Source organism: Euleptes europaea, chromosome 12 (genome assembly GCF_029931775.1).
Source record: "Euleptes europaea isolate rEulEur1 chromosome 12, rEulEur1.hap1, whole genome shotgun sequence".
Classification (NCBI taxonomy): Eukaryota; Metazoa; Chordata; class Lepidosauria; order Squamata; family Sphaerodactylidae; genus Euleptes; species Euleptes europaea.
The window spans coordinates 24,902,104-25,046,282 of record NC_079323.1 but is presented as its reverse complement, the minus strand read 5'-3'; the positions used below and the strand labels follow the sequence as shown (position 1 = coordinate 25,046,282).

Sequence of the window (144,179 nt, the reverse complement as noted above, 5' to 3'; positions counted from 1 at the left end):
GCCCATTAATACTTTAGATAGAAGTTCCTGAAGTCTGCAGACATATTCGATATAGCATGAGAGTGTTCTGCGTGGCTGACCCAGAGAACTTTCCTTATGCCTAAATATTGACTTCTTATTTTTTTAGTTCTTTTGTCATATATTTTTTTTCATGTAGGAAAATTCACAGTTATATGTACCTTTAATCTTGGGATCTATTCTTAGCCTAGAATTTATTTCTGAGTGCTATTAAGTGTCGAAGATCTATAAATACATCTTAAGGACTTTTTTTTCCCCTTCTTGATTTTGAAAATAAACTTGATCGGTAGGATTTGTAGCACACGGATAAATCCTTCCTCAGTGACTGGTAAGTTGAAATCCTCTGCATTTTTCTTTTTTTCTTAAAAAAAGAGAGTGTCTGTTGCCATCCCCTGCCATATATTATGCTACTGCACAAACAATAACTGTGACAAAATTTGTGTTCAAGATATTGTACAAGCAGCTGCATGAGATGGGAAATAATCCTAATGGAAACAAGCTGGTCTGTACCATTATCTACAGATATCTGCAGCAGTTAGTCTGCTGTTCTGGGTGTAGCCTAGAGCTGCTTGGGACAATTCCATCTTGGGAAATTCCTGGAAATTTGGAGTGGTTACTGGAGATGGTGGAGTTTGGGGAGCGGAAAAAGAGAAGTTGGAATATATGGAGCTCTGTCCTAGCAGGGTATTTGGACAAAATTCAACTCAGAGCTGGATAATTCCTCAAAGCTGGTTGGCACAACCCCTGAGCAGGAAATTCTAGCTATACTTTGTATTCTAGCTAAACCTAAGTATTCTGTGCCTACGACATGTAAGAATTAAGATCAGTTTATAGGCATGCAATAAAATAAATGGCCATTAAGTGCATCACCTTCGACAATCCCACCTCTTCTCTCCTGAGTGATATTACATTTTTGAATTGTCACTATGTAATGTGAATACAAATTAGTAGCATGTCCATATAGATAGGATATGAGGCAAGAGCTGAAAGCACTTCAGCGCTAGCAACTTCTATAATTCTGGTAAGTTCCAGCCACTGTGTGAAGAACAACAGCATCAGGATGTTTAATGGGTTAAGTAAACAGGGAAGCTTAGTTTAGCAAAGGGTGGGAAAATATAACTGGGTTCTTTCAGTTAAGCTTTTTGTGGCTTATAGTAGTGGAGCCCCGTGGCGCAGAGTGGTAAGCTGCAGTACTGCAGTCCAAAGCTTTGCTCACGACCTGAGTTCGATCCCGACGGAAGTTGGTTTGGTAGCCTGCTCAAGGTTGACTCAACGTTTCATCCTTCCAAGGTCGGTAAAATGAGTACCCAGCTTGCTGGGGGTAAAGGGAAGATGACTGGGGAAGGCACTGGCAAACCACCCCGTAAACAAAGTCTGCCTAGAAAAAGTCGGGATGTGACATCACCCCATGGGTCAAGAATGACCCGGTGCTTGCACAGGGGACCTTTACCTCTAGTAGAGGATTGGGAGGGAAAGCAGCATGGTATAGCCCAACCTCGTCAAATCTCGGAAATTAAGCAGGGTCAACCCTGGTTAGGATTTGGATGGGAAATCACCAAGGAAGTCCAGGGTTGCTATGCAGAGGAAGGCACTGGCAAACCACCTCTGTTAGTCTCTTGCCTTGAAAACCCCATAAGGGATCACCATAAATCAGACTGCAACTTGACGCACTTTACACACACAACAATAGAGGACTGCATGGATAATTCCTCAAAGCTGACCTGTCAGTTCTAATCAAAGTCTCTACTTTTGTCTTCAGTTATACCAGGATTGGACATGATAGTTCTCGATAGCTTCAAAAAGAAATTCCAGGACCAGTTTGCTGCAGAGAAACCTCCCATGAATGTGAATGGACCAATATGCTGAAAGGAGAACACAGGATGCAGAACATACCCACCCATGCACGTTGTGTTTGTGTTTTCACTGGAAGGTTAAAGCGTAGCACAATTTCACAGATGGCTCACTTCTTTAACAAGCCAAAACAGCACCCCAGGCCCCTGACTTTTCCAAAGTTCTGATCTAAATTTGTACATTTACATTCCAGTCAATCTCCAGCGAAAACAATGAATTAGCTAGACACCAGATGACATCTGCCTGAGATTAACTCATTTTTATAGAGCTGTAAAACTCATTATTTGCATGGATATCCGCAGTTTTGTTTTATGGCTTTATACAAGAGACATCTAACGAGACAGTAGACCTTTCTAAAATTCTTGCTACATCTGAATGCGGCGTTAACCATTACGTGTTTCTACAGTATCTTACTTCTTAGGACCCAATAAAGACAATTCATTGTTTACACATACTTACAGAAGTGTCACATTACTTGAAACATGGGACAGATTTTAAATTAATTCTAAAGCATTCCAGCTCACTGTTGATACACTCAGTTTTTTGGGGTATCAAGAGAGCTGGGGTGGGGGTGGGGAGGAAAGTTTTGCAGGTTATTGTCAAACTACACTTTGTGTTATTTTATAATTGATTTTGCAAAGTTTTGCTTTTTCCCATTTTATTACCAGGTCTATCTTTAAAGAATAATACAATGCAATCCCAATTAGAGCTGAAGTCAATGGACCTGGAAGAGTGTAACTCTGCGTAGGACTGCAATTCAAGCCATTTTCTTACTACTTCCAGACAACCCCTGCTGTATATATTCTGGAAAGCACATGTAGATTTTTGTACCCGCCCCCCCCCCAAAAAAAAAACCAAGCCAATGTAACTGGATCTGAGAAGGCCAGTGTAGTGTAGTGGCTGATACATCATAGGATCTGAGAGACTGGTTTCAAATTCCCTCTCAGCTATAATGCTTGCTGGATGACTTTGGGACAGTCATTCTCTCTGAGCCTGAACTACCTCACAGGGTTATTGTGAGGACAAAACGGGGAAGAAAGGACAATGTTTTCCACCCTAGTCTCCTTGCAAAAAGGGTGGGAAATAGCTAGCTGATGTAAGAATGGTTAATATGAATTGTTATAATGGAAACATGATTAAGTTTAGCACTCCAGGACTCTTATGGGATATAACGTTTAGAGGTCTGTATTGTTTAGCTGCCTGTGGAATTTGCCAAAGATCGTTGCCCATCTGTTGTTATCTTGCAAAAAACAATGTTTGAAACTTGAGCTACTTATCAGATTGTCGAAGAAAGGGGAAGACAAGCATAAGCTATTCTTAGGAACATCTTGAGGTCCTAAATTTTGCCTTACTTTGACATTATGCATAAGTAGCAAGCTGTGAATGGATAGGTCAATACATCAGTGCATATTAATGCCAAACTATTCATAGACAGAGGTCTTGGGGCTCTTTTCCAAGGATGTTTGAATTTATGGCATCTACGTCAAATGTTTAAATGATAACATTTCACCACTTCTCTCTTCTAGGATGGTATGTAGACCCTTTCAGTTTTCTATTGAAGGAGACTATCAAAGCCTGCTGCTATATTCATCTGTGCCATTTGGCAACTTTTACTGTGCACCTTTAAGACTTAGGGTTGCCAGGTCCCTCTTTGCTATCGGTGGGAGGTTTTTGGGATGGAGACTGGGGAGGGCAGGGTTTGGGGAAGGGGGAGGGACTTAATTGCCATAGAGTCCAATTGCCAAAGTGGCCATTTTCTCCAGGTGAACTGATCTCTGTCGGCTGGAGATCAGTTGTGATAGCAGGAGATCTCCGGCTAGTACCTGGAGGTTTGCAGCCCTATTAAGACTACATCTGCTCATAGAAACAGGACACAAGATCTCCAGTAGATCACTCAGAGAGCAATCCTGAGTAGGTCTACTCAGAATCCTACCCAGGTCTATGCAACAGGGCTTACTCTCAGGAAAGCATTCTTAGGGTTTCGCTGTAAAATTCTTAGGGTTTCGCTGTGTAAAATAGCACTCTTCCCAAATTACCGGTTACATTGTGCACCCATGCAAATAGATCTCGTCAAGAGGCAAAGTATACTTAAAGGTAAAGGTAGTCCTCTGTGCAAGCACCAGGTCATTCCTGACCGATGGGATGACATCACATCCCGACATTTACTAGGCAGACTATGTTTTTACGGGGTGGTTTGCCATTGCCTTCCTCAGTTGTCTACACTTTAGTTTACCCCCAGTAAGCTGGGTACTCCTTTTACTGACCTCAGAAGGATGGAAAGCTGAGTTAACCTTAAGTTGGCCACCTGAAACCGACTTCCGTCAGGATCGAACTCAGGTTGTGAGCAGAGCTTGGGCTGCAGTACTGCAGCTTACCACTCTGTGCCATGGGGCTCTCTATGTATACTTATATACTTAACTCCATTCAAAATCATCCTTTATATATTTGTATAAATCAATACAAGTCTCAGTAGAAAAGTCACCCTACAGATACTGGCCCAGGCATGGGCTGAAATTTCCTTGGGAAAGAAGAATTATGCATGCAACTTGTCACCAACCCACCCCCTCCACAGTGTTGCCAGGAGGGCTGGCTCCAGGTGAGGGGTTTGGGCAAAGGACAAACAGACAAAAGCCTGAAGTGTGAATTCTCACTTGCTGCTACCGGTGCCCTTGACTTTCCAGACAGCCAGAGATCATTCTCTCAGTGTGATAAATGTGAATTGGGTGCTTGAGCTAATCACTACATTGCAGGAGGTCAGATTATGAAGATAGCCAGGGTTCTAGTGGAATTGCTTTCCCCTCCCTATAGGGATGGACATAAGGAACAGACTGTGTTCCTGACTCTTAAAGAGGGCAGCAGCAGGGGTGGAGGAGTCTGTTGCCAGGCAAGAAGAGTCTTCTGAAGGCAAGTGTGGTTTTGGTTTTGAGCCAGGCGACACTGTAAGTAGGGTGGGTGCATTGCTTTGGTGGAGATAACAAAGGCATAAGCCAGGATACCATGTTTGTATGTAATGCAAAATATGTGTTTCATAAGCCACAGATGAGACGACAAGAGTCACTGGAAAAGGCAGTCATGCTAGGAAAAGTTGAGGGCAGCAGGAAAAGAGGAAGACCCAACAAGAGATGGACTGACTCAATAAAGGAAGCCACAGCCTTCAGTTTGCAAGATCCGAGCAAGGCTGTCAAAGATAGGACATTTTTGGAGGACTTTCATTCATAGGGTCGCCATGAGTCGGAAGCGACTTGACTGCACTTAACACACACACAAGCCATAGATATAACGAAAAATATATATCTTGCCCGAATTCTTTAAGGTTATGTGTGTCAATGGTTAAAAGCCAGGATTCTCTGGGAGATGCTCTGTACATTTGTGAGTCATGATGGAGACTCTGTCTACATGCTGAACTGAAGTGTGTCCTGGCAGGGTCCGGTCTAAAACAGAATGGGAAACTAGGGTAGAGTCACAGAAGAACCATTCCAGATGAAGACTAAATTGTGAGCCGTTGTCCGAGTTGAGAAGTCCACATGAGTGGTACTAGAAGAAGGAAGTGGGCAGGCAAGCAGATATGGATGCTCGTTGGCTGGAATGAGATCAGGAAGGGAGGAGTCAGAGGAGGACAGGCAGAGGCATTCTTGAGTTAAACCAGACAGCCACAAATGAGAGGCTAAGTTCTGGCTACTACTTCTCTGATAATCCAGGCCTAGAGTTGCCAGCCTCCAGGTGGTGGCTGGAGATCTCCAGGAGTTACAACTAGTCCCCAGACGACAAAGATCAGTTCCCCTGGAAAAAATGGCTGCTTTGGAAAGTGGACTGTATGACATTATACTCCACTGAAGTCCCTCCCCTCCCCAAACTCCATGGTCCCTAGGCTCTACCCCCACAATCTCCAAGTATTTCCCAGCACAGAGCTGGCAACCCCAGGTCTGACCTGGAAGTTTTTGTAGCTGAGCTATAACAAGAACCAATGGGCTGTGTGAGTTGAGAAATGGACAAGGCATCTTTTTCTTCCCTTTCTCTGTCTAAAATGGTTCACCGTAAGAGGCAACAGGGTCCAGAAAGAACCGACAACAACACCAGCTGCTGAGACCAAAAGTTTATTGAATTCCCATCAGTGTTTCTCAGACCTGTCACAGGAAATAGCAGCTCGTATGTGTCTGTCTGTCTGTGTGTCCTAACATTAAAGAAAATGTCCACTGACCTAATGTTTCATTTGTCTCTCAGCCAGAGACTATTACTGTATTTCTTTAACAGCCTCAACCTGACAAAATTCTGAAAAATCTATATAGATGTATAGACAGACAAAAGATTATCAAGTGGGTGAACAGATCCAAGTGGCTTACTTCTTTGTGAAGAAAGGATTCCCCTGAGAAAGACTGGTCTTGGGAATTAAACTTGTGAACATCTAAATGTCAGGCTCTGGCACAGTCATCCCCCCCCTCCCCCCCAGACATTTTTTGGCCTCTGCTGTGGATTCCTTTTGCTTTTTCCAGTTTTGGTTTTGGATTAGTATCTACTGCCAGGAGGCTCAAGCTTTTTCTGATCCTAATAGACTCATTGGGACATGGCAAACCACAGGGCTGAGAAGATGTCCTTAGACCTAGGACTTCCATAATCTGCTTTCTAAAGAAGTGTGTGTATGTATGTATGTTATATACATCCATCAAAGTCTTCCCATCATCCTACTATACTTTACTCCTTCCTTTAAATGGAATTCTTTCCCTATTTTCTTCATAGCCCAAGATCATAGGTTTGAAGCTAAAGCATCACAAGCTCATATCCGTTTTTAATAATCTTATTAATATCTGAAAACCTATGACATTTCTCCCCAAAAATTATTCAAGGATGAAAAGATGTATTATACTGTAGTTAAGACTCCAAAAAATTGTTATGAGGCTTAAGTTGCTGCCTTTTAAGACAAGAATCCTCCATAATCAGATTTTGCCCCCCCAAAAAATTGCAAAAATTCCTATAGTTGACCAGAAAGTCCTTGTACTGTGCTGTAGAGTCAAGTAGGATGGAGTGTATTAAATCAACATGATTTCAATCACCATGACTTGCTCCAACTTGGTATCATATTTAAGTAACAATTTATAAATTCTTCCCAGGAGATCTTTTTGATTCATAATCATATTTTCAAATTTTGTCAAGTCACACATTTTACCCATAGCCCGGCAATCTTTTCTTAATCTTGAAGTCAATTGACAATAAGTTAACCATTTTATATTTTTTCTCCTCTTTCATTGTCTGCCACATTTTGATTTCACCACGTGAACTGATCATGTCTTGATATCTTATAAAACCATTGAGCTTTCTCTCAGGATGGACATAATATGTCTGACTTATGCTGATGGCTGTCGTTCTAGGGATTTGAAACTCCAAAGCAACGTGTATTTATTTTCACTCATTATTATTTTGAGTAACTTTTATTTTCCCCTCCACATGGCCCAGCTTTCTATAATTAATGTCAGTGTTCTCTGAGTGAAGAAGATAATTCTGTGGGCTTTTGTTTTTGGAGAAACATTCATCCCCTGAGAGAAAGACCAGTCAGGATAATTTTTATGATACTTGGAACATATAAGACCACTAGAGGGCAGTAAGGCACTGTATCTTTTTTTAATGAGCTCATCATTATTCTCAGCTTTAGTTTTAATGTCCAGAAAGTTAAGGAACCATGCAGATGTTGACAGCTGTTACATTCAAGTCCTATTAGTAACATTGTTCTGTACTGTTATTATGTGCCTAGCAGTTCTGTGACACATCAGCATATTATACCCACTGAAACAGCACACATAAAAGCCATAAATATTTTCTAATATACCCTAACCTCGCCAATGACAGGGGAAAAAAAAACTAATGGGGTTTTACTAATGAGGAATCTTGATGAATGAAGGATTTCATGAACGAGACATTCCAAAAGCAGTCTGGGCATGTTCTGTATTAAGATATGATAATGTATCTTAATTAAGAACTGGCGTCGTATACTCCCTATGATAGTGAATGGTGACTTCCGGCTTCAGTCCTCACTACATCCACTGGAGCATGAAATGGTTTTAGGCAAGTCAGCATCATCTCCAGTGTAGTCACTCATCTGCCATACAGGGAGATAATGATACTGGCCCTAAACTGTCAAGCGCAGGTGTCCACCTCTCGATCTATGTAAAGGACTCAGACAGGTGTGGTCTGAAGTAAAACGCTTTATTCAAAGACAAGCAGGCTAAGGCTAAGACTTGACCGCTCACAGGTGTAGCAAAGCAGGCAATGCTGTCCTAGGAAAGTTTACTAGACTATAAGCACTTCTTCTGGGGTCCTGGGCTGGCGTTGCCCGGCAACGATGGAGATAAGGATTCCCACGGTTGAAGACTCAACACAGCCCAGGTGCTTGGCCAGGCTAAACCGAAAGCACAAACACCAGAGAGGCCCCGGGAAGCGAGACCAGGCCAAAGCCCTGACAGTCTTCAGATAAAATGTGTGAAGCCTTTCGAAACTCTGTTGAGTTGGAATCCAAGAAGTCCCCCCACCGCCTTTCTGCTAAGTGACAACTTCTTTAATTTATTCCACCAAAAGCTTTTACTTAATGGAAGAGAGGCATTGCTTCTCCATTTCCCAACCTTCTCCTCTCCTTTCCTGCAACATAGGAAGGAATTTTGCTCCAGGCCAGATTGACCAGGGATCTTGGAGGGGTTTCCCACCATCAGTCAGGGTCACTGGGGGTGTGGGGGGGAAGTAGTTGTGAATTTCCTGCATTGTGCAGGGGGCTGGACTAGATGACCCTGGTGCTCCCTTCCAACTCTATGATTCTGTAGCAATTTCAATTTCTAATTGTTGGTGAAAGTCTTCTCCGCATTAGAAACTACGGATGTTTTAAATGCAACTTATACACATTGAAGCACCATTAATATCTCTGAAGGTATGATAATCAGAGGGAAAGGGGAAAAAAAGAGGAAAGAGAAGAGATTGTGGGAACGGAAGGAACCGAAGCACTCCCAACCATATTTGGTATTGGTTTGGTGTACAACCTCCCCCCACCCCGCCCCTTTCCCAAATGGGATCTGGGCTACATCCTGGCTTCAAACCCCATTGGTGGCAGAATAATCCAGAAGGTGCTTGGTCACCAGAGATTACTTGTCTGCTTGCAGAAAAATCTGAAGCAGCCATTAATTCAGTATCGAATGATAAGCATCTGATGGCTCCATTATTTTAACTTCTGCTTACCCTGTTTTATCTGTTTAGTTGTGTGTGTTTTTTTGCCATCAGGACACAGCTGACTGATGGTGACCCCGTAGAGTTTTCAAGTCAAGAGACATTTGGAGGTGGTTTGCCATTGCCTGCCTCCGTGTCATGACCCTGGTATTCCTTGGAGGTCTCCCATCCAAATACTAGCCAGAGTCAGGGCTGAGAGTGTGTGACTGGCCCAAGGTCACCCAGCAAGCTTCCATGGCGCAAATGGGGATTCAAACCTGATTTTCCCAGGGGTTTTTTTAAGTGTAAGATGAAGTAGATATGTATTAAATAAATAACGAAAACCCGAGAACTGCCATTTTCACCTTATTCTTGCTTTTCAAGGTATGAGATAATTTGCCACCTTTCTGTGTCAGACCAGCAGCAGATTTGCCAGACTTGCAAATCAAAAAATAGATGAGCTAAATACTCATTTTCTCCAGGTAGAATCACAGAACGGGAAAGAGATTTGAGAATATCTAGCCCGACTCCCTTCTCTAAGGCTGTGTAACTGCAGCACTTTAATCTGTATGCAAAGAACAAGATCCTCCCCACAGAACACCTCACATCAACTGGCTTATAGCAATGGGCATGCATATTAGAAGGAGAGAATAGCACACCAGTTATGCATGCAGGCAACACAGAGATGCCAGAACCAGATGGGACCTGATGATCCCCTGGAATTACAGCTCCTCTTCAGGCTACAGAGGTCAGTTCCCCTGGGGAAAAATGGATGCTTTGGAGGGTGAACTCTATGGCATTGTACCCAAGTGAGGTTCCTCCCCTCCCTAGGCTCCATCTCCAAATCTCCAGGTGTTTCCTGACCTAGATCTGGCAACCCTACCCCTCTATTCTTTGCTGGTGGTCAGGGGGACCTGACAACCCTACTTCATTGTCTGGAGATCCGTGGTAATTCTGGGGGAACTCCAAGGCCCCTATCAAGGCGGTACCAGCATACAATTTAGCACAGTTCCTGTATAGCTTCTAGCTATCACATGAACTGAATGGGTGACGCACACAAAAAATATCATCATATGGAAGCACCTTCATTTGCATTGGATTTAACGTAATGCTGATTTTGCTGTGCAAATGTATGCTATGTTTGTACCTTCTCCATTTTTAATATGTTACAAGTGTACGACAAACATCTTTCTGTACCTTTTAAGAGATCCGTAAGCAAAAAAATCCATTTCAGTTTCATTGAGAATCTAACGTTTGAGTCCTTGGGGAAGTTTATTTTAAAGCTAGCTACCAGATGGAGATGAAGGATTTATGTTGTATTTTGGATAGCAGCCTGAAAACATCAGCACACACCCCACAAAAAGATATGCGTAGAACCCTTGGCTGCTGGCCATCCATCATAAAGCTGTAAACTTATTATTATGGGGAGAACTCTTTCTAGAGCTTCACATATTCTCAGCTGCTTCTTGTTTCATCAACAATGCCAACTTTGTCATCTTTATAATGGCCTGTATTTGCTCTAAAAATGGGATTTATGAGCTTTGTGACTTCATCAGAATCACAGGCCACAATCCATTACACCCTTAAACCCAATATAATTTTTTTTAAAAAAAACCTATCCCTGATAGATTTCTGCATTTTCTTGTTGCCAACATTATTCTTCATTATTAGAATTGTTTTTTTGTAACACAAAGAACTAACAGTTCTTAAAAGAAGAGGGGAAATCTCCCAAAGAAGAGCTCCTCACAGGCCTCCCACAATCTCAACTTATTTTTTACATACATAATTCCTTAATATAGGTCCCTGACCCCAAGAAGCTTCCCGTTTGTATAGCAGCAAAGGAGAAGACAATATAGGGAGGGGAGAAATCAACAACACCAAGGATGTTTTAGTTCAGCAAATTTGCAAACAGTGAAATAAATTATTTGGGAAAGGGTGGTTGTCCAACATATGTATTTTCTTACCTCTTTAATGCCTCAGTCCACAGTTCCAAGCACTGAAATTTTCTGCTTAAAGACTACAAATGTTTTTTATTCTGTTATATGGTTTTTGTTCTTCACAAAACACCTAGAAGAAAAGAAACTAGAGCCACTTTTCTCTGCTTTCTGTCAAAAAAAGCAAATGTGGAAATGCCCCCTGTGAAGACAGAGAAACCAATTTGTTTTTTGCCACTTTAATGTAATTCATTTTGTGTGTTTTTAGACTCAGCATTCTATGTATTTCCAAAGGCCTAGCTCTAGCTCATACTGGTCTCACAAGTAACACCTGCAGCTTGTTACAATAACAGCCTAGTCCTCAAGGTCAGTTGTTCATTCCATCTTAATTGGGTGAACCAGCACATCTGTAGAAAGATGGGGGGGGGGTGAGATCATTGTTTTCTCCTGAGAACGTCATTCCAGCTTAGACTGGTTAGAACCATCCAGAGACTTCTCCCAGGAGTCCACCTTGATTGGGAGTTGTTGGTCATCTGGGGTCACTTTCCCATAAGTTCAGCTAAGCAGTACGGGAGACACACTGTCTCTATAATTCAATTTCAGTATGTCAGGTTGCAGCTTTGGAATAGCATTACAGCTGTTAAGAACAGCAACTGTGTTAACAGCTTAGTAAGTAAACAGCAGCTTGTTAGATTTATTATTTTATCCTGCCATCTTGCCTATTGACTACGTACCGTATATACTCACGTATAAGCCGAGTTTTTCAGCCCAAAAAAAGGGCTGAAAAAGCCGGCCTCGGCTTATACGCGGGTCAATACGGTAGGGGAGGGAGGGAGGAGGAGGGAGGGGGGAACTTGCCGCCATTGTCGCCGAGCCCGCGCGGTTCCCCCCGGCCAGGAGCGCCCTGGGGGGGCCTCCTGCGGCAGCTGCAGGGCCGTGCCGCCATTGCCGCCAGGTGCGCCCTGCTCCTCCCGGCCAGCACCGGCCTGGGAGGGCCTCCTGCGGCTGCTGGAGGGCTGCGCCGCCGCCCCCGCTGGGCGCGCATGGCTCCCCCCGGCCAGGAGCGCCCTGGGGCGCCTCCTGGGCCGTGGGGGGGGCCCCCGCCGCCGTCTTCGCCGGGCCTGGAGCGGCCTAGGAGCGGCCTGCGGGGCCTCCTGGGCCGTGGGGGGCCCCCACCGCCACTGCTTGCCTGCGCACCAGGTAAGCCTGCTGGGGGGGGAAGTGTTATAAGTCGACCCTCGGCTTATATGCGGGTGCCTAATTTTCCCCCATTTTGGGGAGAAATTAGACACCTCGGTTTATACACGGGTCGGCTTATACTCGGGTATATACGGTAACTTATAAAGGTAAAGGTCCCCTGTGCAAGCACCAGGTCATTCCTGACCCATGGGGTGACGTCACATCCTGACGTTTCCTAGGCAGACTTTGTTTACGGGGTGGTTTGCCAGTGCCTTCCCTGTCATCTTCCCTTTACCCCGAGCAAGCTGGGTACTCATTTTACCAACCTCAGAAGGATGGAAGGCTGAGTCAACCTTGAGACGGCTACCTGAAACCAACTTCCGTTGCGATCGAACTCAGGTCGTGAGCAGAGCTTTGGACTGCAGTACTGAAGCTTACCACTCTGTGCCTCAGGGCTCTTACGTAACTTATACTTTAACCTTTTCTGAACCTTCTTATTAATAAAGCTTTTTAAGCTTTATGGTTTGTTTTATTGAGTTTATTGCCCTAACCCCGTGATTTTTGGTTACTGTTCTGGTGTAAGATTGGGGCACAGGCCTAAAACGCACAGCCACTTACTGCGGTTTCTGCCCAGGCTCCTCCCTGTTGATTCCCAATTTCACTCAGGATCAAATCCTCGCAAACGAACGGCACTTGATTTGCTGCTGGCCGAGCGATGTGTCGACCCAAAACGAACCCGGATTTGCTCTCGAGGAGCCAAAACGTTATCCCTGGCTCGTTCAACTTACCCGGAAGCGGGGCGTGGACACCAGAGGCTGTGGTTGGTCAGTGAGAGTGAATCGACCAATCACCAGGGGGAGGGGGCGTTGCTGTATGACCAGGAAGTTCGTTGCTCCCGCGTTTTCTGTTTGCACGGACGGAGAAGCGCACAGTTTCGCCATGGGTCATGCGTACAGTTACTCCCCAGGCCCGGGTTCATTTAATCCTGGCTGGAACGGGGAGGAGCCTGGGCAGAAACCGCGGTAAGTGGCCGTGCGTTTTAGGCCATAGTCTTCATATCCCCACAAGAGGTTTTTTTAAAGGTAAAAATTAATTAGGAAGGACTTACGAGCCAGAAATCCACAAATATGAGCTACATACCTAGCATCTTTGAAGAAATTGATTATTTAAAGGTTTCATTCAGAGCAATAGTCTGGCAGGGATTGATTTTAAAAGACCTCAGCTTTCTCATCAAAAGCCACTCAAACACCATTAAAAATTTCAGTTACACATGAGGCATATTAAGCACTTACTGCATGTCAGTATCTGGCAGTTTCTTGGGTTTGTGCCTTTATTGAGAGGTCCCTTTACCAGCAGGCAGTTTAGGTAATTACCTCGGTCAGTCCTGTACTTGGCAGCCATCTAAGCGCAGCAGGATCGGGGCGGGACTTTCCTTCCCTGTGCTCCCTCTAAACAGCTGCAATTCAGCAAAGAGATGAAGGGAGGATGGGGCCTAACAAAGTAAAGGCAGGCAAATCAACAGGCAAGCTGTTATTCCCTCTCTTAAACAACAGTTTTATATAGGCAGCAGGGTTTTGTAACCCTGTAAGAAATGTGGTTAGAAATTGGTCAGGGAAGACACCTATCGACCTAAGGTTGCCAGGTCCCTCTTTGCCACGGCGGGAGGTTTTTTGGGCAGAACCTGAGGAGGGCGGGGTTTGGGGAGGGGAGGGACTTCAATGCCATAGAGTCCAATGGCCAAAGCAGCCATTTTCTCCATATGAACTGATCTCTATCGGCTAGAGATCAGTTGCAATAGCAGAAGATCTCCAGCTTAGTACCTAGAGGCTGGCAATCCTATATCAGCCTTTGGGCCTAATCTGAAACTCTACAGGAATCCAACATGTAAAAAGCTTGCTGTTTCCATTCGTGGAAGGGGGAATGGCACATGTGCATGTCCCAATTGTGTATGTTAGGCAGAGTGTGTAAAAGGTGATAGATCTTGAGCATCAGTTGTCAAGCATGAAGGCAACATTCATGGCCACGGTTGCAGCAAGGAACACCTATGCCAGACCTGGACGTGGGGACGCCAGCCTCCAGATGGGACCTGGGGAGCCCCTGGAATTACAGCTCATCTCCATACTACAGAGAGTTATCCCGGAGAAAAGGGATGCTTTGGAGGATGGACTCTGTGGCATTGTACCCCACTGAGGTCCCTGCCTTCCCCAGGCTTCATCTCCACATTTCCAGGCGTTTCCCAACCTGGATATGGTACCCCTACCCCCCACCCCCCACTAGTGGCTGGGGGGACCTGGCAACCCTACCTGGGCAAGAGCAGAGTGATCAAAGCACCAGAAAATATGGACAGCAGGGTTCTGGGCAGAACAGTTCAAGGTGTGTCCAAGAAAGATCAGAAAGTGAAACATTCATGTAAAGTGATAGGAACAGAAAGAATGGCCTGGATTCAACAATTAGTTATTTCACAAACTCTCAGTGCCTGTGAGTTCCTGGGATACCTGGTCCCTAATGACCCTTTGTAAGGGGGTTGGATCAAGTGATGTTTTTGCACGTGCTTTATCATCTTGCATGATCGAGGCTTTTGCCAAGAGAGTCATCTCAGGGACAGAGAATGGTACTCTACAAAAGCAGCCCGGTGCCTTGAAAGTAAGCTTGGTGGAGAAAGAGGATGTGTTGTCAAGTCACAACGATGGCAACCCCCAACCATGGGGTGCTCAAGGAAAGAGATGAGCAGAGGTGGTTTGGTATTGCCTTCCTCCATGTAGCAACCCCAGTCTTCCTTGGCAGACTCCCATCCAAGTTCTGACTGTGGTCGAACCAGTCCCTGAAGAACTTAGGCCAAACAGGGCTATTCTGGCTGCTAGTAGAAAGCTCAGTAGGATAAGCCCCAAATCCGCTACCAGAAGTACCTGCCTCACTCTGTCCACTATTAGGGCTGGCCTGGAGCACCATCATTCAAACCATGTAGCTGCTGTTTCTTGCTGCATGCAAAGCAGTCAACTAAAAGCAATTTACTCATATCAGAGTTTGTTTTGTAAGTAACAGAACATTAATTCTGTGCAAGAAGAAACCTTCTCATAATTTGATGTGCAATTGTGCGGAAATGATGTGGCAGTTAAATAGACCATGAAATGTTACAGAGATGTCAACATTATTTTGTTTAGAAAGTTGTGATCCTCCTTGTCATTTTCATAGCAAAACATATTACAGCTTTACTCGTTTGCAAATATGGATTGTCCCCACCCCCTTCCCTGCTTGCTGTTTTAGATCTTAATGTCATCAATTCATCTTGGTATTACAGCAAAGGGGTGTCTGGCTTTTTATTTTTTGGTTCCATCTCTTTTACCCTGAAGTTTTATTTCAAAAGACTATGTTTCATCTCAATTTACATTTAAAAAATCCTGGAAGAAGTAAATATGATTTATTTGAATCTCATTCTCCCAAGCACATCAGTAGAAAGCCTGTCATAAGGAGCAGATTTCTTCAGCCCGATAAACAATTGCTCTATGCAGAAAACTGGTTCGGGATGAAGATAAAGGCATACGATGTAAGGTGAGATACTCTCTTTGTTATGTATGTACATAAATCTCAAAAGAAAAGTAAACCAGCGGTGCGCTGTGCTCATTAGAGAGCCGAAGCTGTGTAGCAGTTAACAAACTATGCCATGAGCTTGAAGTCTCTGATGCAAAACTAATTTTAGCCTGCAACTCAATAGATGACCTTAGATAATAATTCCCACAGTGTCTCAGCCTTAAACCTATAAACTGGGAATAATAATGGTATAGTGATTTGAGTGTTGAACTGGGAGACTGATTCAAATCCCTACTCTTCTATGAAGATTGCTGGGTGACCTTGGGCCAGTCATTCTTTTACCAAGCTTAACCCACCTCACACGGTTGTTTTTGTGAGAACAAAATCCAGTAGGGGAGACAGCTACACACTGCTCGGAGCTTAAGGGAAGGGCAGTATAAAAACATACTAAATAAAGTCTGGCCTCTTGTACAGACTGTCAAGAATGATTGAAACTCTGTATGGAAATTGCCTTGGCCACACCTATGAAAGCAGTCAATGGGAATTTTACTGTTTTCAGAAAAGTTTGACTGCAGTTCCACATGCCCCACCGAATGATTCAGGAGCGGCTTTTGGAAGCCCAGGAGGGGCTATGGTGTGGTGGGGGCTCCTCTAAATTTCCTGTGGGTGCAGGGTCTCCCTGGGGATCTGATGGGCAGCTCTACTGCCCTGTAGATGTGCCTCTTTGGCCCCACCTATTCCGTACCTGTATATATGTCTAGATGCAGCCTCTGTCGATGGTGAATTACTACATTCTGTAAAGACTTTTTAATATTACCATTCCATCACTAGAATATTCAATTGCTAGAATATTTCAGATCTTTATTTTTCTTTATGAGCAGCTTTCTATTGATGTCCTTGGGAAACTGGGATTCACAAACTCACATTTATTTCTTCTAGAATAATGCCCCAGAGAGACAGAGAATGCAAGCTGACTTTATTGAGTTATAACTTCATCTGATTTGTAAAAATGAGATTCTATCTAATTTATGGCAGGGACAACTCATTCTCACTGTTCTTAGTCATGCTGTCAAGCATTGTGCTTGTATGCCGCTTGCATACTAAGCAGGCATCATTTTTCTCTTATCCATTTACAGTTCTTTGCTTTTACAGGAATGACCACCCTCCAGCTGTTGCAGGCTGGAGGGAGGGGACAGATAGGTGTGTGAGAAAGAAATGTAGAGAGTTCGAAGTAGACAGAGTTTGCTGAATGTTGGCTGAAGCACCTGGAGGGCACAAGGTCTCCCTGGGAATCTGATGGGCCAAAGCAGCTCTACTGCCCTGAACAAGAGCCAGAGTGGTGTAGTGGTTAAGAGCAGTGGTTTGGAGTGGTGGACTCTAATCTGGAGAACCAGGTTTGACCCCCACTCCTCCACATGAGCGGCGGATGCTAATCTGGTGAACCGGGTTTGATTCCCCACTCCTCCACATGAGTGGCGGAGGCTAATCTGGTGAACCAGGTTGGTTTTTCCACTCCTACACATGAATCCAGCTGGGTGACTTTGGGCTAGTCACAGCTCTCTTAGAGCTCTCTCAGCCCCACCTACCTCACAAGATGTCTGTTGTGGGGAGGGGAAGGGAAGGTGATTGTAAGCCGGTCTGATTCTCCCTTAAGTGGTAGAGAAAGTCAGCATATAAAAACCAACCCTTCTTCTTCTCTTTGGCCCCACCTGTTCTGTACCTGTTTATTTGTAACTAAAGTAAATACACTGTAAGGCTGCTTCTACATGGAGAAGATGCTCCGTATAGCTTTCATTGCTGCTGTGAATCCAGAGGCAACCAAGAAGGCCAACTTCTTAATTTTATCTTATGTCCCTAATAGATGGGGGAGTTCAACATGCCTTTGAATAAATCAGAATGATTATTTCATCCTGATTTTTCTGCAGTTTCCTAATAAGCATATGTTAATGAACCATGCTATGAGAAAACAATGAAATATATTTAATATAAAGTGCTCATGCATATATTAAAAACAAGCCCACATGGCAACATATACAGGATTGATAATCTCAAACCACATGCCAAACATGTTTCAGCCCCCGGGCCTTTTTCAGTGGTCTAATACAACATATTATGCACTTATAAACTTTCATTAACAAACGATTTCGTATCAGCCCAGGTATGTATTATAAGATGTCTGGGGAGAAAAGTGAAGAATAAAGAAAGCAGTTGAAAGCAGTCTGAATTCAAAAAGAATTTTTTGGCCACTTACATTCCAAGTGGACTATGATAGCAGAGTGCTACTAAAAGATGTTTTGAATTGTAAAAGCACACATTCAAGGAATGCAGTTTGAATATTTCTTTCTGTAAAAAAATACCAAATATAGCTATTGAATAACCAAAACAAATGTATATTATCGGAGTGAGTCCAGCCTTCACAAATCACAAAATCACACAAGGTTGGAAGAGACCACAAGGGGCATCCAGTCCAACCCCCTGCCATGCAGGATCCCACAATCAAAGCGCTCCCAACAGATGGCCATCAGTTTTGCGTCGCCACCTCCTCTGAACTCCACATGGAGTTCCACATGGAAGTCTACATGGAGTTCAGAGGCGGCAGCTGACCCAGCCAGTGGGTAAGTGAGGGAGGGGGAGGGGTTAAAAATGGCAACGGGGCCAAAGCAGCCCTGAATAATGCTGAATAAATTCAGCATTATTTGGTATCTGCTTTTTCAGCTCCCTTTTATTGCTACAATTTTTTTGAATACCCCCCCCCCCAAATACCGAAAACACATTTTTTGGGATTTTTTCGGTTTGGCTTTAGCCAATGCACATCCCTATGCAAGACACAGATTACTTTCAAGTAAAGCCAGTTTTCAATTTTCATATAAAGCTACCAGGAAGAGCTGGCACTGAAAAGTACCTACTGTGAATAATTTTTCATTGTAATTTGTCTGGCTAGCCTTAAGTTTTGTCCAGAGTTTTCCAAATCATTTTGTGAATAAATAGTTCCTAGTTATAAGGGTTTTTGTTTTTGCTGTGCTGCCTCATCACACAATCATTGGTTCTTATTGGTTAATGCAGAATCATGACAGGTGGCCTTTGGTAAGCTATTTTCATTTTTATCCACCCCTTGTTATAAGAATAGTAATAAGTAGTGTTGTTGGAAGGATCACTGACATTAAATATGCAAAATTCTTTAAGAAGTTAAACAAGTGATATCTCAGTACAATCAGAAAAGGACAATTAGTGTCCATTTTTATACTGTTTTAGATTTCCCCTCTTCTTGAATTCCTTGTCTCTTGGAAACTAATAAAGCCATAATTGGGAAACTATTCAGGAATGTGTCTTAAGATATTTATGGATAGCTTTTGTTTTTTTTCAAGCCATTGTTGAAAATAATAAAAGGCCATTCTTGTTAGAGTCAAAATTGCCCAAGGGTGCATGAGAACGCTATGCTCCAATGTTATTACGAAGAGTCACATATGTGCCCTTCTGTCAGCTGAGTTAACTTTGATGTTAAAATTAGCTAACACTTTTATATTTTTAGTTGAAGCGATACTGGCCATTTCACTGAATGTCAGCTAACTTTTTTTGGTGCATGTAACACTGCTTGAGGTAATGACAATGAAGTAAGAATGCTTGTGCTCAATTAATCTGTGTCACTTTACTGTTCTCATTGTTATTTTAATTGGATCACAGCCACTGCAGGACTCATGAAATCAGGGTCTTGATCTAGCCGTTGCTAGCAATGTCTTTTTTTCAGTGTGAGAAAATCTCTTGGGGATATTTCTGTTAATTTTGCCAAGAAAGCTAAAATTCTAACAAAGAGCGCACTCTTGTTTATGGTTTGCTGAGCAAAAACCCGCAAAAACTCAATAGTAATACAGCTAATAGTAAAAAACCTTTTCCATTAGGTTGGGGGTAGGCTGGGAGGCAACTTCCACCCTCCCTGAACATCCAATTGCCCCTGCACTCAAGAAGGAACACAAAACGTATGGCTTGGATTTATCAAGGTTACAATTTTACTGGCAGAGCTGAAGCACAGCTCAAACTTCTGATAACATTACATCACTGGGGGCAAAGACAGGCTAGAAACCACCTCCTTTAAGCTGTTGGAACAAGCAGTCATACATTTGTTAGAACGCAGCTGCCTGTCCAACTGACCCAAAAACCAGTTTTCCACATTGTGCTTCCCAGTGACCCACCACTATAGGTGGACCTGGGAAGGTGCACCTCCTGGATAGCGGTCACATTCAACGCACCTTTAGCCCCAGGGAGGGGTAGTGATAAAGATGGGGAAGACCATTAAAATGTTCCTCTAATGTGAAAGATAGCCAAGAAAAGGGAGTTTTCTTGGAAGGTACTGGTCAAGCTGACCCCACTTTCTGCCTCTCATCAATGAAAAAGTATATAAAAGGCTATATCAGGCCACATTAGAATCAGTCTTTTCTTTCTGAAGTTCTAACATATTCTACTCCCCCTACTTTTTATACTTCTTATAGGGCCTTCATGCTTTGCTTATTTCTGCCTTTACTGCTTCTCATACTATCCTATAGCTTTAATTGCATTTGATTTAAAAAACATAAGAGCGTAAGAAAAGCCATGTTAGATCAGACCAAGGCCCTCCAAGTCCAGTCTGTTCACTCAGTGGCCAACCAGGTGCTGCTAGGAAGCCCACAAATGATAATTTATTATTGTTTATTATTGTTGTACTGCTTTGCTGCTTTTTGATTTTGTCTTCTTAAAGATTTCATTTTTCAGAGAAAGAAAAAGTAGCTATGCAGACTGTTTTAGGAAACATGGGGTAATGTAGGCTGCAATCCTGGGGACACTTCTCTTGGGAGTAAGGCCTTCTGACTAATGTGAGACTTTGTCTGCAGTTGGCGCTGAGCCCCTGCCTGCCGGGGACCTCTGCACTGAGTCTGGATTGCCCTACGGTGAACCGGGCAGCTTTCAACCCCCCTCCCCCAACAGTTTTGAGGCTGGTTGCCACTTACAGACACCGGCACTCTGAGAGGACCAGGAGGTGATGGGCACAGCAGAGGAAACCCTCCCTGGGATCCACCCTCCCAAATCTTCAGGTATTTCCCAACCTTCAGTTGGCAGTCCTGTCTGTTTTGCACATATTCTGCCAGTAGTTCTTGGATATTGCACAGGACCACCAAATGTGAGAAATGTCTCCCTTGCTTTGTAGCAGGGTCAGCATATTTTATATACCAATGTGAACATTTTAGCTGCTCTGTCAGGGGTCAAATACCATCTGTACATTACTTTCACTGAATTTTCTCTTATACCTATATTTATTGAGAGTTTTGTGGATTCTTTAAAGATATATGAAACTGTTCCCTCTAAAATTGTTGCTGCTAAACCTTTTGGGAGGGGCCGTGGCTCAGTGGTAGAGCCTCTTCTTTGCATGCAGAAGGTGCCAGGTTCAATCCCTGGCATCTCCAATTAAAGGGAGTGGGACTAGGCAAGCAGGTGGTGTAAAACACCTCTGCCTGAGACCCTGAAGAGCCTCTGCCTGTCTGAGTAGACAATATTGACTTTGATGGACCAAGGGTCTGATTCAGTATAAGGCAGCTTTATGTGTTCATGTGACATGTCCTGGCTGGGCTGAAGCGGGGTCTAAAACCCAGCTCTTATTGGTCACTTATGCATGGGAATTTTACCTAAAGTTCGTTGCTTGCTGGATCCACACTTTCTTCTTGTGAAGCTATGCACCAGCAGTCTCCAAGCTCAAAACAAGAAGATTTTGAGTCCCCACCCCTGGAAATGCCGCTTTGTAATTGGCTGTAGTGCTTTCCCTCCCCCCTCAGAAACCCAAGTGCTGAGTCAAAAAGCATTTTAAAAAACAAAACGGAGCCCCCTAAAAGGAATGTGTGTGTGTGTGTGTGCGCGCGTGCGCGTGTGTAGAAACCCAAGCCTCATTTCTAAATGCCTTTCTTCTGCTCAGAAAGAACTCTCAGGAAGCAGGAAGCATTTGAATCCCCACCTCCTGACACGCTGCTTTGTAATTGGCTATAGTTCTTTTTGTGAGAGAAACGTCCCTCCCCCAAGCTTCCTTATGCATGGGGATTTCAAGCAGGCTGAGCTCAGGGGACATAGAAGAATCGGGTTAACTGAGGAATGGGAAGTCCCGGGATTTGTGAGGGCTGGCAGCGAGGTCATCTCTAATGGAGGAAAAACTCATGCATAACTCCAAGGAACAACCGAGATAGACTGGGGGCGAACGTCTTCTATTAGAGAGTTGGATTAGGAATGAGAAGAATCAGGTTCACATTTCCTCTTGCCAAAAAACCTACAGGCTGACCTTGGGCAAGTCTCTCAGACAGATGCTGAAGGGTTACTGTGAGGATAAAATGAAGCAGGGGAGGACAATATATGTTACTCTTAGTTCCTAGGAGGAAGGTCAGTGTAAAAATGAGCTAAATTAATAAACAACTTATCTTGACATTTCTCAAACAACGGTCTTCCATAATCCTTTATCACAAATTAACTGTCACATGAAAGCAAGTAAACATAGTAAACAATAACACCTCACTTGGTTGCTCATGATTATACCCAGCAAGAATCAGTTGCTGCTGCTACCTGCCTCAGTATCTTAAAGCCAAATCCCAGAAGCAGTTCTGTGTCCTTTTTCTAAATGCAGAGGCAGAAATGTTTTTTAAACAGTGGATTCCGCCCCCCCAACAAATGTCAGATGAAGCAGCAGGATAATTATAATTATTTGTTCAGCATCTAAAAAAAGGCTGTTCAAGGTAAACATCAAAATAAACAGGAAAAGCAAAGGTCAAGGGAAAAGAAGGGGGGAAAGTAGAAACATGGCTACATCAGCTAATTGATAAAGGGCTATAAAATAGATCAGGGTTGACGAACTTTCCAAAATAAAAATGCAGGAGCAGCTGAGGGAAATGAGTTCCAAAGGCAAAGTATCACCAAAGGAGCCATGCGGGAACCAGGTCTAACTAAAACATCGGCACAAGAGGAATGCAGGCTCTAGAAAGCATATCAAGAGATATTAAAGAGGAAACAGGAACAGAATACAAATGTTCTAAAAGAATACAATAGGGAATGGGCCCCTGCACAAAGGAAAGAGAGGAGAAGAAATATAATCACACAAACAAGAAAGATAAATACAGTTACATTGTGAAGAACAGACATTGCGCTAGCGATTTTAGAGGGACAGAGGAAGTCCAGCAAAAAAGGCACGGTAATTATCAACCCTAAAAATAGAAGAATGAACAACAGTTTTAGTAATATCTTCAGAGAGAAAGTATCTTAGAGAGATTAATATGCTGAAAATGTTGATAAAGACATCGTTTTAAAAGGACTTGAATCAGTGACAAAAAGACAAATGCCTAACTACACATTATGTTCTACACCTGTCCTCCACAGGGATGACATTAGTTGTGAGTTCCCTGTTGAGAACTCAGCTCTGAAGAGCACAGCACTCCAATTTGGACTGAGACCACAGTGTGCAGGGAGAAGAGGCATCTGCCTTTTATCCAGGCAATTTTCCCAACCTGACCCCTTTGAGGGCACTGTTTGCCTTGCTGGGGTTGTACATATATGGATGGAAAGGGAAATGTTAAAGCCTAGTGTGTAGTTAGGCCCAAAAGTATCAAAAATCATACCCACATTCCTAGTGTATAAAATAAAAGAACAAGAAATCCTATAAAGAGATAAAGAAACAGAAGAGACAGAAGGAAAAGCAAAAGGAAGAAAAATAAGAAATCCAGTTTAACTTAAGATGGTGAGTGATCATTGAAGAAGAAAAAGAAGGAAGACAAGAAGATAATGATTGAAGATGGAGAAAGGTCTAGTTGAAAAAAATTAACTGTAAACTCTCGGTGTCAATGTTTCTTCCCCAGCCCTGCTTGAAGTGGCTCACAAGTAAAACAGTAAAAACAGAACTAAGCAAACAGGAGTAAAACACTACAAACAAATCATAGCAATAAAACAAAGTATGTAAAAACATGCTAATAAAAGCAGCCAATAAAAACAAGTAAGGGCATAAAAGCACATGAAAGGGGACAGTCTAAGATGATATTGATAACCCAACCCTCAGGCTAGGAGCTAGGGTTGCCGGGTCCTCCCCGGCCACTGTCGGGGAGTGGGGGGATAGGGTTGCTAGCTCCAGGTTGGGAAACTCCTGGAGATTTGGGGGTGGAGCATGGGGAGGACAGGGACCTCAGTGTGGTAAAATGCCATAGAATCCACCCTCCAAAGCTGCCATTTTCTCCAGGGGAATTGATCTCTGTAGATTGGAGATCAGTTGTAATTCTGGGGTAGCCAGGTTTGAAGAGACAATCAACTGGTAGGTTGGGAGATAAGGGAGGAGGAGGAGGATAAGAAGAAGTAGTGTTCATTTTTATATGCCTACTTTCTCTACCACTTAAGGAAAAATCAAACCGACTTACAATCACCTTCCCTTCCCCTCCCCACAACAGACACCCTGTGAGGCAGGTGGGGCTGAGAGAGTGTGACTATCCCAAGGTCACCCAGCTGGCTTCATGTGTAGGAGTGGGGAAACCAACCCAGTTCACCAGATTAGAGTCTGCCACTTATGTGGAGGGAGTTGGGAATCAAACCAGGAGGTCTAGATCAAACTCCACTGCTCCAAACCTCTGCTTTTAACCACTACACTATGCTGGAGGCGGTCCTTCAAGAATCTCAAGCTCAAACCTTCTAGGTAAGAAACAGCATTTTGAATTGTGCTCAGAAACAGACGGGCAGTTGATATAAGAGATCCAAGTGGCAGCAGATAAAAAAATAAAAAGGAGTCCAACTAGAGAGTTCTCAGAGTCCCCTACAGATGAAGGAAAGGAAGCAAAATCATAGAAACATGATGAAAACATTCAAATGGATCAGAAAGCAATGTAAGCTCAAGTATACAAAGATGGCAAAAGAATAGTAGGATCAATGTTATCAAAAGATCCAGTTGAAAATACCTTTTTTTAAGAAAAGCAATATGGGTTCAGGCTACTGAAAGATCATCCAAGCTCTGGTTAGACAGAAGGCATTGACAGAGAATTACAGTAAAGCTGAAGGATCCTATGAAGTACAAAAAAACCTAGAAGGGATGAGACGTTGCCTAACAGTGTCAATATTTTCTGACAGTGTGTGCTTTCAGATTCAGAAAAAAAGCTGGGGAGATCCTGTAGTAGAAATGAATGAGGCTGTCTGTTGGAACCAGGCTGATTGAACGGTGGCTCACAAGACTAAGGAAATAATGTCAATGTTTTGATGTCTTTTGACTTTTGAATATGACCAGGAAGAATGTGACTTTTCATATAAGCCCCTCACCCTTAACATGGACTTTAGATTCCTAACTCACTATGTGTGCGCATGTAAAGTGCCGTCAAGTCGCAGCCGATTTATGGCGACCCCTTTTGGGGTTTTCATGGCAAGAGACTAACAGTTTGCCAGTGCCTCACTATAGGTGCAAATATTTCATATATCCTACCTCTTAGAGATGTTAATTTGTTCCTCATTCTCATTTAAGCCTGCAATATATTTGATGTTTATTCTGCTTTGCTGTGATTTATTGTGAGTCTCCCACACCTACTCTGGGTGATCTGAATTCTCTTTTGGTTGGATCTTGTTTTACACTAGCCTGTCTTTTTACCCTTCTCCCTTTCTGCTGGGTATTTAACCAGTCCTAATGGAAGAAAAAGAATAGTTGGTTTTTATATGCTGATTTTTCTCTACCGGCTTACAATCACCTTCCCTTCCCTTCCCCTCCCCACAAAGGACACCCTGTCAGGTAGGTGGGGCTGAGAGAGCTCTAAAAGAGCTGTGACTATCCCAAGGTCACCCAGCTGGCTTCATGTGGGGGAGTGGGGAAACCAATCCAGTTCACCAGATTAGCCTCTGCTGCTCATGTGGAGGAGTGGGGCATCAAGCCCTGTTCTCCAGATCAGAGTCCACCGCTCCAAACCACCGCTCTTAACCACTATACCTCGCTTCTATGCATCTGAGAAAGTGAGCTCTCACTCATGAAAGCTCATGCTGAAATAAACATTGTTAGTGTTTAAGGTGTTGTTGGAATCCTGCGTAATATGACATTTCTAGTGTTTGAATTCAAAATAGTGGGCATAAGGGACAAATGCTCAAGGATAATGACTGAAAACTTAGAGCATCATCACAACGGTGTTATATCACTTCCGGGGAAAACTCAGAAGTGATGTGAGTCCGCTCTAGGAATAGCCAGAAACGCAGTGGTTTTACCTGGTAAAACTTTCTTAGTTTCCAAAGATCCCTAGACCAGTAGGTTTCTCCCAGAAATGACATAACACCATCACAATGACAGCACCCCCCGTGTCCCCCCATCCAGACATTTGCCAGCTGCCAGCCCTAGCTGTAGGGACTATAAATTCCTGCAGAATAAGTCCCTATTGCTTTTCCTTTGGAAGTCAAATTGACTGTAACTGATTATTCCAAACTAATCAGTATTTAACTTGCTACTCATTTTTTAATTAGAATATAAACGATGCATCACCTACCTTTTTTGGAGTGCCATCGCCTGGCAGGCAAAAACAGGCAAGAGCCCAGAAAAAAGTAGAGAAGATGGTGTAACTCTGCATTCCATCCCATCCACCATTTCCACTGGTCCCAGCCCTTCCTCTCTGTCCCTCACAAATACAGTCTCAAAATCTCAAAATCTGCAACCAAAAAAGCACAAAACTCAAACCTATTCAAACCAAACTGTGCATATATGTAAAAGGTGTAAAACATACAGATCATCAACAGAGGCATAACATCCAAATCGCAAGATGTCATCGTTCCACTGTACACTGTGTTGCTCAGGCCGCACCTGGAGTATTGTGTGCAGTTCTGGAGGCCTCGCTTCAAAAAGGATGCGGACAGAATCGAGTGGGTGCAGAATAGAGCGATGAGGATGATCATGGGCCGGGAGACCAAGCCCTAAGAGGAAAGGCTGAGGGAGTTGGGAATGTTTAGTCTGAAGAAGAGGAGGTTGAGGGGGGACATGACTGCTTGCGCTCTTTAAGTATTTGAAGGTCTGTCACTTAGAGGGGGGCAGGGAGCTGTTCCTGTTAGCAGCAGAGGATAGGACTCACAATAATGGGTTTAAATTGCGGGCGGAAAGGTATCGGCTGGATATTAGGAAAAAAACTGTTTACAGTAAGAGTTGTTCGACAGTGGAATCAGCTACCTAGGGAGGTGTTGAACTTCCCATCACTGGCAGTCTTTAAGCAGAGGCTGGACAAGCACTTGTCAGGGATGCTCTAGGCCCGTGTTGGCGAACCTATGGCACGCTTGCCGACTCCGGCATGCGTAGCCCTCTCTGTGGGCATGCGCAGGTAAGTGGTTCACTGCGGTTGTGTGAGAGGGCCAGGCGCACGGCAGCAGCATCCGTCCCCTCCCGAGTCTCCTGTCCTTCAAAGGCCTCCCGGGTCTGCGTCTGGGCCCCTCCCTCTCTCAGCTGAGCTGCGGCTCAGCTGTTCCTAGGCGCGCGCTCACCTCTCCGGCTCTGCCCTGCTCTTCCAGGGCTCCAAAAGGCTGCGTCTGGGCCCCTCCCTCTCTCAGCTGAGCTGTGGCTCAGCAATTCCTGGGCGCGTGCTCGCCTCTAGGCTCTGCCCCGCTCTTCCAGGGCGGTGGCTGAGCAGAGGACGAGTCCTGGAGAGATTTGTAGCCTGCTTGGATGAAATTAGGATGTTTATGAATGAAAAAGGGCAAGAATATCCACAGCTCACTGATATGGCCTGGCTTACCAACCTCATGTTTTTTACAGATTTTACACAACACTTCAATGCACTGAACAAACAACTACAAGGTGTAGGGAAAACAGCAGAAAGAATGTTTTGTGATATCAAAACATTTGAGAGAAAACTGCAGCTGAAATATGCATTTAGAAAACTACATTTGCAGACAATCCTACAAGCCATCAGGAAATCTACAAGGAATTTTCCAGCATTGTAGCAGCTGCAAAGGTGAATTTTAGTAACAGATTTTTACAGTTCCGTAAGATGGAGACAACCCTGTGTTTTCTTACTTCTCCAGATAAAGCCAAATTTGAAGAACTTGATCTTTCCTGCCTACACTGGTTAGATTTAGAAAATCTGGAAATGGAGCTAATAGAATTTCAAGAAAGCTCTATCTGGAAAAATAAATTCTATGACCTGCGTGAAACACTTGAGAAGATACTGTATATACTCGCGTATAAGCCGAGTTTTTCAGCCTAAAAAAAGGGCTGAAAAAGCCAAACTCGGCTTATACGCGGGTCAATACGGTAGAGGGGGGGGGAGGAGGGAGGAGGGAGGGGGGAACTTACCTCCATCACCGCCGCCGCCGGGCCCAGGCACCTTCCTTCAGCCGGCAGGGGCCTTCCTGGGCTGGCAGGAGGCCCCCGCCGGCCGCACCGCCGCCGGCCGCGCGCCTGGGCACCTTCCTCTGGCCGGCAGGGGCCTTCCTGCGCAGGCAGGAGGCCCCTGCCGGCTGTGCCGCCGCCGGCCGTGCGCCTGGGCGCCTTCCTCCGGCCGGGAGGGGCCTTCCTGCGCAGGCAGGAGGCCCGCGGCGGCGCGGCTGGCGCCGCCCGAGCACCTGGCCGCCTTCCTCCGGCTGGCAGGGGCCTTCCTGCGCAGGCAGGAGGCCCCCGCCGGCCGCGCCACCACCGACCGTGCGCCTGGGTGCCTTCCTCCAGCCGGCAGGGGCCTTCCTGCGCAGGCAGGAGGCCCCCGCTGGCCGCGCTGCCGCCGACCGCGCGCCTGGGCGCCTTCCTCCGGCCGGGAGGGGCCTTCCTGCGCAGGCTGGAGGTCCCCCCGGCCGCGCCACCGCCGACCGCGCGCCTGGGCACCTTCCTCCGGCCGGCAGGGGCCTCCTGCCAGCCCAGGAAGGCCGCGCCACCGCCGCCACCGATTCGCCGCCTCTCCAGGTAAGTAGGGGGTTCAGGGGCTTTCCCCCTCCCCCCTTGGATGGCACTGGGATCGGGGTGGGTTGGGGTGGGTTGGGAGGGCCCGGAGGCCGGAGGGAGGGTGACCTGGGGCAGGGCCCTGCGCTCTAAAATGGTGGCCGCCATTTTAGAGGGCAGCATTGTCGGTAGAGGGAATTTCTTATTGACCCTCGGCTTATACGCAGGTCAATAAGAAATTCCCTTTTCTGGCCTCAAATTTGGGGGGTCGGCTTATACTCGGGTCGGCTTATACCTGAGTATATACGGTAGAAGGGATGCCAAAGGACAGCACAGTTAGTTCTGAAAATGAAATCCTTAAAGTGTGGAATTCTCTGCCAAATAATTTTAAGTCAATGAAAGCACTTGGGATTGCTTTCCTTACTTTGTTTGGATCATCTTATGCTTGTGAGCAGCTGTTTTCAGCTTTGAATTATATCAAATCTGACACCAGAAACAGGCTAACAGATGACCTGAGTGCTACATGTGTTGCTCTCAAACTTACAAAGTATGTGCCAAGGTTAGACAAATTATCAGCATGCACACAACAGCAAAAATCACATTAATTGTTCAAAAAATGTGACGATGTCCTCAAAGATGTCACAAAAATGGTGAATTACATCATGGCTCATGCTCTGAATTCTCCACAGTTTCAAGCACTTCTTGAGGAGGTTCAGGCTGAGCACAGGACGAGTCCTGGAGAGATGCATGCCAAATGCAAACTTTTACCTTTCAATAAAAAGTTGTTTGTATCATTGAAAGCTCTGTTATTGTGTTTTTCTTTTAAGGCAAAAGATGTGAACGTATGAGTTGTTTTTTCTAAACTAAAACCTCAGTATTCAGGTTAAATTGCTGCATTGGCACTTGGCGATAAATAAGTGGGTTTTGGGTTGCAGTTTGGGCACTCGGTCTCTAAAAGGTTCGCCATCACTGCTCTAGGCTGATCCTGCATTAAGCAGGGGGTTGGACTAGATGGCCTGTACGGCTCCTTCCAACTCTATGATTCTATAAAACAATATGCCCTGTGAGAATAGTTTATCATCGTTATAGGACCTGGCACTGAGTAGTTGTATAATTTCGGATACCTTCTCCCCTCCATCTTGAAATCTGTGACGCTACATTAACCTCAGTGCCTGATAGCAAAGCAATAATTTCATATAAGCCTGACTTTCTGTACACAACATAGAAGCAATGGCCACTGAAGGGGTGAAAAAACTGTAATAGAAAATGTGAAGCCAAACATATTTTCAGTTTGGTAATAGTTTCACTTCATACCTAAAGCAACACACACAAGCCCTGGGCCATTGTACTGCTAACAGAAACCACACATAGCGGAAACAATTATACTCATAACTGGAGTTTTAGGACCATATTTTCTCAGCAATGTTTCAATTACAAGACACACAGAGATTCAGACTGGTGTATGTATGGGAAGGGGAGGGGAATAAAATATTTTTGCCCCCGCACATTTCTGCAAATGAAAGCTGGGCTCTCTGCACTGTTATAACCCTTTAAAGAACAGAGATGATTGCCCATCCACCCCTTGTAAATAGCTAACAACTGTGTGTGTGTGTAGGGGGGACGACGACGACATTTTCAATTAGCTGAACTATGTAAGAGTGGAAGAGTTAAACCCATTTCTGTACAACCCCAATCTGAGTGTAGCTGCGGAGCTGTTGAATACTTGTCTGGTTGGATCCTTCATTTATCCCTTCAGGAGCATGATTGATGTTGTTTTGAAGATCACATTCATTTGCGTCAAATTATAACAAAACTGCTGTTTGTATTTTCACTTGATCGGCTTCCGTAATGTTTCTTTTTAAAGGCACGGGTTACTGAAAAAGGAAGAGAGAAGGGTTGCCCTTGAAGTCCCTGTTATTAAGGAATGACATGGTATTCACAAAGTCCCGGCATGGTAATATCCTGCTGCTACATGAACATCAGAGCATTTATTTTCTCAGTGGTGCTGACCTGAGTGTCAATCTGCCCCCACAGCTTCAGATACTACAATGTTCTATAGACATCAGCAGTTTCCAAGGTGATCTAACCTCGGCAAAAAGACAGAGCCCATCAATCATCTTTACAGGTATTAATGGCTTTTGTACATGCTGGCCTGATCTTTATTTGCTCTTTATCCTGGTTATTTCTGACTCTGAAGGATTACTGATCAATTGTGTGTGGTAAACCTCTAGATCAATGGCTTATTTAGGCTACTATCCTAGGATAGCTCTATATTTTGTAGCCAAACAGAATTGTTACATCTCTACAAGGGCGTAAGTAAAAACTGTGGACACCAAAGAAATGATCTCCCAGACACATGTACATAGGTTTCTGAAGATTATTTGGTTGGATCCCACAGAGGATGTCCTACTAGGGTTGTCAGCTCTCGGTTGGGAATTACCTGGAGATTTTGGGGGTGGAGTCTGAGGAGGGCGGGGTTTGGAGAGGGGAGAGACTTCAATGCCATAGAGTCCAATGGCCAAAGCAGCCATTTTCTCCAGGGGAACTGATCTCTATCACCTGGAGATCAGCTGTAATAGTGGGAGATCTCCAGCCACCACCTGGAGGTTCACAACCCTATATCCTACTGAGAGGTACTTTTCACCGTTTCTTCCGACTCCCCCTTCATGTTGTTCCTGGGGATCCCATCTTGCTGGGTGGCATTTTGGGGGGCTTTTGGTGCTGTAGCAGGAGTTGTGCACCACAGATGGAAGCCCTTCCATCAGTGAAAATGTTCAGCAGGACCCAAGCCTGTATCTGTCATACACATGTTGGGTGTATGTACAATAATTGGTTTTTCCAATTATTGCAACAGTGTTGTGTCTTTGTTGTGAGATATATTTGAGAAAATCTATGCCTGTGCCTTTTAGTTATTTGGGGATTTTTTATTTAGATTTGATCACGTGCCCAGAACATGCCAGAATATATGTGTGGTGGTCAAAGTAGCCCATACTGGGAATAATGCCTATGCATGGAGATGGACTAATTCATGTGGTTTGTCCTTTTTTCTTTTTTAAAAGGAAGGAGTTGCATAAATTGGGCTGTGTGTATGTGGTAAGCCATGGCTCAGTAGTAGAGCACATATTTTTTCATGCAGAAAGTCTCAAGTTCAGCCTCTGGCATTCAGTTAAAAGATCTCAGAAGATGTTGGAAAGACCTTTCTTTGCCTGAGTCTCTGGAGAACTACTTCTGGTCAGAGTACACTTTATTGAGCTAAATGAAGCATGGTATTTGCCTGCGCTCCTGTATTCACACAAATTAATGCATCAGGAGCGATTCCAAAATCTTGGAGACATACCATTATCGTCCCAATCTTTTAAAAAGGTCAGCGCTCTGACCCAAGCTGTTATCGTCCAATCAGCCTTTTGTCTTGCTTAGGCAAATTGTATTCCTCCTACTTATTAAAGAGGCTGTTGGACTGGGTTGAGAGTAATGACATCCTTGACTGGGAACAGATTGGCTTCAGAAGGGGTTGGTCTGTCATGGACCACTGTTTAGTGCTCTCCCATCTAGCTGAAAAATATTCCTCCCCCCAAAATGGCACCCTTTATGCGGGTTTTATGGATCTTAAGGGAGCTTTTGATACCATCCCAAGGGAGAGGCTATGGTTGAAACTATCACATTCTACTATGGATAGGAGGTTACTATGGCTTATTCAGCAATTTCATACTGACCTCACAGCTCAGGTTCGCTGTGGCAACCAAGGAGAACTAACCGAGCCTTTTGAACTGGCCAAGGGAGTTAGACAAGGTTGCCTCCTTGCTCCTCTCTTGTTTAATCTATACCTGAATGATATGGCAACCAATTTCTCAGAGTTTTGCCACCCCCCAAAGCTTGCAAGCCATTCTACCCCGATTCTACTCTATGCTGATGATGCAGTTCTCCTGTCCCGCACAAGAATTGGTTTGAAAAGATCTTTGCAAACTTTTTCTGAGTACTGCTCTAGGGAAGGTCTTAAAATAAACCATCATAAATCTAAGATCATGATCTTCACTAAGAGGAGAAAAATGCCTCTTTTTCGCTGGGTATTAGATGGCTTTGAGGTTGACCAAGTCAAGGAGTTTACCTTGGCATTCTGTTTTCCCGTAACCTAAATTGGAATGCCCATCAAAAAGCAGTGTCCAACAAAATTAAACCTGGGGTTGGTGCTATTGTCAATTTTTTTCACACCAAAGGTGGCAAATATATTCCAGGGGCTATTCAGGTTTTTAACCTGAAAATTACCCCAATTATCCTCTTTGGTGTTGCCATCTGGATTACAGTCATCAATGAATCTATAGATCGTCCACTGCTTCAGTTCTTACGAAAACTCCTAAATGCCCCTCGATGTGTTGCTGGCGTTACTCTTCGTTCCGAGTTTGGCCAAATGTCACTTGAAGCTAGGGCGTGGTTGGCCGCCTTTAAACTCCACCTTAAACTGTACTTTAGCACTGAGGGGTTCCTAGCTTCTCTGAAGCATGACCCTTTCAAATCCTCATGGCAAAAAATCTTAGATGAGAAACTGGCGTTGCTGGGCTTCTCGCAGGATATGTTATCAGATCTTGGGAAAATTGAAGCTTTTGCCAAAATTAAAAAGCGCACTAAAGAGCTCGATTATAACAGCACTACTTTTCGTGCTCGTCGCGTCTGTTCATCCCAGTTCTTCGGAATACCCCCTCCACGTGGTCTGCCTGCCTATACATATTATCTGACAACTCCTCGTCTCTGTAGAGCTTTTTGCTTGGCTAGATTGAATGCTAACCCTTCTATGGTAATGCAGGGCAGAATTCTGAATATACCATACTCAGACAGGATCTGCCCTTGCTCTTCTGGCTCTATTGACACATTAGCCCATGCCCTTTTGGAATGCCGCTTTCACGAGGAACTTCGATCGCACTATATTTCCCCCCTTTTAATATACAAATCCAATGCCTCTGTGACTGACATAATGCCTTTTTTACTAAGCGACAGGGACCCCAAGGCTACATTGTCAGTGGCAAGATTTGTTTCAGTCCTTATATCCCTCCAACACTAGATATATGCTGCTCAAAATCAATTGATCAAGGAGCTTCTAAGGGATAAAAGGAAGGTATTTGCCTGAATCACAGTTAACCTCAAATGCATGCTCAGGCCTGCACCATGCAACTGGGAATCCTAGCACGGAGAACATGTGAACAGGTTAAAACATGGCCTATGGTCTCTTATAAGGTTTCTGGACAGATTTAACTGCTTTTCTGCTGTGATTCTCAAAGTAGTATGAAGTCTACCCCTCAAAACTGGCTCAACTGCCACAAAATGCCTTTTCATCTCATTGTAGAATGATATATATGTGATACACATGCATGAATCTTATCAAGTAGCATTGTACATTGTAGGTACCTTTGTGATTCCCAATTCCTTGTCTCCCTCCCATTCCTACTTCAGCTCACAGTTTCTCAGTGCCATTTAAATCTGTACATGTGTATTGGCGATTTGCTGGTTGAATGCTCATCCACATGAGAATGAGGATTGAATTTTGCATCGTATTTGGTGCCTTCATGCTTAATAGTGCATTCCTAAGGAGAGTTACTCCAGTCTAAGCCCACTGAAAGGATGTGTGTTTGGTGTTTGGTTAACAAATGAATGAAAGCTGTCAGGAGGGATTCAAGGTGAAAGTCAGTTTTTAAGGGGTGTTACTAAGCAACATTACTATGATTAGTTTCTAATTGTGAGTAGTAGGAAGGGGCAATAGGCCACTAGACAGGCTGTCACATCAAAAGGAACAATCCGCCTGTACGTTTTTAATCACAGGCAATGTGGATTACTTGTTAGGGATTTAATTAAGTTAGACTAAAAGATGTGGGACAGGTGGGATATAAATAATTTAGAGTGCTTTTGTAACAAAGTGGCTTGCAGATACTGTTTCTGTTGCCATCCAGGATTTGACCTGCAGTTGCATACTTTAATGTTAGGTTTAATTACCATAACTTAATTAAAAATGCTGGCACAGGATAAGGAAAGTTAGCTTTCAAAGGAAGGACAATAGGCAATTTGACCCCTAGAATTTGTACATTGGTATATACTCTGGCCAAGGGGGTACCAAGGAATGGTTCGGTAGGCTGATGTGATGAAAATCCGCCATTGAAAGCTCCAACGCCATAGTACTGGGCAGCTTTATGGAGCTGTTCTAATGTCAGACGCTGCCTAAATAGAAGGATTATTCTGATAAATTGCCTTAGCCAGTGATGTTTTCCTGCTTATAAAAGACACTCACCCCATCCAAAAGAGAATCACGTCTGAAAGGAGCTTTCCGCATATGTTCACAATGTGAATGTGCAATGTTCATCTATATGTCATTGGGTGCATCTTTGTTCAGGGCCAACAGTAGGTATATGAGAAAAACTCTGTAGCTATGTTGGGAAACCGGCTTCTATCCTTCCACTCTGCTGAGCAAAGTGTGAAACCTTCCTACAGTCTAAAGACCCTTCCTCCAATATGTGGCTCTTCCTCCAGCGGAACTTCCCCCAGTTGGATACATACACTAAAACCATTTTATTTGGAGGTATTTTTTTAAAAAACTAATTTTGTGAAAACATTTCTAACCCATTTTTTTTCCAACAAGAGAATTCTCCAAGTCAGTTCACAAGGAAAATGCGAAAAACCCATAATACAACCATTAAAATCAACACAAAATAACAAAATATTCAATAACATAACACAGAAAATACAATTAAGAATATAAATGAGACAGCTAACCAACATTAGCAGAAAAACTGCAGCAATCTTTTCAAACCAAATGGACTTCTCCTGGCATCTGAAAGCCAACAATGAAGGGGCAGAGAGTGTTTCTCTGAGGAAAGCAGGCCATAACTTCAGAGCACTGCTGAGGGGGCTCTGACACATGTAGCAGCGCACTGCACATTACACAATGGGTGGCTCATATAGCAGGGCTTTCAAGAAGACCTTTAAAGAACCAGTAGGTTGATAATGGCCCTGTCCTGAATAGCCTCAGGCTAGCCTGATCTCACCAGATATCAGAAGCTAAGCAGAGTTGGCCCTGGCTAGTATTTAGATGGGAGACCTCCACGGAATATCAGGGTCATGACACGGAGACAGGCAATGTCAAACCACCTCTGCACCTATCTTGCCTTGAAAACCCTACAGGGTCGCCATAAGTCAGCTGTGACTTAACAGCAAAAAAAAAGTTGATAATGGGAGAAGATGGTTTTGGATGTATATTCAGCCCAGACCACTTTGGGCTGTGAAGATCAACATCAGGACTTGAAATTGGCAATAATCTGGCATTTGCAAGCAGAGCTTGATGCAGTAATTTAATTAGTTTTGGTTTCCTCTGTTTGTAACGGGAGCTATTTACATTTTTCTGAAGTTAGAACATTTTAATTCAGTGATTGCTTGGCTTATAAAACACATCAATGCAAAAAAAATGTAGTTTTGGGGGGAAATAAAATGTCTGTTGCTATTTTTGGAATTTTCTGATATACAAGAGAGGGACTCTCAAGGGCAGTCTCTACTTACCCACCCACCCCTACCCATTTTGACTCTGGTTTTTAAAAAGTTTTTTGGGGTTTTTTGGTTAGCATGTTAGCATGCAACGTCCTTTTGACACTTTTGTTGTTTCTACCATGTATGCACATTTCCCAAGGATCCCAGATATTGGGGTTATAGACGTGTGAACTCATGAAACTTATAAAAAAAATGTCACTGGTGTCAACAGTCTACAAATTTTGGGAAACGGAGGAGTATTCTGTCTCTGCATCTAGGGTTCCTCTCCTCAAAGTTACGTGAAATTTCATTAAAGCCTTTTGGAGCAAAGCCTGGAAAGTAGAGAGAAATGAATCCCAATTGTGAAGGAGCTGGGAGAATCCATACATCCCTGATTACAAATGTTAAAATGTTGACTTTACTCTGCAAAGCTGTTTCACATATAAGACAAAATACGGATTTCATGCATACCTCGTTTTATTGCGCTTTGAAGCTATTGCATTTTCCAGCAGGTCTATCGGCGCCATTTTTCCAACAGCACGTGGTCACTTTGTGTCTCTGTGTCACATTTTATAATTCTCGCAATATTTCAAACTTTTTCATTATTATTACAGTATATTGGGGTTTTTTTTTAGACATAATGCTATTGCACTCTTAATAGACTACAGTATAGTATAAACATAACTTTTATATGCACTGGGGAACCAAAACAATTTGTGAGATTTGCTTTATTGCGGTGGTCTGGCACCGAACTCACAATGTCTCCGAGGTATGCTTGCACAAAACACACATATGCAAACTGCTGTAATTCCAAAACAGATAGGAAGCCATGTTGCTGTGTCAACAACAAGCCATGCTGCTGTGATAGATTCAGATTCAAACTCCAAATCATAAGTCACATGGGTTTGTTTTTTTTAGTATTTAAATACTTCCCTTTAAATCACTGGTGGAAGGGTGTGACGGGGCAGATGTGCAGTGTCTGTAATTTCTTACACAAATAAAAGCCACTAACTGGCAAACAGGCTGAAACTGTCAAAGGATGAACTCCGTTACTGCGGCGCACAATTGTAACATGATCTGAACTGGCGGGTGTTTGTATGCATCTATTCCAATCAGCTTTTCCCTTGTAAACAAATGGCAATAAAAAGGGACACTGTAATGTTATCAGACTTTCCATTGCCTTTCCCCTTCAATTTTTCTGTTTGAATAAAGCCACTTATATAACTATATTACTCATGGCCGTATGTGTTAGAATGATAATCTGTGTCAGCATGGAATCAACACTATGTCACTTTGTAGCCCTTTCAAGAGAATGCTGTTCTTTCCAAGAGTGCACACTTATTGTTCATTTGTGACAGAGGAGCCAGATACTTTACTTCAAAGATGTGCTACTATTTTGGGGGCAGGTACATTTTATCAGTGATCAAACCACAAAATTTTGTCTTGCTCAGAAAATCCTATTTTTCTCCCAGCTACTCACTCAGTTACACAGATATGATTTCACTGACTTTACTTCTGTATGTTACCTGTTTTAAAATAGAATAGCAGCAAGCTAGAAAAATGTTCTGCTTTTGAATGCTCACATCCACTATGAATTACAAAGGATGCGCAACTGCTTTTACGGCTGTGCGATTCCCTCTCTCATTAACTAATGCTTCTGGAGCAGGAAAAGGGTTGTCATGGCAATTTCAAGCAAATCTTCACACAGGGGAAGTGCAAACGTGAGGATAAAGAGTTTGATCGGTGAGATGGAAGAACATCAAGTTATGTCTAAGGAACAGAACAGATAAAAATGTACAAAGACATACCCCTCTCTCAACAGGCTGTCGGGCAAAGGGTGATCACTTTTTCAGGAAATAAATTTAGAGTGGTAAAACCCTAAAGTGTTTACACGTTTTTCACTTTTGGTAAATAAAAATAATAACACATCACAAAAGAAAAATAATCTTTCCAGTGAAAATTTTTATTCCCATGGAAAATATTACCAAATAACCCCCTGTATTACAATACCCATTGTAACCCACGGTATTGTTAATCATGAGGTAAACAAACAGGGTTGCTAGCTTCCCATTGACAGCGGGAATCTTTCTGCCCCCCACTCATGTTGCCCCTTGCCTCTTAGCTGGGTGGTGGGAAGAAATTCCCCCAAGCAAAACTGTGGAGGTGTGACTGGAAGTCCCAGAATGATAATGTCACTTCTGGCATCACCTGAAAGTGACATCATCACACTGAATGATGCTCTGGTATTTGCCCAAAATTCTATGGTTAAGCCACAGACTTTGGAGCAAATGCTAGAACATGACACCATCACAATGACACCACTTCTGGATTGTGCCAGAAGTGACATTGTTGCACTAGGGATGCTGATCACCTTCCTTAACTGTGTTCCCATCTCCCCCAAACTCCTGCCGGTTGCCAGGCCATGAAACCCAATACATACATACATACATACATACATACATATGGCTACCCTATAAATAAATCCCAATTGGATGTGAAAGATGGATTTTGCTGTGCATCTGGGTCCTTATACAACAGATACAATGCAAAGTGGAAGAAATGGGGATTCTCTATCTGCAAATATTCCAGAAAAGGTTGGCAGTCATTATCCATTTGAAGGCCAAGTTCAACACTTTGTGATACCATGATAAATTCAATTTATCTTATGGAATCTGGATTTTCTTCTCTGAAAGAAGGAACGGAAGAATCTGACAGAATGTAAATCTATTACAACCCACAAAGTCTGGACCTAATCTGAGCCCACTGCTAATCAGGGAGGAGCCAAGGAATGTCAGGGTTCTCTGAACAGTACACTTTTGACCTCTGAGTCCCCAGAATAATTCTTAATCTTTCTGCACAACAGCTTCCCCACAACCCCCCTACCAAGCCACTTGTCCCTTAGCAGAATTTCCATGGTCAGGTTCCCACAGAAAATATTTGGTCAGGAGGAAGATGCGACCTGAGAGATATATGTCTGTTGAGAAAAAAGTTTAGATTAAGATGGTCTGTTTTGTATAATGCTCAGATATTATAATTCAGATAAGAGGTAGTTCAGGATTATGTAACAGATATAAACTAATAGCACATTTGTATTATGGGTATAGTTTATTAAGAAACTAAGGGGTAGTAATTTGGGTTTATTAATGACGCTAAAGATGGTAGTTGTCAAATATCAGTTTAAGCATGAGAGATCAACCTTATGTATATATGTTGTTGTTGTTTTCTGTAACTTTTTGTATCAAGTATTATTATATTATAAAAAATTTTAAAGGAAATATTTGGTTAGAAATTAGGTGTTTTTCATGTGAGGCCAAGCCTCCCTTAGAGAAAGGGAGGTACAGGATCCAATTCTTTGTTTTATTGATAGAAAAATGGGAGAGAGCGTAGTATATTACATATGAACATAAGAAAGGCCATGCTGGATCAGACCAAGGCCCATCAAGTCTAGCAGTCTGTTTACACGGTGGCCAACCAGGTGCCTCTAGGAAGCCCAGAAACAAGACAACTGCAGCAGCATCCTCCCTGTGTTCCACAGCACCCAATATAATAGGCATGCTCCTCTGATCCTGGAGAGAATAGGTATGCATCATGACTAGTATCCATTTTTACTAGTAGCCATGGATAACCCTATCCTCCATGTCCACTCCCCTCTTAAAGCCTTCCAAGTTGGTAGCCATCACCACATCCTGGGGCACAATTTAACTGTGCATTATTGGGTATACTTGCACTAGGATTCATAAACCATTCTGGAACAAAACATCTTTAAGGGTAGGAAGATTGTAACAGGGACAAGAGGCGAGGGCAGTCCCACTCCGCATCCACTGACCGCTCGGACAAATTACCCCCAAAGTCTTCTGTACCTCCCATTCACCACCATATTCAAGAAAAGCCACCTGCAGTCAGACCCATTCTGTGGGTTTTTGTTTTTTGCTCTGGAGAAATCTGGGTTCAGGGATTCTGTGCGGGGCACAGGATTCAAAAAGTCAAAATAAAGCTCAGAACCAGTAAGTGATACAGTTGTTCCTGCCACGACAGGACTGCTGCACACTCCTGAAATCCAGCTGCAAACCACAGGACTTGATTATCCCCTTGGGAAAATGCTAACAGTCAGTGAAGAACAGTTCTGCCCTTAAAATAAACTGGTTTAGGTATTAAAGTAGGTTACCCATTGACTCTTGTAGCTTTCCTGATTGTGCTTGAATATATACTCTGAATGAATAACAACAAAGACACCTTGTCAAAAGGCTAACTTTCCCATTTCCTTAATCTGAACTTCACATGCATTTCCCATTAGAAAAGACCGCTCTGCCCCCAGCAGGCATCTACCTGGTCTTTGTTCTATACATGCAAGTGTGCAATTGTATAAATAAATAATAACGTTGGCTGACATGACCTGGTGTACCTGTTGTTCGCATACAGGGCTGTCGGCACTTAATAAATAATGGCTATTGCAATGTAGCCACTTCGAAATACCTCAGAGTGAGTTGTTTCATGTGAATGTTTGAAATCATTCATAAATAAAACAGCTTGCAGTGTACAAAAGAAACCACATGCAGCCTTCCAATGAAAGGGCACCCCTCTGTATGCTCGGCACTTGGCAGGTGTGGCCCACGTACTTCTGAAGCCTACTACAGCCATTCCTCAAGGCCAAAAGAGAGGGAAGAATGTTCTTAGGTAACCAGAGATGCTTATTCCACACCACTTTCAAACCCAGGAGGAGGAACTGTTGTAGAAAAATGGGCCGTATGAGCATAAGCAGACAAGCTAACTCCTTGCCCACAGTGCACAAATTTCTTCATATTTCTTTCCTGTATGTTACCTCACAGCTCAGGCTGTCCTCAATAATAAACTCTTACCCCAGCTGCTGCTGGCGGGATCTAGGAGACACCACTCATATTCTAGCCATTCCCATGTCTTGTACCTCCAGTCGGCCGAGCCTGCTGAACACTTCAGAGATGCAGGTAGGTACAAACAAGGTGATTAAAATTGTTCATAATCTGGAAAAAACAAGCACAGGTGGTGAGGATATTTGGTCTTGCCTTTCACGGTTGGTATAGTGCATCAATACAAACAGAGTGCTGTGTTCCACAGAAGGCATAATGGAAGAGAGTAAAAAGGCCAGAATATCCACCCATCACATATACTTATCCCATTACTATTTTGCATAATGTTTTAGGAAAGGGCCTGATAACCCCAAAAATGCATCGTCTTGCTATGTAGTGAAAAGGGAATCTGTTCAATTCCATTATTTTTAACTACCAGGAATACATCTGCCCCTTAAGTGGTAGTACTGCACGCTGTTGCTGTTAGGGTTGCAAACCTCCAGGTACTAACTGGAGATCTTCTGCTATTACAACTGATCTCCAGATCAGTTCACCTGGAGAAAATGGCCATTTTGGCAATTGGACTCTATGGCATTGAAGTCCCTCCCCTCCCCCAACACCGCCTTCCTCAGGCTCTGCCCCAAAAACCTTCCGCTGGTGGCAAAGAGGGATCTGGCAACCCTAGCCAGGAGGTGTCTACCTTCCATGGGGATATGGATCAATGAACATCTGGCCATTCTACTGGGGAGACAATGCTTGGATCCAGATCAGATGTTTCTATAGGCACAAGGATTTCTGTCCATGGACCATGATTTCCCCATCTTCCCCTCCCACAGCAGCCTTAGATTTTTTTTGAATCCAGTTCATGGGGGAAGAGAGGACCCCCATGGGCAAGATTTCAGGGGCATCTTGGGTTGCCATATGAGGGAGGAGGTGGGAAATTGAGCTCAGTAGGCAGAAATCCTTATGCCCATGGAAATGTTCGCCTGAATTCAACCCAATGTTAGGGAGGTGAAATAGAGGAATTAATGTTATAATCACATTATGTACAACTGAATACAACTGAATGTCTAGCAGAATTAGAGCCAACTATTTTGGGTCTTAGTAGATTTGAAAGAAATGCTTTAGGAAGGACATGAAATGCCCTGAGCATGTCCCTTAAGAACTCATGAAGAGTGTGAAACTCTGAAGAATGCTAGCATTACTGATGTTCATGGAAAACAAACACATTTATTGTTTGTGAAAGGTTTTGTAATTTTCCTAAAAATCATGTTGGACCCAAAATCCAAGCCTTACAGTATTTAAAAGCATTTTTAAAATCAGCTGTGTCATTTGGTTGAGCAAAGATGTTGATCTTTATTTTTGAAAAATATTCTACTTGAATATAATCATGGGCCTGGTATTTTAAAAAATACTTCTGTTCATCTGGTGTGATACAAAAGATCTTATCAATCTACTCACAATTCTTGTCTATTCAAGTCTCCACAATGTAATTTTTTTTGGTTTTCTGTGAAGGAGGAAGTTCAGGTGGATGAGAATCACTCCAAGGTTCAAGGACTTGCTCTTCAGTATGTTCAAGATGAAATTTGAGTAATTGCTGAATTTTTATACCTCAGAATAACCAAAGATATAGATGTTTTGTCCATTATTCTGCACACCCCTACCCAACCACAAGGGCTGCCAACTTCCAGGTGGTGGCTGGAGATCTCCAGCTATTACAACTGATCTCCAGGTGACAAAGATCAGTTCACCTGGAGAAAATGGCTCCTTTGCAGGTGGACTCTATGGCATTATGCCCCGTTGAAACACCTCCCTGCCCCAAACCCCACCCTACTCAGGTTCCAATCCCTAAATCTCCACCTGCTTCGCAATCTTGAGCTGAGAACCCTACCACCCACATGAAGAGGAAGTTGGAGGTCTGTGGCAGAAGTGGGAGGGAACTGGTAAAAAAAAAAATCACACACACCCTTCCATTAGTGGAAAATTTCCATGGGGTCCTTCTTATGGACTATAGTACCAAATGTATAAATATGTTTCCCACCACCGCCAAGGAAAGAAGTTTGTTTTTAATGGGTGCTTCCTACTCTGCTATAAAGAGCACACACTCTCACCATAATATCTAATATAATGTTAAGCAGCTTAATCCACTTCTCGTAAATGATGGAAGACAAGGGGCTTTACATTATAAATATATTTTTATTGCATAATGTGCACAACACAGGCCCTGAAATACAGGCTTCCTAAAAAAAAGCACAAAGAATTCTTTGTGCTTTTTAGGAAGCCTATATTTTAGGCCGTGTGCTTTTAAATACAATTGTGCACACTATACAATAAAAGTATATTTATTTGTTGTTATACTATGCTCAACCCCTTTGGTTTCTCCTCACTTTCAGGTTGAGTTTCTTTTTTCCTCTTTTTCTTTTAGTGGTTTTACATTATAAGCCATTATGCTCTGCTTATTTGTGACTCGCGATCTGGGCTTGTGAATATGCTGCTTTAAAGCTGCATTAAACAATTTGGTTTAAGGCCCTGCCATCAGTGTGAGAGCAAAGGCAGAACGTAGCTCAGTAGCTTACTTTCCCAATTAAGAGGTTTATTCCCTTAATGAGACAAAAGTACTTTTGTTAATCCTCCTCCTTAGCATGTACATAACTGCGTAGAGTCAAAAAGCATTTCAACAATTAGCTATCGCAGTTACGTAGGGTTGCCAGCCTCCAGGTAATAGCTGGAGATCTCCTTACAACTGATCTCCAGTTGATAGAGATCAGTTCCCCTGGAGAAAATGGCTGCTTTGGCAATTGGACTCTATGGCATTGAAGTCCCTCCCCTCCCCAAACCCCGCTCTCCTCAGGCTCTGCCCCCAAAACCTCCCACGGGTGGCGAAGAGGGACCTGGCAATGCTACAGTTACATGGCCCTTCTTTTTTGCCAGGGGACTTTCAACTTTAAAATGGTAAATTAGGCTCTCCTCAACTGGATACATTTTTAAGCTGGCTAACATGTAGCATAGTTTCATTTTTATGTTGCTCATACTTCTGATGTTATGCAAATAGTGCCTTTTCATTTGCAGTCAATATATTTTAGTATGGTTTTCATTTGTAAGATATTCTCCAGGTAATACAAAAAAGGTTGCCTAGCTATATATCTGTGTGTGTGTGTGTGTGAGTGTGTGTGTGTGTAAAATTGGTGTCAAGTCACACTAGGGTTTTCAAGGCAAGAGACTAATAGAGGTGATTTGCCATAGCCTTCCTCCGCATAGCGACCCTGGACTTCCTTGGTGGTCTCCCATCCAAGTACTAGCCAGGACCAACCCTGCTTAGCTTTTGAGATCTTATGAGATCAGGCTAGCCTGGGCCATTCAGGTCAGGGCTGCCTAGCTATAGAACCGTTTAACAATTGGAGAACTGCCACCCCAACTTGGTAAGTAGATTGGCAAACTGGCAGAAAATTGGTATAACCAGTGAGAAATAAAGCAACGACAATTATACAGCTCAGTGGAATGGATCCTGCGTATCGGTTCTGCTAACGGTGGTGCTTTGCTCCATTCAAGAGGCCCTCTACTAACACGATACTCTGGCAGGTTCCTTGCACCAGAAGAAAGTCTTCAGTGGAACAGATTCACAGGATCCAACCCACTGTTTTAAAGTCAGCAATTTAAAGAACTGAGGTGGTTTTAGTTCCAGCTGTTTACTTGGCACAATATTATGCCCTGCAGGAAACTACTGCAGAATGGAATTTCTAAAGCTGGAAGATGTAAATGTCGCTTTCTGAAATATCTGTCATTGCAGATATGGGAGAAAGTGCTCTGCTCTTCATGGAACTGTGGTGTCGCATTTGGAACTGTTTTTTTATTTAATTGCTGGCTCTCAGGTAATCACAGGTTGTGTTCATTACTTTTGTGCTCGAGGGGAGCCACAAAAAGACTCAGCTTGGCAATATTCTCCATGAAAATGAACGCTTGAGCAGTTTATGCACCAACATCCATCTGCTGCGTGGTGCAACCATTTTTACCTCCTTACGCTGGCTTTAAAATCAAATAAGGTTTAATTTTCAAGGGCCTCATACTAAAAATATTGAAGATATAAAAGCATTTACATTTGCAATTTAGATGTGTGAATTTACTTTAGCTGTGGCGCTGTGAGCAGGAGTTTGAACTAATGCATGCAGTTGCAGCAGGGGAAGAGACATCCAACTCTTGACTGACTTCATGTGTGCTGTTTAGGGAGAGCCAAGGGATGACCAGCCAGTCGGCTGCACATAATTCTTGTTCAGGAGTGCCTATTTCTGGAAATTTCTACCCATGGAAATGACCACTGTTCTAAATTAAATGGAACTACCTATTAGGTATATATGTAAAAGCTCAAATCCCTTTGCCCAAATAAAAGGGTCGTGTTAATAATATTGCTGTATTTATTATGAGGTATTAAAAAACACAAAAATGATCTTGGGCCCAGTTTAGACAGCTGGTTCCCCAAGATATAAATGCAACAAACAAACAAACAAATACATGAGCTGTAAGCCTAGCGGTGGGGTCCAAATCAGCAGCTGCCCAAGTCCAAAAGGCCCTTCAGGCCCATGTGCCATTCCACTGCCTGCTACAAGAAAGACTGGTTAATCTCTGAGAAAGACATGAAGGGAAGGAAGCCCCTGGGCCTCCTCATGCCTGCCACTCTAACTGTGGCCTCCTGGGTACAGCTGGGCCTGGGCTGCCATAATAGAAAAACATCTACAAAGCAAGAGAACAAGAAAGGCTCCCGGTCCAATAGCCCCAAGGTCCGCCAAATGTTTTGTCGCGGTTTTCCCCCTGAAAGAGCCAGGTTAGTACTCCAGAATGTTCAGCCTTCTCATGGCTCCCGCTCACCAGCCACTCCCACTTGGCTAGCGTGAGGTGCAGACTTAGAAGTCATACCAAAATTGTGGCCCCCAGCTGCCAGGGCCTCCCAGCTGGCAATGATGGCAGGCCCCTCACCTGAAGGGGGGGGGAGGTGTTGCAAATGTTATTATTCTGGATAACCCCCACATAAAGTGACCTGGACGCAGCCCAAGGTTACACCCACGTGGTTATCTTGGCCAAGCTTGCATCCGCCGGATCGGTTCATATACAGAAAATCTTAAGGAAGCTTTTTATTCCTAAGAACAGAAGCTACTCAGTTTCTAGGTGACAGAATTTTACAGTTGTCAGTGTTGGGGAAGTTCTGTGTTGTTTGTTTACACAGTATTTCTGGGATTTGTTTTGTCTTCTTTTATCTTGCTGTGGAGCTCATCATTTTTTCCAAAATCTGTTTTTCAGCCTCCATGCCGCCCACCCACATCTCTTATTGCTGGTAAGGGTTGCCCAGCCTCCAGGTGGGGGCTGGAGATCTCCTGGAATTACAACAAAACTCCAGACTAGATAAATCACTCATTTGTTTATAATTCATTTATTGAAAACATTCATTTCACTTCTCCTGGAGAAAATGGCTGCTTTGGAAGGGTGGGCTGCATGGCATTATGGACTGCTGACGCCTCTCTCCTCTCTAAATCTCACTTTCCCAGGCACCATCCTCAAATTCCTAGGTATTTCTGAACCCAGAGTTGGCCACCCTATTGCAGGTACTTTTAACTTTTAATGAGAATCTGTTGCATTTCATGAATGCTGTTAACCACTTTGGGGATCGAAAAGTGGGAATACAAACCCAATAAATCAACAGAATACCTCGAAATATTTCCAGTGTTTAAAAAGTAGTGCTTCCAAACAAAATTTGCTGTACTCAACTCTTATTTTATACAATCAGTCAACCAACTAAAGGAATTAAACTATGTGTGACAGTATCAAAATAAAACATAAAGGTAGGCTCCTGTGGAAGCACTGGGTCATTACTGACCCATGGGGTGACATCACATCATGACATTTACTAGGCAGACTATGCCTTCCTCAGTCATCTACACTTTACCCCCCGCAAGCTGGGTGCTCATTTTACTTACCTTGAAAGGATGGAAGGCTGAGTCAACCTTGAGCCGGCTACCTGAAACCGACTTCTGTTGGGATCGAACTCAGGTCGTGAGCAGAGCTTAGACTGCAGTACTTCAGTTTACCACTCTGCGCCATGGGGCTCTCTAGTATCTAAATACAGGAAATAATTAAGATCCTATATCTCAACTAAGTAAAAATATTTGTCCACTGTTCAGGGAAAAAACACAATTAAATGTAGTGTGACAATCAAGACTGTATACAAACAACATCATCAACATTAAGTATTGTCTCATTGGAAAGCCCTAATTTAAATAAAATTGAATACCAATGTTTTAATTGTGCAGTTACCAAACAAGTAATTCAACTTATCAATTTGAATTAATGTGAATAAGGCCTCTAAAATACACTGGTTAATCAATTAATGTTTTCATTGCTAGCATACTTTCTTACATTGTTTTATTCTGTTCATAATAAAATGTCCTGTTATCTCAACATTTTGCTAGTTTTGTAGCCACTGCTTTTTGATCCAGCTGAACAGCCTCAATTTCTGATGGAAATACTCAGCAGACAAGTTGTTGAGTGTGAATGATTTATAGGCCCATTGAAAAACAAACATCTAATTGCCACTTTATCAAGTTAATAGTATGTCAACCCTGATAATTTTAGCTTTCGGTATATAAAAAGCAGTTTCCTATACTCTTGGTTGCCAATAAAATATGACAGCAGTATGTGTTTGGATTTCAGAAAAGTGAAGAGAACTGGGTGTAAATTCCACGTGATATTTTTGGCGGTTTCAGTTTGAAGTTAAGAAACATCATATAAAATGGATAAGCAGAGTACAGATACAAGAACCTTGTGTATATAATCAGAAATTATGAGGCTATGAACACCAAAGTTCTGAACACTTCAGAAAATCATTAAATCAGTATTTTACAGGTCATTCTTCCCCACCATAAACTTCTGATTGCTTTTTAATTTTGGGGAGTGTGTGTGGGGGGAAGCAACAGGAGAAACCTGGGAATGTAATTATAATTGGAAAGTAACAAACCAGAAGTATGCATAAATCGTACCAATTCTTAGCTAGATCATATCTTTCAACTGTTACTATTTACCAAAGAAGTCACTGTTTACTATTGTCTGTCCCTCCTATATCTCTCTCCCTATTTCCCCTTTTTGGAAGGACGCCTGGTTATATTGCTAGGGTTGCCATTTTACAGATTTCAGGACCCTCTCGAGATCCTTTGGCCAGCAGGGTGTAGTGGTTAAGAGTGGCAGACTCTAATCTGGAGAACCGGGCTTGACTCCCCACTCCTCCACATGAGTGGCAGACTCTAATCTGGTGAACAGGGTTGGTTTCCCCATTGCTACACATGAAGCCAGCTGGGTGACCTTGGGCTAGTCACAGTTCTCTTAGAGCTCTCTCAGCCTCACCTACATCATAGGGTGTCCGTTGTGGGGCGAGGAAGGGAAGGAGATTGCAAGCTGGTGTGATTCTCTTTAAAAGGTAGCGAAAATCAGCATATAAAAACAACAACCCTTCCTCTTCTAAATTTTAGAGTACAGAATGGTTGCATCTTGTCTCAAGTGCGCACTTACATAAATGTGGCACACAAACACTGAAGTCCCATTCAACCCATGTGTTGTAGCTGCCAAATAGGGTTGCCAGGTCCCTCTTCACCACCAGCAGGAAGTTTTGGGGGACAGAGCCTTAGGAGGGCGGGGTTCGGGGAGGGGCTTCAATGCCATAGAGTCCAATTGGCAAAGCGACCATTTCCTCCAGGTGAACTGATCTCTATTGGCTGGAGATCAGTTGTAATAGCAGATCTCCAGCTAGTACCTGGAGGTTGGCAACCCTACCGCTGAAACACAACTCCTCCACCAGTAATGGCTCTACAAATCATGGTGTTAAGCAGCTGTTGCAGAGCCATCTTTCTAGTATTACCAGCCGATATGCATTTCTTAGGTGACTTCCACATGGTGACGAGTCTCCAGGGTTTCTTCTGTTGATTCAGCACTGTGACAACAGGGCTTCCATGCAGTGTTCTGCCCCCACACTTTCCCTGCTTCAGTTTCTTGTAGCAGCCAATAGTGTTGCCAACCCTCCAGGTGGCAGCTGGAGATCTCCCGGAATTAAAACAGATCTCCAGATGACATAGATCAGTTCCTCTGGAGAAAATGGCTGCTTTGAAGGGTAGACTCTATGGCGCCTTACCCTGCTGAGGTCTGTGCTCAGTGTGTGTGTGTTAAGTGCCGTCGTCAAGTCGCTTCCGACTCATGGCGACCCTATGAATCAATGTCCTCCAAAATGTCCTATCTTTGACAGCCTTGCCAGATCTTCCAAATTGAGGGCTGTGGCTTCCTTTGTTGAGTCAATCTATCTCTTGTTGGGTCTTCCTCTTTTCCTGCTGCCCTCAACTTGCTCAGGGTACACCTCAAAAATCTCCAGGAATTTCCAAACCTGGAGCTGGAAACCCTAGCAGCGCAACCCCTCCCCCATTCTTCCAGTGGGATTAAAAAAAAAACATCAACTGAAAAATTACGCCCTCTGCCAGGCATTGGTTTATTGTCTTGGCAAAGCTTAGGGCATAGCTGTCGGCTCAGGGCTTTAGCACCAATTACACTTCCTAGGAGAGGAGACATTCTTTGGAACCAGATTGTAATGTGGTCTGAAAATAGTCCTGTGCTTATCTTGTGTCTATAGTTAGGTTATCATAGTCTAAATCGATCCTGCAGTTGTTCCCGTTTGCAACAAGATATTGGTATAAATGTCTTTTTTCCTTTAGGTGGAAATGACTAATAGGCACTGATAAATCTCAGCTTGTTATTCGATCGCACGGAAAAGGGCAACTCGACTCACTTAATAACATTTTCAGCTTCCTTTTTCTGTGCTTCTAATGGTCTCTTCAAAGAAAGAGGCTTTATTGTTGCTTACCTTAGAGAAAGGCATTCTAGTCTGTGCTCCTTCTGCCTTTGTTAAGGGGAAAATATTATTTCATAAGGGAGGAAATATAGACTACTGGTGTGATGCTGTGACTATTTTGTCCATTTATTTGCAGTTACAAAGCAGCTAGTTATTGCAAATGGTCCCAGGTTTAGTGCTACACATAGAAACCTCAAGCCCTTTGCTACTTCCCTTTAGTGATTTCACACGCAAAAGAACTCCCTTTGTCCCTTAAAAAAAAGCACTGAGTTTTTGTTGCCCGGAGAATTGGGGAGAAGGGAAAGCATCTGTATTTCTCATTTAAATTGATTCCTGACCACCACAAGACGTAGAAATAAACACAGAATGGTCTCATTTTACTCCGTGTTGTTTTCAGAATAATTCACAATATAGAGGAAAAGAGCAGCCAGAATGATCTGATAACATCGTTCCAATTTCCTACCTCCAAGTAGAATAGTACCAAGCTTATAAGATCATTATTGCTAGCTAGGTCTCAATGAGGTGAGGAAAGACACCTTCTAATTAAAGCTGCACCTATATAACTTTTGCCACCAGAGTCATAGGGTTGGATCATACAAGCTTTCTGCTGATACAAGAAGGAAGTGTACCATTTAACAACATTTCCCTTTCTTACCACAGCTCTTTGTGCTGCTAGCTTTGTCTGGCTTTGTAAGCTGATTTGAGTTAGTGTTTTACAGCGAGAAAAATGGGCTACAAGTTTCTAATAAAATCAAAGAAATATAGAAGCCTTGCCATATTTTTGTGCATTATATATGCCAGAATATTTATGACAGTATTGTTCAGGGTACATGGAAAATTCTTGTCATTCTCCTAATTTTTTTTCCAAACAGGGCCATACAAAAAAAAAAAAAAAAAAAAAATGGGCAGGAGAAAAATTGAGCCATAGGGACTTTGCCCAATACTAGCTACAGTGCAGATTTCTATTTTAAATAAGGGTAAGAGAATTTAGTATTCTTACTGCTGTGCTCCACTGAAGGGTGGTCTCTTAATCCAGTCTACAAAGTTTTAAGATGAGCTGAATAATAATGGAGACTAACATTCAGAGAGCCTACACCTCCCTTACCTATTAAAGCTTTACAGTAATCATCTCTGTCTCCTTTTCCTCTCCCTTCTTCCTTCTACTTCAATAGTGAATTTGACACTGAACATCTCTATAGCACCTCCCCGACACTTCTCTCCTGCAATGGTTGAACTGCTTTCCACTCACATTTGGCATTCCGGGTTTCCGCTCCACATTAACTCCTTCATTTGCCCTTCTTTCTTTCCTCCTTCTTCCTCCATGCAAACTAGCATCCATGGTTGTTTCCTTACTTCACTTGTTCCTTTGTGCATTTCGCACTGCCGCTTCTCTTTGCTTGGACATCCTCCAGGGTTCGTCTCGAGCTTCGAATCGCTTCTCAGAATCGCTTCCTAACAAGTAAAGAGTAAAGGGACTGGCAACTCAGATGAATGCAAACAACATCTGGTTGGGGGTCAGGTGAGTCGAAACAGATAATTAAAAGCCATTCTGACTCAGTGAAAGGATCCACCTAGCCCTGTTTCCTACAGTAGCCAACCAGATGCCTCCAGAAAGACCATGGAGGCCTGTTCCCTCCACCAGCCGCTAGTATTTTGTGGCACACCACCTCTCTAAGACCAAGAGTGTGTGACTGGCCCAAGGTCACACAGGATTTGAACCCATAGAATCATAGAGTTGGAAGGGACCACCAGGGTTATCTAGTCCAACCCCCTGCACAATGCAGGTCTCCCAGATCCCAGTCAAACACTCTAACCATTATACCACAATGGTACAGTGTGGTATAGTGGTTAAGAGCAGTGGTTTGGAGCGGTGGACTCTGATCTGGAGAACTGGGTTTGATTCCCCACTCCTCCACATGAGTGGCGGAGGCTAATCAGGTGAACTGGATTTGTTTCCCCACTCCTAACATGAAGCCAGCTGGGTTACCTTGGGCTAGTCACACTCTCTCAGCCCCACCTACCTCACAGGGTGTCTGTTGTGGAGAGGGGAAGGGAAGGTGATTATAAGCTGGTTTGATTCTTCCTTAAGTGGTAGCGAAAGTCAGCATATCAAAACCAACTCTTCTTCTTCTCCTCTCCAGTGGAAATGTTTTATATGAAATAAAGTAAACTAATGTGTTTACACTTTTTAAACAGTGTGAAAAAATATGCACAGCAAGTTCCAAACCTAAAGTTTGATTATTGGATGTTGTTTCTTAGCCACATGATTGCTCCAAGGATACTCTGTCTCAAATTTTTGTTGAACATGTACGAAATTTTTCTGGACTTCTGAGATGTCCTGAAACAACTCAGACAAATCAAGTTATGCATTATGTGATTGGACATGTGTCTTATGAAAGAGACCCACATGCTTAAGAGAATTCTGAGTGAGGAAAGGACTATAAATCTTCCCTGGTTGGAGGGTTTTTTTTATCACATCGCGTTTCAGAGATACCATAATACATTACATGCTTTTAAAGAGATAAAACCAACACTTTTCATTTACAGGTCCTAAAAAAAGATAAAGATACGGTAATGAGCCTCCACAATGCATTTTATATATTAAATTTTCATGTCTTGGCTTAACCGTTCTACATTATTCCAATATCTCAGTTCAGTCTTTGGTGGACGAGGCATGATGTTGCATGTATTCCAGCCCATTTTTGAAAGCTATATGTGAATAGCATATACAAAATATCATAAAGATACAGCTTGGCTTTTCCTGCTGCAGGTCCATTCTTGATCTGCCTTTGCCCTTTGGGATGACAGCGAGTGAGAACATAGGCTGACTCCTGCACAGTAAAATGCTAAGCATCTATAAACCAGAGGAGCTTTAAAACCTCTCTCTCTTTTTTTTTTTGCTGTCAAGTCACAGCTGACTTATGGCGACCCCGTAGTCTGCGTCACAACTCTGGTATTCCTTGGAGATTTCCCATCTAAATACTAGCCACGGTCAGAGTCAGGGCTGAGAGCATGTGACTGTCTCAAAGTCACCCAGCAAGTTTCCATGGCGTAAGTGAAGATTCAAACCTGGGTTTCCCAGATCCTAGTCCAACACTTTAACCACTATACCACATTGGCTCTCTCTAAGAGCCCCCAAAAGGAACTGCACAATTGTGTATTTCTTCCTCCTCTTTTTAAAAACCAGCCCTGCGGTGCATAGTACTGGCCTAAAGTCAACCAGCAAGCTCCATAGCAGAATGGGGATTTGTAACCAGATCTCCAAGATCATAGTCCAACACTAACCCCTACACCAGGGGTGTCCAATCTTTTGGCTTCCCTGGGCCACATTGGAAGAAGAAGAATTGCCTTGGGCCGCACATAAAATATACTAACACTAACAATAGCTGATTCATAACGTTTTAAGTAAGTTTACGATTTTGTGTTGGGCTGCATTCATAGCTGTCCTGGGCCGCAGTTTGGACAAGCCTGCTCTACACTATACTGTTGACCAAAACAAAACCTGCTAGAAGAAAATAATAGGATTGCAGCCATACTCAGACCACTCTGGAGAACCGGGTTTGATTCCGCATTCTGCCACATGAATGGCAGAGGCTAATCTGGTGAACTGGATTTGATTCCCACTCCTATACACGAAGCCAGCTGGGTGACCTTTGGCAAGTTACACCTCTGTTAGAGCTCTCTTAGCCCCACCTACCTTACAGGGTGTCTGTTGTGGGGAAGGGAAGGGAAGGTGATTGTAAGCCGGTTTGACTCTGCCTTAAGTGGTAGAGAAAGTCGGCATATAAAAACCAACTCTTCTTCCAATTGACTTTTGGATATGAAAATCAATAAAACTCACTCATACAAAAACACATCAGATAGAAAGCCAGGAGGAATACTATACATTCATTTACCTGAATTTGGTTACAATGGGGAGAATCCAACTCCCTTCCACTAAATGAGGGGTCTTGCTTTGTCAGAGAAAGGCTTTCTTCACTGGAGGGAGACCCCTCTGAAGACTACAGTGGTTAAAATACTGAACTAGGATCAGGAAGACCTGGGTTCAAATTCCTGTTCTGCTACAAAGCTCACTGGAGGAGAAAAATGATACATATAAAGATATCTTAATTGAACTTCGCCTTCCAGAGAGATAGATCACGATGGGTAGCTATGTTAGGCTGTCACTAGCAATAGAAAAGAGCAGTAGCACCTTAAAGACTAACAACATTTCTGGCAGGATATAAGCGCTTATAAGCCACAGCTCACTTCCTCAGCTCATACCCTGCCAGAAATTTTGTTAGTCTTTAAGGTGTAACTGGACTCTTGCTCTTCACCTTCCAGAGTTGAGATGGACAACTCTCCTTCAATATTAAATCTTATTAAACCATAGCATTTAATACACACTTTTCTACACAATCAAAACCATCACTTTATATGAGGCTGAACTGCTCAGAACACAATGCCATATGCCTTCACATCTGCCTTTAATCCGTGTATTAACAACCATAGAGTTGATGTTCTAGAGGGAGCTGGTCTTCCAATCTGAAACTATAATTACCTGAGTAAAAAATCATGAGTACTCTTAGAGGTAGTGCTACTGTGAAAAACAAGTACACACTGTAGCAGAAATGTTTTTGTGTAATTGTGTTTAATTAAATTGTCCTTCTAGACTCAATCTCGTCACACAGATCCATACTACTGTAACCTCTAGGTTGGAACACTATAATGCACTTGGTTGGGCACATCATTGAAGACAAACATGCAAACTTCAGCTGGTGCAAAATACAGTTGGTTCACTGGAGCCAGGCCAATGATTCTATAACACCAATACTGAAACAACTGCATTAGGTTATGACATTTCTGGAACTTTTTGATACAGATGAACTGAATTTCTGGATTTTTGATATTGTTAAACTGTAATTGTTGGTATATTGGTATAGTTTTGGGTGCGGGTAAATTTATTAAACATAAATGAATTATACATATAGATTTGTTGATTTGGTACTTGTTAATGGCTTTGAGCCTTCTGAAGGATGCGATGCGATATAAACATTTTGAATTAATAAATAAAATAATAAACATACCTGCAGATAGGTCTAGGTAGAGAAGCACATCACACCCACACAAACACACACATATGAATGAAGGCATACACATAGCAAGTCTACAGTCAAGGTATTAGACAGCTCATATTGTAATTACAAATACATACGCTCAGGTGCTTCATCTAATATCTCATTAAATTATTGTTCCTGATTACATTTGTCTGGTTGCCAATTTTATACAGCAGAGTGAGCACAGACTTGCTTCTAATTTCTTTTAAATTTACTCATTTGAATATGGAGAGAGAAGATGAGTAAAATCTTTCCCCCCCACTTCCACATGGAGGATTAATTAGTAAATGTGTCTGCATGTTGCCGTGAAAGTCTGAAGTGATGTGACTGTCGACAGTCACCTGTGAGTGTTGACATTTTCAGACTCCTCTCACAAATGTCAGAAAAACATCACTTTTTTTCAGAGCTGCATCAGCAAATGTTGGCACGGTGCATTTGGGTGACTGCCAATATTTGCTGTAGCGTTTCTGGAAAGATTGGGAAGCATTATACTGCTGGTTTTTCCTCCCCAGACATTCCCAAGATATTTCTAAAATAGTGAAAGTAAACTCTGCAATGGGAAATGAAGTCCGTCGCAACATGAACCACTGAATCCTTTTACGATGTTTGCTGCTCTTCCTTGAACTCCTTTCCAAAAAAAATTGATCACTTGTGAGGTTTTGCTGTGCCTATTTTAAGCTCTGATTTCTTTTTGTTCATGAATTTCAACTGAAAATTTAATATATTTAATTGAGATCCCCCTTTTTAGGCCCTAGCTAGACCCAAAACAGGCTAAAAAGTTCTTATATAAGTAAACCAGGCTTAAATAAATACATACTAAGAGAGGAAACCTCCTCTGCATAGTAGCTCCGAAATGATCTATTGGTCAGGATTGTGTGTGCTAAGGCTATAGTTAATGGTATACTCTCAGCCAACACAACTTCCCAGTCCTCCTTGAGCCCAGGATTACTGAGGGGGATCCAACCATCCTACAAGTAGCCTTCCTCTAGAGTAGAAGTCATCTGCCAATTTAAGTAGCTCTAACTCCAATAAAAGAGTCACTAAATTTGGAGGAAGCCTTCAAACTTCAGTCAAAAGGAAAGCCGGGATATAAATATTTAAAGAAATACATTTTCTCAGTGGAAGAGCAGGATGGGGGCTAGAGTCCACCCCTCTGCCTTTGCTGCTTGGAAAATTCCAAGGCAGTATAGGAAAACAGCACATGCGCAACTAAATCTTCATCAGGATTGGATGCTAATGGATAACTTTAGTTTCCATTCTTGCATTTTCACCTCTTTCCTTTTCCTCCATGATTTAGGAAGCAAAGTCATTGCTGTTCTTGCGAGTGCCAGACAAAGTCTCATAGGGTTCCCAGGTCTCCCGGCAAACCCATTTGCTGTTCGTCAGTGCCTGAAAGGCTGGCAGGAGGAAACCGGGGGGAATGGGTTGTGTGTGCTGGCATTGTGCCAGTGCACTTATGTCACTTCCAGCAAAAAACAGAAATCCTCTGACATCATGACATAACTTCCTGTTTCCAATGGAAGTGATGTTAGCACACTGATATGATGCCGGCATTCCAGTCCCCACCCCCAAAATACTCCCGGAGGGTTGCAGGTTGCAACCTGGCAACCTAAATACAGCTCCAGGCAAAGTTTCATTTGAACTGTCTTAGCCCTGGAACTGAGGTAAAAAAATAGCCATTAGCATTGAGCATGTGAAAATACTTTTGAGCACACACGCACAGTGTCTTTGCCACACTCTGGATTATTATTTTAAAACAAAATTTTTACTCTGCTTTTCTGCCCTCATTAGGGCCACCAAGATGGCTAACAAAATATATATGTAATAAAACCACATTTTAAAAACCCATAAAACCAACAAAAGCATTGTGTGAGCTCAAAGGGGGAGGACATTCCAAAGGCAAGGTGCTGCCACTGAAGGTGCCCTGTCTCTATTCAGAAACCGACCTGGATACAGGCATTGCAATCTGTGAATAAAATTTTCCACTTGCAGGTCCATTCTTTCCCTGCTTTATATATGCATTTTGTATACAAAGATAGATGAAAGACTTTCAGGCTTACAGATTTCCTACCCAAGTTTTCCCCCCAGACCTTCCTCTAGTAATGAACAAGACATTCACACATTTAGAACATAGGGACCATCGTGAATTATGTGGTGATGCCAAAAGGAAATGTGCTCCCTCTTCCTGGGGACAGATTACCCCAACTTTTCCAGTGCTTCCTGGCTATCTAAAATTCCTAACTATTCCAACCTTTTGAAGACTTTTCTTCTTGGCCAGACATAACGACTTGCCTCTCAAAGAATTATCTGGCAGATTCTTAGACAGTCCAGTCGATCAGAGAATCTGCCCGTGTGCAAAGGAAAAGACAGAAACACTTCCCAGTTTTTTTTTTTAATTCAGTTGTGATTTATATTCTTTAAGATCGTCTTTTATCACTCCATTGATTTCACACTTTCCTGTTTGTTCTCATGATTACCATTTAATTTATCTGCTGTCTGGTAAAGATAAGGCTATTACTCTATCTGTAGTTTATTACTTTACAGCTGCCTTGAAGATACACTGAATGTTATAATCAAGCTACGCCTAAATGCTCATCTACATACAGGTGCTCTTTTTGCATTGGAACTGGCATTCTGTATATCAAAGAAGGGAAGGTGGTGTCCATGCCAATCCTTTCAATGGGGCGTTCTAGGCAGAAGAGGAGCAGAGGTGGTTTGCCATTGCATATCAACCCGTTTTTCTTGAACGTCTCCCATCTACGTACTGACCATGGCTGACCCTGCTTAGCTCCCAAGCCCTGATGACTGCCGGCCAAATTGGGCTAATGCTCGTATGTCAAAACCTCCCTACAAAAAATATGAGAAGCCATGATGTTGGTGGTTTGCCAATGACTCTGTAATGGAAATAATGTGGCACAGCTCCTGGTACACAGGACTAGAATTTGTAAAGGCCATCCTATGATGAGTCAAGGAAAAGATTCAGGAAGAACGAGTGGAAAGGAGAGGAAGCGACCCTTCCATGGCCACTACGTGCATGCCTCAACAGCATATTCTGATACAGCCAGACCTCAAGTAGCAGCAAATGCAGAATACATAGCACCAACTGCCCCACAGCCAAACAACAGCGCAGTGAGAGCAGGGACCCCATCAATGGAAGCTGGGACATACCACTGACTCACGTCAGCTCCACTGAAAGAGCTGGAGTCCTAAAACCCCACATTGCTGGGTAAGAGGCCACAACTTCCACCAAAGAAGTGATGACTTTGAATACTGACATTTTGTTTTAAGTGGTTAAAAGAATACTGTTCATTCCTATTTGAATTGTTGCAGTTTTTCAGTTCCTCTTTGCTGAAATATTTGTATACTGGTCCTCAAGGAAAAGTGTATTTTAAATGCAAACAGGTTTTTCTGCCACCAAACCGTGTCTGATTTACATATATTCCCCCAAGTACTGAAAATAAAGAACAAGGCTCTGTATTCTGCCACCCATTATGAAAAATTCAGCAGATCTAAATTTTCAACCAGTGAGGGATGGCAAGAGTTGGAAATGCAAAAAGCCAGTAGCATTTGTACCAATAGTGCAAATGATGATGAATTAAACTGATTCCTGACTTTCCCAAATACTAAAGCCATTCCTTGTAAGGCATACCACATCTATAGGTGGAACAAGATTTGAAGATTGAAGTATTAATATTTAAGTCACCGTCCCCTAACATTTACTTTTCTGCTCCATGAAAAAGTCACTCTATACTTAAATCCCTCCCACAAGTTAGCCCATCAGCCAAATGGGTGCACCATATTTATGCCGGCAGACCTCATAGCTTAAAGCTGCTTTGCACTGCAGGAGGAGGAGGAGACTGTGTCAGGAATAAAATCCTACATGGCTTGGATCTGGGGTATCTGAAGGATACCATACGTTCCTGCCCAGGAATTAAGATCTCAGGGAGAAGCCCTTCTGACTGTCCCATCATTTAAAGACCCTCATTTGGTGGGTACGAGAGGGCCTTTTTGGTGGCAGCCCCACAGTTATGAAACAACCTCCCTAGGGAGCCATGCTGGATCAGACCAAAGGCCCATCGAGTCCAGCATCCTGTCTCACACAGTGACCAACCAGCTACCTCTATAAAGCTCACCTGACAGCATGGCTGCAACAGTATCATCCTCCCTGTGCTCCCCAGCAACTGATTTAAAGAGACACACTACTTCTGGTACTAGAAGGAGCAGATATCCATCATTAGTAGCCATTGATAGGCCAGTCCCCTTTTAATTTGTCCACTACCTTTTTAAAGCCTCCCAAGTTGGTGGCCATGACCACATCCTGTGGCAGCGAATTCCACAAATTAACCATACGCTGTGTGAAGAAATACTTCCTTTTGTCTGTCCTGAATCTTCCACCCTTCAGCTTCAGTGAATGACCCTAGTTCTGGTATTATGGGAGAGGGAGAAATGTTTCTCCCTGTCCACTCTTTCCACGTCATGAATAGTTTTCTAAACCTCTATAATGTCTCCCCTTACTTGCCTTTTTTCTAGGCTCGACAGCTGTAAGCTTCCTGGCAGATCCTCACAGGGCAGCTGCTCGAGGCCCCTGATCACTTTGGTTGATCATTTCTGCACCTGGTCCCCTCATTGTTGATCTTCAAGAGGCAGTTGAAGACAGATTTATTTAGGATTTTGTTTTGATTGACTTAGCTTTTATTATCGGCATTCCTAACTGGAGTTTTAAAACTGTGACTTTTATGAGTTTTATAACTATTGTTTTATTGTGGTTTTTTTCTGATGTTTTATTTATATTGTAAGCCGCCTTGAGTTTTGCAAGAGAGAAAGGCGGCTAATAAATGTTTTAAAGAAAATAAATAAAGTTCACATGAGGGTTGTCACTTTAGAAGAGAAACAGAAGTTCTTCATTGCAGACGAACTCCATACTGAGATAGGAAAGTCACAAGAAGAATTAAAAAGGTAAAGGTCCCCTGTGCAAGCACCGAGTCATTCCTGACCCATGGGGTGACGTCACATCCCAACGTTTACTAGGCAGACTTTGTTTGCGGGGTGGTTTGCCAGTGCCTTCCCCTGTCATCTTCCCTTTACCCCCAGCAAGCTGGGTACTCATTTTACTGACCTCAGAAGGATGGAAGGCTGAGTCAACCTTGAGCCGGCTACCTGAAACCAACTTCTGTTGGGATCGAACTCAGGTCGTGAGCAGAGCTTGGACTGCAGTACTGTAGCTTACCACTCTGTGCCACAGGGCTTCTTAACAAAGAATTACACAGGAAGAATTACATTTGTCTACATAAAGGATGGCAAGAGACAGCAGGGCAAGCACATCCTGTCTTTATGGTGGCTAAAAAGACCAAAAAAAAAAGAAAAGGAAAAGAAGTTATCAGGATGGAAGGAACACCTAAGAATAGCATTCTGGGTAATCAAGGAGGCAATAGCAGAGAAGACAAAGGGAAAAAGGCAGAGGCTGATCTATCTACCCTTGCTAGTTTTTACTGCCCCCATTAAAGTGACGTCTGTACAAGGAACATTTCACTGTCCTGTACTAACAATTTAGTTTTCTAGCCATGTGTTAACATTTAATAAAAACAAATGTAAATGAATCAAGCAACTGACCCATGCGATGGTCACTACCCTGATCTGGAAGAAAATCCATTCCAAATCACTTCGCAAAGCAAAACCTGTCTCACATGTAATATAAGCTCTTTAGGAAAGCCTAGTCTCCTTGCCTCAATAGCCTAGTAATTCTCAGAGTGAACTCACCTGGGAACAAGCTGAGAGAGTTAGAGTAGCACAGTGGTTAAGAGTGTCAGACTATGATATGGGATACCCATGTTTGAATTCCCACTTTGCCATGACAGCTTGCTGAGTGTCCTTGGGCCAGTCACACTCTCAGCCTAATCTACCTTTCAAGATTGTAAAGAATGATGTAAGCTGGTTCGTATCACCCCTGGGGAGAAAGGCAGGTTAGAAATGAAGTAAATAAAAAAACCTGCATCAAAGTCAATGGTACTCACAGCTGAACAGAACAGGATTGGCTGTAAAATTCATCATGTTCTTCCTATTCACTTAAAAAAAACTGTTGAGATTCTCAGTTCATCAATGTCTGTACCATAATATGTTGACAAAGGATCCCAGTACAACATTTCCCAAAACTTTAAATAACTGCTTTATTCCATTTTAGGTTTATATGGTTTTAAACAATAAACATAAATAACAATACATAGCACACAGTAAAAAAAATAGAATATCTGAGATCAGTAGAAATATCTATAGTTTAAGGCACTGAGAGAAAGAGGACAGAGGGAAAAATACATAATGCCAGTTCCTCCAATTCAAATCCATTCTGAATGTGCTTACTATTCATACCTTTAAGATACCTTATGTTACATTCATAAGCATTACCATACCCCTTCAGTAATTCCTGACTGAGAAATTCCTTTCCCAAAGGTAAGAACTGTATTACTTTGGAACACATCAAATAAATTCTGTATTATAGGGGGAAATGTTTTAACATATATGAAAACAATTATCCAAGATGACTTTACAACCCTGCATTTGGTTAAAAAAATAGCAAGCTAATTTAGATTGAAGTTGCCTAAATTGCTTCAACAGAAGAAATCCATTGTAAACATCAACTATGTAGTAACATTTTATACAACCTCTTCCTTAAGTCTCCAACGAATTTTCAACCACATTTTTTTTTCAGAATAAAAGGGAGACCTGGACAAATACACCCCCACACCACTTTTACTTACCTTTTGTGTTATTTGCTAGATGTCTGCAGTAAGATGTCTCTGATCTATATGTTTAGAGCCATTTTTTTTTAAAGCAATGGGCTTCTTTCCTGAGATATTTCCAGTCAGTCAGAGACCTTGTAGGCAGCATGATGAACTCTTGGTATCACTGCATCACACGGCCAATCAGATTTGGCTAAATTATGGCATCACAAGGCCAAATCAGAATGAGGACAATGCTTCCTGCACTCACTCTGAATAGGCAAAGATTTCTACCCTATTTTGTAGCCCCCGACAGATGTGTGTGCATTTTTCATATAAATCCCTCCTTGTTCATTCCAATTCCCACTCATGCTATACGAACCTGGAGTCTATTTTGAATGTGTAGAATTTTAGACGCGTGCCATATTTGAAGCAACACAAATGCAGCAAATGAGATGCTGCTAATCCAGTACTCCGAAAGATTTCAGTCTTGCACTTACAACCCATATGATGGGTGTATAAGGCAGATAAGTATCTAGAGGGCAGGTTCACAAAGATTCCTTAAGATACATTTGCTGCTAGATTGCTTGGGTGACACCTTGTGGCCAGTGTAGCAATACTGTCTTCACTTCTTCAATTATTTATAAACAGTGTTTGTTTAAAGATATAAGTTGATACACAGGCTAGACAACATACAGGTTCTCTAGACTTAATTTTTCACACAGTCAGATCAATCTGTTTCTCTTTCCATACAGCCTCAGATACCACAGGACAAAGAATCACAAACTCATTTGCAAATCAAAAGATGCTTTAACACACTTTATCATTATGACCCTAATATGTCACTGTCAGCTGAAATCAACAACAACAAAAAGAACGGCAAATTGCTGATGCATTAGATTTTTTAAAAAAATCCTGATATTTAACAGGTGACGGTTATAAACTCTGAAAACCAAAAGGTATGCGTTGAAGTCCACTGAATAAACGTACATCTATGGGTATATATACATATCATCTGAGACAGGGATATTCAAGGCATGAGCCAGTTCCATTGCAGTCCCTGTGCATGAAGAACTCCAAGAAGATTCAACAGAATTCTGTCCCTTCCCCGACTGGCTCACATATACTGTCAGCATCATGGAGCATTATGGGGAACAGGAGCTTTGTTCACACCTCCAAAATCCTCACCCATATGTGGTAAAAGTTATTTGGAATGAGGAAACAGGGCCCTATTACATCCTGTGAGAGTCTTCCACACACAGGTAATATATTCACAGGAGTAGTGGAGCGTGCCTTTAGCATTGTATACAATATGAGTGACATGTATAAGTAAATACAACAACAAATTCAGTAGCTCCAATATAAGCCTACAGCAATATTTAAATATTAACATAGTTACAGATTATAAGTCCTCCTTGACATGTATATGTCCTTCTTGCAAATCTTCAAGTTTTGGCGCCAGCCACCTGAAGTATACATCCACTGGATCAATGTTCCAGTGTTTGTGAAAGGAAATCGGAACTTGATGGGAGAGATAGTCCTTTGGATAATCCACTGGCCGAGCCTAAACAGGTAGGATTTTTTAAAAGAAATCATGTATAATAAGAGTTTTTTATTAGACCAATTAAGCAGAGTCACAGTTAAAAATAATGCAATTCAGTAAATCCTAGGTCTCAATTATTCTTAAATTAGATACAAACACATTAACATTATATACGTGTTCAGTATGTAAAGACCACTTTACACATGCTGGGCTCTACACAAGTAGACCCCCCTATGCCAACATAAAGTTGGCTGGTGCAACCCCACTCTTCCTCCATATGTAGGAATTGAAGGATTATCATCGGCATGAAATAGAAGATGCAAACAGCTACGAGTTAGAATACTTTCAATCTATTGTTGTTTCAAATACAGTAACAAAGAACTGGGGAACTGGTCTATTGAAATTAAGGGAACAACTTAGATTATTACTAACCTTCCCATCAAAGAAAAACTATAGATTTCAGCTAGATAAAATGAATCAAAATGTGTAAATAGTGATCCGTAGATATTAGTCTTTCTAAAAATTACTCACCATTCTTTCCCCATCAAGTCACAGCTGACTTATGGCGACCCTGTAGGGTTTTCAAGGCAAAAGACCTTTGGAGGTGGTTTGCTATTGCCTACCTCCCCATATTCCTTGGAGGTCTCCCACCCAAATACTAGCCAGGGTCAGGGCTGAAAGTGTGTGACTGGCCTAAGGTCACCCAGCGAGCTTTCATGGCCTGAGTGGGGACTCTTCACCATGCTTTCACTTAAAGAAGCAAGGTATTTAGTGGGCTATTTCTTCCCAGCTTTTGGATTCAATTAGATGGCCACTACCATTGTAGCTTCAGAGAAATTCTGTGAACACAAAGCACACAGAAAACCTACATGGGAAGATGTGTCACCAGAACTATACTTCCCCAGATTTCCAAGCAGGTGTGAATAGTACTTATTTATTTATTTAATTCATTTATACCCCAGCTTTCTCCGCAATGGGGATCCAAAGCAGTTTACATCATTCTCCTCTCGTCCAATTTATCCTCACAACACCCCTGTGAGGTAGGTTAGGCTGAGAAAGTGTGACTGGCTCAAGATCACCCAGCAAGCTTCCATGGCACAAGTGTGAATTTGAACCTGGGTCTTCCAGATACCAGTCTGATACACTTAACCACGGCACCACACTGGCTCTTACTACCTAATATCTACCTAATTCAGAAAACGAATCTGTCCTACTCATAATACTCACCTGTATTATAAATACAGCTGTGTTTCCTCAAATGTTCTCTAGCTCAGCATGTAAAGTATGTTTTCCACATGTGTACTCAGAAGGTGTATGTGCAAAAGTCCTTCAGTTTATCCAAACTTTTATTGATCAATGTGAACTAACTTTTTATTTAGTATTTTTTCAATTTGAATCAATTCTCTGAAATAGTTTTTGCAAATATGTTGCTGTCCCTTGCCATGATCAAAACCCCTCTCACATTTCCAGATGTGTTTATTATGGGAAGAAGTTACTGTTGATTTTCCAAGCCACTCTCCACTGTAATTCCATATAAATTGCCATGTGACGATGGGGGCCATTTGGTACAGCACATACATCTGACGCCATCAGCATGCAAATATTACGACCCAGGACAGAGCTCTTGAAAAGCAGATTACCCCCCACCCAATTGCTCAGTTAGCAAGCTTGTAATTGCTGAGCTCATTCCCAAACTGAGCTGAGAGAAGTTTACTCATTGCTCATTGTGAGTGCATAGTAATGCTGGACACATTGTATTACTGGAAGCAACAGATGACCAGCATTCCACACTATTAGGGTTGCTATTCAGTATGTTTTTAAGAGGCTACCACATTAGCAGTTACGCTATTCTACCCAGTGCAATTTCACAATGGTACTGCTGAAGTTCTGTATAAGTTTATCCTGTCTCCTTGTTTGAGTAAGAAATTACAATTCACATTCCACTTTTGCTCCAAGTAAGAGAAGCTGATTGCCAAAACCCTTATAGCACTAAGTGGCACAATAAGTAACAGTGCCGCTAGAAAAACAAAGCAGTGAGACACTTTGGCAGTGTAATAATCTGGCTGGGAATGGCAAGGAGGGTGGGTGGGAACAAGTGAGATGTTGTCTAATGAGGATCAGGGTAATAAACCAAGGCAATTAAAAACAATTAAGTTATAAATGACTTCTCAGAATCACAACAGAATTTACTTGTCATCGGGTCATAACGCAAAAGCAAAAGTTTTTACTCACAGAAGCTATATTAACTATGTAAATTTGCCTCTGAGGTAGGAATAAAGAGATTAATCATTATTATTTCTTGACAGTAGTTCAGAATCTAATTCAGGTCATTTTTTAAAAGAAGTCATGTATTTAAGAGATTTTACAAGTCTTTTCCTTCCAGAGAGCATGATTACTTGAATGGCACAAAAATATGGAAGCTCAAACAGAATCTTCCTCCCTCCTTCTCACAGATGCTGAATGCCCAGATCAGAGAAAAACCATCCTTCCAGAACATAGCCAGGCAGCTGTTTAGAAGGTCACCAGAAGCCGCCATCCATACTTTTAAATTATTTCAAATTAAATTCAATAACATCTAGAGCTATTCAGCATACGGTTAGAGAAACGGTATACTACTTTGTAAGATTACTTCATACATCTAATTTGAAATGAAACCAAATTAAGAAAAGACTATCCTTCTGAGCCTAACAACATGTAAATGGCTATGAGAATTTTCAGACAGTATTTTGTGAGCTCTTACTGGGAATGCAACTTCAAGGTACATAGGGCCTGATTCAACACTAATCCTAAAATACTGGACCTTCCTCACAATTGAAGGCTTACTGAAAGATGTTTCACCGTAGCTTTGGAATAGTTTGTAACAGTCCCAGTTCCATTACAGTTACTATAAAATATTTCTTGCCATCCCCCTATTCTTGCTTTCATGTTACATTTACACATTGTATCTAGTTAGCAATATCTCTTATTTCTGGAAGGGTTGCACAGTATACTTATTTTATTATTTATTTAAAACATATTTATGATGCCTTTCCACTCAGTACAGGGTCCTCAATGTGGTGGTGAAAAGCCAAAACATTAAACAAATTTTAAAATGCCTTTGCTTTGTCTGGCATCCTGTGTGTTATTGGGAAGTTGTGGAAGACACAAACTGGAGACCTCTACTACTCTGCTGAGGGGCTCAGCCACACAATTAAAATTGTGATTTAATAGTTAAATATTCTGCTTGACATACCATTAAAGCATTCACTGGCAAAGAGAATGATCAAAACATACAAAAATGCTAAAACAATAGAGGAAATGTGATACCACTGTTGTTGTTTTTACTGTAGAAGCTAAACATTTTTTTAAAGTGATAAATTTTGCAATCAGCATTCTGGAAAACTGTGAGAAAGGAGAGTGAACTGATTCCGTGTTAAATTATAAATTAGAAAAGCCAAAAAAAGGAATTCTTATATGCAGACAAACAATATGCTTAATTTTCTTGACACTGTGTTAAAACAAACAATAGTATGTGATTCGCATTTTTAAAGCAAGTAGGATTTTGAAGCACTAAGATTTTATGAATTTCATCTACACTTTCCCCCCTCATTCTTCATCCTTAATGGTTTTACAGCTGTTTTCTAGAAAGAAAACGTTTTTTGTCATTCTACTGTTTAATCACTTGAATGCTTTTTGGTATTCCTGCAAACAAAATGATGACATTCCATTTAGAGGCTGTAAATGCTTCTCCACGTATCCCAGGCCTTGAAACTGACCAGAACTTGCATAATAAGTAACAATATTTTAGAATTTTATTTTAAGGATAGTATAAATGAATACATATTGTTTGTTTAGCAATTAACTTATAAAGTGACATGGAGTATAAGGATTATCAGCTCCCATGCGATCCTGATTGACAGTTAAGATCTTTCTCAGAGACCTTGGTCTGAGATGAGATGGGCGGCTTTGAGAGACAGATGTTTCTGTCATGGAGGGTCATCCCGGATACCCCATCTCCGTAACTGCATAACTGTATGCTTGAAACCAAATTTGACAAGCTTGAAAAACCAGGTGAAAGCATTCCTATTTTCCCAGGCATTTGTGAAGTATTGATAAGAGGATTTTATTGTCTTATTATTGTTACCCTGTATTTAAGTTTCCGTGCTTTGTTTTTATGTTGCCATGCTGGATATGGCAGTGTTACAAAAGGAGGACCCCCGGGGAGGGAAAACCGCACACCCCAGCTTGCTTTTGGCTTACACTCCATCCTCTGCTTCCCCCTCTCACTTCCTCCTCCTGGTGGCAGCTGCCGCCACAATATTCTGGGCTGCCAAGGCACAACACTTCATAATGCCTGGTCCTCTGCCTCATGTTGTGCTTCCGGACACTCACTGTAGAGTTTACTGATACTTGGGAGAAGGCACTAAACCGTACTATTTATTGCCCAAAGCAAAACAGGAGGCACAATGGCAGTGTCAAGAAACATTGGTGTTGTGAGGGACTGCAATGTCTGTATCTCAGTTATTACTTGAGGAAGTGACTTTCCCACTTTTAAAAAATTATATTTTTCTGTACACCTTGGGGCTGCCCCAGATTCACAGAAGTGTAAACTGTAGCTGCAGCTACACAGGGGCCACACAAAGGCCAGATCTTGGGTATTCAATATATTGAATATTATTTTAGATTTTTTAAATTGTCATAAGCTGCCTAATGAATTCTTTGAATGGAGAATGGGACAGAAATATGTTTAATGTTAAACAGATAAATAAATTTTTCAGTGCTCACCTGATGGAAGAGAGGGCTGTGTGTTACTGGAATTCCTAAGCCACTGAAACACATTCCAATGACCATGTCGTCAGGGGCATCATTGCTGTAACATCGGCATTTACTCGCAAATAATCTTTGGATTGATTCTCTGCTAAAGACCATCCTTAAGTGACAAAGTTAGTAAAAGATTTAAGATGTATTTTGTTCCATTATGAAAATTCCCAATGATTATCACAGTCACAAATCCATAGTGCTAACAGTCTCCTAGTGCTAAAGGCATTTAGACAAGGTAACACCAACACAGGCTGCTCGTTCCTGACCTTTTGGTGGCTGGGGATGCCGCAGCGCCTCCAAAGCCATTTCCCAGCCAGAGAAAGGCTTTAAAAAGCCTTTTGGCGGCTCTTTATTTTTTAAATGGGGCATTTTGCCCCAATGAGAACAGCGAGGCTGCGCCTGCAAAAAAGCAGGCGTAGCAACGCTGTTCTCCCTGCTGACGTGCCGGGCTGAAAGGGGACAGGAAGCTGCCTACTGGCACCTCTGCCCCCCAGCACATCCCGGGAATGCCCCCCAGGATGCCGGCATGGGGCTTTGCACTGGTGGGACGCTGGGGGAAGGCCAGGCCAGCGTCCCTGGGCGGCGCTGCCAGGAGACTGGCGTCTGGACTTCCCTGCCAGTGTTGGGGCCACTCTGCAAGGCGCAGGGGGCCCCAACGCCGGCGCAGCCCCTTCCTGGCCTCCAAAGAACTTTTATCCTTGAGCTCAGGAATGGGCTGTGAGTTCATAATGCCAGTATGAATCACTAGCTTTACAGAGTTAATATCACAATTGTACAAAGTCAGTTAGCACATAATTTTGTACCTTATTTTGTTTCTTCTCCACCAGTGACATTCAAATAACAATGATCTCAGGAATAGTTACCCATTTCTAACCAACAGTTAAAACTACTGACAAAAATAAGATGTTTGGTTGTACGTGTACTCCCAAATGTACCTCCCGTAATCACAATTAAAAGGGTAGCAAGTCCAAGGGTATAAAAATGTTCAGAGTCTTTTGGTCAACATGCAATTCTTGCAGAAGATCTGCATTTCTATCAGTACAAACAGAAATGCACATTTCCACAGCACAGCAAGTTATGACATAACCCCGGAAGAGAATGTTAGGCCACTTGCCATTATTATCTGACCACCTGAAATGTACACACTATGATGATTCTCCCCATAATCGTCAATATCTACAAAAAGCATCCCTCCATCAGAGTGTTTGCCCATTATGAATTTGCTACCAACTGAATCAGATTCAGATTTCAGATTGATTATTAATACAGCATAAGCCAGTAAAAACACATGTATCATTTATACAAAAAGTAAAAAGTTATAGCAGTTCAACCAAAAAACATTCCTAGTTAAAATTTCCAAATAGACTAAAATTGACCAAATTATGATTTAATCTAATTGCAATTGCCCAGCATTAGGGGTCGAACTTTATATGCTATTGCACAAAATTTGGCTACCTGTTTTGCCATCTGGGCATTCACTTCCCAGAGGAGACTCTTAATTCTCCCTTCATCTGAGCTGACTGTGATTTGGCTGAGCAGGGGAATAATTAGCTTACAATGAGCTTCCTTGTAGAAAGAGCACCTGAGCAAAACATGCTCTGTAGGCTTCAATTCCCCCGACTTACAAGGGCACACCAATTCTGTTATTGGAAGCTTCTTAAATCTGCCTTGTAAAATCGCCGACGGTAAGGCAGACCATCTTGCTAGTGTGAAAGCTCTCCATCACTTTACCAACTGAATTAACTGTTGTAATCCATTGTAAACTTTAGTTCTCAGAGGAACTGAAATTAGATAAATTACCCTCCTCCTCCAGTGATGTAACTATAGCCTCCTGATCCCAATCCGTAGCCATAACGTTCTCCAAGAACCACTGGTTCACTTGGGTTATAGCAGCTGAGGAGTTTCCGGAGCCTAGAGATACTAAAACACAAAGTAGTGTGCCTTCATCTACAATTATTCCAAAATGATACATTTAATGCCTTTAAACAATTCTAAAGCCTTTAAGCTGTCAGCCCAAGAAGCAGTATGAGATATATGACAGCAAAACACATGTATATTAATTGTTGACATTGAAGAAAAAATAGTCAGAAGACGTTAACTTTAAATACATTATTGACGAGGTGGATTTAAAAAAAAAACCTCTTGGGTTTGCTCTAAAATATATACTTTATGAAATATTACTTCAAAAGGAATTTGTAAGTTTGCAACACATAGTAATAATTTAAAGTAAACATCTATCATTTTCTCCAGGCTGTTCCCTATGGACAGCAAACGTGAATGATTTCAGATCTCAAAAGCCAAATATATCTTCATAAAACTTCTCTTATGACAAGCGTTATCATTTTAATGTATTTCGATATTACAGAAGAACCAAGAAAACTGAGCAGGTTTAGAGCACCATTATTCTGGGCATTCTAAAAGAGAGATTTCCTACTTCAGAATTTCTACATACACCTTGCAGTCCAACCCTATAACCTATTGCTCTGGCAAATATGGGAGTTTCTAGATGGTGATTCCCAGCAACCAGAATGGTGACTAGAGCTCCAAACCAAATTGCCATGCAATATGGCTGTAGTGCGCAACAGTCTTTCAAAAACCTCTATCTGGAAGTGCCCAAAATGTGTGTGTGTGTCGGCTGTCTAGTCACAGTCGACTTATGACGACCCCATAGGGTTTTCAAGGCAAGAGAGATTTGGAGGTGGCCTCCACGTGGGCTGAGAGAGTTCTGGGAGAACTGTGACTGGCCCAAGGTCACCTAGCAGGCTTCATGTGGAGGAGTGGGGAATCGAACCCGGTTCTCCAGATTAGAGCCCCGCTGCTCTTAACCACTACACCACACTGGCTCCCCACAAAATATATAGGATTGGTAAAAGAGATGCTGTGCCCCAGCAATCATACCTTGTCTAAATTAATCACCCTTGCATTCTAATTGGTTCTAGTAAAATTACTTGAAACTTAAGTTCCAATGTAACTTCTTCATATCAAAGCAGCTAGGGAGCATTCAAAAGTTCAGAAAACCCAAAGTGACGCTACATATTTAACCTAGATAATCAATACACCTTATTGGCCTTATGTTCAATTTATGAAGACTAATCTCCTATTTAGCCGTGACCTGGTTGGCCCAGGCCAGCCCAATCTCATCAGATCTTGGAATTTAAGCAGGGTCAGCCCTGGTTCCTACTTGAATGGGAGCCCACCACAGAAGTCCAGGGCTGCTACACAGGCAGGCAATAGCAAACCACCTCTGAACATCTCTTGCCTTGAAAACCCTACGGGGTCGCCATAAGTTAGCTGCAACTTGACAGCACTTTCCACCACCATTCCCCTATTTCATATATTTTAAGGGCCATGTTCAGATTTTAACAAAATCAATTCGGACTTTTTCATATGTTATTTTAGAAAAATATAGCAAATACTTCAGACTGCAGCAAACTGTTAACTCTTCAAGGACACAGTGAGCTTTTATCTTTATGTCTCTCTTTTCAATTGAATCATCCCCTAGTTGGTGTAGAAGTCTGCTAGTTATGAGCTACGGGAGACTGTTCACTAGGCAGAAGCTAACTTTCAGGAATAGTTAGAGCGATCCAGGTTACAGTCATACAAACTCATATATTCTCTCTCCCCCTCTCTCTGTGTACACATACACACAAACACACAGTGTTGTGGTCTCTCTTTACAAATTCTTAGTATTTGAAATGAAATATATCAACAGAGTGCATTCATTTGATTTTATGGTACCAGTTTACTGCCTAGACAGGTACACAAAAGGAGAAGGAAGCTGGTTGAAAGGATATTAGAAGACAAAAGAAAACTGAAAGGGTCAAATCCCTTCAGGAAGAGCATATAAAGTAGTGATTAAATAAAATGTATACTACAGATTGAAAGAGGCACAATCAAGTTCCAAAGTGAGTATTTGTGATTTAAAGAGCTGGGTGCTTGAGTTCAAATTAAAAAAATAAGGTACAGTAGAAGTGTACCCTAGCATCTCAGTCTCTATTGTCCAGGGTTTCCTTTCCCTAAGACCCTTTCCCCCCACTGCCATTGATTTTCTTACCAATCCCTTTTATTTGATCAACTTCCAAGTGAAATTGCAGCCAACATGAAAGCATGGAAGATGAGCTGTCACTGGTGGGTGGACAGCTATATCTCATTCTGTCTGAAGCACTGAAGAAATTACACTCTAATCAGATAACGTTTAGATAATGCTTCTGACTTTGGCATCAGCTAATGCATCAAGGATGAATCAGTGGATAAGACATGCTTTCGCCTCCAGCACCCATACTGATTGATGCAGATTTTCAGGGCCAGAAAGTTATTCTGCGAAGTGCCTCACTGCCGTAACAAATCTAAAGCCAGAGAATGACAGCTGCCCAGGTTCCCTGGCTGGCTTTCCTTACCATGGCATAGCACATGCCTTGCTCCTCAAGCCACTCACAAGGGCAATGAGCACTCTTTCATAGTAGCATCTAAGTGTGAACAGATGGAGCTCTTCAAATAACATTAACTAATCAAATGGGTAGAAATAGCACATTCTTCTCAAAGTAAGGATTTTGGAAGCAGCAAACATCCCTTTTTGGGACATAGTATGGGAAAGAGATAGGGTATGTTGAAGTTTCTCTAACAGATATAGATACTAATTCTACAAAAGTGCCTTGGATTGAATGAACAACCATTGCAGAATTTTAGAGAAACCCGCCTGATAGGTATAAGATGTCTTTCTGCGCTATGGTTTGTCCTTTCCATGCCATTACTTCCTTTGTGAAGGATACAATTATTGCTTGAAACATCTAATTTGCAGTTCAGATTATATTCAAAAGTAATTCAGATTTTAAATCTGTGTCAGGCATTTTATTCTTCTTAGTACTGGTTTTAGAGTATGATATTTCCATATAAACCATAGATTCCTTCGCTGTCATACAATCATTAAATACTTTTCTTTTTGTTCTATTAACTGAAAAATGCAATTGCCACATTCCCCACCCCCATGTCTACATCACACACTTATTTTACACTACCATCATTTCAAATATAACTGTATCTCTCCCTTTGAGGAGTTTGTGAACCTAACACATGATGGTATTACCTTATCTCAGTGTCACAGTCAGAACAAGATCAAAACAGCTGAACAACATGCAGGAAAATAGCAGCAGCTTTACAGGAAAAGACTATATTTAATTTCTAACCCATTTTGAGTAAAACTCCCCCCCCCCCCGCAAAAAAATTGAAACTGTTATTACAAACTCTCCTGGCCAAAAATGACTTCAGGTTTCTGAAGATGGAACAGACCCACCCACACACACACAAAAAAAAAACCATAGAAAGGATGCTGGAGAGATGGTATTTTCCTATAGTGGTACCCCAGTTCTTTCCCAACATGAAATGTTTGTTCCAGAATTTGCACTGCTACTGAACACCAACTATGCTGCCATCTTTCAGGACACGAATCCAGTTTTCTGCCATGAGTTTTTAACGTATCTAGTTGTTGCTTTAAGAGCCCCATGGCGCAGAGTGGTAAGCTGCAGTACTGCAGTCAAAAGCTCTCCTCATGATCTGAGTTCGATCCCAATGGAAGTCAGTTTCAGGTAGCCGGCTCAAGGTTGACTCAGCCTTCCATCCTTCTGAGGTCGGTGAAATGAGCACCCAGCTTGCTGGGGGTAAAGGGAAGATGGCTGGGGAAGGCACTGGCAAACCACCCTGTAAACAAAGTCTGCTTAGTAAACGTCGGGATGTGACGTCACCCCATGGGTCAGGAATGACCAGGTGCTTGCACAGGGGACTACCTTTACCTTTAGTTGTTGCTTTAGTCTAACATTTTAGATGCTTTGGATCAAATCTAAAGTATTTGGCTCTCCTGTCTGACAGTTTGTATTTCACTTGAGATTGCTGCTACTGCATGATAGTTCTCCAACCATGGCTTCCAAGTAAGTTGACTTGTAAGGAAGAGTACAACATTGCTACCTCTGATTATTAAATTCATACCTTATTAAAGTGTCATCATCCACAATGACTAACCAAGGTGTTGTAGAATGGTGATGGTTTAAAAACCTTTCCAAAATGGCAAATGTTTTCCCACAATGACCTACGTGAGAGATATGATCCAAAGGTAAATACAAAGTAATAATTCAGATTTACCAAGTAGCAATGATAAAACATTTCTAAATCCTTTGGCCAATGGTGTTTATCTAGCAGTACTGTTTTTGTTTATTTTTCATTTATTTACTTCATTTATACCCTCTCTTGGGGATCCAAAGCAGCTGACATGGTTATCCATTTTATCCTCACAGGTACCCTTTGCGTTTGTGCAGGGAATCCCCCCCCCCGCTTTCTTGAAAACTGAACCCAACCAGCATCTCTTCCCCAAAGCATACAGCAAATCCCAGCTTTCTTCGGCCTCCTTGGATAAGAAAGTTATTTAGAAGAGCCCATGAGGCCGACAATGGCTGACTTACATCTATCCAGTGACATCACTGCAGAGGTGAGATCTGAATCAGTGCTTTCCTGATTTGTCACTCCGTCTCTTTGTGAATGTACTACACCAGCTCTTAGGTAATAAAATTTTATTTATTTACTTACTTCATTTACACCCTGTTTTTCTCCCCAGTGAGGGTTCAAAGCAGCATACATTGTTCTCCCCTCCTTCACTGTATCCTCACAACAATCCTGTGAGGTAGGTTAGGCTGAGAGTGTGTGCCTGGCCCAAGGTCACCCAGTAAGTTTCCATGGCAGAGTGGGGATTCAAACCTGGTTCCTCCAGCTCCTAGTCCCTTGCTGTAACCCCTACACCACACCAGTGTAATATACAGAGGCAAGGAATTTTGGTAAGGGATTCTGGGAATGTAAAAGAACCATATATTTTCTATTTAAAACTACTGAACGTTATGCATGAAATTGCTTCTTGAATTTTCCATAAAACTTCCAAGCTTGAATATGTGATAGATATAAGCAGCTATTATTCGAGCACCATATATCAAGTCCTTCATGCATCGAGAACCTGAGTTGGCACCAGGAGAGATTCTTTGCTATGAATATGAAGATCTATCATAGTTATTGTGGCAGCCTGATTTATCAGACAGCTACTAGACCAGGGAAACAGAAGAGACTGTGAAACTAAGTAGGAGAAGGTAACAAACTGTGTTTGAGGACCTTGAAACCTATGACTTGGGAAAAGACAACCCATAATGCCTCTTCACCTAGGAACTGTGGGTAGGGACTCTCTCTTGCCTCACAATGCATAGACATGAACATTGCCTTTAGTGCTTTTATGTGCATGGCTGGGGAAACCTAAGCAGGCAGATTAAGAGAGCTGTTGTGCTCACATTATTGCAACTTGTGATGGGTGCCAGCAGCAAACAGTAGGCAGGAACAGGCCAAGAAGGTAAGCCTCCCGGGCTTCCGGTGCTGACGCTGGGCAGATTGCCACGTCCTCCCAGGGGCTCCTGGGGAGAATCCAAGTTTGCATGTAATTTGGGGTGTTTTACCGCACCCCAATCCAGCCCTTGCAAGTGGGCTGAGAAGCAGGAATTCCCTGCAGCCATATATGCGGTTTGATCTCCTGAATACTCCGAGGAAGCTTTATTAAGTCCCCCGGAGTTTCAGACGTTTGATCCCGTGGGCACGAAGGGATTGAAATCGCCAGCGCGCAACTTCGGCTTTAGAATCTACCCTCCAGCACCTTATAAACATCATAAGGACTACATCAAGATTAAAACCTCACCTCCAGACGCCCAAGTGAGTAGATAAGAATCCTTCGCTTTTCACTGGCGTTATCGAATAACAGGGGGTTGAAGAAAACATTCCTGGTAACCGTTTCCCTCCCTTAATTGAACTGGATGATTTTGCTGCATGAGATCCATCAGACAAAGCAGCAGGAGCCTTATCAAACTGATCAACTTAAACTAAAACAACGAGCTTGAATGATTGACGTAAGATCTGCCAGTCCGACGCATTCTTAAAGGAAGGGGAGGGAGAAACCTTTGAGAATTTGCTTGGGGTAAAAAAGGTCCTCCAGCCACGTTTTACAACAAAGAGGATTTCTTGACCGGAAGACTCTGTGCTTCATTCAATATCCCTCTCTATTGTTCTACAAGCAAATCAACAGGAAGAAGGTCGTAGGACCGGAAATTCGTCTTACTCGTGTTACACCAAAACCATTCCTGAAGGTAACAACCATAGAGAAGAGACGATAGAAGGTCCGCGATGAGGCAACTCCAGGAATACTTCCTGGTTCTGCCGATCTAGAGCGTCTGGTAAAACTCGTTGGTATTTTCAACTTTAAAAAGTTATTTTAAGCTTAAATACTCACTTCTTCAACCCGAAAAAGATATTAAGCTGGTCAATGAAATATTCTCTATCAACTACATGTAATGGACTCCTGCTAGATGACCATCAATTTTTTAACTAAGTTACATATGTAAATGTCTGGAACCTCTCCCTGATCTGGCTAAATTCATAGCCCTGCCCTTATGAAATTAAAGGAAACTTTACAGAATTTAACCATGGAAAAAAAAGTACAGGACATGCTTGCTAAACATTCTGAGGCGACAATTAAACAAGTAAAACAGATATCAACACAGATGGCTCAACTGATTTCAATGATGATGACTCTTGACCAATCATCACAGGTATGTAATCAGAAGTTGGATCTGGTTACAGCAGATATAAAAGTCATGAAAATTCAAATGATGGCCACAAATACAGACATACAAGTAATGGATTCTTCTGTCCAAAAAGTCATGGAAGAATACAAGGATACAAAGAAGAAGACAGAAGTCCAAGAAGGTAACCAGCTGGTGACAAAGAGATCAGACATACAAGAAATGGACTTTTCATCTAAAAAAGTCATGGAAGGACGTGTGGATATAAGGAAGAAGAGAGCAGGTCAAGGAACACAGATTGAAGCCATGATGGAAATGAAGCCCAGAAAGAATTATTTTTGGACACGCACCCTGTCTGAGGAAATGAGAGAGCATAAAGAAATCCTGTTCCCATACCTGACTGACTTATTTAAGTTGCAGAAGGAAGTATTAGACCATGGTTAAAGGATTGATTTAAATATGATTGCTGGATTGGAAGGCTTTGACAGTGTGGATGGTTGGCATGGCTATTAACGATGTAGTGGAATTAAGATTTAGACATCATTTTGGGATTATGTAAACAAGTCCTCCTTATATAGACTATCAATTGATATAAAAGTACACTGGAATATGTGATTATTACTTTAAGGAAAATGTTGGAATGTACTAAGGATATTGGTTTTTTCTCCTTTTTTTTTATAAGGGGTGGACTTGTGATATGGATCTGGGATATGATTTACACTGAAATAAGATCGATTAAACAGGAAATATCCCTAAAATATTGGAGAGGATGTTGTTTAATATGATTAAATTTATGTTATACTGGCTGCAATCTTATGCAGCCAAATGGAAAGGGACAAAGGTTTCAGAATAAAGGGATTAAATCATTTAAATGTTAGAACTGGTGGAGTTGGAGAAACTAGGGAAAAGGGGAGAATTGAAGGAATCATTGCGATAATGTATAAGATCTGGGAAAAATTGAAGGTTACTTTTTACTCTGATCCAGAATGTAAAATTTTATATAACATGAAACTTTAGAATGAGATTAATACTAGGATCAGAATATGTTAACGAAGGATAATAACACTTCATTAAGAGGTAGATGGAGGTGATGGGGAAGTCGATTTATTTTTTATGTTTAATGGTAATCAAGACAACAATTAATGTAATTGTGATTGTGATATTATTTTTACATTGTTATTAAAATTATGAAGAATTTATAGTTTTAAAAAACCAATAAAAATTTATAAAAAAAGAAAGAAGGTAAGCCTCCCTTTTTCTTCATAACTACCAACTCCAACTGAACCCCACCTCAACTAGTCACAAGGAAGCTCTCCAGCCCTCGGGCCATCTCCTCTGTGGCCACCTCTTGGAAATAAATAAAGCCATTGAGAAAAAGCTTGTTAAGACAGCACTGCCTAGCCCACCTTCTCCTTTAATCAACAACTGCAGATGGATTGGGCAAAGAGACAGAACAGCAGCAACTACTGCCAGAAGAAGATCAGGTCTATGAACCAATCTTTCATATTTTAAAGCAGGGATGGGGAACGTCCGGCCCGGGGGCTGTATGCTGCCCCCGAGGACATTTTCAGTGGCCCTTGGGAGCTCCAGGGTCCAGCCACAGAGGCGCAGCAAAGCGCGGCCCTCCCCAAGGGTGTTCCTGGGGACGTGGCGCCCTTTGGACCTCCTCTCGTCAACTGTTGGTAGGTGAGAGGAGGGGGGAGGGGGAGGGACGCTTCCCCCAAGGCTGCCCCCTACAGTCGCAGCATGCAGGAACGCCACGGCACACTGTTAGCCCCTCTCGCCGTCTGTCAAGCGGCGAGGGGGGTGGGGAGAGGCCGGTGGCTCCCGGCGGGAGGAACATGCGCGCGGGAGCCGATCGGGCTTGGAGGGCCTTTTGTGGACTCGGGGTGGGGGGTGGGAGGGCGTGGAGGCTGGGGCCCGGTCGCGTGGGGCTGCGTGTGCTGCCATGTGTGTTGGGGGAGGTGGGGAGCCTGGGGCCCAGTTGCATGGGGCCGGTGTGTGCGGGTGTGTGTCTTGGGGGGAGGAAGGCTTTTCTCTCTTCCTCTTTTTCTGTCACTCTTTCTCCTTTCTCCCCCTCATCTCTTTCTTTGTCTGTCTCCTTCCGTCCTTTTCTCCCCCTTCATTTCTCTGTTTTCCTTCCTTCTTTCCCTGAGGATAGGCTGTGGGCTGCGCCCCCCTGGCGCCTCGTTTGCTCGGGGCCCACCGCTGGCTGCCCTCCCACCTGGGAGGGGGGAGCGGGGGTGCCCTCCAGGCCTTCTCTGCGTGGCCTTCCCTATGGTTGCCAACCTCCAGGTGGTGGCTGGAGACCTGGCAACCCTAGCCTCCCCCCCCCCCGCGCCAGATCTATGCCTGGTTATGGCCCTCAAATGATGTTATAAATGAGCAAATGGCCCTTGGCAGGAAAAAGGTTCCCCACCCCTGTTTTAAAGCATCACACTGAGATCGTTGTGTGTGTGTGTGACCCTGGGCTTATCATCACTATCTGTATATTCCTCTGTGAAAACTTTCCATTACTAAATAGAAGTAATGTCATACATTGTTAACACTGTTTAAAAACTCACCTCTTTCAGTATTTGGCACTCTCAGGTCCACAGTAGGAATAGAACTTTCTGCATAATCGCTGTAGTACTCAATAAGAGCAGCCTCTCCTTCCCAGGTCTGTTTTACAATGGGTACTACAAAATAAGAAACAAGTCCCAGATGTAGGTGAAACTGTATTTAGGTAAACATTAACTTTTCTTGTATCTGCAGTCATTTATTTACAACAAGGGGAGCCATATAGTTTTTTTCTTCTTTTTACGTGGAAGAGCATACACTTATAGACACTGGAGGACTTCACCGAGATGAATTTGTGTAACACCTTTTAAAGCCACCTAAAAGCTAATGACCATCTGTACTTCTACAAGATACTTACGCATTGTATAAAGAGGTATTTTCTTTTGTTTGTCCTGCTTAAATCCATGATATATTTCTGCTCTTGTCTTGCTACACTATTCAGTGAGAAGTTAGAATCCACAGAAATCCCTGAGTTTGAATAAACCAGTTACAGAAAAAGAAGGTGGCCCCTACACTGGAGGCCTGCATATAACACAGACTCCAATGGACTAAACATGTGCTGGAATATTTTTTTTTAATTAGATCACTTTACTGGAAATAAAGTTTCAACCTCAATACTACACTGACGTTGGTTTTGGAAGATAAAAAAAATCTCAACACTGGATAAAAAGGACTCTTTGAAGCTAGCATCTATTAATTTTTCACATTCTTGAACAAGATTATCCTCCACAGGGTAACACCTGATGCTGTGAAGAAAATTCAGGCATTTTCCTCACTTCAGTGTATTTCATGAAGGACATTTAAACTTTAGCTTTTCACCCAGCTCTGACATAGCCACCTATTCTTTTGAGCAGTCATCCATTTTTCTTCAATTATAATGTACATTAAGAATATGGAAACATTTCTCGGCCAACTCCAGTTACAGGGTAGTCATTTTCTTGCACCATAAAACACATGCACACACACATTAAAAAAAGCAAGGGAGCAAGATTCCATTCACTGGAGTCTGACTGCTGCAAAGGTTGTCCATGTGCCCTACCTCCACTCTGACAATATGTACTTATTAAATACTACTTTAGCAACCCTTCCTCCCTCAACATCTGCTAGCAGTGTCTCCCATTCAGAGGTAGTGCGTCCTGCACAGAAAGGGGGAACTTAGGGATAACTAACATCACTGGAATGATGTGTATGTAACATGGATGGCAGAACAACTGTTCACCATGATATCGCACATTTGGGTGGGCAAAACAGGACGCATAACCAGGTTTCTGGCTGAATGCCATCCCCTTCAGTACAATCAATAATACTGCTGGTCAAACACTCATGTCCCCTTTTCACCTTGCCAGACCGCAGCCTGGCCCCATGGGACAGCACAACTAGAAACCGCAGAAAGAAATACAATGCAGCTCCCCGCAAAGGACAGGTAAGCACTGGCCCAATTACTACACTGTCTCCCCCAACAGGTGCATCCAAAAGTGCGGGTAACATCAAGGAGAGAGTAATGTTAGCGAAAAATAATTAAAATTTATCGTGCGCATCCTTCTGCAAGAAAGTTCAGCTTGAAAGCAAACACCTTGATTAACTGAGATCATTTCAGATTCCAGACCCAAGAAATGGTCAGTATTTGTGATTGCAAAGGACAAATATTACAGAAGACATAAAGGGATTTTTCTTAAGCCAAATGTCTAACACATCCTAGGGAGAAATCTAGTCTCCCTCCTGTGCAAAAACATCTCCTGAGTCCCAAGACATCTGTAAGCAAATATTAATCCATTACATTTGAGTTAATCATGTCACAGTCAGCTTTTGCTGCAGACAAACACTAAGTAAAGAGATAATTTCCTTTGAAGCAGGAAACTAGAAGATAAATTGAATATGAAATGATCACAGGACTCCCTTAAAACTAGGCAAATAAGGACTCAGATCTAGCCACAAAATGGGTTGTTTCTCCTCTAGACCAACCTCCACTACCACACCAGCATTAGGGCAACAGGATAAGGCCAAGTGTGATTTAATACTGCTCTCCTCTGCCACTACATCCAGGCCAAAAATTTCCTATCAGCCCTCTACAAGTACCATTCCACAGCATTATCCTGCTCACACTTTCTTTCCCTAAATCTCACCACCATAGCCCAACACCTCTCCTCCTCTCCCGGCACTTCCACACAGCCCCCTTGGATTCAGTCCCAGGCAACTTCTAGGCACCATCATCTGCTGCCCATTTGTCTGTTGCTCTCTCTCTCTCATCTCAGCAGCCCCTTTCTTTTGATTCCTGCCAGAACCCAGCATGCACACAGCCCCACCCCCAGGGAATCAGAACAGGGTGGAACACTACTGTAAAATAAGAAAATAACCACACCAGGTTTGAGATTGTCATTATTGCGTTTATTAACTGCCATTGATTAACTGAGGGAAGGAAGGCAGCATGGTAGAGCCTGATCTCATCGGTTCTTGGGAGCTAGGCAGGGTCGGTACTTGTGAGACCTCCAAAGAAGGCTCTGCAGAGGAAGGCAATGGCAAACCACTTTGGCTTAATCACTTTCCTTGAAAACCCCACCAAGAGTCACTATAAGTCATCTGTGACTTGACAGCACTTTACACACTCATTGATTAACTCATGTCTTTACTTTCCTAGTCAGTAAACTTTACTTTTGCTTATTGGAGGTGTCTTTCTTTCCAACTCCTTTGGGAAAGGAGCATGCAGGGCAGGCCGGTGCATACCCAGGTCTAAAGTGATCCCTATACTGATGATACGAATGTTGTTTGGTGGACTAAAATTTTTAACTCTGGTTTCCTGCATCAGTACATTTTCCCAGTATGCTTTTAGGAAGGTAACAGGGATGGCTTCTGTGAATGTGTTCTCTGTATTCCTCTTATCTTGTAAAAAGCTCCTTTGGATTATTGTTTAGTTAATTGGAGACTTACAGGTACCTGTATACTAAGATGCAGCCAGAACCCCTTTCCCTTTCTTTCATACCACCTTTAACAACAAACCTATCAAGGGACAGCAAACATAATTTCTGAAAATTTGTTGCCTATTCTATAATCATTTTATTCTGCAGATGAATTCAATAAGGAAATATGATAAATATATTTTAAACCAGAGAACAAAGTGATGTCCTTCAGCGTAGGACATTCATTTGCCTGGTAGCCTACTGAAGTAGTCAGTGTGATATATAAGGATTCATGAACAACTTAACAAATATGGTGAAAGGGAAATTCTTCAAGTTTTAGACAGCTGCCATCAGTAACAAATGCCATCTGGTCCAAAACCCTGGAGAAAGTTGTTCTTCAACCTCAGCTAAACTCTTGCTAAAATTAAACCTCTAATTTTTACAGAGCTTGGCTTTATAACACAATGTTGTATATAAATGTGTTATATTAAAACTTCCGTACATGAATGTGAAGTAAAAATAAGTTCACCTCTGAATACAGTGTCACTGGATGTTTTCCCAGAATCATTAGGGAAAACCTGTTATTGGTTTTTCATGAAGAATGGTAATACGGAGCCATTAACGTGCAAAAGAAGCTATTTTGAAAAATAATGACCACTCTGGGGATTTCAAAGTATGCTAAATATCTATGGCTTCATTTAATCTAACGTCCAAAATGCAGTTTGGATGATCAAAAAAAGAGCTGCAGGGCTGGGCCTACTCTCTTGGGCACAGGTACCAGTTTCAATTTCCTTTTTAGTGTGAACCAGAGCTAGCCATGAAATCTAGATCTGCAAACTCTGACTAGTGCTTTCCCTCTAAACCAAAATGGAAAAAAACCTCTTCAAACCATGCTAAAAATATGATAGATGATACTGGTTTGGAAGGGAAGTAATAACTACACTTTGCCAGTTTGGATGCCACAGCAAACAATAGCGAATGTTAAAAATGAAAATGAAAAGTGGTTTGCAAGAGAGGGAGAGAAGAGCAGGGAGGAAGTACATCAGACCATGATTCATATCCTCCAGAACATGCTTTGGATGATGGTTTGGTTCATTTATTTAATTCATTTTGTATCTCACCTTTCTTCCCGGTGGGGACCCAAACTGGCTTACATTGTTCTCTCCTCCATTTTATCCTCACAACAGCCCTGTGAGGTAGATTAGGCCTAGACAGTGTGACTGGCCCAAGGTCACCTAGCAAGATTCCAGGGCAGTGTGGGGATTCAAGATATTAGTCCAACACTCTTAACCACTATACCACACTGGCTCTTAAACATTAAATATAATGGTTTGGGGATCATATCTCAGTGCATTGGAAAAACGAATGTTCTCCATTTTATAAATCATAGCACTCCCACACATTTTGATGCAGAACACTTGAGGGGTACTTTTTTCCTTCTTCTGCAGGTTCTAGCCTCCTATAAGTGACGAGCAGGGTATTCAAAAACCTGAGTAGTGGTGGGAAAAGGTAATGCACCTCCTGTTATAAACATATGTGTCCAAGTTGAAGAACTTCCAAATTACAGAAAAGGGGGAGCTCAGCTATACAGGCATCCCCTTCAACTTGCAGCCTCCCCATGATGCATCTTGTGGTTGTTCGGCTGACCCTCATAAGCAGTGCTTTGGCTGCAGAGGACAAGGGAAGAAAAGATCTGTTCCACAAATGGAGCTTTGTGTGAGTAAGCTCTCCTTCCCTGGAGGTTTATAAGCAGAGGCTAGATGGCCATATGTGATGTTGATATGGTCACATGCATCACCCTGGAAAGAAGAAGAAATGTCTTTTATCTGCTGTCCCTTCCCCTTACCTATGGTGGTGTTCTTCCACCACCAAAATCCCCCCTACCACACATCCCTATCTTTGTCTCACTTAAACCAATTTAGAAGAGTTCTAATCGCCCACCTTGATGGTTGACCTGCTTTACAGAGAGGTCTCGCTGATTACTGAGTAGAGAGAAGGAAAAAATGTTCTTGAAAACTGAACATTTTCATTTTCTCTCAGGTGAAGACTGGGATAGGGAACATGTTTTTATGCCGTTCAATGAAGCTATTGCTGAGTTACAGATTTTAGAGCTGGCCCCCCAAATTAACCTGAACACGAATCCTACATTTTAAGATAATTTTCTGCCTGGGTCTATTGTCAGGGCATTCCCACAACCCACAAGCACTTGCTGAGGATTGGAGCAGGAGATGGTAATTATTTGGAGAGGTAACAGTTTAGAATGAACTTCTGTGATATGTCTTCAAGCATTTTACTCATTCCTGCTAAATACTCTTGGGAGACAATAATCACTTGATATTGCTTTGCATTTATCAGCATTACAGGAGTCCCCACACAACCTGAATATGACTACAGGTATAAAAAATTCCTTGTTTTTGTGGCAACGTTCTTCCTACAACACTTGAAATATGAGCCTTGTCAAGAAACAAAACTGAAAATTAATCAGCAGCGTCAGCAGTACAGCAAAAGTTTTTGTTTGACTTCTTTATAAGGGCTCTGGATTCCAACAATTCTACTTAATCATCCGTACCTTTGCAAAGTTTAACTCCCCACCACAATATTTAATGAGGTCTTTAAGAGCATTCTACATATGGGATCCAACCACTGCCATCTCTTTGCTACTGCTTCTTTTGCTGTTGATAATACAAAAGTATTATATTAAGCAGGAAGACCTAATGGGGAAAAGGAATGACTCAATCAAGGAAGCCATGGCCCTCAGTTTGCAAGAACTGAGCAAGGCTGTTAACAATAGGACGTTTTGGAGGACATTGATTCATATGAGTTGGAAGTGAGTTGGCAGCGCTTAACACACACACACACACACACACTAAATCTCACTGGATGCTTAAAAATAATTATAAATCTTCATCTCTACATTGTCTCAGTGGGTTGGATCTAGTAGTCCATAAACAGAAGCATCTTTTCTGTGTTCTTGTTCTCTCATCCACAATCTAACTGACTTCAGGAAAGTTTATTCTCAGGATCGTGGAACCTGCATAGATGAACAGTTATGCAGGTCAGGAGGCTGCAGAGGGGAGGAAGAAGGAGACAAAATCGCTTTCCACCAGCACAGCACTGCTGGGTGGAAGAAGAAAGAAGAGGCAATTTATAACCCTGGTAATAAACTATCCTGGACTGGAAAGGACTGTGAGGGAGACGGGAATGTGGAAAAAATCCATGATCCCTGCATGTGCGGATTGCTGGATCCAGCCCAATAAGCCAGACAGATCACATTTTCATCCAACCTTATCTAGTTAGTGGAAGCTAGATACCCAGTTCAAAAGACCAAGTACCTGACATATTCGCTTCTGAAAAAGAGAACATTTCCTCACTGTTGTGAATGCAAAATGCTCAAAATAGGCCACAAAAATAGCTGAGAACAAATAAGCATAGCATTTGGATACCAGATTATTTTGGCATCTACATACTCAGTGACTTCCTTCCCGCTTCTTCGCACATGCTATTTGCAACATAAAAAAAATCCAAAAAGTGAACATGTGAAGGAAAAAAAAAGTATTTTCCCCAAGATTATCAAAATTTGTTTCAGGAAGATACCCTTAAATCTAGAACTTACTTCTGTCTCCATGGAATTTTCTGCATGTTTTTACAGCAACAAAGATATCTGTTTTCTTCACAGGATCACCCTAAAATTAAAACACCATCAATGTTTTGTTTCTCTTCAGGTTGATATCACATAAGCAAGTCTTTCCAAAGAAGGAGGACTTCAAAATATGGCAGTAAGACAGTACCGTAAGGTATTTTTTTCTTTTCAAATTCAACAACTTAAACCAAATCAGTATTTCCTGGCAACATTTTTCACTAAAATTTTGATTGGAATTCTGGTTGAAGCTAGATGCGACTGATTAAAGAAGCTAATGAACAGCAGGAAATCACAAATTGCTGCAATATGAGTATTTAGGGTCTGATGCAGCTGAAGAACTGTCAAGCTCCACTGATTTCAACAGCAGAGATGCCAGCATGTGCTAAATGCCTTCACTAAAGTCACTGAAACTGATAAGTACTTCTGTTCTTGACTGGCACATATCCTTGTTTCAGAATGCATTTTATATATTACCATGCAGTGAACCAACTTCTATTATAGCACATCATAAAGCTTCAAAAAGCCAGGAATCACACTGACACACATAGCATTCTTTTGGCTCAAGCAACGTATACACATTCAACCCAGTTTCATAGCCTTATGCAGGCAATTCACATATCATTCTGCAGTCTTAATTTAATAAAACAACCTGTGGTGGAGAAACAAACTGAAAATAATTGCTTGTAGGGATTTTTCTCCCGTAAACCACAATATGAATTCACAATATGAATGTACTTTTACTACCAGAAAACACACTCTACCATTTTCTAAAAGGAGAATAGGCTTACTTTGAAGAAAAATAAAAACATGCTCTATTGCTTCAAGCACTTTTCTTCCAAGCCTAGCTCATTTCCATTATTGGAGTCAGGCTGGAAGAAAAGTGCTTGAAGCCAATGAATGGGAAGAAGAAGCATGGTTGGGGAGGGTTCCGTTTCCCTTACCCAGGCCCCTCTTTGTATGTTAAAACACCCTCTGGCCGCACATGCACTTTTATATGATGTGAATGGAACATACTCATGAGTAAATAAAGACAGCTTTCCCAACCATGTCTAGTCTGGCCAATATCACAGTAACCGCAGCAACATTACAACCTAAATAAATGTACAAACTTCACAGCCATTCTGCACCTCAAAGAAAACAATTTCCCCATCGCAGCCCACCTTCACTTTATCTTAGAACATATACATGCCTCCATTTGAAAATTCAAAAGTTTGCAGTGTTTAAGCAATTAAACAAATCAAAATGTTTTTGAACAGGATTTCTTACTTGTCAATGAATCTTAGAGGAAAAACAATTTGGAAATGCTTACACATAGTGGGAGGAAATTAGCAAATGTAGTGGCACAATGAGGAGTCTTGGGAGAGTCAACATCTTCTGTACAAAACTCAGGCACTTGGGTAAGATGTGGTCCATTGCCTTTTTCCCAGACAAATAGTGCAATCTTTTAAAATAAACAATAAATATAAATTACTACTGAAATATTTACATTCTGTGATGCCAGATCATTACAATACAAGAGGAATATGTAATAGAAATGAGATAGAATAACCATGCCCAGAGCAGCTATTATGCCATGCAAAAGAAATCCCAAATTCTGAGCTGCAGATGATAACAATTCCATCCATGCAAGCAGGTGGTATATCGCCAATCAGCTACCAGCACTCCTCACAACAAAGTTATTGGTTCGTCTTCTCACATACCTCTAAATTTATCTATTGTATATGATGTCTCGTGAGACTGCACATATGTTCAGTGACTGTGATTTATGCCCAAATGGAATACAAGGCAACACAAATTGAAAATAAGTTTAGTTAAACCTGACAGGAACAGATGGCTAGGGAAGGTTAATAAACGTTCATGCAGCTGTGTAAACACTCAGTAAATTCTTCCCAGTAGCTACTTTTAATACTTGAACAACAACTAGTTTCTTTATAAATGGGGGGAAAACATCAACAAACAGTAAAAAACGTTTTTTAAAAGTATATTTTAAAATCATATCTATTTTGTCTATTGCAGAAGTATGCTTTAATGCAGGGGTCCCAAGAATAGGCACCATGGCGCCTACTGAGACCTTTCCTGGCACTCACCAAATGTTTTCAGAAAGTGGGTGAGGCCAGATGAGGCTTTTGCCCAGCAGGGCTTCCATTGGCTATGCAGCGTTTTAAAAACGTTGCTTTGGTAGCAGCTGCCACCACATCACAAAGGCTTTCACTCTAAAACAATATATTCATTTAAAAGGCATCCTGGTTAAACAGAGCTTCTGCCTTGAAATGTTGAAGATCTAATTTTATAGTTATGCATAACCTTGTTCCCTGACAATTTGGGGTTGGCACTGCCTCCCATGGCAGACATTTTGGGGTCGCGCCCACCACCCTATGTCAGAATTCCAAAGGTGCCAGGAAGCTTTAAAAGTTGTAGACCCCAGCTTGAATAAAAGCAATCCACAAAATCTTATGAAATAAGGTTGCAAATCTTAAGTTTCTACCAGTGGAACATTTTAAGGACTGAACTGCTGCTTGATGGGTTTTTTTATTGACAAACGGTGCTGCCCCGCAGATGTCCTAGATCACTTTTACTCTTTTCAATTGTGGAAAGCAATGTTATGTTTCTGAATCTTAAGGCATGTTAAGAGATGGAAATAAAAGGCATAGGGCATTTTAGGACTCCTACTGAAGGCCAAGTATTAAACAAAACCCTGAAAAAGATTAATTGCATTGACAACAACAGTAGACTCGACGTGTGTCATGAAAATGAAGAGCTGATACACTTAAAAGATGGGCTGTGACAAAATACAGTAAAAGCGAATTGTATTCCATCTGGAAAGACACAGCAGCATACAGAATGTCATTAAGCGAGACAGGAATGAAACAATGACCTGAGGCATCCAATTTTTTATTTTTTTTTACTTCACAGGAGCAAATCACAATTCTATTCGCTTTCAATAGTTCCATTGCCTAGCATCACAGTAAATTGTCACACAAACTGGAAAAAAAGATAGTAACCTTTAGCAGGATGTATCATTACTAGTAAATACAGCTTCTATTCTGCAAGCACAGACTCCCAACTGCCACTGGGACCCCTCTTGCCTGCCCCAGTACTGTTTGAAAGAGGAAGACCTAGATGTCTGTGGGTCAGCCTATTTACAAAAATAAATATTCCTGGTTAACAACATAAGTATCCGTTCCACCAAGATAAGGCTGCTGAAACCAGAATCCCCAGGGTCCAAGATCCATCTAATTTCTGCTGGCTATTTTGAAGCAGAACTCATGCCCTGTTTTTTGCAGTAGACAGATTAAAAAAAAGGTTGAAATTTTAGACTTTGTATTTAGTACTCAAGATGTCTTTAAGTAGAGTTGCTTCTAGCTATCATATAGTTATATTGACAATTACGATGCCACCATTCGTCAATAAAAGTGAGTTTCTCCTACTGTTTTAGCATGCAATTCAGTTTCAATCAGTGTAGTGAATAAAAGGCTACGCTCTTCTCTTTCATTGACCTAAAAGGGAGAATGCCTGAGCACAGGACTAGGGTTATAATAGTCCCCATTCATAAAAAAGGTGGTCCACATTTGCAGATAACTATTCTCCTATTAGCCCTCTGTTCATTATTGGCAAATTATATGCAAGACATCTACTAGATAAGCTCTCTCTATGGATGAATGTCAATAAAATTCTGGGCAGGGAACAGATTGGGTTCTGTGCTGAAAGGTCTGCTTTAGATCACTGTGTCACCCTAGCCCATCTGGCTGAGAAATATGGCAATTCCGGTGGGAAGAAACTTTTTGCAGCTTTCCTTGACCTAAAGGGTGCTTTCGATTCTATTTTCAGAAAACTTCTGTGGGAGAAACTGAATAAGACCTCAACTGATAAGAGACTGCTCTTTCTCATCCAACAACTGCATTTCTCAACCAGCTGCCAAGTTCGATATGGCCTTCACGGTGAACTAACTAGAGAGACTGCCATAAATCGAGGAGTGAAACAGGGATGTTTATTGGCCCCCTATCTTTTCAACCTTTTCATAAATGATCTTGTGCTAATTTTAAGAACAGTAGATGGCCATTTCCCCAAATTGGGCCCTTCCTCCATCCCCTTATTACTCTACGCTGATGATGCTGTATTATCACTAACACAGAAGGACTTAAGATGTTTGCTTCAGTGTTACTCCTCTGAAGATGCCTGCCACAGCTGCTGGCGAAACGTCAGGAAAGAAAATACCAAGACCACGGTCACACAGCCCGGATAACCTACAAGAACCAATTTGCTGTCTATGTTTGTTAGCTATGGCGATTCTAATTTATTATCTATACATTTTAAAAAATCTAAGATCCTGTTTTTTTCCAAAACTTGGAGGAGCAACTGTTAGAAAATTAATGGACATGAAATTGAAAAGTAAAACAGTTTGGGACTGAACTTGCAATATAATAACAACTGGACAGTCCACAGAAACTATACATTGTCCCTAGCCAAATGCAGTACTGAGGCCGTAACCTGTTTTTTCTAAGTTCATGGAGGTCAAATAGTCCCTGCTGCCTCATGGTTAAATCTATGGCCCAATTTCTATACAGAATTCCTATCTGGGTAAGTGCCTTTAACCAGGACACTGAGAGGGACCAGTCTTCTTTTCTGTATCGCATTTTAGGTGTCCCTAGTTGTGTTGGGTATGCAGCTCTGTGCTTTGAAACCAGGCAAGGGTTCTTGGAAACCAAGGCCCAGATTCAGACCATTAAGTTCTTTCCTTTCCTTTTATCCCTTAGAAGCTCCTTGATCAATTGATCTTGAGCAGCATATATCTAGTGTTGGAGGGATATAAGGACTGAAACAAATCTTGCCACTGACAATGTAGCCTTGGGGTCCCTGTCGCTTAGTAAAAAAGGCATTATGTCAGTCACAGAGGCATTGGATTTGTATATTAAAAGGGGGGAAATATCGAAGTGCGATCGAAGTTCCTCGTAAAAGCGGCATTCCAAAAGGGCATGGGCTAATGTGTCAATAGAGCCAGAAGAGCAAGGGCAGATCCTGTCTGAGTATGGTATATTCAGAATTCTGCCCTGCATTACCATAGAAGGGTTAGCATTCAATCTAGCCAAGCAAAAAGCTCTACAAAGACGAGGAGTTGTCAGATAATATGTATAGGCAGGCAGACCACGTGGAGGGGGTATTCCGAAGAACTGGGATGAACAGACGCGACGAGCACGAAAAGTAGTGCTGTTATAATCGAGTAATGCGCTTTTTAATTTTGGCAAAAGCTTCAGTTTTCCCAAGATCTGATAACATATCCTGCGAGAAGCCCAGCAACGCCAGTTTCTCATCTAAGATTTTTTGCCATGAGGATTTGAAAGGGTCATGCTTCAGAGAAGCTAGGAACCTCTCAGTGCTAAAGCAGACCATTAAGTTCTGGTTGCATTTGCATTTTCTCAGCCTTGCTCTCAGACTCCTATATAAGTAAATGGTCAAAGTCAATTAATAGGGTGGGGGGTGGGAATCCATTGGTATTTCTTTCTGCTTGGCAAAGAGCAGGCCTTTAGATTGCTGCGTCAGCACTTGCTAGATACAGAAATACAAACTTTATTTTCTTTAGCAAATAGACATTGTTCTTCCAAGTTTCATGGTGTTGTTCCGGATTATGGAACTGCAGCTGCTTACTTATCTCATTTGGAATCACCTGATGTCCGCAGAGCATTTATGCTTGCCAGGCTTAATATTCTTCCATCAGCCATTTTATATGGTAGATATAAGAGAATTCCTCTCAGTGACAGGTGTTGTCCATGCATGGTTGGGGTACCTGAAAATTTAATTCTTACTGCACTGTAAGTTTTACTTGAGGCCAAGGAATGTTTATATCAGACCTTTGTCGTCGAGTGCTCAAGAGTTTCTCAGACCAGCAGCTGGCATAAAATTATGCATGGTTTGGAGAGAGTGGATGGGAAGAAGTTTTTCTCCCTCTCTCATAATACTAGAATGTGGGGTCATCTGCTTAAGCTGGAGGGTGAGAGATTCAAAACTGATAAAAGGAAGTATTTCTTCACACAACACACAGTTAAATTGTGGAACTCCCTGCCCCAGGATGCGGTGATGGCTGCCAACTTGGAAGGCTTTAAGAGGGGAGTGGACTTGTTCATGGAGGAGAGGTATTAATGGCTACTAGTAAAAATGGATGCTAGTCATGATGCATACCTATTCTCTCCAGGATCAGAGGAGCATGCCGAATATATATCATGAATAGGCAGGATGGTGCTGCTGCAGTTGTCTTGCTTGTGGGCTTCCTAGAGGCACCTGGTTGGCCACTGTGTGAACAGACTGCTGGGCTTGATGGACCTTGGTCTGATACAGCAAGGCTTTTCTTATGTTATTAAGTGTGTATCTTTTACCTGACAGAAATTATTTTATTACTCAACAAGTAGCTAGATACCTGCTAGCTGTATCAAGGATACGTGAACTGCTTGTACGTGCTCCCAGATAACGTTACTAACAATGTTATTTTAATGCTTCTACAGACTATCTAGTTTTTGTAATCTTGATTTATAACTATGGTGTGGTAAATGCCTAATAAAGGTGATGATGATGAAAAGTGAAGCTCCTGAGGTGTTAGGCATGAAGTTTGGAGCATTAACACCACTAAATGTCATTTTTACATATATCCCCAACAATGAAGTGAACACTGAGCTTGTGTGGACACTCCACACACATACCAGGGCTCCAAAAGAGTTTCAATACTCTGCAGGAGAATATGGAATCCATTTGCTGATCATCAAACAGTAGAGAACTTCATTAGTTTTATGCGCTGCATTTCATTATACCCTTCATTCATAAAAAAGATGTAAGCATTTGTCTTCCCATAGAGTTTTTTTTTAAGTATGCACTTCGATACCACAACATGTTATTTATGTGACGATGTGGAATCACTTTTGAAAAGCTCATAAGGCATATCCCCAAACAGGTTATTGACTAGCATCCTGCAGAGGTGAGAACACATACAATATGCAGTATTTATGAACCCTTCATCCGATCTCAGCAACTATTTTTCAGTTGACTGCATCTTACAATCCTTGCAATGTTACATGTAGACAAATTTAGACTATTCAATATTTATGGATTCTCTTTTTTACATTAATGAACTGAATTTCAGATTATTTTAAAACAGCATTGGCTATATAGGTTTCTTAGGGCTTAGCTACACAGAATACATGAACAGAGCTTACAGAGTTTCTCTCTCTCTCTCTAAAAATCAGGATTGGGGGGGCTGGATTTGGATCAAGACCCTGACACAAGAAAGGATTAAAGCCTCCCCCCATGCCATCTTCTCAGCCTATAATGCCCTGCTGGGCAACTGTACAGCTACCCACACCAGTACGTGTAAACGTCCCCCAATGGGGCAACTACTAGTTTCTTGGACCTGTTTTAGATCAAGGAAACAGCATGTAGGGAAAGCTTGAACATCTCCACCCCCCCACCCCCCATGCTACAGGCCTTCTGTATCAGGCCTTCACACAACTGATTTTTAGACAAGAAAAAATGCTGGGAGCTGTGTTCACATTGAGCCCTTAAGATTACTGTTTACACACTTGAATCAGTATCATCCTGATTTCTACCAGACCTTTGGTGCGGATTGGTGTATTACACAGATTATACTTAATGATGCTTCTATATACATTATGTATGTTCACGTTTCCTTACATTTTACTGGAAGCTGAAAAAAGAAAATCCACAACGAGGTACACAGAACCTTTCAACTAGTTCAACCCATTCAAAAAAGATTTGGGCTTGCTTTTCACCAAGCTGCCCGCTTCCAGTCTGTGCAGCAACTCTTTTTGAATTGGAGCAGGGTTTAAAAATAGTCTACAGTATAACATGCTTTAGCTGTTTAATGGGGAAAAAGGGGGGGGAGGAGAAGAAGCCCCTGTATCACTGAAGCTTCCTTGCTTGAAGCTAAATAGTTCTTAGGATCCTGCCAGATTTCCAGTATTTTATTAAATGTTAGTAACAGAATCTTAATCTTTGAAATTCTGTACAAACAATAACAAAGGAAGGAAGAATAAAAGTATACATATATCATTTGCCTCCTATGTTAGACAGCAAGTGTAGGTAATAACAAAAAGCATCACTGAAACATAGCAGGACTTACCTCGTATTTCAAATCTATGGTAAAATCAGACTTTAAAGGTTCATTTTTCAGCCTCTTTGCAAGCCTGAGCAGTAAAGATAATAAAAAATAAAGATTTCCTATCATTACAATATTCTATGTGGACAGAAAACTAAGACTTTTTTACATCAACTAACAAAACTATTATCGAGCATAAAGGATTTGCAGTCATATCCTTGAAGGCAACATACAATTTAAATCTAAGCTTCAGGATTTTTATGGTATTATTCTTATTTATAAAACTGCTGCATGCTATGAGCACAGTTAGAACCAGGGCTGTCGACTCGGTTCGGCCCGAACCGAAAATCAGCCGAATTTCCCCTGATTCGGCGGTTTTTAGTTCGGGACAAACCGAACTAAAAAATGGCAGGAAACCGGGGGAGCCGAATTCAGCGAGTTCGGGAGTTCACGAATAAATCCGGCAAATTCGGGGCCGTCAGTAAGCAGCATTCTCCTCCCCCGGCCAATCGGTGACCAAGCTGGGTCTTCTTCTGGCCAATCAGTCAGGATTGAGTACTGGAGGAATCAGCTGATGTGCGGCCGGGCCAGGGAGAGAGAGAGAGTGAGAGAAATCCTCGTGTGTGTGTGTGTGTGGGGGGGTGCTTGTGCACATTCGCTCCTTTCCATGGCTGCAGGGGGCGCATTTTTGGGGGTACAGACCCCAAACCTTCAGTGGAGATTCAGACAAGCCTTCTTAAGAGACCCCTGAAGTTTTGTAAACAGTGGGTCAGGGGGTCCCGAGATATGGGCTCCCCCCTTTTCTATTTCCGTGGCTGCAGGGGGCGCATTTTTGGGGGTACAGACCCCAAACTTTCAGCTGAGCTTTAGATGAGCCTTGTTAAGAGACCCCCCAAGTTTTGTAGACTTTGGGTCAGGGGGTCCCGAGATATGGGCTCCACCCCTTTTCCATTTCCGTGGCTGCACGGGGCGCTTTTTTGGGGGTGCAGCCCCCAAACCTTCAGGATATCTTCAGACGAGCCTTCTTAAGAGACCCCCCAAGTTTTGTAAAGATGGGTTCAGTGGGGGCAGAAATATCGGCTCCCCTCTTTTCTCTTTTCGTGGCTGCAGGGGGTGCATTTTTTGGGGTACAGACCCAATACTTTCAGCGGAGCTTCAGACAAGGCTTCTTAAGAGACCCACCAAGTTTTGTAAACATTGGGTCAGGGGACCCCGAGATATGGGCTTTCCCCTTTTCCCTATTGGGATGAATGGATCACCCGATCCTGTATGCATCTCCAGAGCAAAACGTCCCGTGCTTAAATGGAATCGTCTTGGATTACCCAGTCCTCCTCCCAGCCCCTCTTGATGGAACAGAAGACAGACACAGTAAGACCCCTTTGGGGGCTTTAATCTATACTTTTTCTCCTGTGTGTGTGGGGGGGGGAAAGCAGAGTCTGTGTGTGTGTGGGGAGGGAGCAGTTTCTGTGGGTGGGGGGGAGCCAAAGGGGGCTTTCGCCCATTCTGCCTGGGAGGGATGTGCCCCCTTCGAGTCTCTCTCTCCCTGGTTTGAGGGGGGGCTTCAGTTGTATGTCCTCAGGTTTTCCATCATTCATACAACGGTTAGGTCTATTTTGATGCTTGTTAAAACTGGTTTTCAAATGGTGACGTAAAGAATGCATTTGCCTGGTCCCGAGTCCCATGCAAAAGGGGAAATTCCACCCCCTCCTGCTCATTATGCATAGCTAGCTGCCTCTGTCCCTTTCCATGGTTTGCAAACTCCCAGGTGTCAGGTGTTGCTTTGCATGTTTGCAAAGGTGTTGCTTTGCAATTGTGTTGCTTTGCAGTGTTGCTTTGCAGTTGTGTTGCTTTGCAAACTTCTTTGCACCTGCCCTGCCCTTGCTCTCATCAGCTGTTTGTCGGGACTGGGAGCTTTGTGCGTGGGCAGCAAGCTCTTCTCAGAGATGCACATTAAGGGAGGGGGACCCCTTTCGGGGCCCATATCTCAGCCCCCCCTGACCCAATCTTTACAAAACGTGGGGGGTCTGGCAAGAAGGATCCTTTGAAGCTCCGCTGGTTTGGGACCTCTACCCCCAAAAATGCCCCCCCAGAGCCGCGGAAAGGCGCAGTTGTGTTTTTAATGGCTTTATTCGGCTGAATTTTTTTCCTGGACTTTGAATTCCCGCCGAATTGCACGGACCCGAAGTGGGGGAGTTCGGACTTCGGCATATCCCGAATCTAAATGGGCCGAATTCAGCCGAATCCGAACTATACCGAATTTTTTTTAATTCAACAGCCCTAGTTAGAACTACAAATGATTTTGAACTTGTCCTTCTTCCCCAGTTCAACTTCTAAATATTCATTCAATTACTTCCAAAAAATTACAGCAGACAGGTTTTAGGAGGGATGCTTCAACACGTGCCAGTTCAGCTCATATCCTGTTTGCCAGCTGCAAACAGGAAGCTGATTTTTTGATGGTCAGTTCCACCGTCAACCTGTTCATGGCTGTTTGGCGGGTTGCTTCAAACTATTTCTTCCTATATGTGAAGTGTAGTCTAAACAGCTTTGTGCATGTGCACTCTCATGCAGCCTGACTGAGTTATACTCCCCCATCCTTCCTGTATGACAGCTCTGCTCAGCAAAAAAAAAAGAAAGAAGAAGAAGACAGTTTTATCAAGCACAGGCCATATAATTCAGTTATAAAAATCTTGTATTTTAACAAAATCCTATATTTCAGCGTTCATCTAAGCAGTCATGTTAGTGACTAGTGGTTTGAATCAGCAGCATCTTTGTGTATGCACAGTTTTGCAAAAACCTTATCACAAACCTGTTTGGCAGGCATTCATGGCTCTTCAGCACAAATCAAATAGGCTGGGTGAATGGCTCACGTCTGATTGACGTCTTTGAACACAGTAAGGATGACTGTTTGTGGTGGAATTTGCAACAGCCTTCATTTTGCGACGTATTCTCCTGTCTTTTTCAGTTCCTTTCAGTTCTTTAAACAATTCTTCTTTATCATCTCTTGATCCACTAGTCATTCTGCTCCAAACTCCCTCTCCACACTTTTCACTCCTTCATCTATTTTCTTCGATCTTTGCTGCCTGTGCAATGCCATCTCATTCTTTCTCTAGGGCTGCAAAGCCAAAAAGTGCTTCTGTGGTACTATCAGAATTCTTCCTGATTTAGGGGGCTAAGAACCCAAGCGACCCCAAGTACTTTCATGGTGAACCAAGTCAGTAGGGGCATCATGGAGGTGTGGTTTGCCTCTTCTGTCACCTCCCAGCCCACCTTGCTGAAATGGTCTGCAAAGACACACTCTCCCCTCTCTCATGTAAATGCCACATGACGCCTGTGAAAGCACATGACAGCAGGTGCCCTCACTGGCAGGGAAGATCTGCCTCCTCCTGTGCTATGCTCCGACAGAGCCAGCCCTGGGGCTAGGAGTGGCAGCCCAAGTGTAGTGCTGTCTGGAGAAGATCACTGCAGTACTAACTACTTCAGAGGTGACACTAACAGCCAAGAGAGGGAGGACCCGAGGAAAGCCCTCCACATAAGCCATCCTTGCTGCACCCACTTAATAATATCAATTGCCTGAGCTAAGTGAAGTATCAGCCCTAGGGTTTCTGTTGTGCATTGATGCAATTCTGATTTTTGTCAGCTGCATTGAGCATGTTAATAGAAAATGAGCAACAATGAGGACATATTAGAAGAAGAAACTCTACAACACGGCTGGCTATATGTCCAGAGGCAATAACCATGAACAGAAAAATAGTTAACTGAAAACTTACAGAGCCATCCTAAGCAGAGTTAAGTCTATTGGTGGGAGAGAAATTTATTATTATGACATTAGCCAGAAAAGATATAAACCTTATCAATAAAACCCATTACATGATATAATAATCTCTTTGTAAAAAATACAGATAAATTTTATCAATTAAAGTAAGTCTAGTGATTAATTAATTTAGAAGGGTATAACTCTGTTTAGGATGGCACCTCTGTGTGTTTGTATAAAATGCCTTCAAGTCGCAGCTGACTAAGGCGACCCCTTTCTTTTTTGGGGGGCGGGCGTTCATGGCAAGAGACTAACAGAGGTGGTTTGCCAGTGCCTTCCTCTGCACAGCAACCCTGGTATTCCTTGGTGGTCTCCCATCCAAATACTAACCAGGGCTAACCCTGCTTAGCTTCTGAGATCTGATGAGATCAGGCTAGCCTGGGCCATCCAGGTCAGAGCAGGATGGCACCTCTAGCCACCTTTAAAAAACAAGGACATATTTATGTTCAGATTATTAAATGGGGACAAATATTTAGCAATAAGTTGGTAATATAAGACATGTTCATTATTTTCATATTATCAGTATTTTCAGTTAACAAAGGAAAAGACAAGATGTTCTTCATTATATTTAGAATGTCCAGCATATTCCAAAAGATATTTTGCTACTAGATGTGCAGAGACTTCACTGATTCTTATTCAACTATTTTTTTTATTTCTCCCATTTATAACATTAAAATATTCTCAATTTATGCAGAGATAGCTCACTACAAAACTCTGAAAAGAATTTGGCTGTAACCTAAATCCGACTGAATAATAATATGCCAAATATGTATGCAAATATCTATTTTCTAATATGCACATTTATAAAGTTGTAATTGCTTATTAATGTGTCTTATTATAATTCTCTAGTTTTACACTGCAGGCAATAAAAGGAAAGAAGGGTTTTTATAAGAGTTAATGGTTACTTAACTTTGGATAAAAGCTCATTTGCAATCAAATAACTGATTTGCATACATACCCACAGAAAGAGACATTTAATATCTAGTAATGTTTTACCCTTCCAAAACCATTTTACAAATATCAGTTGTTTAGTAAACCAATTTACAAAAAAATGCAAAGCTGAATTCTTACTTATTTACAAGTGGCATACTGAGTGCCCAGCCAGCAGCAAAATCTGGAAATTTAAAAATGGTAGGATTTTCAGCAAAGGCATAATGGTGAATAATTGTAGACTCATCATCATGTAACGCTTTGCCTAAAAAAAATTCCTGTTAGAGAAGAAAGAGACTGTTGAATGTATTTACAATTTTAACAAAGTTAAGAGTATCAAACATCATATTCCACATGTACATTTTTCAGAGAAACATCACTGACCATTTTATTTATTTACAAATTTAGATCCCTCTTTTCTGCCCTATCAATTAAAATATAAGGTGGGAAGGGGGTTATTCAGGGAATATCAGATGAGACAAAAAGTCATCTCCATAAATTAGTGATAGAAGGGGACAGTTGAATAACCCTGGGGAAGGAATTAAATAATTTTGGCACCATGACATAGAAAGTCCTCTCTCAGGTTGCCCCCCATCTAACTTCGGAAAACAGGGGCATATCCCTTAAAGTATGCTGGTCCCAAACCATACACCAGCACCTTGGGTTGTACCTGGAAGCAAGTGTAGAAGGTCCAAGACTGGAGTGATATGGTCCCTATGACCCACCCCAGTTAATATCCTGGATGCAGCATTCTGTACCAACTTGAAGTTTCTGATCACTTTTGAAGGACAGCCCCATGCACAGCAAACTGCAGTAATCTAATCTGGATTTAACCAGGGTATGTTTCAAACTGGCCAGATCTTCTTTTGCCTAGAAAAGGACACCGCTGGCTAATTAGTCCAAACTGGACTGCCACCTGCTTTTCCACCTGTATGTGTGGATCCCCCAAAGTACGCTCCTGCTGTTTTGGAGGAGTGCAACCCCATCCAGAATACTCAACAGTAAATATTTAATCAAAAACATTTGCCTGTAAGTGGTCAAGCCTTAAAATCAGATTTTGTATTTGTCAAGAGTTAAGTGGTCAATGGAAGTTATTCAAGGGCTTGACACCTACTTCCACACTATTATTTCACTTCAGCAACATATCACAACAAATCGTCTATTCAGCAACTGTGACTAAAGTAGCATGATCTAGACTGGTGCTTTCCATGTAAGTGAAATCAATATTAGCATAAATAAGAATATTCTCATGACCAAAGGTGATCAAAATGTAAAAATAAAAAGTAACAAAGGAACGGCATGATACATCTAACCAATTAATACCCTGGTACGCCACCAGTAAGCATGATGGTTGAAAGGAAGTTTATAACACATCGTACTGGTCAAAACTAACTTTTGTTCAGGGTAGAAGACTAGTAGTGTAATAGCAAGCAGAACTACACCCTTCTACAGAGGTCGACAGGCTTAGAAGAGCATAACTCTGCTTATGATTTCACATTAAGGCTTCAACATGTAAGGTGAGAGGATGGGAAGACAATGGGAAGGAAAAATGGAACCAGATCAACCCTGGGAACAAAAGCTGATTCAGATGACTGAAGAGAAAGGATTAAACCCCCTCCCCCATGCTGTTTCCTCAATCAATTTAGTGCTTTTAAGTGAGGGGGGGGGACCATCGGGAAATCTAACTATGGATCTTCTGCATCTCAGTTGTTTCAGCAGTCTCATTCCCTCTTCATATACTTTCACATAAATAACCAGTGTTTTTCACCTTAGATTTGTCGTATCTTCTAAGTACTTCCAGCAGCCTTACAATATGTATTCTTGTATCTTCTTCACAGAAAAAAATCCACGAGGAGTTTCTGCTGTATGAAGCAGAAAAGCTGACAGAAGAAAGTTTGATTTATCGTTTAGGAAGGAAATAAGTATCTTAGATGCAAGAATAAAGAGTTTTTAAAAAAATATACCAATTGAAAGGCTTATTTGTGGAACCAGAAGGAACATGGAAAATGTAATGCCTTTTGCTGTGGGGCCAACCAGTCATCATTTTCACTCTGTGTGGCCAGACTAGTTATTATTAGCTCAGGTACAAAAACAGTTACTCCCTTGATCACAAGCTAAAAACTAATATGGCAACCTGATGGAGTGATCAGAAGACCCTCTTGGCTCCATGGAAGGTATCATTGCTAACAAATGTACTTTGCAACCAAGACTAGTTTCTTGTTATGTGAACTGCCCCTAACTATCGCTTTGTCTTTTACAAGAAAACTCCCAAAGACTGTGAATCTTTCATGCAATGTCTTTTACCACTTCCTTGTAGGATACAGTCTTAGAACAATTAATAGACCCAAAGGCATCACAAGAGCAATCACAGAAATCATATCACAGTACCCACAATTCTAAAGGAAAATGTCTTTAGAAGAAAAGTGCACAAATCCAGCAAGACCTTAATCATTTGCTTAGAATAGACCACTTAAACACACACATGGATTTATCAAAGGGACGAAGGTTATGAAGCTGATAAAAACCCACTCTTTTCTCCTTCCAAATGAGATTAATTCCTTAGGTAAAGTGGTGTGAGCTGAGAGATAGGACTTACGGGGGCAGGACATATGGACAGAAGTGGAAAACTTGGGCTCAGAAAAACAAAAGATTGATGGTACATGAGCTACTTCTTTTTACTATATTTCAACAGTTCTGTAACTTGCTGAAACACATCCATCACACTGGTCAAAAGCACCACACCATAACAATACCAGAGTTCCCCACTTACTCATGCATTAGTGGCAGAATGGTCCATGCACCTTCATGCCTGTCCAACAGGTGAATAAGCAGAACTGTAGGTATTTCCTTTAAGAAAAAAAAAACATTTCTATAACCCACATATTAATTTCTTTTAAAATGATGGGTCATTTTGGTTTTAGCTTTTCGACTGTTGTTATCTTGTTTCTGAAGAACCTTTTCAAATGTAAAAGTGATGTATAATCGAAACAAGTATGAACTTAACACAAGAAATTTATTTTCAAACAAGGCTTCTTTTTGATAACTCAATTTTGTTTTATTCCACATCCACTGGTATTGACAACAGAATGTACCAAAAATCCAGACAGTAGATAAACATCAATAATCAAGCACAAGACTGTATAAGCTGCTGGTCCCAAACAACCATTCTTACAACTCAGTATTACAGAAGTCATGCTTAAAGTACCATGTACTTCAGATATTGGCAAGAATAACATATTCCAATGAAAGCAGGCAATTTGCAGTAAAATAGTAGCTGGAATAGAGTTAAACAATTCTGAACACCTGTCTATGAATAGAGGTTCAATCCAAACTAATTTTCTTCCATTCATTGGTGTAAAATCAACAGCCTTATGGTTTTGTTTTATACATCGAATGTGATTCTGAGGCATTTGACCTATGAGACAACCTAATGAAATCACATTAGGTGTGTCACATTGGTTTTCTCCAATATATTAAAACTGAACAAGACCAAGCTGATCCTGCCTGTAAGGGCACCCGATAACAACATGCTCCCAAACATATTGCTTCCAACTGACTCTATACAGCCTGGATCCACTGAAATTAGAAATCATTGGAGGATTCCTGTGTAGCACTGGGTTGACTATATTCAAATACAAGCACACATACAGTGCATTCCTAAGGAGTTACTCCAGTCTAAGCCCACTGAAATGAATGGGCTTAGACTGGAGTAACTCTTAGGAATGCACTAATAGTGTGATTATGTTAGCCTACAGTCTGGTGCAATAACTTGCAAATATGTGAAAGTGCATTTATTTGCTACCATGTAGGTTTTGCCTGATATAAAGAGTCTATCCAGTAAGTCCACATGGACTAGGCTTGGCTATACTATATCAACAACAGTAAATGTCATTTGGTTGTTTAGATAATATTGTCACAGCAGTAAAGCCAAAAATGTGCATAATGTGTTTTTATTCGAGTGGTTCCTTCAGCAAGTTTTTCTGACAGACATCAAAGCCAAAAAGCTGCAAAAAGGTCAAATCAGCCATACAATAGCAGCGATGACAGAAAAGCTTTTGTCATATAAAAAAGAATTGAGCTGTGAACAATACAAGTATTTTCATTCTATTCCTCTTTCTGCTGGCCAAAAAGTACCTTTAAGTGTATAATGAATGACTATTGAGAAACCATTTTCTAACACTCAGAAAATACTGGGGGGAAACAGAACTAGAATATCTGGACTATCCAGAACTGTATTTTTCCACAAGGCTTGGTTGATTAAAAGGCATGTGCTGAGGCTATTTATGGAATGTGCCAAAATTTAAATACTGTTCAAAATTTTGCTGGTGTGTTAGCTCAAGCACTGTGCTAACCAAACATTTTTAATGGATGAAAAACTACTTATGAACATTAGGAGACGTCTGTGCAAGCTCTGTTTAAAAGCCTCATTGGAGGCTTGAAATCGAAGCATAATCATCTTGCACTACGACAAATTCTGGGGCTGGAACCCAAAAGTCAGTTGCAAAAGGGAAAGAGGTTACCAATAAACTTTACAACCCAAACGTCAGTTCCAGAATTGCTATGCAGAACAAGATACTGTTAGTCTCTTGCCTGGAAAGCCCTACAGGGTCATCCTAAGTCAGCTGAGACTTAACGGCACTTTACACACACACACACAAAACTTACATAGAACACTATTAAAAAAGTGTCCTCTATCTAATTCTGAGTTGGGACCTGGTGTATGGATCATTAAATCCACACACTAAGGTCAGGTACAGAGCAGGGAGATGTTTGTACAAACATCCCCGAGAAGAAAACAATAATTATTTTTAACATTTTAAAAGATTACAGTGGTGGAAGAAATGTCCACCATTTTGAGGGAGCACTCTGTCGTCTCTCATGGGGGCAACGGTCTTGGGTGAAATGAGTAGAGTGGCCTCCTTCAGCCACACACACCCTTCTTTGACAGAGCCAAGTGCCTCAGCCTGTAGCGGCAGCACTACAGGTAAGTAGGTGTGTGAGCTGGCTGGCTTGGTGAGAGAGGGGACGGGATGTGATTCCTATCCCATGAGTTTCATGTCCCCCTTTGTAACCTTTTTTTTAAAATCCTGATAAAATCACAGCTGTTACGGACTCCTGTTCCCTCCCAATTCCCTCATTATAATACACTGGTCCCCACATATTCAGTAGCAGCACATTAAAATACAAAATCTTTTTTTTTTTTTGGTAAAGTTTATCAAACATGCCTTATTAGGAGAACTACTCCAGGCCCCAAGGTTTCTTTTCTTAAGACAAAATTTGGCTGGACAGGTACCCTGATCAACAAAACATTTTTGTTAGCTGTCATTTTAGCGGCTTGTTTTTCTGGCCTGCATCACACCTGAGTGCTGTTTTATGATTACATTGTTATGATTCTGCTGGAATGGCTTTGTTGCTGTTTATCCAGTTTTAAACCCCTTTATGGTGGTTTAATTACTGATTTTATTTCTGATAGACTTTATGATTTTATTGTTAAATGGTTTTTGTTTTCTTACAGCCCATTCCTGACAATACGGCGTGCAGAGACGGCGGGGAAGAGGTGCAGTGGCGCCTCTTCCTAAGCCGTTTCGCGTACACCGGAAAACAAAAAAAAGCCGTCTTGCATTCTTTTGTTGTTTTAATGGAGCCTTTCGCCCCACTGAAAACAGCGAGGCTGCGCCTGCTCAAAAGCAGGCGCAGCAACGCTGTTCTCGCCACCAGCGGCCAGGGCTGAAACAGAATAGGGAGCTGCCTAATTGGCGGCTCCGCCCCCCAGAACGCCCCTGGAACGCCCCCGTGTTGGCACGGCCTCTCCACGCCGTGGCCTGAGCTACAGAGAGGCCGCGGCAGTGGAGGGGTGAGGCGCGATTTCGTGGCGCTCGGCCGCCAGCGGAACTGGCCTCGCTGCCAGCGTGTGTGTAATCACGCAATTACACGCACTTACGCTGGTGGCGACGTCACGCCGCCTCCAGAAGACTTTCGGCCCAGTTCTCAGGAATGGGCTGTCAGCTACCTTGAGCAGCTCTCTAGAGGCAACCTATAAATTTCACAAACCAATCTTTTCCCTATAATAATAAGCATTTATGCAGTGTTTTCAGTGTCCAAATACTTTGATGCACTGTGGCAATAATCCATGATATTGCCCTACAAGGCAGACCAATATTATCATCTCCACATTGCGGACAAGGAAGTGATGTGAGAAAGAGTGTTTTATTTAAAGCCACCTAGTGAGTTTGTAGCCAAGATGAAACTTGACAGCCAGTGTTGTGTAGTGGTTAGAGTGCCAGATTAGGATCTGGGACACTCAGGTTTCAATCCCCACTGGAAGCTTGCTGGGCCACTTACACACACTCAGCCAAACCGACCTCACTGGGTTATTGTGAGGTTAAAATTGAGGAGGGAAGAATGACAGAAGCCACTTTGGGTTCCTATTGGAGACAAAGGTGGGGTATAAATGAAATAAATAAGTCTGTGATCTCCCAGATCACAGCTTACTCCCCTTAGCAACCATGTGCCAGCTTTACATACACACACACAAAACCATCTGCTGATAATAAATTATTTTCCTTTTTATTTCAATAAATCAAGTGGAATATTTAATATTACACATAGTTATTTTCTAGATAACTAGTGAGATGAGACAGTGGGAATTAATGCACGGGCTCTCTGTGGACAGCTCCAAACAAGAGAGATTAAAGGTTTAAATCAGGGGTGGGGAATGTCAGGCCCGGGGGCCGTATAAGGCCCACGAAATCATTTGGTCTGTCCCTTCATGGGTCCTGGCAGATCTCTAGCTCAGAAGGATCTAAGACTGGTGATCCGGGCCCTCCCACAGACAGGAACAGCCTCTGTTCAAGGTGGAAGTGAATTTGTTTTGCTGAGAAACCTTTTCCCCCCTTGTGGAAGAGTTGTTAGCTATGGAGCGGCTAGGACCACCCAAGAAACTGTGTTAACCCTTTCCCACCCGGTCTGTATTCCCTCTGTACTACAAGAGGGCTGGGGGCAGAAGTGGCAACAATGGAGGGGTTAAAGAGTGCAGGATCAGAATGCACTCTTTAGCCAGTGTGTCCCCATTTCACCCCTGCAGGCGGAGGTAGCAGGAGCCAACAGTAGAATCCGGCTCCGACCATGTGGAGCAGGAGCAACTCCGGTGTGTGGCTGGTCGGCTACGCCCAGCTGGTGAAACAGACCATTCTGTGCCACCAGTAGAACGAGTGCGCCACCAGTTGGATGCCTGCGTGAGTGGGGGGGTCATCTGGGGCAGCTGTCTGCTTGAGGCTTGGTGGGCCAATTTTTAAGTTGATAATTTTGTATGGCCCGCGAATGATGTTATAAATATCCAAATGGCCCTTGGTGGAAAAAAGGTTCCTCACCCCTGGTTTAAATTTTTTTTAAAAAAAACTTCCGTTGGCGGACATAAATTTTATAAAAGTCACAGCCACTCTCCGTCAGCCATATGTGGTTTTTAATGGGTATACAAATTCTACACTCATATCAAGGGAAAAGAAACTTCCATGTACGTATCTTTCAACAGTCTTTAAACTGGGGTATTTATTCCACTTATTTCATTAGCAATTCTATCACTCATGTACCCTTTTGTTTCCTCATAAAAATATCAACTGCTTCCATCATCAGTGGATAATTTTCATGAGGATCAATGGAGAGGGAAAATATCTATTTATAGCTAAGAGGGCATGCAAACCTGGCTCCCTCTCAAACATTTCCTTTCAAGTAGAGAAAGATGTGTTTTTTAGCAGTCTTTTAAGAGAAAAAAATGGGAAACTACGTGAGAGAAAGCCTCAACAAATGCTTTGATTTTCTTTGAAAAGAACTGATGGAATCCTGGTTGTAGTTGTATGCCTCATTTACATACTCAGCATCAGAAATTTTCCTTTCCGTTTTGCCATTATGATAGCTAGGAATATATTTTCTGCAACATTATCTGATTGTTTTTGTATTTCAAGATATTTCCCGGGAGAAAGCTTTGTTATCTGCAATGAAGCTGGTGTATTTATGCATTTGTTATCCTTCTCTCTCGCTGTTCCTCAGTAAGAGTGCAAAGTGACTTACATGTGGTTCTTGAATATCCACACATTCAGAGAATTTATATGGTCAGGCTGACTTAGCTTCAGCCATGTAGATACATTGTGTTGGTTGGGAATTAGGGAAACTGATATTATGGAGGGTGCAACATTATCATTAGGTAAAGAATCTGGAAATGCTCTTGGACCCAACCTTATTTATGGAAAAACAGGGTGGAACTATTACTAAGAATGCTTTATTTAATCTTCATCTGTCTTAGGAAGTGTCCTCACTTTAAGATTTTCTCACCTAGGTACTCTGATCCATGCTTTTGTAAGCGCTAGACAAAATAATTGCACTGCACATGGGGCTGCCCTTGAAGATAACATAGAAGCTTCAATTAGCATAAAATGAAGCAGCCTGGCTACTTATAGGATTTAGCTGGTATGTACATACAGCACCAATCTTGAAGCATTTACTTCAAAGTTCAAAGCAATGTGGTTGTTCTTACCTTTAAAGCCCTTCTTGGTCTGGGACCTACACACCTGAAACACTGGCCATTAACACATGGTTGTATTCGAATTTGTTTGTCCGTGTCCTATCTCACGCCTTCCAATCCCACGTTCAAAAAACTGAACTCATGGGGAGAAGGGACAAGGACAAACAAATGAGAAGGAGCAGCAGCAGCAGTGGCTCCTTTCCCCCCCACCCGCACCTCTCTCCCCCACCCAGCACCAACCGGGGGGTTAGCCCACCTAACTGCCTCCAGCATGCAGCCCGAAGCCCCATGGTCAAGAGGCGAAGCAGCGGCAGCTCCTTCCGGTGCCAATGCAGTGCACTTCCAGCCGATGCATACAGGATCACCTTTGCCAGTTGCAGGCAGCGTTGGCTGGAAGTGCCCAGCGTCAGTGGCGAAAGGAGCTGCTGCCACCTCGCCGCTTGACTGTGGGGCTTTGGGCTGCATGCTGCAGGCAATTAGGTTGGCTAAAACCCTAGCTGGTGCTGGGTGAACGCAGAGGAGGGCAGGGGGAGAGAGGCTTGGGTCGGGGGGGGGGAAAGGAGCCTCTGCTGCTGGGGCTACAGTGGGGAGTCGACACGGGTGCTGAAACGCACCATTCAAACTCCAGCAGCTGTAGTGAACCAGGCAGAATAATTGGGACAATACAGCATTCAATTATCATGGGGGAGGTCCAGAGTCAAGGGGGTTCATCCCGTGGCCGGGAAACGTCCATGTATGTGGCCTCGTGGGATTCGCTACAACTGGGGGAGATATGGGGCACAAATCGACCATGCGTTTTCGGCCATTCTCTCTTCCTACATCAACCTCAGCAACACTGTACTCTTTGCAGCAGTTTCTCTGTTCTGCATCTGCATAGGCTTTTTCACCCTGTCCCTGTATTGTGGAATGGGCTGCCAGAGGCTGTTTGGAAAGCACCAACATTGATTTCTTTTTATAAGACTTGTGGACTAAAATTATATTGCAAAGAGCTAAACGAAATTTGAACAGATTAATGACATAATTGCTTTTGTTGGAAAGCTCTGATGTATATTTGTATTGTTTTAATTGTTATGTGGCTCATGAGCATGATAGTAAGCCTCCTTTGGCTCTCTAGGAAAGACAGTATATAAAGGTTTTTTTTTAATGCCTTCTTTCCATACTCTGAGCCTTTTGAGAATTTTCAATCATCTGTCCATAGACTGATCTCTCCTTCTGCAAGACAGCAGTGAAACAGACAGCTCTTTTTCATGTCCTGCTTATTCTATACCTGGGCCAGGATTATAAAAGCTTTGAATCTATTATTTCATCTCCAATGGAACTTTAAGGCTTGCATCCAGACTAGACACTTCCACAAGTGCAAGGATTTCTATTCCCAGAATGTAATTTTTTTTCCTGCCTCCTCCCTTAGCAGCCTGAAATGCCCCCAAAATCCTGCTCTTGTGGGAGACAGGACCCTCCAGAACAGGACAGGGGAGGGACATTTTGGGCTGCCATGGGAGGGTGAGATTGGAAAATCAGTGAGTGGGTGGAAATCTTCAAACTCGCAGAAATGATAGTCTGGATCCAATTCTAACAGAGCATTCCTGAACCTCAAGGGTGAAAGCCCTTAGGAGGCCAGAAAGGTGCTGCACCGGCGCTCAGGCCCCCTGCACTGGTGCCCAGGCTACTTATGCCAGCATTAGTGGCCCCAATGCCAGCTTGAAGGCCTGCGCTGGCATTCCAGGGGGCGTCCCGAGAGGCGTTCCCAGGGCATTTTGGGTGGAGGGGCTGCCATTAAGCAGCCTCCTGTCTCCTTTTGCTCTGGGTATGCCGGTGGCGAGAAGAGCGAGGCTGTGCCTGCAGCCTTGCTTTTCTCTATGGGGCGAAAATCCCCATTTAATTTTAAAATACTTTAAAAGGCTTTTTTTTTAGTTTTCGGCACTGGGGAAAACATAGCCTCCTCCCCGCCACCCCCGAATGCCAAACTCTCAGGAATGAACTGTAAATGTTAGAATGCACTCTAACTTTAAATAACCCACATTATTCCCCCGTGCCACATGGCAAGCAACTTTTATTAATGTCTACTTTTAAGCTGAATGATTTTTATATTTTTTTAAATCATGTTATTGCTGTTTCATTGTGGTATCACTATATTTAATAGTAAATTAACTGGTGTCTGTGCAGGATCTCTACCTATTCAAGGTACTCCCCAGCTATGAAGAAAAATATGACTTTATGAATTAACTAAAAGAAAAACCAACCAATATGCCCAGAAGGGATGTAATGTTAAAAGATGCTGAGCGTGGGTTAAGAGGAAAAAGAGTAGTTGCATCAGCCTGTTCAAATTCCTGAGAGCTTTGAGGACTCTAGAGAGGAAATTATTGGGGCAGACGCGGTAAGATTTCCAAATTGTTTCCCCTCCTGCTATTCCTCACAGCTTGTGGTTTATATTTCCAAGAAGGCATTTCTAGTCTTCATTACATTTTCTTTCTAAATATATTTTGAGAACATTTCTGGGTATCCTTTTATCAATGCTTTTATAGCCAGCATTATAAAGAGTTACTAATTATATGCTACATGCAAATGCGTATAATTCATAGAACAGTGCTTGATGATAGAGTACAAAATACCAACACCTCAAAATATGGCTAAGATTGTTATCCAAATCAAGATGAAGTAGCTAGATTAATTTTATAACTGTTAAAAAATTTAATTCCAGTTATACATTATTTACGGATAACTCTTTTAATTGATGGTCAACAGCATTATCTCTAACTTTCTGATCATCTGCCATGATAGCAAGTACCATATAACACTTTTGAATGTTTTTCATCACACTGTACAAAATGCAAAGGATACAATTTTACATTAATGATTCGCTATTGAATGAGTAGCAGAATAAAGGGAAATATAAGTTCCCTTGCAATGTCCGCATGAATGGAATAATATCTGTTCTTACAAATGAAATACTGAAGTATGCTGAATATTGTATATCAAGTTTTACAACTTGCTGGGCTTTAATATATGAAAGTCTTACATCTATGGAAACTACATCAGGTTATCAGCTCCTTGCTCTTTTGGTAGAGACAGAATTCCATTAGAGTACAGTTCTAGCAATGGACTGCATATTAAATAAAACAACAGAAACACATTTAGTCCTTCAAATTATAATCTGAATTTAAATGAACAGCATAATTGCAGACATGCTGCCAAATTGTCTACACAGCCTGCAGCAAATACTAAGTAATAAGTAGAATTTATAGCAGTCCAATCATTTTATACTCCTGGCTGCTTGGCTTTAATCCAATGGTAAATGGAGCATTCTGAAGGGATGATAGAATAAGAGACTAAGCCCAACCCCACAAAGTCAAAGTGTGTTTTCAAAGCCTGGGACACCTAGTGCATGTAGAATTTTAGGTGGTTTTGCCATCTTGATTATTTATAAGTTTTCCCAAACAGAAAAACAGAAGAAGAAATAAGTTCTTTCTTCAAATTTCACATAAATGCCTCAGATTCTTCCTGATACCTTTCTGTTTCTTGTGTATTTGCTTATGAAAACATCATCAGCCAAAATCAAGTCCAGTAGCACCTTAGAGACCAACAAGATTTTCAGGGTATAAGCTTTTGAGAGTCAAAGTTCCCTTTGTCAGATCATCATCAGCCAGTTTCTTGAAAAGCATGGTGAACAATGGGCGATATGAAAAGAGCAGACACACAACACAAATGTATCTGATGATTATACAGCCCCGGTAATGAATACTAGGGGTGTGCACAACGAAATTCCTGAACCAAAGATATAAATGGAAATCGCTGGTTCGGGTCATTTCTGTTATTTCCCAGAATGGTAACAACAAAATTTAGGTATTACTAAAACCCTCTCTCTGAACAATCCACATGGTTTTTGTCTTTGGGTGCTGCTAGCCAGCTACAGTATGTGCTTGTGTTTTTCGATTCTACTGATTTCCTGAGCAACAGTATTTCTCCCTTCTAACCACATCCTTGCAAGGAAGGAGCATAGAGTACTTCCAGCCAATCACTTTTGGAGACAAGCTGCCCACCATCACTTTTGGAGACAAGCTGCTTTTTGTTCTTTACAAGTACTATGGCTGGAAAAGTAGAAAGCTGGGGGCACCTTGTTCAGGGGCCCATAGAATTTGGCCCCTTGACCCAATTGCTTGAAACGTCTTTACTGGTTCTTTATTGGACATGCACCACTGTAATTCTGGTGTCATTTGGTTGAAAAACAGCCACTCCAGCCCCCCTGAAAAGTCCCCCATTGGGAATAATGAAAGTGCAATTACAATGGCTGGGGTCAGCTAGTTCAGTGGCCTGTCAAATTTGGCCTGTGGTCCAATTCACTTGAAACATGGGGGTTCTTCATTGGACAGGCAGCACTTACTCCACTGCAATGTTGGTGCCATTTGGTTGAAAAACAGCCGCTCTTGAAAAGTCCCCCATAGAAAATAATGGCAGACACGGATGTGTGTGCAAAGGAAGTCACTTTAATTTTGTGAAAGGAAACAAACAGACCACAACAACAAAGGATGGCAAATGCAGAATTTCCACTAGAAAGGTAAGAAATTTTTAGTGTCAGTTAGTAGGAAAATGCAGACAGGGTTGTTGTTTTAATGCCATTTCCAGCCAGAACTCATCTGCTAGGTTGCTGCTTGGCTGCATCAGTAGAACAAAGTGAGGCTCAACAGAGTCACCTACTTTGGGGGTCTGTAAAATCAAACCCCTTTGTTCAATCTGCTGGACAATTAGGGGAGGGTCTTTAGATTGCTGGAAGGACTGAGTTCTGTACAAATTTGGTGCTATTAACTTTATAAACCACTGCCCCAGACTCTCATATATATTCCTCATTAAAAAGAATGGCCCCAAACTCTGGAACCACATGGATTTGAATCCCAAACCAATAACGCCCTACCTACAAATAAGCAATCACAGTTAAAATTCCCCTCCTGAAGACCAAATGTGAAATTATAATGGATTTTTTACTTTGTGCACAGCCCTACTGAATATGCATAATACATAAACTACGTGTTACATGTAAAAGAATTATAATACAACCCCTCTGCAGATTATTTCACTCTGAGTCCACTGAAATCAGATACATAAATAGCAGACACAGCACACAGAACTGTCTGATCAATATTGCTACTATGGTGATGCAAGCGACACTCTACGGGGATGCACCCTTGTGATTCTAATATAAAGAATGACTACACATTAGGCACATAGGATTGTATTAACAAACACAGCTCACTTATAGCCAAATCATCTCTGAGATGCAATAAAGACAGGACATCTAAAGTACCAAAACAACAGCTGCACTCCTCAATCATCATTTCTGCACCATACAACAAATTGTGTAGAACGCAGTGGCGTGTATTTATGCCACTGTTTGCAGATGGCACAACAGCACTGTGTCTCCATAGGTCATGACAGTGCATTGGCACAGGCATTAATGTGTCCTACTCATAACAATGTTACTGGTGACACATTAGATGACAAAATCCAGCTGTCATTTAAGAGATTTCTATCTGTCTTTGCCTTTAAATCACTCAATACAAATAACAATCTCTGTGCAAAACCCTTAGAAGAAATTATCTGTGGTTTTGAAAATGGGTGTGATCAATATGCTGATGACACCTAGCTTTATAGCTCCCTACTCAAATCTCCTGGTAATGCAGTAGAGGACCTGAGCCACTGCCTGATTGCTGGAGTTAAGATGGCTAAGAGTGAACAAACTGAAACGGAACCCCAGTAACACAGAGATAATGCTGGTTAGTAATGCTGAGGACATTTCCCCCCCCCTTTAAAAAAAATTTTTTTAATTTTTTTTTATACATTCGATACAATCAATTAACATTGCCTTTCAATCTTTTCTAATTCTCAATTAAAACTAACATATATATAACAATTATCTTCCCCTACTTTGACTTCCCCCCTTCCTTCTTCTATCTCTAACTTATCTTCGTAATCCTCTTAGCAATTATTTTCTAATTCTTTATAAAAAAATTTTTTTATAAAACCTTCTAGTTATTAAAAAAGAAAGGAAAGTAGAAACAAGAAAATTAACCTAGTCTAAGTTATAACCTTTAACATTTTGCACGTTAAGTTCATTTTTGCAATAAACAATCCACGCCTCCCACTCCTTAACAAATTCATCATTATCTTTTTGATTTACTAACTCAGTCAATTTTGCTATTTCTGCTAGTTCAAACATTTTATAAATCCAATCAGTTTTGTCCGGTATTTCAGTCATTTTCCGCCCCCCGCCCCCACTTTTGAGGGCTATATTATAACAAAATGGCCCGGGAAGGTGCTGTTATAAAGGGAACAGAACTGTGAACTATAACACTGTGTAACAGTATGCATTATTTATCTGCTGTATTATCCTACTCTCACTGTATTCTTTTTATACTTATATAAAGATGTTTTCTGCCCTGTTAATACAGCATGTTTTAACACTCTGATTTGTTTCAGATACGTGTAATCCTAGTCCATTATATTGCTTATCAGATGTCTCAGCCTATGATTGCAGTGATTTACAGTCAGTGAGAAAGGCAGGCTATAAATTAACCACCAAAATAATTAAAAATAATATGTATCCAAAAAAACAAACCCCTCAACATTAAATTAAACATTTCAGACAGTTAAAACATGAGTGAACAAAATTTTCAAATTCTTTCAGACTTTGGGAAATGTGCTTCTTATGGTCAGTCTCAATTAGCAGTCTGGCTTCTATATTCTGGATCAGTTTTTAACTGTCTTCAAGGGAAATGTTACATTACATTTCAGTAATTGAGCCTAGAAGTTACTAAAGCTGGATAACAGGCAAGATTCTTTCTATCTTCAAGTCTTGGCACACCAGTGGAAGCTGTTGAAAAGCACTATATACGATAGACAATATCTGAGTTCCAGCCATAAAACTGGATTTAAGTACCCCTTATCTACACACCTGATCTTTAAGGGGGTGTGGAATCCATCTGTAACAGGAGAACCCCTACTAACCTAGGTTAATCAATCAGTACTAACAGTACCTCCCTCTCCTCTGGACAGAACGTTAACAGCATAATATTTATTTACGTTATTTATAGTCCACCTTTCTCATTGGGACTTAAGGCAAATTACACAGAGTGAGTCAATACAATCAACAGGATGGGACATTCAGTAAACAATGAAATAGGATTTGGGTTGTAGCACCAAACAGAAATCTAAAAAACAGAATTGTAGTAAGGCATAAGTGTTAACATGACACATAAAAGGATGCAAGATTACATAGCAGGATCCAGCTTACAGCAAACTATACACAGTAGTAGACCACAGTGTCTAACCATTTATCCAAGTAACTTGTGAGCCATTTGTATAGTGTTATCCTATTGCCAACATAGAAAAGCCCTCCTGCATAATTCAGCTTTGCATAGTTTGCAGAAAGCCAAGAGAGTGGGAACCTCTCTGACCTCCTCAGGCAGACCTTTCCATAAGGTGGGGGCCACAACAGAGAAGGCACGTGTATGGGCAGTCAGTGATTTTGCCCATTTTCAGGTTGGTACCTGCAGAGTGACTTGTTCAGATGAGCAAAGCTGTCATGGTGGAGCATAGGTGGAGAGACAGTCTCACAGATATGAGGGCTCAAGGCCATGAAGTTCTTTGTATGTGGGAGCCAATACCTTAAAATGAGCCCTGATGAGCCAGTGGAGTGACTGAAGAATGGGAGTGCTAGGCATGCTCCCAGTAATAGCTGAGCTGTGGCATTCTGCACCAGCTGAAGTTTCCAAATTGACTTTGAGGGGAGATCAATGTATAGTGTATTACAGTAGTCTAGTCTTCATGTCACCATGACATAGCTCCAGGTGGCCAGATCAGTCGTACTGAGATAAAGGGCCATTTTTCATGTTAGGCTGAGTAGGAAAAAGGCCTTTTTTGCAATTGCATTAACTTGCTTCTCCAGCAATACTGTTGGTTGCAGTATAACCCCAAGGCTCTTAACTTGACTTGGCAAGGGTCAGATGAACGCCACCGAACGTAGGCAGCATAACAACTTTCAAGACCTCTGCCTTCCCAACCAGTATTACTTCTGTCTTTCCAGAATTTAGTTTAATTTTGTTCACTCTTAGCCGTTTAATGACAGCAGCCAGGCAGTGATTTAGGACCTCTACTGGATCAGTAGGAGATTTGGATAAGGATATATATAGCTGTGTATCATCTGCATATTGATGGCAGCCAACCCCAAATTACGAATGATTTGGTCTGAGAGCTTTTGTGATGGACAGCTAACTGCAGATGCCTTATACCAGTCTGAGAATCCTGATTGACAGGGGGCTCAAAAAGAATTCTACTGTTGACCTGAGGGAGTGGCAGTTGAGAATGGCAGTAAGGAAGGAAGGGGGGGAGTAGAGAAGGAGAGGAGTAAAGGATTGAGGAGGATTCTGAAATAGGAACGTGAAACCGGTAGCCCTTCCCTGAGGGAAATAGCTTTTAGGAAAGGGGGGATGATCCCTATCAAGTATTAAGGAAGGAAAATTGGAATCTGGGTGTTACGTTCCTGCCTCCACAGACTTTAAAACAGCTACATTTTTGTGACAAACTATCGTTTGTATATAGTTGTACAAAGTTTCCCTCATTCCTGTTGCCTTTTCACCTGCCAAGTTTAAAACTGAAACCCCCCTGACAGTCTGATCTGATCATTTCCCTGTAAGAGTGAAATAAAACAGCTTTTGTGTTGTGAATTAACATCAGCCTCTGATGTGCCATCTTCAGACATACACTAATTAAGAGTTTTTCAGTTTCTCAGCATCCTAGGCTGGGTCAGAATACATCTATATACCTTTTAACATCTAGGGGAACAATCAGAGAAACAAAGAAGAAGAAAAAGTAGCCGCTCAATTAAATGAAAAACGAAGTAGGAAATTGCAAAAGCTGCCGCCATTGCACCCACTAGAGGCGGGAAGGCTTCAGCCCGCGTGAGCAGCCTTGTGTGTGTGTGGGGGGGAGGAAGTTTTCAGCCGAGCCACATGCGCAGCCGTGTGTGTGTGTGGAGGAGGTGGGAAGGTTTCATCCCAGTCGTGCTGGGTTGGGTGTGTGTGTGGGGGAGGCGGGAAGGTTCAGCCCGGTTGCGCCAGGCCGCCTGCGCGGCTGTGTGTGTGGGGGGTGGGAGAGAAGGCTTTTTTCTCTTTTCTTCGTTTTTTGTCACTCTCTCCTTTTCTTTCTCTCCCTCTTTTTCCCTTTCTTTCTTTGTCTCCCTCTGTCCTTTTCTCTTTCCATCCGCCCTTTTCTTTCTTTCTTTCTCCCCCTCCCTCCATTTCTTTCTTTCTCTTTCTCCCTACCTCCCTTTCTTTCTCTCTCTTTCTTTCTTCCTTCCCTTCCTTTCCTCAAGATTGACCGCGGGCTGCAAGCTGAGCCCCCCTGGCGCCTCAGTAGCCCAGGCCGGCACTGGCTGCCCTCCAGCCTGGGAGGAGAGGGATTACCAGGGGGCGCAGAGGCACCCTCCAAGCCTTCGCTGCATAGCCTCTCCTAGGGTTGCCAACCTCCAGGTGGTGGCTGGTGATCTCCTGCTGATACAACTGATCTCCAGCCAATAGAGATCAGTCCCCCACTGGACTCTATGGCTATGCAGTCTTCCTCCACAAACCCCACCCTCCTCATGCTCCACCCCAAAAACCTCCCGCCAGTGGCGAAGAGGACCTGGAAACCCTAGCCTCTACCCCTCCCCCTGCTGGGAGATCTACGCCCGGTATGGCCCTCGAACGATGTTATAAATATGCAAATAGCCCTTGGCAGAAAAAAGGTTCCCCACCCCTACTCTAGAGAAAAGGACTGGATAGACGGTGGTGGAAAGGCCTCTACCAGTCCCCAGAGAACCACTATCAGTCAGGAGACAATACTGACATTGACAGACCAAAAGTCTCATTCAGTATAGGCCAGGTGAATGTGCTCATGTGACTGGAATACTGACTCCAGTGGCTTTCACAGACGATCTTAAGATGAAGAAATTTAATTAATCATGGGCAAGATCATAATCTTAAATTGTGCCAGTATTCCTTCTGCAGAGAGAATTTGCCCACCCACATACTAGCCTCATGTTCATTAAAATTCCATATTATGAATCATACCCAGCAATTCCTCTGTGGATTAATCTATTTACTTCTTAAAATGTGTGAATAGCAAGATAAAAGAGACTAGCAAAAATGTAATGGGGAAACTCTTCTCACATGGCTTATTGAGCTGAAAGTTCCCACTTGTTTCCAAGGAACCTATGCAGGAGACCATTTCTGCGGACTGTACCCTGTGAGGCATGACCCTTGGGAAGCCCTGCACAAATGTAAAAGATGCAGAAGATGACTGTAGTGACTTGCACCGTTCAAATTTATTTCAGTATATGTAATATATATTATTTATCATTTAAGTAAAAGATGTTCCCTAGAATCACAGAATCAAAGAGTTGGAAGGGACCACCAAGGTCATCTAGTCCAGCTCCTTGCACAATGCAGGAAATTCACAACTAACTCCCCCCCCCACACCCCCAGTGACCCCTACATGCCCAGAAGATGGCCAAGATGCCCTCCCTCTCATGATCTGCCTAAGGTCATAGAATCAGCATTGCTGACAGATGGCTGTCTAGCCTCTGATTAAAAACCTCCAGGGAAGGAGAACTTACCACCTCCTCTGGAAGCCTGTTTCACTGAGGAACCGCTCTGTTAGAAAATTCTTCCCTCTCAGTAAAGAGATGCTTTTAGAAGTACAATTTTGCCTCATATTTTTCTTTTTCTACTAAACTACACTGTTTATACCAATTAACTTCTCCAAATACTAGCAGGAAACAGGATGTCTTATTAATACCGCTTCACACCCAAATAAATATGAACAAATTGCAGTAAAAATGGAATCACAGAAAAAATTAACAAGCTACTAACTAGCAAGACAGATGGAAACTATATAAAATAACACTTTATTATGCTTTTGGCAAACATAAATCAAAACTGGAAAGCTTATTAGGATAGATCATAAAATCTAACTCAAAGGGAACATTCACCTGAAATATTTGTTCCTATACAACTCTGTAACTGGACATTGCTTGCAGTAATTTTAATGTTTGTCATTAGTTTTTTCCCTTTAATCACTATTACATACATAATATTGCCTTTCTTGCATGGTGCTCAGGGTGGCATTTCAATTTCACAACAATCCTCTCAGGTAGGCTATTGTAGTGATTTACCCACAGCAATTACAAGGCTGAACAAGATGTGAACCTCGGTTTCTGACATCTAGTCCCAGCCCTATACCATACTGACCTAATTACTTCTAGGTAATAAAGAATTATAGTCTCACTAACAGTTGCCTGTATATTCAACAATATGATTCCTATTAGAGATTTCAGAAGCACTAGTGAATGCCTGTTAGATAGTAATGAAGCAAGCTGTTACATTTAGTTATGAATCAACATGTAATACTTACAGGCTTCCATAGCCCAAGGATGCAAACATCTGCCTCTCTAAAGCCTTAGTATTCTGTCTTTATCTAAAACAATGGAAAAAATGCATGAACAGAAAATGAGACAAAATTATTGGAATGACTGTTCTGAAAATCATCCGTTTTTCAACATGAAGCCAGATCTTTTTCAACATGAAGCCAGATTTTCAAGAGACTGCAAATGTTATTAATGTCTATGTCTTTGGCACACCACTTTTATTATGCTTTTTCTAGTCTTTGATCCAATGGCATCTCAACAAGGGTCTTTAACATATTTTTTCAATGTGTTAGGAGGGTAAGCACATCACGTCCCTGCTCTTAACCTCCACAGTCTAGGCGCATGCAACTGCATGGATACTGGGAACTCTCCATGCAATCAGGAACCTTTGTTTGAAGAATTCAGAAGAAAAGAATGAGAATGTTGCAATTCTGAATGCAGGAAGGATGCCAGATGAGAGAGTAAAGTTGATTCCGTAGTGAAAAGAAGGGAGAACGGAAGCTGGAAGAAGATAAGATCATGGGAACAAGCAGTGGGGTTAGACGAGGACAAAAATGCAGAAACTTAAGTGAGCCAGGGTAGGGGGAAGGATGGCTAAATTAAGGGTCGTGTAGGAGTGAGAACTGGAACAGGGTGGATAAAGAGTTGATTTTCATTACTGAAGGAGTGGCAAAGTGGCGGGCGGAAAGCAAGTTCCAGGATGGTGGTAGGGTAAGTCTTAGTAAGGCATAAATATGGGCAGCAGGCACTGAGGATTTTTAGATTCACTCTATATAGTAATCCTAGAGTGCCATCCTATGCAAAGTTATTCCACTGATTTCAAATGGTATAGACTGGAATAAATCTGCACAGGAGGGAACTGTTCATTATCCAGGAAGATGCCAAAGAACGAGGCTAGGTCAAATTTATAGTGGACCAAAACTGACAATTTTCGTCTCCAGAGATATTCCGCTTGCGCAAGCATGAATCCAAGTACTGAACGGAGGTAATGAGCCTCAGCTACGGATTAGAGGGGCAAATACTTCATTAGCACAGCAGAGAAAATAAGTGCAGGAGAGGGATTAACTGAATATAGATAATAAGAAGTGGGCCAAAATGACAGAAGAACAATATTTCCAATGAAAGCTGCCCAGGTCATCAAAGGATTAGAAGGCAGTACATGGAAATGATGGAATGTGCGCTATTCAGAAGGAAATAAAGCTATAAAAAGACAGAGAATTTCACAACAGAGAGTCAGAGACTGAGCAATTCTTAACAAAGGTAAGATCAACATCATAGGCAATGTTTAGGATTAAATCAAGAGTTGCCCTTCCTGTTATTGGTCCATGACTAACAGTTCTGAGGCTTGCCTCATCATTGTATTTTGAACTTGTCGTATCCAAATTTACATGCACCCCACTCAAAAAGCAAAGCACCCATTTTACATAAAGGGCAATAATGAAAGTTGGGGGAAAGTAATTTAAAAAATCAGATGCAAACTCACTACCTTTTTTATAAGACAAGGATTCAGACTTTAAAAAACAACAATTTACATTTATCCTTTACTGTATTAATCCTTCATAGTATCCACGATACTCTTGAAACGCTGACAAGCGTAAGCTAAACATGCTTTGAAGGGACTGTTGTCAGAAATCAAGTCTATTCTCAAAAATATTTATCTAGGAAGGCTAACTGTATGGACTTCTGTAAGGCCAAAGAGGCAAGCAGCTACCACTCCTGCCCTTGCTGCAAAAATACCTCATAAAACAAAAAGGATAAGCTGACATCTACACAGCAACATTGTCACTTTCTTTCTTAAGTACATGTTTAGCTCAACCTTCCTCCAAGATGCTTAGGGTGGAACACATGGTTTTCCCCACCTCCACTTTACCCTCTGAAATAGGTGAGGCTATGAAGTGATTGGCCCAAAGTCACCCTGTGTGTCCCCTCCTTCTGCTGAGACCACTCAAATCTGATCCCCAGTATCCTTTTAGCTGTTTTGAAGGGCATCCTCTTGAAAGCCTAGGCATGGTGGGGGTCCCAAGAATGAGTCTAAAAAGCACACCTGTGTCTGCCATGGCCAAGGTAAATTCTATCACAGTGGCAGGGTATCACTGGAATGCAGAAAGCAGTTACATTCCCCCAGTTCCAAACCATACCTACTACTATAATATCCCTGCTCCAAGGGATACTTCATCAAGGTAACATGACAGCTGGGTAAACGTCAAGTATCACTAAACCAACCCAGCCATGGATAAAGGCACCCTAACATCCAATCCACCCAGGATGAGAAATCAAACCCATTATTCACACCCTGTCTTTTATCAATACGCTAAAACCATCCAATAATAGTTTCACCTTGGAATGTCAGGCATTTCCCTCCTAATTTTCCCACCAAATTTTGATGGCAGCTACCTTCTAACTGCCCAATTAAATTCAAACTTCATATCTTGCACCAATCCCGATCCTGAGAAAGTAAGGTCTCTTGCCTTGCTATAAAAGATCCTCATAAAAGATCTTCCCCATAAAAGATTACCCCAAGTTGGTGGAAAGTGTGCCAGGCCTTCCCACTACCTAGATACCCCTACAACTACTTCACAGGCCCCTCTTCTCTCCTCGACACTCTGCTGCCTTGGACTTCTGCTGCACAGACCCCCTGAAATCTTCCACTTCGTATCCCCCTTGGATCAGGTAGTATCACCTATTCAAATGTCCTCACTTTCCTCTCCTTGTCTCTTCTCTCTTCCTTACCCTATCCTCGTAGTGTGTATGTGTGTATTAGGAGGGAAAGTGGTTTATTCGTGGTCTTAAGGATTTGTTGTGTTAGCCAAATTGCCTTTTAACTTGGGGAATTAGCAAGCAAGATGGCAAAACTACAATATTTGTTTTTATAGCGGTATCGTAACCTTTGTCTACCAGAGCCGGTAGCTGTGACCTTTAAATAAAGACAGAAGCAATTGATTCCAAATTAAGAGAGTTTATGTCTTTTCAATCAAATCAGTGATGCATACACACATACAGAGAAATCTAGGAAATTCAAAGAGAGGAGTACAAGCACAGATGCCAACGTGGCAGGGATCGTTGATGGGGTGATATTTACCGTCCTTGAAGAGGTGTTGTCCAAGTTCACGTAGACTAAGACAGAAGAAATTAATAGCAAAGGTGGGGGCAAGGGGTTCCCGTAGACTTGGCCTGGAAGGCGGGAGGGAGCGTGGTCAGGCTGCGCAAAACCCAAACCAACAGAGTAACGGCAAAGGTGCCAGGAAAGACCTAAGGTAACATAATGGGCTGGGGGCACCCCAGATATACTGTTTTTCTGGGGGCGGGGAGAGGGGGTTTACCCCCCCTAGGTTCCCAGGTGACAAAAGGATTAATCTGTGGCTACCGGGGTGGGGTAGTGAGAATTTGGAAATCTATTCTGATTCTGATGGCTTTTGCAATCCAGGAGGAACCGGGAGATCTCTGCTGAAGTGATTAACGTTCTGGAACAATGGGTGCGTTCTCTGCAAACGTCCGAGGATCGCTGCTGCATAACTGGCGGAACGACTCATCACTGATATCAGGATCGCTGCTGATTGCCCATTAAGCTGCTGATGTTGAAATGGGAAAGGGGGGTGTTGGCACTGACTATGTGACTGTCTGCTTTTCATGACATGGCTGCGGCTGGAACATAGTTTGTGCAGGAACATGGAGTCTCTTAGGTTCGCTGGAGGTTGCCCTTGCTTCTGTTTCCTAGCTGCTGGCTGCACGGAGCTCGCAGGAACGGCCGTGTCAGTTTCAACAGAGCACGCAGCGGCCGTCCCGTAGCGTTTGGGGCGCGCGCGGCTGGAACAGTACTCGTGTGCCTGCATATCGGGTTGCCAGGTCCAGTCCGGGAATTTAGGCGGCCCATATGCTTTCAGTTGTTTTGGTTTGCACTTAGTGGTGTGTGTTCAATTGTTAGTAAATAAATCCTTCATTGAATTGGTCTCTGTCCCTTTTCCTTTGGAAATATTGCTCTAGAATAAAACCTCCATCTACATAGACAAAAAGATTCCTTGTTTACCCTTCTGGAGACCCTTTAACAGCTAATTCCCCCCTTCTCTGGGTCCAGTTCGGGTAACAACCCAGTGAGGTTCACGGAATAGAGAGGATTTGACGGGGGGGGGGGGTCGCCCAGATCCAAGTCCAACCCACAAATCACTACATAACATTGGCTCTCTTCATAAAATCTTTGTCAAAAGGCGGTCAATTAACAGTATTTGACTAGTTGGTCAGATTACCAATCTTATTTTGAGGTTGTAAATAGGAAAAAAAACTGGATAGGCATTACAAGCTCCGCAGACCACAACTAGCATGCCAAAGCTTTGCTCTCAGAGACAGCTGCCTATGGGTAATAATGACAACCTGCAAAGGCTGGGAAGAATATAAGCAAGCAGCTGGGGAGAGGGCAAACTTGACCTACTGGATTAATATTGGATAATCTTGATACCTGCAGCCAGTATAGTATACCAAATGCCTTTAGTTTTAGATGAGCATCAGGGGACAGGGTTCAGATCTCCATTCTGTCATGAATGTTACAGCCAGACTCAGTTGTACCTAAGTCACAAAGCTGTTCAGAGGCTAAGCTATGGAACGGAGAAACATTTATGCTACCCTGAATGTCTTGGACAAATAGAAATGTTATATATATATGAAACAGGCAGTTGTTGCAGTGCTAGTCATAAGCATATTCTGTTGTCATACTTAACACATCTTCATTTGGAGATAACTGATGTTATCCTATTTGCATAAAATTTGTACAAACATTGCAAAGCATTTTTTTTTTATTTTAACAAAGTACATAATACTGACATCTAGTGGTGACAGTAAATTTTAAATTATTAATTTAGGTGAAACAGTAAGTGCATGGAGACACTTAAAGAGCAGGTTTTGTGCTAAAAGCTGAAGATACTCATCTGCAACCTGCCTACTATCTCTTTCTCTAGACTAGATGTTTCCTCTATTGATCCCCAAATTAGCATTCTCTTCCACCCGAATCTCTAGGCCAGGGCACAAAATTCAAGCACAGCGGCGCTGCCACAGATGAGCTGCCACTTCCACAACTGTCCAGCAGAACTTCTGTATGACACACCAAAAGTATCTGGATCCCACAGTGGTTTTGTGCATCATTTACATATGGGATTTCTCATCTGACATTATTTTTCTGCTCCATCAAGTAAAACCTTGTGACAGAAAACTAGAAGTGCTGTCTAAACTTTCCAATCTCCATCAAAGTTGTAGAATTGACATTTTTAAAAACTTGGCATAAACTTAGCTCCTCCCCGCTACTTACTATAGCTGTAATAGGCAGCCAAGGGCCAAATGACAAGACCTCCCCTCCCCCACAAAAAAAATCCAGATACTTTAGTAGACTGTAATTCACATAACAATCATGCTCTTAAATAATTGGACTTTAAAACTGCAAGAGTTAAAAAGCAGCAGCAGAAGATAATTTAAAATTCAGATTCTTTAACATGGAAGCATGCTGCCCACCATGTTTTATAGTAAGCCAGTTTGAGTTTGATACAGAGAGACATGGCTAATAAATAATTCAAATAAATAAACTTTTTTAAAGCCATTTGAATCTTTTATTTACTTAGTCCACCTTTCTCACTGAGACTCAACATTCCAAAGCAATGTGAATTGTTTAATTTTTTTTAAAAGGACCATATTATGGTATTTTCTCAGAGGTGTTTTTAAGGTTGATCTGCTGTGATGAAATGGCCAGCAGCATCCCACGCTGCTTGCACCTGTTTTGCGTATGCAGCCGATCAACGAACTCTATCCTACAAACTACCTTTGCCTCTTTTCCGCTGACACCTCTCAGAGATTTTTTTTAAAAAACTGCACATCTCAGAATACAGCATCAGCTTTACTAAAGCTCATACTGAAGTGGCAGTTTAGAGACAAATCACTTCCTGCCCTGTACCTGGTAAGGAGGAAATAAGCGTGAGAGATTAGAAAAATTATTTTAAAAGAAACAATTAATTATTAAAAAAATAAAACCACAGAGTATCCAGTACAGTTCTTATCTCCCTCTTCCATTTGCTGGAATCTGATAAATGTTGAGAGCTTTTTTAAGCACTTGGGCCAAAAGTGCTTACCTCTGAATCTTGACTAATTATAACAGTTCTCAATACACTAACTCTCTCACGGTTCACTGTAACTTTTCCTGGTTTATACTAATTTTTAACATAAATCTTTTTTTCCCTTTCTACCAACCAAATCTCATTGCTCCTTCCCTCTCCAATTTTAACTTCCCAGCTGTCACTTCTCAATTCCTGCTTCTCCTTCACAAGACTCTAAAAGGAACCTTCCTTTTTAGTTGCAGGGCTACAAATTCCACTAATCACGTACACATTCTTTTTAACCAATAAAACAATAAAACAGTGGATTTTGATTCCAACTAACAGAATTCATTAATTTGCCTAAATATACCTATTAAAAGCATCTTATTCATAACATGTGGAGTGGGACGCACCTAATACTGACATTCAGGGAAAAAACGTCTCTAATCCTTCCTTGTATTATTATAAATATTTTTGTCATGCTTTTCTCCCACTTAAAACCATGTACAGGGAAATGTCATGAAAAAAAGCAGAAATTCTACCCAAATCAGGTTAGGATTATGAGTACAGAGAAGAGGAATCACCTCACAAACCCTACATAAAACTATGAGAATCTTCAGCTATGAAGCATTCAACTGAACTGTGCCTTGCCTGACTGCGTGCAGAAGGCTCTGCCTACCACAAGATCCTATCCTCCCTAGAAATTTATGCCACTTCTCCACCACTTAGGTACAAACTATCATCTGCGGTCCTAGACCACGTGTCCCCAGGCTGATCAGATCTAGGGGCAGAATGCCACACCATGTGGGTTCAAAACCAGTGATTCCCAAGAAAGGATACTTTTAAACAAAATACACCTTTATTTAAATAACTTACGCATTCTAGGTTACACACACACACACACACACACATATACGCTCACTGGGAGTTCAGGTTGGCCACTCCTGATTGTGGAGTTTTGTTCATGACACCATGAGCATTAAAACATTTGGCAATTGGGGAGAGGGGTGTTCCAGGAAGCAGTGGTAAAAACACCCACACCAGTCACACCTTTTTGTTAACGCAAATGCCGTAACTTCATATGTCAGAAAGGCTGGAACCTCTAACCTCTCTCACCATCCATTATGTCTAATCCATGTCCACCTCTCCTACAGAGAACCATACCTGAAAGATTTAGGGTGGGATTCACATCAATCCCCCCTTGGTAAATCTTATAAAAATGTGGAAAATTATTTTCTGCTCATAGCATCTGAAGAAGTGAGTTATGAATCACCAAAGTTCATACTGGAATAAATGTTGTTATAGTCTTAAGGTGCCACTGGACTTCTATTTTATTTTGCTATAATAAGCTAATGCAGTGAGCCCTCTAAAGCAGTCTCTAGGGAGCCTTGCTTCCTATTTATTGCAGGCTTTTTATCATCTAAGTGCACATTCTTCTTCTTTTAAGAAGCATGAAAAGCTGTCTGATGGATGGAGGAATGAAGTACCTTTACTGCTTGTAATGTCCTGGATCCCCTCCAGATAGATACCTTTCTAAAAATAAATGTTACATTCTCTTCTTTTTAATGCTCTGGAAGGGAGGCAGACAAGTGAAATGGGTAAGAACCATCCACTGAAGAATTATAAAATGGAGGAAAATTCACAATGCATACATTATATTTCTCAAATGAGAAGTTTTATATAGAGACAATCATTAGATTTACCACTATATCTACTCATACCTTCCCAAGAACTGCAGCCTGTTTTAAAATATTTTGTTTTAGGTCATTTGCTCTCTTCGAATGAAAATAATTCCTTTGGCTTTGGATGACAAAAACGATTTCTTTTAGTTCTGTGAATCAAAAAACAAAAAGAATTGAAGGGAACGAAAACTACATGAACAAAATCTCAAATATTCAGATAATTAACTTTAACAAAGAAAGATATCTGAACAGTATCAAATCTTATGGAGAACAACATGAGAGAAGATTTCATTTTAGATCAAAGGATAAAATTTCTCAAAAGAAAAGCCATACTGGATCAGACCAAGGCCCATCAAGTCCAGCAGTGGTCTGTTCACACAGTGGTCAACCATGTATCTTTGAATTTGGCTGAATACGTTCACTAATTAGCCACAAAGATTTCAATGAACAGACATATACAATCTGATGTGGAAGATAAGTCAATAAAAGTATAGACATTTGACACAAGGAAAAATATTTCAAAAACTATTCAATATTGGGACTACAGCAATTACCCTTTGACCTCAAGTGAACAGTTGTCACCCGATAAAGAGATTTCTATGGATTATTCATTAAGCCCTGGTACAAACGTATCCAAATTTGTCTCGCAGATACAAAAACCATTCACACAGAGTTCCTATAATTTCTGACCATTCTGATGTTCCACAAAGCATCCATATTGCAATCTATTAGCATGTTTTACAGTGACTCCACTTCACAGGTAGCCGGTATCAGTAATGTTCACATACCCCGTAGTTTGTAATTATGTTAAGTAAAATGCACTGAAATCTCTGTTGCTGAAAACTGGTTTAGTGATACATATATTATTTATTGCATCAGCTGGTTGTTAGCTCTGCCTTTTACCACAGAGGTCTTAAAGTCAATACAGCCGCAGCTGGTATCTTATAAAGAGTTCACTTTGTATCTATATTGCTTAAGCTGCCTTAACATTACGTAAATAAGGAACTTTCTTCTTGTTCAGTTTTTGATTTGAAGCCTTTTTTCCCTTAAGCATAGATTGCTCCTTCTGTGAAACTGAACAAAGAGTAGAACAGTACCTTCAGGGGCTATGTGGCGGGGGGGGGGGGAGAGAGAGAGACGGACAACTAGGACTGCAATCCTAAACAGATCTACTCAGAATCTCACTCAGATCTATGCAATGGCGCTTTCTCCTAAGAATGTGTTCTGCGGATTACACTGTTAAAGCAGTTTTTGGATAGATACAATGAATTTCAGATAGTCTGTAGGTTTGTCCTCCTGATGCTCATCACTTAACTTTAATCATTTTGAATTTCATCAGTACTAATAAAAAAATCAAGCTTGCAATACTGAAATTATTACATCTGTAGCTTCCTCCACCAGACAGACACAAGAGTGGGAAACTTGACTACATAAATGCGGCAAAATTCTTTGCCGCATCAGTTCTTCTCAACTAACAGAAACACTTAGTTTTACCAATTAACAAGAATTTTTCTGATTGCTAGTTTACAGTTTCAGGATTGCTGCTGTGCACAAGATATTCAAGACGAATTGAGGAAATCAATATAGATACAAAGAATTCAAACCAGCAATCTCGAACCAAAGTACGGTTATTCCAAGTGCTATAAATATGTTGCAGGGGTACTGCTAGATTTCTTATTTATTTTATGCTTATAGCGCCAAAGCTATTCTTTACTTTTAAATAACTGGTAAACCCAATTAAGTATGTTTCCTGTAAACTCAAACATAAAATGTAAAATCATTTAGCTGTCTAAAGTTTACAACAGGCTTGCAAAATGCTATATTTGAAATGTTTGCTGTGTTTTTCGTTCATGTCAATACTCACTGTAATGAACAAACTAGCACATGCTAAAATCCACTGACAATCTTATGATCAAAGGAGGTGCCAAAGACTGGTTAACTGTGAGCTCTGCAAATACAATTTATGGGGCTGAGCATCTGAATAGATTAATTTGAGAGCTTACTATCCTGCTTATTAAATATTCTGACATCAACTATGTACTGCATGGTATAATTTTGCTGAGTCACATTTACAAACATATTTATAACCATGTAGCTATGATAATCCCATAAAGGCAAGATGTGGATGTCAATGCACCTTGCCAAATGGGAATTTAAAAGAAGCCTTTACCACGATTAGCAGGTCTTTAACCAGATTGATGACAATTAAATGTAACAGAAGTACAGGGGAACACAGGAACCTTGTATAGGAGGAGGGGAGTAGGAGTGCATGATCCTGGGGTGAGATCCCTGCAGCACAGTTAGCTGTTAAATCTCAGGATAATGTGACAGTGTATTCATTTTGCACGATTTGCAGTGCAATCCTAAAAGTGTTTCTCTGTTTAGAATTGCACAGACTATCTACAAGAAATATGACAGACTGAGTTGCCAGAAAAGCTTACTTACCCTTGCTTACTTTATGCGAGTTTCCATTTTTTTCAGATGTCTGCATTAAGAAACCAAACACCATATGACAATGCAAACCATTTTACATGAGCAAGCATAGCTAAAATCACTGAATCAAACGCTATAGATTTAGCAAAATTTAAGACACTAAGCAGCCATAACTAGTACAGAAATATTTTTTCTGCTTTCAAAGACAAAAAAAGTATTCAGCTGTGCAGAACATTTCATACATTTAAAGTGCATCACATTATTCTCAGCAATCCTCACAAAAGAGGTAGGCCAGTACTGGTATCCCAAGCTGCAACTGAGCGAATGGAAGGTTAGAAGAGTTGGTTTTTATATGCCGACTTTCTCTACCACTTAAGGAAGAATCAAACACTTTCCCTTCCTCTCCCCACAACAGACACCCTGTGAGGTAGGTGGGGCTGAGAGAGCTCAAAGAGAGCTGTGACTAGCCCAAGGTCACCCAGCTGGTTTCATGTATAGGAGTGGGGAAACAAATCCAGTTCACCAGATTAGCCTCTGTCGCTCATGTAGGGGAGTGGGTAATCAAATCAGGTTCTCCAGATCAGACTCCACCGCTCCAATCCACTACACCATGCTGGCTACCTAAGGTTACTAAATACTTTCATCCCTAAACTGAGACTTGAATCAGATACCTTCCTGGTCACATTTTTAGCTGCTAGACTGCATGATCTTTCAGCTTAACTGAGCTAATGTTAATTTGTTTTTGCTCGTTAGATACTTTAAGTGGAGGAAATTCATTATTTGAATCAATTTCACTATTTCAAATTTCTTTGTTGTAATTGGTTTGGATTAAATACCAAAAGGCCACACAAAATCAATTAATAAACATGGAAAGAACACCTCACTGAACTGCCAAATTGATATGTGATCTACAGTAAAATATTTATGTGAGCATTAATCTTAGGAAAAAAGCCTCAAATCCAAATTAAATGGCAGTCTAAATACAAAAAGGTTGCTTCAGATGCTGAAATAAAGCCCAGTAATTCCATGTTATTCTCCTATATTTGTGTTGGAAATTAAGCTTTTTACTTAAGAACAGAGTTCATGGTACCATCACCCAGGAAACGTAAATTCTAATAATATCTTTGCTGCTATTCAGCCCCTTTACCTGCAGAAGTAGGCACACTGGGATTGCCTGTAAACTGTGGTGACAAAACGACTAGATATGTCAAATGCACAAATTAGGAAGAAGCACTACTTAAATTCCAAACATTTAAGGAATCCTAATGGAGCAACTGTCCTGATCATGATGGCCCAGGCTAGCCTGATCTTGTCAGATCTCAGAAGCTAAGCACAGTCAGCCCTGGTTAGTATTTGGATGGGAGACCACCAAGGAATACCAGGGTTGCTGTGCAGAGGAAGGCACTGGCAAACCACCTCTGTTAGTCTCTTGCCATGAAAACCCCAAAAGGGGTCGCCATAAGCCCGCTGCGACTTGAAGGCACTTTACACACACAATGGAGCAACTGGTCCAGCCCTTCTCTTAAGTAAATTCTATATGTACCCTAATATCTTCACATGCTGTCTAACGTTCCATTGGAAGAAAGTGTCATAGTACTAAAAACCAGCAGAGGTGATACGTTTGTGCCAAAAAGGGATACTACATAACAGTAGAACTGGAAGGTAAATCTTACTGCACCCTTATCTGGACACTCTCGGTTTAAACAGCTTTAAGTGAACTGAAACCAGATTAAAGCATTTTTCCCCATCACAATCAACTCTAAAAGGAATCCTGGTTGTACATGCTAAACTCTTTAAAGATGAACTGGAACATATGAACAATATACTGGTGAAGCTTTCAGTGAAACCTGACTGCTAACCTTACACTTTTAAATCACTTGGGGAAGGAAAGCTGGACCATTTCATGCAGACTGGAGTTCTGACACCTGTTTCTCAAAACAGGTAACACTTGTTCTACCTGTGATTAAAATTAATGGCACAGTTCACTTTGAGTTTAGGTTTCCAAGCAATTATAAATACAGTTATTTTTACCTCCAAATCGAGGCTGAGCTTTCACAGCTCAAATATCTTACTAACAATACACACATATATTATAACAGAAAACCCTTTGGCATTACTTCTACATCTGCTGTGTTTCAAAAAGCCATGGATGAGATCCTGATTGAACTCCGTATCCAGTGATATTTAGATTATACCCTTGTTATAGGAAAAGACAAAGAGAAGAATCTTCAGAATCTGGACACTGTCTTAGACTAGCATGCCAGAGCAAATGTGAATTCTTTAACTCCTCAGTTAACTACCTGGACCATATTATTGATGTTACTGGTGTAATGAACTCATCTGACAAAGTGAATGTGATCCTTCAAACACCTACAATGAATCAAAGCTGTGCTCCTTCTTACAACGGCTTATCTCTTATGGTAAATTATTACCAAAGCTATCTACTGTGTTAATATGCTTATATGAATTGCTCTAAGCAAGGCAACATGGAAATGGACCCAAGAGTATCTGAGAAAGCAAAAAAATGTTTGACAGAAAGTGTAGTTTGCACTCATTTCTCTTCTTTTGCAACAGCCCTGTGATGCCTCTCCATATGGAATAGATGCAGTTCTCTTCAACTCCCTCTCCCCATGGAATGAGAAACCAATTGCTTTTGCTTCCTACATACTCAATTCTGCTGAAAGGCATTATCTATAAGGCACTGTTTCCTACTTTCAATACCCCTTGGGGCTTGAATACTTTTGGGACTATCTTCTTGCATATGTATATTCTGCTCATTCAGGAAATTGTGTGTCAACTTGCTCATTGGGGGTTACTGCACTTGTATTCCCAGCAATGTATTAAGAGTTTGAAAACATTATAAAAAATACTGTTCACACTTTGTTTGGCCCCTTTAGCTGTGAAGACGTTTTCCAACCATTTATAAGCCGTGGTATCCAAAAACCCTTTTAAAGCAATGTTTTTTTAATAACATTTTCAAACTCTTAATACATCGCTGGGAATACAAAGTGCGGTAACCCCCATTGTGTTTAAATCAGAGGGGATGTGAAGCAGATCTTTTCGGTTATGGCACCCATTGAATGGAATTCTCTTGGGAGACTGGCCTTGCCCCTTCTGTTCAGATTGTGCCAAAGACACAAACACAAGTTTAGTTCCACTTATTTAGCAGAGATTGGAAAGAAATGGGAAAACGTTACATGGTGACTAAACTATAAATCTGGAATGTGAAAGCCTGGATGGAAGATTACTAAACAGAATGAAGACTCATTCTTACATTACAGAAGCAATATTCTTCCTACTCCAACATACCCAGCTCTGGGAAATATAACCACCCATTTGTCTCTCTTATGTGACTTTAACATTACCAGAGTAGTCAGGAATGGAGCCATGGGGGAAAGGCAACAAAACTACTCCTGAAATTTAAGAAAGGTTAGCTGTACTACAATTGAAGATTTTAAAAAAGGAATATAAAAAAGCTTACAAAACCAAACAAATAGGACATAATCCACCAAGCAGAGCTGCTACACATCTCACTTTCATTTCAAGAAGGACTGTGTGCAACAAGACTTGGAATTTATGGACTAACTCAGCTTCAGGGATGCCAGTGTCTTCTGGGAGAGGAAAGAGAATGTAGTACCTGAGATACCAGAATCTTGCTCTGATCCTTTAATTCTTCAGCAGCAATATTTAAAGCCAAAGCTGGAAATAGGAAGGGAAAAAAGTTATCCATATTTTTTCTCAAAGAAGCATCTCAGTTTCAAATTCGACAAATCTACAACAAAATAGTATTTAAAAAACAATACACATAATGGTATGCCTTAAATGCACCGAATGTCTGCAATGGCAGTGCCGCTATTAGACAATTCTGCTGTTTCAATAATAATATCATTTTCTGTAGTCTGACAATTTTACTCTCATGCTTCTCTGGACAGAAAATGATTCTTTGATGTGAAGCCAATTTATTTTGGCTTCAAGTCAAAACAAATCCCATAAAAATAACATCTGGCCACTCCAGCACTTTGGCTTACTTAACAATGTGCTAGCACATTGGAGACCCGAGTTTCTCTTTACCCTTAGGTTAAACTTGTTATTATTAGAGAAGACTTCCTTAGAATCCAGGGTGAAGAGGAGTTCATGGTTTGCTGAAACAGTGCCAGGAACTGGCATGAGGCTCATTTTGACTTGAAGAAAGCTGCCATTCTTCTGGGCTGCAAATTATGAACAGCAACACAAGTGCCACTAACTCATCAAGGTCATTGATAATGTGGAAAATCATCAGAAACTGGATTTCAAAATATATATTGTTTCATAAGTATATTGAAAATAGGTTTATTGTCTTGCCAGAATGATACCTTATTTGGGAACTGGAGGTGAGGAGATGTGGTACATCCTCAGTTATAAGAGTACTGCATATGCTTGGAAATTATGCCAGGAATAACTAAGGGATGGGTTTTGGCTCCTTTCTCAAGACAAAAGAAGAAATGCATGCAAGATGGCTGACTTGAAGTAAAAGGCTGGAACAGTCTTGATCTGGGAACTCTATATAAAAATGTAAGATCAACTAATCTAGACCAAGTCCGTTTAGTTCAGATTCTTGTTTCCACAAAGGCCTACAGTCTTCCTCACTATGAGCCCAGCATTTGGCCTTTTAAAGCCATCTCTGCCAGTGGCCATCCAGCACATCCACAGCAACAAATCTTTTATGAACTATGTGTTGTGTGAAATAGAAATATTTTGCTCTTTCAGAACCAATCAATGTCATTGTGCCACAAAAGAGTAAAAATCTGTACCCATTCTGTCCTTACCATGTATAATTTTATAAGCCTTTATACTTTGCATACACTTTAGCCTACTGAACTGAGCAATCCTGGAGGGGAGGCAGAGCTGCTGAGGAGGAGGCGTGATCCCTACGCTGGTGTAAGTGCCTCTTGCGCTGACTAAGTGGGCATGGATGCTGGCGCAAGGGCACTTACATTGGTGCAAGGGTGTTATGTAGTAGCACAAGGCTCAGGTGCTGGCACTGCCTCATTGGCAGCGTTTTTCCAGTGCAAGTCCTCAAGCCAGTGTTGATGGGGGCGTTCCTGGTGGTGGAGCTGACATTAGTCAGCTCCCAAAACCCTTTCAGCCCAGGAGCGCCTCTTTCTGCAGGCGACAAGTTAAGCCTGCAAAAAGGTAGCCTAGCCCCATGGAACTCTATGGGGAGTTCCATGGGGTTTTCCTCAAAAGTGCCTTTTTTGGCTTGCTGCAAGCCACTATGGAGGCGGCACAGCTGCACCTTCCCCAGGCACCCTCCAATTACCCCCCTTCAGGAGTACTTTGCCCCAATAATTTTAGTTCTTTCCTATAACTATTCTGAGTTGTTTTAATTTCCGTTCTCTACCTTTGCAAGTTGGGGATACTGAGATATTAAATACATGGCCAGCATTCTATAAATGTTTAGTAATAACTTATTTATTTAGATGTTGAAATTAATGATGTGGTTAGCTGCCACAGACCCATTTTGCTAGTGGAGGTGTTCTGCTCCTTCAGCTCTTCTGAACATCTTGCACCAGCGGAAATCTCCTTCCCCCAGAAGAAAGTACCTTTGCTAGTAGATTGGATCCACAGGATCCAAACCATGGGAATCCCATTTGAAGGAATGGATACAACAGCAATACTAATCTGAACAACAAAAAATGGAAAGGGAAAATCTGCTGTAGTGAGTCTTACTTGCAACCAAGCATAAAATGGCAGTCTTTACATAAGTTAAATTTTATATAATTTATATAAGTTAAATTGGCACCCTTAAGTTACTCCATGTCTTTACTTAATGTACTACATTTTTCTGGCACATGAGTGAAATTGTAAATGCTTTCTCTTTTCTTAAATAAAGACTATAAAATTATATATAAATATGGATCACAATATAACTTATATGAAATATCAAAAGAATTCTGTTATCCCTTTTCTACAGGCAAATCTATCACAAATCAATCTCCATCTCAGCAAACACAAATACAAAATCATCTTTGCCAAACAAGAAATTCCATATAAAAGATTCACGATACTTACATCCCACATGTGCATCCTTTAAATGGAAGCCAAATTAGCTACCTAGCAATTGTTCCACACTGAAGCCACCATTACTACTGAAAACTAATGTCAAATTCATACCAAATAAAATAAGGCGACATTAGTAATTAATTCCTACTCTTCTCCAGAAGCTGTACAAAACAGATACCTACCCTCAGAACAGCAAATAGAATCTGTAGTCTTAAAGAGCCTCCTACATGTCTCTTGAGGAAATTATTCAGTATAAAAAATCTAGTATTTAAAATCTAATAATATCTCATTCTCATATATGCCAAATTATGCTTAAATGGGACAAAAAAGTAATGTAGATAATAGAGGCATAGAAACAAAGCTCAAGAAAAAACATGGAAAGTCTCCATATCCTGTAAATTACCAACAAACTACACTTTTATACCACCTAGTATATCTTCTTGAAATAATAGTTTGGAATCAAGGACTGCAATTCTGTATACACATACAGAATTGTGTAAACATTCTTGCAACTGGGAAGCAAGAATTTTAATTCCGTTTTGAGTGCCACAGAAGAAATACTTGGCATATGCAAACCGCAAGCCGATACTATGTCCTTTGTTTTCAGAACTGCAATTTCAAGGTCAACCCATAAATTGTGCTCTAAAACATTTCTGAGCAAAACTTTGTATTAACCTAGAAAATAATATAAAACTTCTATAAAAACATGGGATTCACAGTGCTTGGATTTTTACATGCAGGTGAGAGACCATATGAGGAGATGGGAACTTTAATATGCGACCAAGAATAAAGTACTGCCTGTTTCATAGTAAATTTTGAATATCTCATGCAGCATACAGCATCTTCAGTTTATAAAATATTAATACACAATCCTGAAACAAATCAGGGATTACAGAGCGAGCCTGGATAAGAGGCCAGCTGTTATATAATTCCAACACTATAGCTGAAATCTTAGAAGGAATTATTTACAATCCCACACCTGAGAGCCAGTGTGGTATAGTGGTTAAGAGCGGTGGTTTGGAGTGGTGGACAAACGGGTTTGATTGCCCACTCCTCCACATGAAGCCAGCTGGGTGACCGTGGGCTACTCACAGCTCTCTTAGAGCTCTCTCAGTCCCACCTAACTCACAAAGTGTCTGTTGTGGGGAGGGGAAGGGAAGGTTATTGTAAGCCGGTATGATTCTCCCTTAAGTGGTAGAGAAAGTCAGCATATAAAAACTAACTCTTCTTCTTCTAACAGTCATTTCTGTATGGCCAAAAATACATGGGCCCCATTTTCCATGTTTAATCTGGCATTTCTTTTTTAACTTCCTTTTACTATAAGCCTAGAGCAAGGGTGTCAAGGATAAGGCCTTTTGAGAGCTGTTATCTGGCCCTTGAGCCACGACGAGGCAGCTTCCCTCCTGATTCTGGGCTGCGGGGGCCTTCCGATCCACATCACTTGCCGGCTGGAACCTCCACGTGGGGGTCCAAGCCCACAGGCAGTGGGGATTGGAAGGTGGGGGCTCCAGCCTAGCGTGCAAATCACCCTTCCCTGCCACCCCAAAGATGGGGACTGCTGGAGAGGGTGATGTGCGTGCTGGGCTCTAGCCCAGCACTTGGATCGCCCTTCTCTGCTGTCCTAAAGTTGGCGACTGCTGGGGAGGCCAACATACGCGCTGGGCTCGCCAGCTGAGTCAGCCACCCCTGCTCCCGATCTGGGCTAGCAAGCCTGCTGTAGGCTGGTACACATGGCCCTCCTGCTTCCAATCTAGGCTGGCAAGCCCCCTGCAGGATCTCCAACTAAGGCAGACACCCCCCACTCTAAGTCCTGGTCTGGTAAGCCTGCTGTGGGCTGGTACACATGGTCCAGCCCAACTAAATGATATTTATATCATATCTGGCCCTCGTAACAAATGAGTTCGACACCCCTGACCTAGAGTAATTCTCACACTTGCTGTTCCCATGGTTGGGTTCATCATGTTTTGTCTAAATGATTGTATTATTTTTCTGCTTCCCTTTGCTCATTTCAGTTCCTTTCTCATACAATTCTGTTGAGTTTAGTAAATATCCGCTTTCAACAGCAACGTATAGGAACGCAGGGGGTACTATATGAAGAAGGAGAAAGAGAAGGAGAAGAGTTGGTTTTTATAGGCCGACTTTCTCTACCACTTAAGGGAGACTCAAACCGGCTTACAATCACCTTCCCTCCCCATCCCCGCAACCCTGTGAGGTAGGTGGGGCTGAGAGAGCTCTAACAGAGCTGTAACTTGCCCAAGGCCACCCAGCTGGCTTCGTGTGGAGGAGTGGGGAATCAAACCTTCTCCAGATCGGACTCCACCGTTCCAACCATCGCTCTTAACCACTACACCACGCTGGCTCAACAACAAAATAAAAAAATAACAACAAATAAAAATCACAAGTCTTTTTTTATATATATTTACTTCAGTTATACACCACCTCTCTCTCTTCAATGGGACTAACATTCTCTTTTCCACCATTTTACTCTCACAAAAACAACCCTGTGAGTCAGGTTTGGCTGAGAGTGTGCGATTGGCCCAAAGTCACCCAGCAAGCAGTCGGGATTCAAACCTGGGTCTTCCAGATCCTAGTCCGACACTCTAACCATTATACCATGCTGGCTTTCATATAATGAATTAGATCAAAGTTTCAGCCCATACAAATTTACTTTTAGATTTGAAGAACTAAAACAGCCCAAGATGATTTTTCAAATATTCATGTAAGTCATAAATGGCATTATTATTAAGTATAAATTGTATTATTTCCAGCAGTGTTAGCCTGTAGCGACAAAATAATGTGTTCAGTGGCACCTTGAAGAAAAAAAATTATTCCAGCATAAGCTTTTGTGAGTCAGAATTCACTTGTGTATTGCCATAATAAAGGATCTCATATTTCTGCTGTCATTTAAACAACAGATGTTCTTTAATTTAAGCTTCAGTGACATTATTAGTATTGTTATACACAATAGAGACCTTGAATCTTAATACATACTTCAAGGCTAGCTTGAAAAAAATATCAGTTGGAGTTTTTCTCTTCTTAACCCCTGTTTTTTATGGTAGAGAGGTATTGTAGATTTTATCAGTGTGCTGACAAACCCTAACTGATTTGATCCAGCACAGACCAAAATAGCTATCTTTTTTTTCCTATGTGAAAAAATTCTCAACTCTTGCTAAATCGCACCAGCTATTCCAATACTACTTCCATAAAAATGAGGCTGAAGGTAAAGGGAGGCTCGTACTACAGATGTGCTGCATTTTAATCTCGGTCCTTACTTGTGATGTCTGTTTCCCCAGATAACAGAAACAGAAATAAAAGTCAAAAGAAGAGATCAAACCTGAGAAAAATTCACCGTTTTCCCAATAATACTTTTTGCCCATGCACTGCCAGTATGAGATTTTTTCCTCCCATTTTTAATGTTTAAGCTATTTTCAATAAAAGAACTGGGTTGGGGAAAGCCACTAGATTACTGAAAGGGAAATGAAAACCCTTTTTCAATGTTCAGCAAGTAAAAACCGTTTTAAAGTGCTATCTTGTAAGTGCCAGCAGAAGGCTATTATGAAGCCTTATTCTGCAACAATAGCAGAAAGCTTCTTTTGAAACTAATTTTTTTTTTAAAAAACCTGCTGCAATATCATTGAAGTATTTTTAAAAGCTTTCAATAACCTTCCTATTTTGAGACTCTATAAGGATAGCATTATGAGTACATATCCTGCTGAAGCTCACAGCACATTCCCAAAAGAGCCTCCCATTGTCACTGTCAAATTGTCTCTAACTACTTTCCCTGGTTAGATTTAACAACTTAGCAGAACTGCGAGCCCTTGGATCACTGACCAGTATACCAATATCTGAACTACTAAAGCCCATAAAATCAGATTTCTTAAATTCCAGTTCAGATACACTATGCTTTCAAGGAAATACAATGCCACCTCATCAACCAAAGTAGCTGACTGATTACCTTTCCTATTAGGTTTAAACATTCATCTTCAGCAACTGTAAAATAGGAAGCAGTCATCTGTCCTTTCAAAAGCAGTGAAATGTCACAAATGACAAAAAGGCTCATTTATTTGGTGGGCTCATGTGCCACTGTTTGGTCCCAAACTGGGCCCCAATGCGGCTCAGAGTAATAACAAAAACACCTAAAATATGCAAAAGATCTTAAAACTGACAGAAGGTCCATTAAAAGAAATGGCCCAGTCAATGATAATTCAGTTAGTCCACCAGTTCAAAGCCCTTCTAGGCAAAAAAAGTCTTCCAGTTTCTCCAGATGGCCTATAAAGACAGCACCAACCTCACCTCTTAAAGATTACTAATATAGGCATGTTGCCACAGCATGTATTCAGATCACCACATTCTTTGTCACTTGGGCTAGATCAATCATTTGTTATCGTGACAGCCTGCAAGGTAATGTTGGATATGAAGAGGCCCTGGTTCTCTCTACTGAAAATCCTGCTTGAACAGACTTTTAAAATGAATTATCCCACCGATATCACCCATTACTACCTCTCTAAAACTTGTGATGTGACTCTCAAACTGCTGACAAATGAATCAAGGAAAAACCACTATTTCTGTCAACATTCCACAGCTTATCAATAGTATCCACATTAAAGCCTTCACTTTATTTAACTTGCTGGGGATCTTTTAAAACGAAGTCGGCTATACTACACTTCCAATATAGTGCGGATAACTGTAAGAAAAAAACAACTGTTAAGTGACAATCAACTGTTAGGTGATCACCCTTTCCCTAAAGACAGACTCAAAAAAATACCTAGGAGGAACACGTGGTATGCTTCTGATGTTCTCAAAAGAGAGATTTTCAGGAACGCAAGAAAAAAGTCCAAAGACCTGTGGTGCTGCCTTCACAGAACCAATCAAGCCAACACAAGACGGAAAACAAATCTTACTTCTTCTTGTGTCACACTGAAAGGGAGGCTGCCAAAAGGACATTATAGAGTAGCTTACAACTCCCTTAGTATCTGCCTGTCCTTTGAGAGGCCAATCGCATACTATGGCCATACAACTGTGCATCTTAAACTGTAACAAGCACCCTCACCCCAGGAGGAGCTAAAAGAAGAGTTTCAACCCACCCCGCCAAATATGGTGCACCCAGCATTTCTCCAAGTGTCAGATACATGTACTCAAAGCAATTGATACACACACAAACCACATGGTAACTCTGGAATTTCCCACATACATCTGAGTTTAGCATCGGGCTATATAACATGAGCAGAATGAGTAAAGTCCAAAAAGTATGACTGTGATGGGGGGGGAGGACCCTCTTCACCATTTGGTGCCTCCACCTTGAGATGTCCATGCCCCCATTACAGATGGGCACCCCAATCCTGGGGGGTGGGATTGAGCTGCACCTGGGGACGGCGCAGCCACGCCGTCTCCAGAGCGGCTTGCTGCCCAGCACAGCAAGCTGAAAATAGAATTTAGAAAGAACACCCCGTGGAACTCTCCATAGAGTTCCATGGGGCTACACCTGCCTTTTTGATGACGCAACTTCACTCCTGCAAAAGGGGGCATTCATGGCCCAAAAGGGCTTTGGGAACTAACGTCAGATCCACTCCCGGGAACGCCCCCATTGGCGCTGGCATGAGGCCTTGCACAGGAAAAACATCTTACCACCAGTACTTCTGCTGCTTGACGTAAGGCAGGGTTCCCCAAAGTTGTGTCCACAGTCACCCGCCGACACCTTTCTTGGTGCACACCAAGTATTTTCAGGAAGTGGGCAGGGCCAAGTGGGTTTTTTGCCCAGCAAGGCTTCTAATTGGATGTGTAGATTTTTTAAAATGTTGCTTTGGTGGCAGCTGCCACCACAGCCCAAGAATCTTCACTGTGTGACTGAACTAAGCTGCGGCAGCAAATTTTGTGGCTGGCTCTGCCTCCTGCAGCAGCCATTTTGTGGCTATACCCATTATGCTATGTCACAGTTCCAAAAGTGCCCACAGGCTCAGATAGATTGGGGACCCCTGATGTAAGTTATCCATACAAGACACCCCATAATGGCGGACAAAGGGCAACCACTTAAAAGAAAAAAAAACTTGAAGCTTTGCATGCCTCCCTCTCTCTTTTTTCTTCTGGTCTTCTTGAATATGGGACTATGCTTCTTCCCTACATTTGGAGTGTCTTTCTCGGCTTAAGGCAACCCAATATAGCAAAATTTGAGAACACCTGCAATAGAGAATTTCTTCATCCGCATACAATTTCCATCCCTGTAACAAGTCGGGCTAATTGTAACTGTATTGTATTTATTCCAATTTATCATTTCTTTACTGTTCCCCACAACTGACATTTTGATTCATACAAAAGCAATCACTGTAGATTACTTGGTACTTATCATTTAACAAAAGGCCCAGTTCCACCTGCCTGTCCAGTATTATATTTCTTTCATAATCTACACTGGCAGCACCTCAAACCTATTACTTGACACATTTTCACAATTTACTGTTGCTGTTACTCAGACTGCTCAGGATCTCTGATATAGAGGAAGCCAGGAGCAGTAAAGCAGCAAAGTAAATCAGGGAGTTTTTTACAGTACATTTTTCATATCAACTCTCCTGACTGCTGTTGTAAGTAACAGCAACAGCCTGTGACTTAGCCAAGCAAGAATTGCTTGTTTCATAACTGAGTTGAGAGAATTAAGTTCCAGAACCTAAATATTATGTCATGATATTCCTGTACGTTTAAATGCCATAGAGTAATAATATGGTGAATCTCTCCGCTTAACCTACCTGGGGGAGAAATAATCAATTGATGTCATATTTTAATACTATCATTTTCACATCAGCACTTAGAACAAGAGGCAACCCTTATGCTCCTGAAGCAGGCACACAGTCCTTATATTAATTTCTACAAATGCCAGTGTTTTGAGCCCAGTGACTCTAAACCACAAATGGGTTTTTCTTGGGCAAATAACAGCCCTGCCCCTTTTGCTGCAGATCTTACAGTGGGCTTCTGTACTACAGCAGCTACCATGCATGCTTTTGTTAACACACCTGAGTTTACATTAAAACAAGCCAATGCAGGGGAAAGAAGAAAATACCAGTAGGATCTATATGTTCACTAGATATTTGATACAACACAGTCGAAACTAATGTTGTGATGGAGGTAATAATTCCTCCTCCTAGCAATTAACGTGGGCTACAAATTCTACTGTTTCAAAAATGAAATCTGTAGTCTGTTTTGTTTAATATAGAATACATCAATTCATAATGAAAACAGTGAGAGGAAAAATTAGTCTTTTTGACAGTTGGAATCTAGAGTCAAAATGTCTAGCTAGCTACACCCCTTCTGCAAACATTTTCAGTGGCAAGTATTAGAGATGGGGCACTCTGAAGGTTACAGAGAGGGGGAGGGCCAGCACCCATCCACAGACCCACAAAGCACAGAGCCAACACAGTTCAAGTATTATTACTCTGCTGTACAAATAACCCAAACATGCCTGTGGCAAGACCGTTTGGAGTGCTTCAGTAAATAGAGCCATTTTGCTGCGCTCATTTGGACATTTCTTCCTTTTCTGCCAGCAGCTCCCTAGGAATCTGGGATAATGTTTAAATGACCCACATGAGAACTGCTGACCTGGACCCCTCTGTGTAGGCGTGTTCTTAATGTTACCAAACTCAGACTACTGACCCCCTCTTACAACATCCTGCCATGCTCAGAATTAGAAAGAGGGACTTTTCCTCCAGCAGTGGTTAAGAGCGGTGGATTCTAATCTGGTGAAATGGGTTGGTTTCCCCACTCCTACAGATAAAGCCTGCTGGGGTGACCTTGGGCTAGTCACAGTTCTCTCCGAACTCTCTCTGCCCCACCTACCTCACAAGGTATCTGTTGTGGGGAGGGGAAGGGAAGGCAATTGTAAGCCGCTTTGATTCTTCCTTAAGTGGTAGAGAAAGTCGGCATATAAAAACCAATTCTTCTTCTCCTAATCTTCCTATTACACTCCTGGTGTAGTGTGGTTCCTAGAGAACTCGGTCAGTTTGAACAAACTTTACCGTTGCACTGGGCCTGGACATTGTGGGGCAAAAGGGGCTGATCTCCTGTCAAGTGGCATCTACAAGAACAAGCATACCCTTGAAATGACCTTAAGCAGATGATGACATGGAAGGCATCTTGGCCATCTTCTGGCCCTGGAGTAAGGGTCACCGAGTTAGTTGTGGGGGGAGGTAGTTGTGAATTTCCTGCATTTTTCAGGGGATTGGACTAGATGACCCTGGTGGTCCCTTCCAATTCTATGATTCTACGAAAAGGTCTAGAGGAGGAAAACTACGCCGTTCCATAAGAACATAAGAAAAGCCATGCTGGACCAGACCAAGGCCCAGTCTGTTCACACAGCAGCCAACCAGGCGCCTCTAGGAAGCCCACAAGCAAGACCGCAGCGGCAGCATCCTGCCTGTCTACCACAGCACCTAATATAACAGGCATGCTCCTCTGATCCTTGGGAGAGAATAGGTTTGCAGCTAACGAGAGCCTGGAGGCACCCTTATTTATGTTAAGGCACATGAAGCTGCCTTATACTGAATCAGACCCCTGAATCAGACCCCTGGTCCAGCCAAGTCAGTCTTGCCTACTCAGACCGGCAGCAGCTCTCCAGGATCTCAGGCAGGGGTCTATTCACACCACCTGCTTGACTTGTCCCTTTAACTGGAGATGCCGGGGACTGAACCTGGGACCTTCTGCGTGCCAAGCAGAGGCTCTACCGCTGAGCCACGGCCCCTCCCCTGACACCGAAACTGTCCCGGACCTCTAAAGCCGCCGCAATATATTCGCCCCCCTGTAAGCCTCCCCACCCTTTTATTCTCCCTTTAGAAAAAGCCGCCGCCGCCGCCCAACAGCTGAGCTTCCCCTCTCCTCCCAGCCACCCCCCCCCCACACACACACTCACTCTCTCTCGCCTCAACGAACAAGAGTTTTAAACCCTGAGGGGAGGAAAAACACAGTCGGACAGCGGAGAGAAGCCGCCGCTTCCCACATTTCGGGCGGAGGGGAAGCGACTTCCTCCGCGCCCGCCCCCATCCCGCCAACAAACTTCAAGGGAAAGGGGGAGCGGGCGAGGGGGAGAAGCTCCCTCCGCATCCGGTTCCCCTCACGGGCAGGCAGAGGGCAGCCCGGCTACCGCGGCTCTTCGACGCCGCTTCATTGACTCTCTCTTGCCTCCCCCCCCTTCCAGGGACTCCTCCTCCTCCTCCTCTTCTTCCCCTCCTCCCCAGCGCGGCAAAATGTTCCCTCCACCCCCCTTTCGGCCACTCACCCCGGGTGAAGAGCGACAAGAGGAGGCAGGCGGCCGCGGCGGGGGGCGTCACGAGGCAGCCGCGCTCCCCTCGGCGCGGCATTTTGGCAGCGCACTCGCCCGCTGTGAGGAGGAGGAGGAGGAGGAGGAGGAGAGGGGCCGGCTCGTCCTCGCCCGCTCTCCCGCCTTCTGCTCCGGGAGCGCCGGCGCCGCCGACTCCCGAGCGGCCTCAGGAGGGCTCCGCCGCCCAGCCGAACCGGGCGCCCGGGAAAGCCTGAGAGGAAGCGAGGGAAGCGCGCGTCCGGAGGCAACGGCGCCATCTGGCGTTGAGAAAGAG

The 144,179-nt window shown here is 42.0% G+C and overlaps 1 protein-coding gene across 1 annotated transcript; it reads right to left on the bottom strand.

The window, feature by feature from the left end:
* Positions 1–62,923: 62,923 nt before the first annotated feature.
* On the bottom strand, positions 62,924–143,947 carry B3GLCT (beta 3-glucosyltransferase). Its single transcript, XM_056858459.1, has 15 exons — positions 143,864–143,947; positions 132,206–132,267; positions 128,581–128,620; positions 126,175–126,284; positions 101,186–101,262; positions 100,184–100,295; positions 98,557–98,693; positions 93,699–93,762; positions 86,886–87,017; positions 85,550–85,619; positions 79,048–79,161; positions 73,869–73,968; positions 69,690–69,809; positions 67,854–67,998; positions 62,924–63,110 (listed from the first exon to the last, which is right to left on the bottom strand). The coding sequence occupies exons 1-15, from the start codon at positions 143,943–143,945 to the stop codon at positions 62,949–62,951; spliced, it is 1,527 nt and encodes a 508-aa protein (XP_056714437.1). The 5' UTR covers positions 143,946–143,947; the 3' UTR covers positions 62,924–62,948.
* Positions 143,948–144,179: the final 232 nt, after the last annotated feature.

What these genes read in the sequence shown, in the direction of transcription:
- B3GLCT (XM_056858459.1), bottom strand. Translation starts at nt 143,945, where the DNA reads ATGCCGCGCCGAGGGGAGCGCGGCTGCCTCGTGACGCCCCCCGCCGCG. An exon ending in GCAAGATTCTGGTATCTCAG is followed by an intron (nt 128,621 to 132,205) that starts GTACTACATTCT and finishes TTCTTAATGCAG; the next exon opens with ACATCTGAAAAAAATGGAAA. An exon ending in AGTATGCCACTTGTAAATAA is followed by an intron (nt 93,763 to 98,556) that starts GTAAGAATTCAG and finishes TTTACTGCTCAG; the next exon opens with GCTTGCAAAGAGGCTGAAAA.